This window comes from Lepidochelys kempii, chromosome 2 (assembly GCF_965140285.1).
Source record: "Lepidochelys kempii isolate rLepKem1 chromosome 2, rLepKem1.hap1, whole genome shotgun sequence".
Taxonomy (NCBI): Eukaryota; Metazoa; Chordata; order Testudines; family Cheloniidae; genus Lepidochelys; species Lepidochelys kempii.
In genome coordinates, this window is record NC_136381.1 from 39,120,025 (window position 1) to 39,253,947 (window position 133,923).

A 133,923-nucleotide genomic window follows, 5' to 3' on the forward strand; every position below is an offset into this window, starting at 1 on the left:
TGACCTTGACATAAAAGTAATTCCAAACCTCCTCCACATTCAGATCCTTAAATTCTTCAATCCAGTCCACTTCCCTAAATAATTCCCTTAATTTTTTAAAGTTTGCCTTTTGAAATCAAGAACCCTGCTTGCAAATCTACAATATTTTTGTTTATCCTTTCATTTAGTTTAAACTGAATTAACTCATGATCACTCGAACAAAGGTTATCCCCTACAACCAGTTCTTCTATGAGGTCCTCACCACTCACCAATAGAAAATCTAAAATGGCATCATCTCTTATTGGTTCAGCAACTATTTGGTGAAGAAATCTGTCAGATACCACATCCAGGAAAATCTGGGCCCTACTGTTATTAGTAGCACTTGTCTTCCAATCTATATCTGGGAAGTTAAAGTCTCCCATAATCACACAAGTCCCAGAAGTATTTATTTCATTAAAAACATTAGAGGTCTCTATCCATATGCAAATCGGATTGGGTGGTCTATAAACACACCCCAAGCAATATATTAGGGGAACCTCTAGTAGCTTTCTTCCCCAAAGTGATTTTGGCCCTAACAGACACTGTCTTATCCACTTCTAATTTCTTTACAGCCTCTCTCATCATTAATATACAATGCTACTCTAGCTTTACTTTTGTCTTTCCTGAACAGCACAGACCTTCAATACCTGTACTCCACTCATGACTACTATTCCGCCATGTTTCTGTTATCCCTATAATATCGGGTTTCACTTCCCGCACCAGTAATACTAGCTCATCCATTTTGTTACCCCAGCTCCTTGCACTGGTGTACAAACATCTTAGTTGTTTCTGTTTGGCTTCACCCACATTCCTCACCAAACTGGGTAAAGGAATTCTACTGCCAGTTTCACCTACCGGACTGTTAGCTTCATTGGTATCGGCACTATTTTTCCTCTGAACATCCATTCTCCTACCCACTGCTGTTCCTTTCTCCATTGCTGTATCCTTTCTTGATTTTCCCCCTGCTCAGTGTTAGAATCAGGAGTGGAGATTACACGAGCATCTCCCAACCATTTCCCCTGAATTCCTAGTTTAAAGCTTTTTTAATCAGTTGTGCCAACCTCCAACCCGGAAGTCTATTTCCCTACCTACTCGGGTGGAGCCCATCCCGTAAGAAGAGTCCTCTGTTCATGGATGCCTCCCAGTGGTCAAACATCCCAAAGTGCTTCTTATAGAACTACTGCCTGAGCCATCTGTTGATCATCATCATCTTGTCTCACCTTCATTCTCCTCCTCTAGGGACAGGTAGAATCCCACTGAAGATCACCTGAACCTCAATTTCCTTAAGTGTCTTCTGCAGCCTGAAATAGTGTTCCTCAATACATTCTGGTGAGAATCTAGCTGTGTCATTTGTTCCCATGTGAAGGATAATCACTGCTGCCATTAGGATCTTCATCATCATCAGGTCCACATCACATATCTTAGCTCCTGGCAGAAAGTGCACCATTCTGTTCTCTGGATCAGCTCTGATGCCAGGCCTGTCTGTTCTTCCTAGTAGGAAGTCACCAGTCATGTTGTCCTGCCTTTTCCTAGTGATAATGTGATTCTCCAGCCTTCCTCCTGTTCTTTCTGGCTACAAGTCCTCTTTTATTCTCCGTTGCAATCTTCTGTAAGTCATCCTGTATCCTTCTGGAGCCCTGAACTCCAGGTATCTCCCCTTGCTCTTTTCCTCTTCTTACAGGACTAGCCGCTCTTCTTCCTTGTCATCCCTCCTTCAGTTACAGCCTGCTGTAACCCTTCTTCATTTTCCAACTCAACAAACCTGTTTCCTGAGCTCTATTTCTCTTTCACTAGCCGGTCTTTTCCTATGCCCGGTTCTCAGTCACATGCTTCCACTGGCCACATTCCTCACCCACCAGTCTCCCCCTCAAAGCTCTTCAGTCCAGCTTGCATCTGTTAGTCTTGACTTTTTCCTTTAAGCCTCCTACGCCTTCCCTCCATCATCTGCTCAAATTCCCTTCAAAACTCAACCATAGTTTCTACCTGCATCTCTAAACCTTAGATCTTCTCTTCCATCATCTCTAACAGGCAGCAGTTCATACAAACGAGTCTCTTTTCAGGTACCTGTTCCAGGATCATGTACATCCCACAGCTTCCACATCTGGTCATCTTCATTGTCTCTTCCATTCCTTGGGTCACTGCCACTGCTGCCTCTGTACCTGTCATAGAACCATAGAATATCAGGGTTGGAAGGGACCTCAGGAGGTCATCTAGTCCAACCCCCTGCTCAAAGCAGGACCAAATCCCCAATTTTTGCCCCACATCCAGAAATGGCCCCCTCAAGGATTGAACTCACAACCCTAGGGTTAGCAGGCCAATGCTCAAACCACTGAGCTATCCCCCCATCAGAGCCTTCCTGCCTACATACCTGTCAAGGAAGAAGAAAAAAACAAAACACCACGCCCACACCAAAACACAACTGTACCACAACACACCCCTTCTCCTAACCTCCCCTGTTTATAGCTCTGTCTGCTGGCTTCTGTGCTGCTGGCTGGCTGGCTATTTGGCTGCCTTCATAGGACCCCTAATCAGGGAAGCCCCTTCCCCTAAGCAGGGTTTAGCTTCTCTTACAGCACACTGTCCCCTGCTAGCCTCTGCAAACTGAACAGGAAAAAACAAAAACACACAAACACACACACTGCCCCTAAAGGAACAGGGGCTTGCTTCCTCCCTTTTCCTCCAACAGAGCTCCCACTTGAATTCCCCTGTTTACAATTCTGTTTGCTGGCTCTGGTGCTGCTGCTTCTCTATACCTTTAGAGAAATAAATTTATTTTGTACTAATATATGCCTGAGACAAATTTACATGAAAATAACATTCCCAATCTCTCTCGTTTTCATAAAGCACCTACAGATTTAATGTACACTAGGGATAGAGTGTGATCAAGTTAAAAAAAGAAACAGTTAAAGGGGAAAAACACTTTTTTTTTTTTTTTTTAAAAGAGAGCTTCCTCTGCTTTCAAATATGAAAATGTTGGAATAGCACAACTAAAAATAAAGCAGAACTGTTAACTTAAATTGAGTTCGTGAAACTACTATTTTTGTTTCTGTCTTCTCAAGCATGACTGACCAGCAGAGTAGCTGGTGTTTTAAACAGTTGTTATATATAAGTTTCAAAAGAGTCAGATATCTTTATTTCTAACTGCAGCCACTTTTTCTTAGGATAAATTAAGCAAAAATTTATTACAACAGAATAAAACATTAAGATAGCACACAGTATTTCAATAATAGCATATGATGGGGGGGGAGGCTCTATAAATGAAAATTTGTCACTACCAATAAGTACCGCTTTCAGAAACAGTACAAAAGCATAAGCAATTCTGCCACAAAAAATTTCTACATATATAACAATAAAGTACTCTTTTTTTCCCATTTCAAAAACGTCACAATTTAACAAATTATATTGCTTCAAAGAGTTCCATCACAAACTAGTCTAGTTTGATTCATCTTTGTTGTTAACCTGTATTGCACAAACAGTATAAAAATATGTTTTTTGTACATTCCAAGAAAGATGACATTAAGCAGTTATTTAACATCAGAAAAAAATTAACAAAATCTTTTTTGTAAACACAGGACTTGTCTATACGATATGTTAATCCGCACTAGAGGAGTGTGAATTCTAGTGCCCACTAGCATGTTGCACATTAACTAGCCCACATTGACCCTGCTGGAGTGCACTCTATTATATATATAAATCAATATATTCTAATTTGATCAATATATTATCAAATAATATGACCTATGTTATTAAATACAAAGATGTGCATTATGCTATAGGTTAAAAATGTATACAGTTACAAGGAGCAAATTTTAAATGTGCACATACTGTTAAAAAAAATATATATACAGCATCTTGAACAATCCAGGTAAAAGACTGACTTTATCCCATGCAAGTCTGCATAGTTCATACACCCAGCCTACCAACATCAACTATATACATGCAAAAGTTAAAATTCTGTTTAAAGTTCATAAACCCTTTTAAGACTCTCCAGGTCTTCTAAAGAAAATTGGTGATTTTGCTTTTTTGAAAGAGAATCAAACAACTTCTGAACCTGCTCTTTTTCATTCTTGCTAAGAAGCGTCAGCACTACCTGAAAAAATATAATTTGTATAATTAGTGCACATAGGTATAAGTTTTCTGTTTTTCTGTTAAGTGCTAAATTTAATAAGCTTTATACTGCATTGAGATTTTTACATTTTGAGTTTCTTGACATTTTCATAGAGAAAAATTGCACTGAATATATGATCTTACCTTAAACCTTTCAACTTTACTCAGATAAAGAAGGTGCTGATACACAAGGCCAGGGTCTTTTCCAAGTAGATGATATTCCAATGCCTGCATAAAGATCAGAATGGTATCCCCCTCTAGTTTGTTACTTAGCAGCATTGGCAATTTTTTGGGATCAATAATGGTTAAAAGATCTGCACAGGCAGCTTCATCCTTCTTGGCATTCACTGCATTTATAATCTGACCAAACTCATAGGCATTAGATGGTTCTGAAATGAGAAGTTTTTCAGAGATTTTCAATGGCAGACTGTTTTCAGTTCCTCCTTTGGCAATTTGGTAATTAAGCACAGCATCCTTTGAGGTACTGGTCTGTCTCTCCTCTTCATTACCCTCATTTACCTTCACAGGAAAACAACAGATCATTTTAATTTTGACATATATAATATCTCGAGTTTCATAAACCAGATGACAGCATGTCCTGCACTGATACCACTAAATTAGAGTTTACCACTTTCCTCATCTTGTGGGAAGACTTTTTGGAACATGATGGCTATTCTCCTTTCTATGTCCCACTTTTCCCTTTACAGAAATGGTATCCTAATATTCATGCAGGTTAAAAGTTTGTTTTTCTTAGTTAGCAATGCATTATTTTACACTTGTCTTCAGTATTTTGCACCCTCTTCTTAAGGAGAAAGCTGAAAGTTTTTGGCAGAAAACTAAATATAGGACCAATCACATCATAGTTTCAAATATACATACTATCTATATGAATTATAGAGCAACAGCAGTCATACTGTATTTTAGTCATAGTGAATAACTACTAAAAATAGGCTGTCTTTCAAAACATGAAGAGTCATGAAATTGGGTTAACAGAATGAAAATTCAGGGGTCAGTATCTCTTGAAATTTATATAAAATTTTTCTAGAAAGTTTTAGGGTATAACGTCTTTGCGTCTGGTCCGCTATTATTTTCTCTCTTCAATAATCTGATTGTGTTCTCTACTTCTTTCTATTAGGGGAGGTTTCTTGATCTTATATGTAGTATATTTTGGTTAAAATGAAAAAGCCAACTTCTAGATTATGCCAGTTATATGAAGTTCCCCAAATCCCTTTGACTTTGATGGGATTCCTGCATGGGACCACTTGCACAAATGGGTCCTGCCCTAATGGTTTATATTACCATTATATAGTTCCAGTTTTAATAAAAGTTATACAACAGTTTTCAAAATGAGAGACCCAAATTCTAATCTCAAACTCTATAGATCAGTAGCGATATTTCTTGTAATAAAACAAAGAAGAAAGACACCCATTCTTACAGGACCACAAACATTTAGTCACAGAGAAATACCACCATCAAATGATTCCATATTTAACAGTGACTCAGTATTATCTGGGCACCAGCAACTCAGCGCAGTTGTTTTAACCTAGAATATTACATCACTTGATTCTTTTACTACAATATCAAAATTAAGGGGAAAAATAGCATTCTCTGATGATTTTGTAGATTTTTCACCCACACTCTATTTCTCCAATGCATATTCAGTATTCCATTCCTCCACCAAACTGCCAAACTTAACTGAAAGTATAGCCTCTGACAGCACACACAGCCACAGGGGACTCCTGGACAGCATGGCCTCTTGCTGGTTCCCCAAAACAACATTTGAAAGAGACCTGAAATGTTGCATCATCAGATATGACAGCTATTTTGAACAGTGTTTTCTTCTGGTTTTTTTAAAAGAACATGTCCTCAACTTTAACATCTGAAAGTTTCTTGTTTAGGCATTACAGTCAGTTTATTTCTGCTGGAATTCTGGATGTACCCTGAAGCATCACAGATTTAATTATAAGAGTCTGATTGGCATCAAACACACACAACGTTTAAGATGTGAGTAAATTGGCATGTTTTTAAAACTAGCAAGTACATGAATAAACACACTATATGTACGAAGTATTAGCTCAAAATATCTGTCAACATTACAGAACAAAAGCCCTATTTTAATCTTCTTAAGTGTGTGACTTCAATATTGCCTGCTTTGCAAAAGAAGGAAAATACCTCTTGTATTTTGATTTTCTTCCTTTGCTTTTGTTGGCTACCTGCTCCAATACCATTTTTAAGGTTAAACAACTGGGTGATCTCTTGTAGTTCCCTCTTTGCTTCAGCCACATTTGGATCTATCATAAGTACTTTGCTGAGATCATCAACACTGGCTTGGTAATTCTGAAAGGCAAAGAGGAAAAGTAAGTTGTTTTCATAAAACAATTCCAGATGCCACAGTAGGAGAATTAGCTAACTGCCACACTACTGTTCACAATTATTCGGAAAACTGCTGGGATACTGACAACAAATGAGCAGAAAGCAGCTAGATTTAGATTTAAACATGTATACTAAAGAAAACAAAGCTAAGAATGGGTTCTCTGTTCTGATGTTAACACTAATGTTATGCAGCTAAATATTTACAGATGATCTCTATAAATATCCAATTTGTAAATAAATTTGCTCTCAGAAAATCCACCCCCATTAGCAAATACATTATTAAATAAGGCTGCTTTTATGTGTATTTCCAATTTGCTGACATGATGTAACTTAATGTCATACCATCATCAAGATTGATATAATATGGTCCAGATATACTTAACATAAATTCTGCCAAGACACACAGCTTTAAACCGATATTAATTTAAAAAAAACAAAAACACACGTTATCATATGCACCAGAAGATCCAAATAGGCTACAGCTCCATAATCCAGAAACAGCTAGACAGAAAGGACTAGATTCACACAGAAACTTCGGCATGGTGATGCTGAGCATTGCCATACCTAACTTTTTGGTGTCTAGAAAAACACAAGGATTCACAAAGCTTGAGTTTGGTGCCTTGACTCCCTACACAATGAATGGGGGAGAGATATATGCCTTAGGCAACATGCGAGGCAGCTCCTTGTATAAGCTAGCCAATAGGAGATACCAAGCGGGGGGGTAGGGGGGAAGGAGGGGTGTGCGCTAAACCGCATCCCTCTCTCAGAGATAGGCACTAAGTCCAGGCTCGAGGGAAGCACCTATGTCTTCCTAGGTTTCCCTCTGCTTAGGATTCTCAGCTGCAAACCCTCTCTTGGAGTTAGGCACCTATACTGTTTTGGTGAACGGGGGGAGGAGGACCTCTCTCATAACTTTTAGCCCAGTGGTTAGGGTACTCACCTGGGATGCAGGAGATGTCCATTTCAAGCCCCCTCTCCAGATGAAGGGGAGGAGGAATTTGAATAGGGATCTTCACCTCTCAGGGGAGTGCCTGAAGCACTGGACTATGGGCTATTCTGATCTGGGGCTCCCACACACTCTCCTATTGAAGCTATTCCACTGTGCATAAATAATACAAAAATCATTAGGGGAGGGGAGGGAAGAGAGCATGAGAATGACTCCGTCCTCCTGCTTCACTGACTTTTTTCAGTTATTTTATCCACATTGGAACAACTTCAACAGGAGAGACAGGCAGGGGAAGGAATAGTAGCAAGGGGCTCCATCAGTTTTTCCTGGTGAAGCTATTCCACTGTGGATAAATAACTGAAAAAAAAGTCAGTGAAACAGAGGGACTGGATCCTGGCTATCCTACCTCCCAGGTGAGTGCTCTAACCACCAAGCTAGTGTAATTCAACAGGAGAAACTGAGGGAGCTTCCCTGCTACCACTGCTCAGAAATGAGTGGTGATAGGACCCGCACCAGCACAGCAGACAGGCCCCTGACACTTCCACTCCAAGTGGGGGTGGGGCTATGATGCAGGGGCAGGCCACTGTGGGCCCTGTTTTGTGGTGTTCTCAGGGCCCTGGATTACCTTGATATGGTCTTGCTTCTGAGTGGGGGATTTGACTTTGAGCAGAATGGCCATTGTAAGGGCTTTATACAGTCCTCAAATACGCAGCCACAAACAGCCAAGCAGCTTATATTATGTGATAAAAAACAAGTTACCGTGTGTGTTCCAGTTCGCGCGGCTATCAAAGTCACAAGATACGTAGTGGTAAATGTTCATGCACCTAAGAGACTGTTCATGCCCTAGCTGTGAATTTCCAGTATAGAATTGTTTTTCTTCCAGTCTCTATTCTCCTTCTTTACCCTTTCAATCTAGACAACGTTCACAGATTTAAGAAGTTTTAAGTGTCCCATGCAAACTTTTTAGATTTAAATTGAGCTTCTTCTCTCCCTCCTCTGGAGACTTTCATTTTCACTAGCAGAAACTTTTCCTGCTACTCACGCTAACTTTTCCCTCTCAAATACATCTCAATAATTTTACTGACATCCACATGTACCACATTAAATTTCACTCCATCTTTGATATTTACTCTTCAAATATTTATTACATGATTTATATTTAGAATTTGTTTTCCTTCCTCCCTTTTACATCTTTAGATATTTAATTCTTCACTTTTAAATCAATCAAAATCTGAGATCAATTTTGTTTTTTTCTTCTGTTTTTGTTTTGTTATTTATAATTCTTGGAGATGGCAACACTGCAATGTCTTATCCAAAGAGAAGTCAGTCATATGATGTGGTGCTGACAGCTAGCCAGCTCAGGTCACAACCTCAAGAAAGTGTTAAGTGTACCAATTCACTTGTTAGAACAGAACAAAAGAGGATATCACATTACATGTACATGGCATGTGCCTAGTAATTACATTTGCTTTAGATGCATGAAAGCTAGTGAAATAATAATGTTATTGTCTTGACCTATCTGTTTCCTGTGACTGCTATCTTTGTACTTAATTAACCTTAGATCAAAGATGTATTAGGATAAGAATTTACTTGATGTGCAAACTTCATGAAAACCAGTGACTGGCACCTGTACTGGTTTTCACTTATCCATCCCTATTATAAGGAATAGCAGGCAATTGCATTATGCATATCACTGTAATTGAATCACATGTGTATGCATAGGAAGCAGAATGTTAATTTCAAAGCAAGGAGTCCTCCATGTGGTGACCCAAGGTCAAAGATCAAAATGCATTCTTCATCACAGGAAGAGCCCATGCTGTGAGTGCAAGCATTTGCCTGACTGCTTTCTCAGGAAGACAGCTATAAAAGTATGCCCTGAGAACGATCCTTATCTCTGGACTGATGAATTCTGAGCAATTGGACCAAGATCCCTAGAGCCATTCTAGGAAACCCTGACAGACTTTGGGAAACCAACAAATTACTACAATTTTGCTATCATACTGGACTTACAAACTTTTATTCACCTGTAATGTATTTTACCTGCTTTAACCTCTCAATAACGCATTTCTTTTTCTTAGCTAATAAATCTTTTGTTTAGTTTACTGAAGAAACTGGCTTCAGCGTTGTCTTCGGTGGGATATGAAGTATATCTTGACATGGGGTAAGTGACTAACTCTTTGTGGCTGGGAGTAACAGAATGTGTGATGATCTTTGGTTTTAATAATCTTTCATTGTTAAGTCCAGTTTGTCTGGGTGGTCATAGAAGCTGGAGTGCCTAAGGGGACTGTCGGTGGCTCCATGGTAAGCTAGTATAGTGATCCTGTAGCACATATTTGTTGCTGGTTTGGTTAAATCTAATTATAGAGTATACCACCAATCTGGATGTGTCTGCCCTGTTTTCTGACCGTCTGAGCCAACAGCTGTGACCCATTCTGGACACTGTGACAGATGATCTTGGGAAATGTATATGTGCTAGGTCCACCTGTGTTCTGTGTGTGCATATGGCAGGTCTCACACTACAAGTATACCATGTAAAGTGTATTTCTGTTTACGTCTTCAATAAAATTACAAACATGTTTTTAGAGTACACAAAAATGGGGAAGTTTCTTAGATTCTTGAATTTCTTCCTATATTATTTTAGGAAGAACAAATGCCTCACTGATCTCTGACTACCTGTTTGGCTGGTTAAATCACTCTCAAACTTCACTGTCACCTATATTAATTTCTAGAGACTACAATGACACAGAGAGGTCAATTGCAGCTGATCAATTACAGGTTACTTAACAGAGCTAAGGAAAACATTTAACACAAAGCAATACTTTGTCTTCTCACTGGTTTTGAAGAGAGGTGAAATTTTCCTTTTTTTTTTTAAGCTGCTGTAGTTTTGCAGATTTTTTTTTTTTTTAATAAGAAAAGGAATCTGATTTTGTATCATGCTTACTAAAGCCTACATTTGGAACTCATAGTAGAGTATGAAGGCAACTGAAGGAAAAAAAGTGTACATTCAGTCTGCTGCGTTACTTGATTTCAAGCCATTCCTTATCTGCATGCTCAGCAGTGCTCATCATTACATTGGGGAGACCTCAGCAGGGGAAGGAGATTGTATGAGTATCAGAAAAAAATTAAAAAACAGTAGAATCTTGTTTAACTCAATTCCAGTTAACCAAAACTCTGAGTTACTCCTTGACATTACTGCATGCATGAATCAATTACATGAAATCGTTATTCAAATAATTCTTTTGGCCCCAACATATTTATACAGTGCTTTACTTTTGCCAAGTACTTTACCAACATTAAAAAACAGCCAACATTCCACACCTCTCTTGTATTTACAAATCCACTGTAACTATGTAAGTGTCTTTGAACGAGATAGCTGCAAATTTAAAAATATTTAGGAATACCTGCCTTGTTCTTTTTTCTTACCTGTAGTCCTTTGTATGCTAGAGCTCTTCTATAAAAAGCTTTGACATTAGCATCTTCTATCTGAAGAACACGATCACAATCCTGTTTAGCCTCTTCATATTGATTCAATTTTAAGTAACAGAGAGCCCTAACAGAATACAATAAAACACAGTTCGGTTTAAGGGAATTGTAACATATTGCAGTGCCAACAATTTCTGACTCTCAAAGGTTAACTATGTTGCTTGTTAGAATTCAGCATCAATACATTTTTTTAAACTTTGGAGTTCTTCAAAAATATGTATAGTACAGATTATTACAGCATTAGATTTATAATATTTCCACATGGCCAATTCCTGCAATCTTTTCTCAGACAAAACTCAATGAGACTTTCGCAGTTACATTAAACACATGGGTAAATGTTTGCAGTATCAAGGCCTATGCCAGCATAATACACCCTAATACTGTAATGGGGCATTAGTTCAATAGTGGCTATGGAAAAAAAAGAGAGTGTCACCTAGTTCATCACTACCACTACTTTTGGCAGCACTTTGCAGCTAGGTATTACTTGGAGGTCTCACATTCAAGTACTGACCCAGTCAAATCGTTCTTAATTTGTGCGAGTTGATGGGATTACAGCAGGTTTAAGAAATTCTATAAAAATTAATGCTGCTTCATTGCCGTTTCTAACCATCCAAAATGGGTAGGGATCTCCTACTCTTCAAAGTGGACCGAGCATATTAAATACTGTGTGAAAAGTCTCTTCCACAGGCACTGCAGGAAGATTTAAAAAGGACACTACACGATCCACTAAATTGTGGAACTGCATAGCATCCTCAGAAGGCAAGTAGGTCGAAGCCACTCCCACATGTTCATCTGGGATAAAGATAATCCATTTCCAAATGCTCCTGCTCAAAGGGAAAGCTACCTCCTCATCTTCCTCTCCTCAGAAAGCATTTCTGGCATGACCATCTGTAATGTTGGCCAATCTGGAGAAGCCAGATCCGAGGATCTCAGGACTGCCGTATCCTCCTAATTTCCTCCTGCTAAAGATCCAGGTCTGCATCAGAGGTAGAATGCAACGGGGATAACAGTGGCTCCACAGGAAAATATGAAGATCCATCTCTTTGTGGGGATCCTGTAGGGCCATAGTAGGAAGAACCAGAAGCACCTTCTGACCAAGTCTTCCTAACAGGAGACGAGGACGATGATCTTGGAATCAGGGAAACATGCCTCCTTTTGGAAACCACATATTTCATATTTGGAACCAATGAACATACCAGAGCCAGAAGGTGAACGTGGGCTGCCAAGGTGACAGAGCTCCCTGGGACCAAGGATGTAGCTGGAATTGACTTAGGGACAACAATGTATCCAAAGAAGTGGACAACATCAGATCCAACATTATACACAAATCCATCTCCCTTGCTATTGAAGCTGGGGATGGAATGGGTCTTTGCTTCGTAACTGTAGAGGTCTTGTCAGAATCAGACAGATCCAAAAGTTCTGAGGAATGGGAACTGGCATTGGTAACAAACAGTTATGTCCCTATGCTGCTTTTTTCTTCAATGTCAGGACAGAGGGAACTGAAGGAGCTGTTGGCCTTGATTCTGTCACCAATTCATTCCATCTTCCTGGATCTGGAAGTGGAAGTCGGAACTGATGCTGGTCCTGCAGCCTCAGGAGTTCAGCCAGGGTCAGGTAATTGCAAGCATGAGGGTTGGCACTAGTGTGGTCAAACTGTCTCTCAACTTCTCTTCCAGAACAGAGTTATTCAGATCTGACCGCATGGCCCTCAGTTTGGACTTGCATAGCTTTGAGGGCTTGACTGGGGGAGCTGAAGGAACATGATCTGGCCCTGACAGGGGTTGCAGCCTGTTAGAACCATTCAGTCGCGGGGAACCACTGGAAGCCCCAGCAGCTGAGACTGGTCTCTTAGACCCAAGATGTGAGGACTGATTGGATCCAAAGGATCTAGCCAAGAGAGCTATCTTGAGACGTAGGAACTGCAAATGAAAGTCACCCTGTTCTTGCAAGCTCTGGGAGTGAAGGTTTGAGAAACTGAACATCCAGAAGGTGAATGTCCTCCTCTCAGACACTTGAGACCCCACTCCTCTCATAAAATGCCAGGAAGGCAGTTAGGCAAGAAGTGTACCTCTTGAATCTCAGGTTTCAGAGTAGCAGTCGTGTTAGTCTGTATTCGCAAAAAGAAAAGGAGTACTAGTGGCACCTTAGAGACTAACAAATTTATTTGAGCATAAGCTTTTGTGAGCTACAGATCACTTCATCGGATGCATCTCAGCTTTTTCTGTTTCAATTCCACCATAGTTCAGAACCAGGGAAAACACTAACTATACTAACAAAGCTAACACTAACTATCTAAGAAGAGAAAGGCTCTGGCATCAAAGAGACCATAGAGGTTCACATCTGTCGAGGTATACTGTTGGAAGGAACTGAGGCGGTGAGGGGGCTCTCTGACCCCTTTATAACCTTGCCCTCAGAATATCAGTGACACTGAGGAGAAAAGCAGGGGGCATGAGATTGCTTTAGCTGACACTGCTAGAAGAAGGTTCTACCACAAGACAGCGCAGCACCCATAAGTAGGAATATGCAGAACCACTTGAAGAAGGATAGATAAGGTTTAAAATAAAAACAATAGTTATTTGAACCACAACTCAAACATGTGGAAAATCTAATTCTCTGTTTATATAAAAAGGTGACTCAGGTGGCATAAAATTAATATCTGCAGACACAAAAGAAAATCATCATAATATATTCTTATTTATTACACTTACAAAGTGTGGCAGAGCTCTTTACCTGTTAGTGTAGATAGCACATTCCTTGGAATTTAACTTCATGCACTCGTCGTATTTCATTAGAGCTTCTTTATATTTACCCTTCTTTACCAATTCATTTCCTTCATTCTTAAGGGTCCTGAAATTCTCTTCAGTTTTTTCACCTTGGTAACAAAAGGACTAAAATGTTATTTAAAAAAACACCAATTCGTTAAAAGTAGATTAATAATCCACCCAGATTAAGCAACAATACATTGCCCCTGGAGTATCTTGAGGGTCAAAATTTTGATTCCTTGAGTCACAATCTCTCTCCTCGTCTCCCCACTGCTCCAAGGAGGAAACAAATTGTACCATGCATAAACCTGGCACAGTGTATGCTCTCCAAAAGTGCTGCTATACATTGGGAGAGAGGGCAGAGCCAAAGTGCCAAGTTTTAAGAAAGTCAAACCACAGAATGGGTGGAACTCAGTGGCTCAGCACCTGGAACCTGAGTTTGTTGAAGTGCTAAACTATCTTTTCACAGCAGAAGTAATCACAAGTAAAAAATTAATCATATAGTAAACAGAAAATATTGAATGATGCATTTCTTAACGTAATAAAAAATCCAAAAATTAAGAATCTGAATAAATGTAAATTAAACTATATAATGGCTTAAATAAATGTATATAGGTGTAGTTTATCTCCCTGGTTAGCAAAAAAGCACCAAATTTAGCATAAAGGCTAGATTTAGTTGAAAATCAACATGTTTTAATGGTTACCAACCAAAGAGAATCAACTTTTCTTTAGGAAAATAACTACAAAGTACAAATGCAAAAGGCAATTAAAATTGATTTAAATCATGATTAAAATCAATGATTTAAATGACACTGATTTTAATCAATCCACCCTGGTTACACTTGTCCGCCCTCCCACATTCCCTCCTTTCTGTTTCATCCTCTTGTTGCATCTTTTCCTGAACTAGACTGCAAGCTTTTCTGGGCAAGAACTCTTTCTTACTATGTGCTTGTAAAATGCACAACACAGTGGGGCGCCAGTCCCCACAAATAACAAACAACAACAACATCATAGCCCTTCATGTGCAGTAATGAAAATCTAAATTTACTGCTGTTAAAAATCCTGCTAGGCTTAAACTTGTATAATTTCTTAGATTCAGTAAACCAAATATAAAGAGACCCACATGCTTAACAGACTGTATACACAAGGATCATTTTAGCCAATAATGAAACTGAATAAGGTCTTGGGGTAAAACATGGCAGCCATTCTGCACTAGAAACACTACAAAATAATGTACTTAGGGGAAAATAAAAAGTAACCTATCCAGTTGAAATCAGAGGGGAATTAGACAGGCAGCATGTAAATAGCCTGAGTCAGAATGTGGCCAGGACACCAGGGCTAATTATTCCAACTGTTGCTAACAGTGCCAGGTGACCACAGATTTTTATATCTGAAAGAAGTACTGTCCAGTAGCCCTGTGTTCAGGGGTTAGCCTATCTGTGCCAGCTAGTGTGTGTAACAATAGCAATGAAGACAGCACAGCATGGGCTTCAGAATAGGCTAGTGAGTCAAGTACATATCCAGAGTCTATGCCAGGCTTGTACTACCCTGCATTGAAGCCTACGTTGCATTGTGTTCACTGCTATTACCCGCACTAGCTGCATTCAAGCTATCTCAGACAGATTAGCCCATGCAGCTTTTCCTGTGTAGACATATCCTAAGAGAAGACTATCACCTTCTCAGTTACCCTTCACCAGGGGAAGTAATTATGCAGACTTCATCTAATCCCTTTGTAAGTAAGTAAATGTATGTATGTATGTATGTTACTAACCTAAAGTGTGTTCCCACCCAGTGCACAGTTGTTGGAGATTTTTCCCTCAGCGATACTCTTTGGGGTGGCATGTGCACCTCACCTGCCTCGCATCACCATACAAAAAAAGGGGGTCAGAGTTGCCCCCAACTCCCCCCCCATTGCTTTTTACCAAAAGACTACAATAGGGAGTGGAAGGAGGGTAGGTTGTGGAATGGATATATGTAACACATCTCAAAGGAAAACAGTTATTGCTAACAACAGGTTAGTAATCATTTTTCCTCTTCATATGATTGCACATATCCTTTCAACTTCAGGTGACTTTCAAGCAGTTTGATCTGGAGCAGGGGGATTGGAGTCTCCCTGAATAATGATTAGAGGACCACACATCCAAATCTGGCATCATCTCTTGATTGCTGACGGATGACATAATGTGAAGTAAAGGCATGCACTGATGAACAACCAGCCACTTTGCAGATGTTACTCCTGGGTGAAATCTGCGCCACGTGTGCAATGCAGAATTTGTGCAGAATTAATGTTCTATGAAGAAATTCTTTTCCCTGCAGAACTGGCAATGCAGAGCTGCTGGCCAACCTCTAGGGGCCACTGGACCCATGAGAGCCCAGCTCCCCAGCTTGCAAATAGACACTGCCAGGGAGAGGAGCTGGAGGGTTCCAGGCAGCTGCATTTCCCAGCACACCCTGAAAGAAGAAGGCAATGTGCAGAAAACTCCATACAAGCCTTGGACCCAGCATCAGGCTGTTTCTCACGCTGGATCTCTGGGCTATGTGGAGAAGGGGGTGCGAGTGTCTGGGCCAGGGGGCCCTGTGACTGTACTCTTGGGGAAGGGGGTGCAGATGTCTGCCCCCCCAACTGGGCTCTGAGGGGGAGATGGGAAGAGAAACAGGAACTGGGGTGTCACAGGGGTTTCTTTAATTCTCTACTCCTGGGGGAATTTTTTTGTTGTCTGTATTGTTACATACATAGCTGCTGACAGGTATTTTGAAATAAATTACCAAAATAATCGAAACTGGTGTGATTATATAGTGTTATTCTGACAAATTAAATTTGCAGAATTTTGCAATATTGTTCCAGAACATTAATTCTGCACAAATTCTGCAATCGCAGAATTTTTAATTTTTTCTGTCATAGGACTGGAGAAAAATGAGTGATTATCAATTGGCGGGTGGACAGCCAAGGTAGCTGCTAGATGCCATTAGTTCCATCAAGGTCCAAGACCTTATAACAAAAATAGTCCAGCACATGACGGATCGGAGTCTGGACCAGGGAAATGCCTTTTTGGTGTGACCAAATGGAGAATCTTTTCCACTTTTCCAGGTAAGTAAACCCAGTAGAAGGCTTTCTACTATTTAAAAGTACATCCTGAAGCACCTTTGAACAAACCTTCTCCTGAGGAGTTAGCTCAGAGCATCTAGGCAGTCAGGTGGAGGGGGCAACCAGGGTCATGAGAGTTCAGGTCTGCATCCAGTGGTAGTGGCAATGCAGCTCTGGGAGACACGGTCAGTAATGTGGAAAACCAATGTTGCCAAGGCCACACTGGAACTAGGAGTATGACTTGAGCGTGGTCCTGCCTGATTTTCATCACCTCTAGATAGAGCTGGAACTGGAGAAAAGGAGTGCAGGAGCTTGTCCGTCCAGCGCTACAGGGAAGCATCCATCTGAGACCTTAGACTGTGTGCCCTGCTTAAGGGCAAAAGCGATGACACTTTCTGTTGACTGTTGTTGTAAACACGTCTGTATGGGGAGTCTCCCCCAATTTGAAAATGAATCTGGCCTTGTCTGCGCAGAGACACCATTCGTGGTGACTGGTGAAAGATCTGGTTAATCAGCCTGCACGATGGTTTTGAACACCCAGAAGGTGAGAGGCCTTGAGATGGAATGGAGTTGACAATACAGGAGTCCCATAGTCACACTGCCTCCTGGCATAGCACAGTCAAATTGGCCCCTCCTTGCCTGTTCACATAGAACATGGCCACTGTATTGTCTGTGAGTATGATTTCTTCCCTTGATGTGGGGAAGGCAGGCTTGACAAGCTAGCCGGACAGCCCTCAATTCTGACATTTATATGTACAGTTAAATCCTGAGCAGACCATAAATCTTGAGTCTGCAGGGACCACAGCTGAGCCCCAGGGTCAAAGCTGGTTGAGAAGGAGCAAACAGAACCCCACACACTCATTTGAAGGGTCTGTCCACCAATACAGAGAGGCCAAGATCTGAATGGGCACCTGAACCACCACGTCTAGAGGATAACGAGTCAGAGTGTACACAGATACCAGACACCCTTGCAACTTCCAGTGACAGAGCCTGACAAGCCAAACTTTGTAAATCCATGAAGCCCTATGCCCCAGATATCTGAGACAATTCTGTACTGTCATTGTAGGATGGGCCTTCAGGTCTAACACAATGGTCAGCATCATCTGGAATCTTACCTGGGGAAGGAAGGCCTCGGCAGAGTCCAAGACCACGCCTATAAATTCTATCTTTTGTACAGGTGACAGGATTGACTTCTTGTATAGATGAGCAACTCTAGTGGAGTTAGAGTGGATGACTGACATGCCAGACAGTACCTATGCCTTGGACTGGCCTGCCACCAACTAGTCGCCTAGGGAGGGAAATATGTGAACTTCTGACTTCCTCAGGAATGCTACCACCACTGCCATGCACTTTGTGAACACCCATGAAGTTGCAGACAGGCCCAACGGCAGTACTGTAAACTGGCAGTGGCACTGATTTACCAAAAACCTGGAGGATTTCCTGTGGCTTTGATGTGTTGCCACATGGAAATATGTATCTTTTAATTCGAGGACAGCATACTAGTCTCCAGGATGGGAAAAATGAAAGCCTGTGTAACCATGCAAAACTTTATTTTCTTCAGGTTTGTTGAGCTGTCACAGGTCCAGAATGGGTCAGAGACCTCCCTTTCGGGATCAAGAAATAATGGATCAGAGGAATAAAACCCCTTTGTTCTGTATAACTGAAGAACTTCCTTTATGGCTCCCAACTGGAGAAGAGGTTGCTTCTTCTCTCCTCATGAGAGTGGTCTCTGAAAAGGGATGAAAAAGGAAGGGAGAAGCACGGATAGAAAGAAACTGAAGAGTATATCCCAATTCCACTGTGCATAAGACCCACTGGTCTGTAGAGATGTTGCACCAAGCACTTAGGTAGTGAGATAACCAGATGGCAAACTGTGAAGTAGGAGAGGTTGGCAATCCAGAAACTAGTAGGCTGACCTTGACAAAACACATCAAAATATTTGCTTAGAACTCCCAGGCAGTCTAGATGAACAAGTATCTATTGCAGAAGGAGAGAACGGTCTTCTATAACATCTGCTCTCTTTCCTGGCCAGATCTTTCTGATGAGGTGTGAAAGAAGGATAACAGTGAACCTACTGAGGACAGAACAGCTTCCTCCTTAGTGCAGATGTATAAATGCCCAAAGACTGAGTGTCGCCCTGAAGTCTTTTAGGCTATGCAGTTTGTCATTTGCCTGCTTAGAGAAGAACGATGACAATTCAAAGGGCAGATCCTGTATCATCTGTGAAGACCTCTTAAGGAATATCCAATGACTGGAGCCATGGGCATCTGCATATATTGTAATGGACAATGCCATGGCTCTAGCCACAGAACCAGCAGCATCCAAACTGACCAGAAAGGAGATTCTAGCCACTAATTTACCCTTATCAACCATGGTGAGAAATTTCTGCCTCACATCCTCTGGCAATTTGTCTTTAAATTTTAATAGATTGTCCCAGAGGCTAATGTCATAGTGTCCCAGCAAAGATTGCTGGTTACCAATCCTGGGCTGCAGACCTGCTGTTGAATAAAGTTTTCTGCCAAAGAGATTCACTTTGTTTGCATCCTTTCCTTTCAGGATTGATGCCTGTTGACCCTGGCATTCTCTCTCATTGGCAGCTGAGAACAACCACCACCCTGGAAGGGGGTGGGTGAAAAAATGTTCATTTCCCTGTGAGGGGATATATCTGCACTCAGCCCTTTTTTGCTGGGGGGGAGGAAGGGAAAGTTTGAGTCTGCCACAGCATGTTAGTGGGCTCCAAGATAGCTTCATTATTTGGGAGTGTCATTCTAGATGGTTCCACAGAAGCTAAGATGTCAACCAGCCACTGTAAATGTAGAGTTAACAGGTCCTGATGAACTCTGTAATCCTCAGGGGATGATGAGGCACATTCCAACACCACTGCCTCATCATGCGATGAAGGGGAGGAGGACAAAACCAACTGTGGTGGAGCCTCCATCAACTCCTCTAAAGGGAGATCCAACAGACCAATTTTCTCCCGCTCAGTACCAAGCCTGGAATCAGGAATGGTCTTCCATGGGACCTGGCGTGGTAAATCTTGGTGCCTACTCAAAGAAGCAGAGCAGGGAGGGTGTGGCGACAACCTGGAGGCATGCAGAAACCCCCAAAGGGTTCATAATGGCCATTGATAAGGCCACGGAGCCCAATTTCTGCCTAGGCATGGGTCTCTACTTGATGGCCAAGACAGAGCCTCCAGGGGATACCAACAATGGTAGGCAGTAGAAGGGGAACATTGATGTTTGTGGTCCAGGGGTGACATGTAGGAACCGACCTCAGAATCCGCAGATGAAGCCACCTCCTCCAACAAAGAAAGAGCTGTTCCTATGAGTGCAGAGGTTCGATGTCAGGTGCCTGGAGATGGTGGTTCTTGTGAGACAATGGCTGGTTTCCCTGTGGACGGTATCACATGAAGAGGCATGCAGGGAAATGGAGGCACTCACGGTATCATATGCTGGGATGACGACAATAAAGGTATCGTAGGTGCCAGTACTGGGCAAGAAGACTCTTGGACTGCCAGCAAAGCCTGCACAGAGAAACTCAGCAGAGTCTGCCTCCTGAGTACACAGTACCAAGACAGTCTTCTGTATGGTTCAATTAGATGCAGCCACTTCAGGGTCGGTCTCAACAGCACTGGTGCTGGCATCAGAGTTGACAGGATTAAAATCCCAGCAAATTTGACACCAATCCCTAACATGAGTCTCCTCAAGACACTTCAGGCAACTGGAGTGTGGGTCACTCACTGGCATCAAGTTTTTTTCAGGAATGTCAGGGCTTGATGCCGGTGACTGAGGTATGCCCTGGCAATGGGAATTGAAGTGTTTAAAAACACTTCAAAAGAAAACCTATTTCTATTACTAACAAACACTAAAACGAATACCAACTGTACACAAATATGAGGGAAAGATAATTGGAATACCATATTCCAACAACCATTACAGCCAGTAAAACGGAACAAGGAGGGGTCGGGGTGGATCTGTCCTTTATACCTTTGTGTGGTGGTGTGAGGCAGCAGAGAGCTCATGTGCCACCCCAATGGGTACTGCTAAGAGAAAAATCTCTGACCACCGTGCACTGTGCGCACACACACCTGAAGTTAATGGACATCTGCAATCACTCGAAGAAGAATCATAGAAGCTCAGGGTTGGAAGGGACCTCAGGAGATCATCTAGTCCAACCCCCCTGCTCAAAGCAGGACCAATCCCCAGTTTTTGCCCCAGATCCCTAAATGGCCCCCTCAAAGATTGAACTCACAACCCTGGGTTTAGCAGGCCAATGCTCAAACCACTGAGCTATCCTCCCCACCCCCCCCAAATGCAAAGAATGCATCCCCCCTCCCCCCCCCCCCCAAGAATGCAAACAAGGCCAAATCCACACACTAGGTTCAACAGACAATCTTATACCAGACCACCACGAATTACATTATCTTTTGATTTAGACAATTATAACTAATTTGATTAATTTTCAGAACAGGTTAGATCTTATCACTACAAATCTGACCACTTCTCTCCATGATTACCTGCAAACTCTTCTTCATGGGAAGGTTATTACAGAGTTATATAGCCAACGTTTTAATTCTTACAACTGGAATGATTTAAAATAAGTCAATTTTAATTCAAAACAAACAGCAAGTTCCATTCCTGAGGTTACAGAAATGTATACCATCAATCCTTACCAAAATCACCTTTTCAAGCTAAAAATTTAAACATTTATTAAGCAACGTATCTAACTGAACATAAGAACTGCCATAAAAAGTCAGGCTACTGGGCGAGATGGACCATTAGTCTATCTCCAAAAGTGGCCAGTACCAGAGCTGCAGTCAGACCAGGGCAATTTTGGAGAGATCCACCGGTCTTTCCATCTCTGCTTCTGGCAGTCAGAGGTTTAGGGTCACCCGAGCATGGGGTTACACCCATGACCATCTTGAGTAATAGCCACTGATGGACATATCCTCCATGAACTTACCTACTTCTTTTTTTAATTCAGTTACACTTTTGACTATCACAGCATCCCATGACAATGAGTTCCACAGGCTAATTGTGAGTTGTGTCAAAAAGTACTTCCTCTTGTTTGTATCAAACCTACTGCCTATTAACTTCATCAGTTGACCCCTCGTTTTTGTATTTTGGGAAAGGGTAAATAATGCTTTTCTATTCACTTTTTCCACACCATTCATGATTTTAGAGTCCTCTATCATATTCCCCACCTCCCACCCCCATCATCTCTTTTCCAGGCTGAATAGCCACAATCTTTTTAGTGTCTCCTTGTATGTAAGCAGTTCCATACCTTTGATCATTTTCGTTGTCCTTCCCTGAGCCTTTTCCATTTCCACTATATCCTTTTTCAAATGGGGCAACCAGAACTGGACACAGTATTCAAAGTGTATGCACACCATGAATTTACATACTGGCATTACAATATTTTGTCTTATTTTCTATCACTTTCCTAATAGTTCCTAAAGTTCTGTTAGCCTTTTGACTGCTGCTGGGACCTGAGCTGAAGTTTTCAGAGAACTATTCACAATGACTCAAGATCTCTTTCTTGAGTGGTAACAACTCATTTAAAACCCACCGTTATATATGAGTAATTGGGATTATTTTTTCCAATGTGCATTTCTTTGCACTTACCAATGTTGAATTTCATCTGACATTTTGTTGACCAGTCACCCCGTTTTGTGAGATCCTCCGGTAACTCTTTGCAGTCAGCTTTGGACTTAACTATCTTGAATAATTTTGTATCTGCTACTTCATCATTACAGAAGTGAAAGGTAAAACCAATTTCTGTCATTACTGAGGACTGGGCAAATTGGCAAAGTGATGCATTTATAACTTTAAGAAAAACACTGTAGTCTGGGAAATTTAAACTCAAATTAATTGATTAAAAATGCTGTTTTATCTCTCCATTTATCTAGCTTGCGTTCCCTACATGGAAAGTGATTTTCCGTAGTTGTACTGTGGTTGAGTATGCAATACTACCCTTTCCCTATAAAATCCATATTACTGTAAATGATTACTGCCTGGTCTTATTCTTTGAGTCAAATTTCCTTCTCAGGCAAAATTCTAATGCACATTGTTGGTATTCAACAAACAAATAATACTAACATCAATTTTCAATCTTACCTAATATTACCAACATATCTGCCTCCACCCCTTCATTTATTTTTTGCTTAGTTAATTCATCTTGTACATAGATCTGTTATAACTATAAATGTGTTTTTTGTTTGCAGTTGGTATACAAAAGGTCAAGAGTAATTCTTCAGATCACCTTTCAGACAGCAGTAATATCATTAATTCTTTAGTATCTCAGGAGTGGAGGTTGATTGAGGACATGCCTTTTTCCGGTAATAAATTATGGTTAGATCATCTAATGCCATGGAGATTAGGAGAGAAAAAAATATTTCCTGTAACTGAAACTATGTCTACATGGCCATGTAGTTCAGACTATGGGGGATGTGAACTGAAGAATGCATTGTATAACTGTTCTGTGTGGACGTTGCTAGTGCAAACTGAAAAGTATCTAGTTCACATTAACATAACCCCATTTGAAGAAGGCTGTGCTAATACGAACTAGGTATCTTTTAGTTTGCACCTGCAGCATCCACGCAGCACTAGGCGCACACAATTCAGACAAGCCCTGAGTTCCCTGAAAACTGCATGCTTTAGAAACAAACGTTTGCCATTCTTATGGGTTCACCACGTTGTATACTTATCATGGAAGATTAGGGTTGGAAGAGACCTCAGGAGGCCATCTAGTCCAACCCCCTGCTCAAAGCAGGACCAACACCAACTAAATCATCCTTGAGCTAAGAGGTAACATTACTAGTGGAGAGAGGCTATGCAGTAGTCACAGCAACCTTCTATCATGATGTAGAGCACGACTCTACTTTTAAAATAAATTGATGTAATTAAGGTTAAGTAAATAGGAAAGTCACTGGACAGTTTCAGTGGGTATCAACATATTGCTGATCAATATTCTTACCAAGTGCATTTTTATTTATTTATCTATTTTTATTTATTTATTTTTCTAAAAGAAATGCACATTGAAAACTCATCCACTGGGTGGTAAAGAAGCGTAACATTATGGATCTTTACAGGTTATTAAATCCAATTTTGACCATTATCCAACTTATCCTTTCAGAAAGATTTGCTATTAATATTATTTAAGTATATTGCTTCTTCAGATAATATTCTGAAAAGCAATGGTATGTTTAACTTTTGTTAAACTATATAACTATATTTCCATTTTTCTACCTCTACATATTTGCATATGCTATACATACTCTTCATCTCTGACTGTCTGTCTCCATTGAAGTCTGCAGACTTCTTTCGCTTAGTCTCTGAAGTAAAACTTTCTTCATCCCATTTGTGTAACTGAGCAGAAAAAGGGACAACTGGAATTGGTGGTAGCTTCTCTCTCCAACTTGGTCCATCTTGAGCTATTAAAGTTCTTGTTATTCTGAAGAGAAAAACACACATTATTTTTCATATTTTTTTTCTTTTTACAACTTAACTTCAATTTTAAAAATATTACTGCCCTTCAATTCTTTCACTAAAATTATTTAAGCAGTTATCAGTAAAGAGACTAATTAAAAAAAAAAAATCTGATAGGCCAGGTCTACACTATCACTTACTTCGGTATAACTTTCGTCGGTCAGGGATGTGAATAAGCCACCTCTCGACTGATGTAAGTTACACCGACTTAGGTGTGGACAGTGCTATGCCTCTTGCGGAGGTGGATTTATTTATGCTGATGGGAGAGCTCTCTCCTGTTGGCATAGAACATCTTCACCAGATGCGCTACAGCGGTGCAATTGCATCAGTGCAGCTGCACTGATGTAGTGCTTCTAGTGTCGGTTTGCCCATAGTGCCCAGTTTAAGTAGCATTGTCCTGAATTTTTTTAAAAAGATCCTTAGTTTTTTTTCCTTAGAGTCTTTATGCTCTTTGTTGGTATTTATACAGGTCTTTTCAGCAAAGGAGAAACTCACATAGGCCTGGCCAGTAAAGCATTTAAGCATGTGATTGTTTGGCTGGGTCAGGGCCTCAGCTAGTGCGTATTGAGAGTTCCCAGCCTCTTGCAGGATTGAGCCCTGAGTCCTGCTTAATGTATAAACTAAAACCGGAATTTTTTTTTTTTGTTAATTTATCTCAGATGTGAAATTAAAGGCACTGCTTGTAACATTATATACACTAGTTTCAGACACAAATGTACTTTTTACAGCAGTTGATGCCACATTAAATACATACAACTACTTTCTGAAACACTACTGCAACTCAAAGTATGTATTACATTGTATTTTAAGACCTTCTTGCTCTACAAGTCTCTAATTAAGCATGAATTATTATCCCCATTTAAAAAGTAAAGAAAATATATTTAAAATGGTCTCTTAACTTGATTCTTTTCTTAAAGAAGTGTACTTTCACTGCTCCCAAATTGTAGGCAACTAGTTTATTCCAACCCATAGCAGGCCCAATATAAACCCCATTAAAGTCAATACGAGTCACCTGATTGACCACAATGGGCTCTAGATTAAGACCTAAATAAATCAATCTAACCTATAAAAAGCTTGACAACACTGCTATACATTTTATAGCATCTTTTAAAAAGAAAATATTAAATATTAATGAAAATGGATTAGAAACTTTTCTAAATTAAGAAAAAAGATCAGGAAGAGCTTAGGAACCAATTCTTGAAGGAAAATTCTGCACTGTCCAGTAAATTATGCTACATTCAAATTTTATTTCATAATCTTGCAATCTGCAGGCGTATCAATCCCACCACTGATGCAAAAATATATTATTATATATGACAAATCCTTTTTCATTAAAAGAAACAATTGATATACATCTGAAAAGGATTTAACAATGTTGGATGCAACATTAAAAATGAGGTTGGCATGAAAGAAAGTAATCCAGATTGACATTTCCTGCCCTTGACTTTAGTCTTAAAAATTGTTACAGTGCAGTATTTACACACTGAAGGGGTTTTTAGCATTATAGTATAACTACAGAAGATGAACAGTTAGGGCCCAATCCCGGTCTCCTCACTCCCACAAGACCAGAGCCATCCCATGCAATTCTGGGGCTCTACACAGCCCCCCCGTGGTGGGGGTGGGGCCCCAGGCTTCCACGGGGGGGGGGGAGGGCGGGGCTGGCTTGGGGGAAGGGGAGAACCACCCCCCAGCACACACTGGTGGCATGGCTGAGGCTGGGTCGCTGCACTCCCACTGCTGGTGAGTGCAGGCCCAGCCTGGCTGCAGAGCTCACAGGAGTGGGGGCGGGGCTGGGGCGGAGCAGGGGCAGGGGTTGGCCTGCACTCACCAGCAGTGGGAGTGCAGACACCCAGCCTCAGCCATGCCGCCAGTGAGTGCTGAGGGGAGGGGCTGGGGTGAGGAAGGGGCCCAGGGGAAGAGGTTGGGGGGAGCAGGGGCTGGAGCAGAAGGCAGCTGCGCAGGGCACCAGGAAATTTGGTGCCCCAAATTTCCTGGTGCCCTGCGCAGCTGTGTGCTTTGCATATGGGTAAGGACGGCCCTGCACAAGACCCTCAAAGGTCTACAAAAAGACTCTATAAGAGGTTGTATGCAGTGCTGCTGTACCAGTGCTGGTCCCAGGATATCAGGGACAAGGTGAATGAGTCAATATCTTTTAATGGACTATCTTCTCTTGGTGAGAGAGACAAGCTTTTGAGATTCTACAGAGCTCTTCTTCAGATCTGAGAAATGTACTCAGTGTCACAGCTAAATCTAAATACAAGGTGGAACACACTGTGTACATAAATAGTTAACATATACTTCAAGGGACCATTCAAGGTGAATTGACCCATTAACACCTCTACAGTCATGGGGCTTTCCCTGAACAAGCGGCATCCCAAGTCTGGGAAACACTGCATTAAAGGATCTTATGATGAACACATCTGGTATGTTTCAGAGTAACAGCTGTCAGGTTTCAGAGTAACAGCCGTGTTAGTCTGTATTCGCAAAAAGAAAAGGAGTACTTGTGGCACCTTAGAGACTAACCAATTTATTTGAGCATAAGCTTTCGTGCATCCGATGAAGTGAGCTGTAGCTCATGAAAGCTTATGCTCAAATAAATTGGTTACTCTCTAAGGTGCCACAAGTACTCCTTTTCTTTTTACATCTGGTATGTATATGCAAGCTCATTCATCCTGGCCAGTGAATAGACACACTAGATTTATGGCTTATTACAACTATCTGTAACCCACTAAACACCACTCCCAGCTTCCCAAATGACTGAAGATGTGTTAACAGGCCACTTTACCTTGAATGGTCCCTTGAAACAGGTGTTAACTACTTATGTTAAACAATCTATTACACCTTGTATTTAGCTAGGACACTGAGTACACTTCCCAGACCCAGCTCAAAAGTGTGCCTCTCCTACCAACAGAAGTTGGTCCAGTAAAAGATATTGCCTCATCCACCTTGTTTCCTATAAGAGGTTGTAACTATATTTACACAATATATTTTGTGTAATACAGATTACAAAAAAATTGCACTATTTTACAGAATAATAGACTGAAATGGATGCTGATACATTGATTTGTATGAGGTACTGTTTTATGTACTATATTTATGTGCTATGTTGATTTATGCAATTTTTTTCAAATTTTAATCTTTAAAAAAAACGTTTGCATCATACTCAAAATACAGGCAGCACTCACTAATTCCACATTATCACCTAGCTGCTTAATTTCTTTTCAAGCTAATGAACAAAAAAGTGTTCTTCTCTAAACTAACAATTGGTGCCTTTCAGTAAGAGATATGTAAGGGTACATGGTGGTGTTGTTTTACTGAGTTATAATTTTATTTTAATCTAGGCAAAATATTCTCTCACTCTAACTTGAATGAAGTAGCTCATATAAAATTAAGGGTACTATGCAAGTTGAATAGCCCTGACCTTTGCTTTGGTTATTTCACTGTAAAATAAGCCATGTTACACAGAAGGCAGATCACAGTATTTAGATATTGTTCTGAGTAAAGAGCAGAGTAACTCCACACTGAACCAGGACCCTGCTTCCTCCCTGCTCAGCCTTTCTCCATTTGTGGCTGTGTGCCCACAATCGTGCGCAGAGGGCCTGACCCAATGGGCACTGAAGTCAGTGAAAAGACTCCTGTTGACTTCAGTGCATACTGAATCAGGCTCAAAGGGAGCAAGACTGTATTTGTCCCTGATGCTTATAAAGGATGCATGGGCTGGAGGGGTGGCTCCTTGTATCCCACACCCCATCCAGTCACTCAGCCGTGCTAGGGACAGTCTTGCACCAGGAATGGTGTTTTACAAGAAAACATTCAGATAGTCATGTTGCAATACTGGGATTTACTGGGATTTATCACAAAGATCCATTTTATATATAGGGCTCTACCAAATTCACGGCCATGAAAAATGTGTCACGGACTGTGAAATCTGGTCTCTCCCACAAAATCTGGTCTTTTGTGTACTTTTACACTATCCTATAAGCAATATTTCTCAAACTGGGGGTCCTGACCCAAAAGGGGGTTGGCAAGACTATTGTGGGGGTTACGGGATGGCCACCCTTCCTTCTGCGCTGACTCCAGCTCCAAAGGCAGCACTGATGCCAGCAGCAGTGCAGAAGAAAGAATGGCAATACTATACCAGGCTACCCTTACTTCTGTGCTGGCAGCAGCGCTGCCTTCAGAGCCAGGTGTCTGGCTCCAGCCACCCAGCTCTGAAGGCATAACAGAAGTGAGGGTGGCAATACCTCATCACCCCTATAACAAGCTTCTGACCTTCTTTTGGGTCGGGAACCCCAGTTTGAGAAACACTTACTTAAAGGCTTTACATGTTTATATTTTGCCGTTTTAAAATACATATTCATGCTTTGTTACAACCCTGTGAAATTTCAGATTTAAATATCTGAAACTGTGAAATTCAAGATTTTTAAAGTGCATTGACCATGAAATTTATGAAAATGAACCATGAATTTGATAGGGCCATGTTTATACAGTATACTTTTCATATAAACGTTTGTAACAAAAGCTGCAGAGTTGTTCTGATAAAGTTTAACAACTGGTATTACAGGAAACATATTGGAATTTGAGTCAATTAGAACGAGAAGTCCATTTAGTGAATGGAAGTGCATATACACACTCCCCATGGCCATAGCCTATAGACGCCTTACAATAATTAAAAAGGAACAGTAAAAATATCAGTCAATTTAACAGAAATTTTTAAAACAAAACAAAAAACTAGCCACAGAAACCTGATGGTATGCAGTCAATGGTAAAATGCCACTGATTAAAAGCCTCACTGAAAAGAAGCTTACCAAACCTGGGTTCTGGAACCCCATTATAGGGAACAGTTTCCATAAGCAAGGTCCCTCAGATAAGAGTGCTTGCTACCACTCTTGCAGGGTAACGTATCAGGCACCAAAAAAGAAGTCATTCAACATATTCTAACCAACATGACAAACTCTCTTATTAATGGTGGACTGCAAAGCAAAAATAAATAAATTGCTCACACCCTTCAATGCTTTCTTTATGATGTATACAGAATCTCAAAGTTTTATTTTAACAATTCTGCTTGTCTTTTACATGACTAATAATAGGAACCTCAGGAGCTCCATTTTTGCTTGTAAAATTTTTGGAGGACTTGGTTATTTAGGTCAGTCTAGAAGATAGCCTGAATAAGATTCCCCTTCACCTAGGGGTGAAAAGATCAGCAGGTCAGTCAACTTCCTGTGATATCACCAATCAGATCCCCTGAGGATCTTAAAAAGTTCTCCAATAAAAATAGGAAGCCAAGACCTGATATTCCTAACATAAAAGACATGTAGAAAAATATTATTTAAAATACATTTTTGAAGTTAACCCTTTATATCAAAAAGGAACAGGAAAGGTAGAAATGCCACCTTTTTTCCTTTGCAATTCACTTCTTAAACTGTTTCTTTTAAAATTGTTTCTCTTCTTCACTGAAACTGAGTATTTTCCTTATTTGGTCAGCTATTTAAATTGAATTTAGAAATGATAAAAATTTTAAAATAAATAAATTGTATTTAAACTTACGCAAGAGGGCTATGCTCTAAAAACAAAATCTGAAAGCCAAAAATGAATTACCAGCAAAGGAGGAGAAGGAAGAAGCAGCTGAAATAAGATGAAGGGTTGCCAGGGAGGAAAGAGTAATGAGTAGAGAAGCTAAAAGCATAAGGAAGGCCTAGAGAGGGAAGAAAAGGGAAAATGTTAAGGAAGAAAAAATAGGAAGCTTAAACATTAAGTAAGTTACAAGAATGTCAATCAGGGGAAATTTCTAAAGTGCCTGTTTGTAAATGAAAGATAGTGATACAGGAGGTAAAACCATGAACACCAATTGTTTTACATCCGTAATTTCACCACACCAGGAACTCATCTAGTACCAGATGTAGACACTGATGTGCTAGCAAGTTTACTCTGCAGTTAAAGAGAACATCCTTTACAGAAAATGTTAACCTAAGAGCCTTTCTGGTGCACACACACCTACAGTAGAAGTTAAAGTTATCATTTGCTTTTCAAAAAGCATAGGGAATAACCTCAATGCCCCATCTTCCTTTATAAAACAGGTTCTAATACTGAATGTTGAATATATGTGGGCTATTGCTCAATGCATACTGGCTTCTCTGTTCTCATACACAATATTTACATTAGAAAAAAAGCAAATACAGTTTTGTGATTCATAGAATTACTTACTGTAAGTTAAAGGAAATAAGTATGACAACGTTTGAAGTATCAAGCACAATTCTGTACACTTTTGTTCTAAACATAATTACAGAAATTAATGATCTGCAGTTGGCAGCACAAATGATGGGGTTTTGAAACTATTTAAAAGGTTAGAAAAATTGTATTTCTTAGACTATACACTGTGTAGACAGTGACTATAGCTACCAATATGTTTGTACAGCTCCAGCACATCAGGGCCTCAGTCCTCATCAGGACCTTTGGGCGATACCAGAATATAAATAAGAAAAGAAGGGTAGACGTTATAGTGTTATCTCACCTGGTAAAGACAAAAGTTAAGAAGGGGAGGAAACTGAAGCCCCACCCAAAAAAAGTAAAGCCATTTAAATACAGCTGTAGTTAAAAAAAAAAAGCACTGAGGTTCTATGTATATACCTTCTCAGTAACTCCCATATTTAATCTGCTCTGTATTCGAATATCAATAACTAATTTTTTTTTTTTTAAAAAGGTGATGCTACCCTCATGGGGTGTATGAGGTTCAAATCTCATACTCTGGAAAAATATTGTTACCCAAACACTGAAATACAGCTCCCCAGAGTTCCATCTCACTTTTACCACTGGCAGCTACATGTAGAAGATGCTACACATTTTAGTATTTATGAATTTGGTCTTGAATATAAGGGGCACTTAAGTTGTATGGCAAGAGAGTGAGATTCTCTCGTCTGCTTCAGTGTTAAATAGATGACCAATGCAGACACTGAAACAAGAGAGTTTGGCAGACCACTAGCTTAGAGACCTTTCTGTCAAGAACATCATGTGAAATTATTGTTCTACTTCAGCCAAGATAGTATTTTGTCATCTAATACAAGAATAAAGTTATGCAGACCCAAGTATTAAGGGCAAAATTCTCAAAGATCCAATGGAAGACCTCAGCTTTAACATTTTGCCCTCCCCATATACATGCATCTCTCATTGAGGTCAGCAGAGTAGAGAGAGGAGGATATTGGGAGTCGGTATCTGCCATGCAGAACTTGCAGGAGATTTCTGCCTTAGGTTATAAAATTTAAATCACATATAAAGGAGTAAAATATCCACAACAAAACATGAAATTTTGCTGACATGGATTAAAATCAAATTTTTAATATAGTTCCAGGGAAGTGGCACAAGCCACTAATAAGCTACTGTTGACAAGTGGTAGCACAGTGAAAATCAATAGGATCTCTGTGCAAGCTAGAAGATGTCAAACATTGGCACTTCAGAGATCAGGAGTCCTACAAGTTTCATTTTGCTGCTGTCCTCACAGAATACAGAACACAGAATTAAAAAGAAATGAGGAAAACACAGAACAAGAGAGGAGGAACAATACAGTGTGGGTAAAGGACTAACGACAGAACAGTAGAAGAAAAAAGATGGTACATTCACAGGTGCTGAAAGCAAAAGAAAAGTGCCCCCTTCAAGTTCACATTCATGGTTTAATTGTAGAGTGAATACAACAAATGGGAAATGATGTTACTGTGAACACAATTAAGAACAAACAATTGGTGTTTCTGTATATACTTCTAACTCTGAGGCACATAGAAGAGAGGGAGTAGATAAAGGAAAACAAATAAAATAAAAAATCCTATTTTTCCATTCAGCATCTTATAAGAACACAAAAGTCACAAATTGAGGTTACCTATTAACACTGTCATTTGCTGCCTGGATCCCACTGTCTATCTGTAGAACCATTTTATAATCAACATACGCCTGCCGATATCGCTCTATGGACTCATATGCCGTTGCCCGTCGCAGAAGAGGTTTAAGGGAAAATGGATGAAGTTCCAGAGCTCTTGAGAATACAAAAGAAAAAAAGATTACAAGCAGTGCAGGGCTCAAAACAGAATGGTCATGTAAATCTAATGAAGCCATCCAATGATATAAAGAACTATACATAGTACGTCCATTATTTCATTTGGGGGTTATCTTGACAAAATAGGAAAGCTGATCTGGAGTGGTTTATTACCAACTAAAAAGAACCTTCGAAATGGGAATGTAGCCATGTACATGCTAGTATATTTTATTACAATGTATTTAACTTAAATTTGTTAACTCCGTCTGGTAACCTACTTCCTCCACAGTGAACGCATTTAAGGCCCATGATACTTAAAAGCATCTTAATGTGGTTATTCTGCTTAATCTTAATGGGATGATTATTCTGCTTAATTGGTGCTTAGATCTGTGTGGATCTCAAACTTATGCTTGTTCTGTCTGCTTGTTCCTCTAATAGCTTTCAGTTCCTCCATAGTTGTAAAACATGAATAATACAAGCAGTACAACACTGCCTGTTGGCTGTGATCAACAGGCTAGCATACAAGGAAAAAATGGACTGTTTTGGCAGGATGTCTCCCAGATGCCACTGCTGTTGATGCAGTCAAGCACCAAGCTCAGTCTCTAGGGCAGCACAATGAGCACTACTTCTAAACTACATGGACTGCTCCAGTGACATGATGGGTTCACAAAAGCACAAAATGCCCACAAAAGCATCACTATTTAAATAGTGTCTTTTGTTAATGGGACAATAGGAGTATTGCGATTTAGAAGATTCTAGGCAGCTAGATGTTAGGATATGTACTCCTGTATATATCTAAATAATGAAGACAGTTGTGTTTAAAAGCTTCCAAGATCTCTTCTACTGCTAAGTACAGTTTAGAATAGCAATTATGCATCATTCCGTAGTACTTACCAAGGCTCAACTACTGCTCTTAACTTTCTTTTAACCTTGAAAACACTAATTTTCAGGTTCATAACACCTAGAAATTTGGTGCGATCTATAGGGTAGACACAAAGTCAGATGGAAGGGGTGCATTTCTTGGGGACTACCAGCATCTGGGAGGTGAAGCTAGCCAGTAAGCATTTCCAGGGTATAGCTGGAGGGTAATGTTAGTCAGCTGACAGGTTATGCCATAGCAGTAATATGGGGAAGTGGAAGCTAGTATAAGGGAGCTACATCCTGCCTTTCACAGACAAAGGGTAAGTTACACCAAACCAAGGCCCTTATGCGGAAGAGGAGCTAAGAGGATTCCTGGCAGCCTCTCAAGAAACAAATATTAAAAGACAAATGTGTAAAACATTTTTGGGGTTTGGTTTTGTTTTTTACATCAAGAATACAAGCACTATGCCATCCCTGACCTTGCTGAAGTCAATCATTATTAAACCTTACCCATTTCTGTTGTGCTTCGTACAGCAAATCTAATGGACATATACATATTTGTTTAATATTGTTTCTATTTCCGATTCTTCCTAACTTCTGTCTAATTTGTTGTGTCTGCTCATTATGGCAGAAACCATACCTCTCTGTCTATACAGAAAGTGTATAGCATATTATGGGTAGTACCATAAATTAGTATTATACTGATGATGATGATGATATAGGTTTCCATTAGAGAGAATACAAAACACAGGTCACAGTATTGTTTTCAATGGCAGAGTTATATTCAAAGAAACAGAACAAGCAATTTATTGCTATAATTTTGTAACTTTATTTGGTCAGTAAACGTCTGTCTTTTTCAACTATCTTATATCTTCACTAATTACAACGAAGTTTAAATTATGCAGAGTATTAGAAAGTATATGAAAAAAACCTGCTCACTCTTAGAAAACTCCTAAAGCAGATGGTAGACTATATACAATATGTTAGCAGCTTAATTAATAAAAATTCAAAGCTAAATCTATATTATTATATCCAGTTATTAATATTTTTATATTCTAGGGGTGTGTGTGTGTGTGTGTGTGTGTGTCACATTCTGGGGTGCAATCCAGACCAGTGAAGAGTTCTGTCACCTCTTATCCTGCAACCCCAAGTGCCTCACAATGCCTTGTTACTATGACTCTCTGCCTGGGACACCCACTGTAAGCAACAAACATGCACTCACATCTACATATTGAGCAGCCCAGGTCCAATGCTTTGGATCCTGGAGCCTGCCTGGTAAGGCAACTCCATGCTCTCCACTGGTCTGGTTTGCACTCCAGAACGTTACAACCTGGCATTACAAAAGTGGCTGATGAGAGCTCTGACTGTATGGTATCCTGTTTAACCCCTAAAGCCTTACACTCAATCACTGCTTATGAAATTCAACAGAAATTTTAGGAAAAACAGCAATACTTTAAAAAAAAAGTGGGTTTTTTTGCAGGGGGATTGAGGGTACCTGACCTTCAGCCAATGGTGCCCTACAACAATGCACCATAAGTAGACAGCAGAATTCTAGCTGAGTTTCTGAACACAATTGTAACACAGATTGTAAATATGTTGAGTGTACATGCAAAACAATTTCTACTGTAAACATACTTAAAATGGTTTCAAACAAGGTAGAGCCTGTTTTCATTTAACGTTAACATTTTGTTCATTTAAGCCTTCCATGCATTTCTATGTACATTTGGGAAGATTTAATTGTCTTTAAACATCAACTTATTCAATATTCTTAAAATTACCTTTCCCCAGTAGTGAGTGATTCATAACATTTTAACAGATAAAGATTCCTGTCAATATGACAAGGAACTAGCCCTTCCTTAGAATGACTTAGTTAAAATAGTATTTTAATAACGATAAACCAATTAAAAATGTTTAATCATCAATAGGAATGTTGTTTCCCTACAAGAAAGAGTGCTGTTTACCTGTTACAATCTTGAATGCAGTCACTGCAGTTGCCTTCTTTAAGGTAACATGCTGCTCTATTTGAATACAAGATACTTAGATCATCTCGACTTTGTACTCCTAAAATTATATGCAAGTACAATGAAAGTTCATTATTTAAATATCATTGAATTAGAATAAAAAAAGACTATAGTATGTTCTGAGTTACACTGCACTGCTGCAGTTCGCTGATGATGCAAAGCTTCAAGGAGCTTTTTATTCAGTATGTCACCTACAATGCATATAATTATCTTAGTACATAAACATATGCAAACATCCCTGTCACTAAGAATTATCAATCTTTCTATTCATTTCACTCTACTGTACTTTATGTGACTCATTTTGTAAATTGACTTTATTATTCATCACAAAGGAATTTACAGCCTGTCAGTTTCTGTCAGAAATCTGTGGATAGGCTATGAGGGTTAAATTGTGGTTCTTTTAACAATAATAGCAATTCTACTCTTTTCATAAGGTAACACAACTCACCTAAATTGATGACATTTTCAATTGCCTCTGAGTACCTCAGCACAGCCTCTCCAAACTGTCCATTCTTAAATAACTCATTTCCTTCACTTTTCAGTTTTGCTGCAGTAGGAGGAAGCAAATTAGAAGTGCTTTTCCCAGCTGATGACGATTCTGTCCCATGTGAACTGGAGGTTTCCTTCTTTACATCATTGCTTTCATTCTTTTTTTTACCATTTAGATAACCATTAACTTCACCTTCATGGTCTGGTAAATGTTCAATTGTCTTTTTCTCGGATATGCCTTTTTTTACTCTCTTCTCAGCGTATTCACTGTGCTTCTGCATCTCTGACTTACAGCCACCTCCTTTGCTGGAAAACTTTTTTTGTACATTCCCCATTTCACTTTTAGTTGGAATCTCGCCTCCAAGTAGTACACCAGTTTCTACAAGGAAGTTAATCAGCTAGGTCAGAGTTTGCATCATTGGAAGGAACTATTGTAAAGGCAATAGAGGGGTGTATACCAAAGTCCACAGCATGAAATACTTCAAGAGTCTTCCTTTATAAAAACTGATTTGCCACAGAAAACACTCAGAATACAGATTAATTTCGAGTAATAAACAATTCCCAATACATAGTAAGAACATAATACTTTCTTGTCAAATCTGTTTTCTCCTTGCTGAAGAACAACTTATAGCACTCCCCTTTTCCTACATAATGGAATGGTACAGAATTTACCTTGAATTTAACCACTTAAATACTGAATGTTAAATAAAAAGCTGACACTAATTTACATGAAAATGCAGATTTACATGGTTTCAATCAGCAAATCACAATTACTTGTCATGTTAGAATTAATACATCAGCAGCAAATTAAATTGCTTTACTAATAGTTCATGAGAAAATATTACAGCTATCAAAAAAATTAATCGCGATTAATCGCACAGTTAAACAATAATAGAATACCATTTATTGAAATATTTTTGGATGTTTTCTACATTTTCAAATATATTGATTTCAATTACACAAAATACAAAGTGTACAGTGCTCACTTTATATTTATTTTTTATTACAAATATTTGTGCTATAAAAACAAAAACAGTATTTCAATTCACCTCATACAAGTACTGTAGTGCAATTTCTTTATCATGAAAACTGAACTTACAGTGGTAGAATTATGTACAAAAAATAACTGCATTCAAAAATAAAACAATGTAATACTTTAGAGCCGACAAGTCCACTCAGTCCTACTTCTTGTTCAGCTGATCACTCAGACAAACAAGTTTGTTTATATTTTTAGGAGATAATGCTGCCCACTTCTTCTTTACAATGTCACCTGAAAGCAAAAACAGGTGTTCGCATGGCACTGTTGTAGCTGGTGTCGCAAGATATTTACGTGCCAGATGCACTTCAGAATCTTATGTCCCTTTATGCTTTGACCACCATTCCAGAGGACACGCATCCATGCTAATGATGGTTTCTGCTCAATAATAATACAAAACAGTTTTCAGAGTAGCAGCCGTGTTAGTCTGTATTCGCAAAAAGAAAAGGAGTACTTGTGGCACCTTAGAGACTAACAAATTTATTTGAGCATAAGCTTTCATGAGCTACAGCTCACTTCATTGGATGCATTCAGTGGAAAATACAGTGGGGAGATTTATATACATAAGGAACATGAAACAATGGGTGTTACCATACACACTGTAACAAGAGTGATCACTTAAGGTGAGATACTACCAGCAGGAGAGTGGGGGGGGGGGGGGTCGGAGAAACCTTTCGTAGTGATAATCAAGGTGGGTCATTTCCAGCAGTTGACAAGAACGTCTGAGGAACAGTAGGGGGTGGAATAAACACGGGAAATAGTCCACACAAGAGATCCATTTCCTGGACACTACAGTGCTAATAAGCGATGGTCACATAAATACCACCCTATACCGGAAACCTACTGAGCGCTATTCCTACCTACATGCCTCCAGCTTTCATCCAGACCACACCACACGATCCAATGTCTACAACCAAGCTCTACAATACAACCGCATTTGCTCCAACCCCTCAGACAGAGACAAACACCTACAAGATCTCTAGCAAGCATTCTTACAACTACAATACCCACCTGCTGAAGTGAAGAAACAGATTGACAGAGCCAGAAGAGTACCCAGAAGTCACCTACTACAGGACAGGCCTAACAAAGAAAATAACAGAACGCCACTAGCCATCACCTTCAGCCCCCAACTAAAACCTCTCCAACGCATCATCAAGGATCTACAACCTATCCTGCAGGACGACCCACCACTCTCACAGATCTTGGGAGACAGGCCAGTCCTTGCTTACAGACAGCCCCCCCAAACTGAAGCAAATACTCACCAGCAACCACACACCACACAACAGAACCATTAACCCAGGAACCTTGCAACAAAGCCCGTTGCCAACTGTGTCCACATATCTATTCAGGGGACACCATCATAGGGCCTAATCACATCAGCCACACTATCAGAGGCTCGTTCACCTGCACATCTACCAATGTGATATATGCCATCATGTGCCAGCAATGCCCCTCTGACATGTACACTGGGCAAACTGGACAGTCTCTACGTAAAAGAATAAATGGACACAAATCAGATGTCAAGAATTATAACATTCATAAACCAGTCGGAGAACACTTCAATCTCTCTGGTCACTCGATTTCTGATCTCAAAGTGACTATCCTTCAACAAAAAAACTTTGAAAACAGACTCCAACGAGAAACTGCTGAATTGGAATTAATTTGTAAATTGGATACAATTAACTTAGGCTTGAATAGAGACTGGGAGTGGATGGGTTATTACACAAAGCAAAACTATTTCCCCATGTTTATTCCCCACATCCACTCCCCACTGTTCCTCAGATGTTCTTGTCAACTGCTGGAAATGGCCCACCTTGATTATCACTACAAAAGGTTTCTCCCGCCCCCCCCCCACCCCCCCCCCCGGCCGCTCTCCTGCTGGTAATAGCTCACCTTAAAGTGATCACTCTCGTTACAGTGTTACACCCATTGTTTCATGTTCTCTATGTATATAAATCTCCCCACTGTATTTTCCACTGAATGCATCCGATGAAGTGACCTGTAGCTCACAAAAGCTTATGCTCAAATAAATGTGTTAGTCTCTAAGGTGCCACAAGTACTCCTTTTCTGGATGCAAAACAGTGTGGACCAATGCATGTTCATTTTCATCATCAAAGTCAGATGCCATTAGCAAAAGGCTGATTTTCTTTTTTGGGGGTTTCGGTTCTGTAGTTTCCACATTGGAGTGTTGCTCTTTTAAGACTTCTGAAAGCATGTTCCACACCTCCTCCCTCTCAGATTTTGGAAGGCACTTCAGATTCTTAAAATTTGGGTCGAGTCCTTTAGCTATCTTTAGAAATCTCACATTGGCACCTTCTTAGCATTTTGTCAAATCTGCTGTGAACGTGTTCTTAAAAATCAAATATGTGCTGGATCATCATCCGAGACTGCTACAACATGAAACATATGGCAGAATGCGGGTAAAACACAGAGCACGAGACATACAATTCTCTCCCAAGGAGTTCAGTCACAAATTTAATTAACGCATTATTTTTTTAATAAGCGTCATCAGCATGGAAGCATGTCCTCTGGAATCATGGCCGAAGCACGAAGGGGCATACAAATATTTAGCATATCTGGAGTGTAAATACCTTGCAACATCAGCTAAAAAAGTGCCATGCGAACACCTGTTCTCATTTTCAGGTGACATTGTAAATTAGAAGCAGGCAGCATTATCTCCTGTAAATGTAAACAAACTTGACTGTCTTAGCAATTGGCTGAACAAGAAGTAGGACTGTGTGGACTTGTAGGAGCTATAGTTTTACATTGGTTTGTTTTTGAGTGCAGTTATGTAACAAACAAAAGAAATCTACATTTGTAGGTTGCACTTGCACAATAAAGAGATTGCTCTACAGCTATCTTCCAGCAGCTCCCATTGGCCTGGAGCAGCGAACCGTGGCCACTGGGAGCCGCGATCGGCCAAACCTGCGGACGTGGCCGATAAACAAATCGGCGCAGCTCGCCAGGGGCTTTCCCTGCACAAGCGACGGAACAAGTTTGGGAACCACTACTTTACAGTCCTTGCATGAGATTAACTAAAAAATACTCTTTCTTTTGTAATTTTTACAGTGCAAATATTTGTAATAAAAATATAAAGTGAGCATTGTACACTTTGCATTCTGTGTTGTAATTGAAATCAATATATTTGAAAATATATAGAAAAACATCTAAAGTATTTAATGAATTTCAGTTGGTATTCTATTATTGTTTAACAATGGGATTAAAACTGCAATTAACCATGATTAATTTTTTTTAATCGCAATTACTTTTTTTGAGTTAATCGCGTGAGTTAACTGCAATTGACAGCCCTAGAATATATATATCTACCCATCAGAAGTCCCTGTAAATAACATGGAAAGGAGAAATTTTTAATTCGTCTTCTTGTAATATATCAACATAGCTCAAGAAAAAGAGGTTTCATATGAAAGGTAAACATAAGGACAAAGCATAGCCTTATATGAGTTCAGATTAAAGACACACAATAATGAAAATTAACCCTAAAATAAGCTTTAAACAATGTCCAGAAGATAAGAAAATCCACAAAATCACTGTATCAGATGTAACCTTAGACAAATCCCTCATCTATCAGAATGGCCTATCACCATAGTATGTAGGTATTTAATTTTATTCATTAGAGGAGGTTTTGGAAAAAATTGATAAACTAAACAGTAATGAATCACCAGGACCAGATGTTATTCACCCAAGAGTTCTGAAGGAACTCAGATATGAAATTGCAGAATTACTAACTGTACTTTGTAAACTATCATTTAAATCAGCTTCTGTACCAAATGACTGGAGGATAGCTAATGTGATGCCAATTTTTAAAAAGGACTCCAGAAGTGATCCTGGCAATTACAGGCCAGTAAGCCTGACTTCAGTACCAGGCAAACTGGTTGAAACTATAGTAAAGAACAAAATTGTCAGACACATAGATGAACATAATTTCTTTGGGAAGAGTCAACATGGTTTTTGTAAAGGGAAAATCATGACTCACCAATATACTAGAATTCTTTGAGGGGGTCAACAAGCATGTGAACAAGGGGAATCCAGTGGATATAATGTACTTAGATTTTCAGAAAGCCTTTGACAAGGTCATTCACCAAAGGTTCTTAAGCAAAGCAATCTGTCATGGGATAAGAGGGAAAGTCCTCTCATGGATTGGTAACTAGCTAAAAGATAGGAAACAAAAGGTAGGAATAAATTATCAGTTTTCAAAATGGACAGCGGTAAATAGTGGTGTCCCCCAGGGGTCTGTACGGGGACCAGTCCTATTCAACATATTCATAAATGATCTGGAAAAAAGGGGTAAACAGTGAAGTGGCAAAATTTGCAAACGATACAAAACTATTCAAGATAGTTTAAGTCCCAGGCAGACTGCAAAGAGCTACAAAAGGATCTCTCAAAACTGGGTGACTGGGCAACAAAATGGCAGATGAAATTCAATGCTGACAAATACAAAGTAATGCACATCGGAAAACATAATCCCAACTATATATATAAAATGATGGGGGCTAAATTAACTGTTTAAATTAACTGATCTGGAGGATGGTGTGGATTGCACTCTCAGCAAATTTGTGGATGATACTAAACTGGGAGGAGTGGTAGATACGCTGGAGGGCAGGGATAGGATACAGAGGGATCTAGACAGATTGGAGGATTGGGCCAAAAGAAATCTGATGAGGTTCAATAAGGATAAGTGCAGGGTCCTGCACTTAGGACGGAAGAACCCAATGCACAGCTACAGACTAGGGACCGAATGGCTAGGCAGCAGTTCTGCGGAAAAGGAACTAGGGCTGACAGTGGATGAGAAGCTGGATATGAGTCAGCAGTGTGCTCTTGTTGCCAAGAAGGCCAATGGCATTTTGGGATGTATAAGTAGGGGCACAGCGAGCAGATCGAGGGACATGATCGTCCCCCTCTATTCGACATTGGTGAGGCCTCATCTGGAGTACTGTGTCCAGTTTTGGGCCCCACACTACAAGAAGGATGTGGATAAATTGGAGAGAGTCCAGTGAAGGGCAACAAAAATGATTAGTTTCAGAGTAACAGCCGTGTTAGTCTGTATTCGCAAAAAGAAAAGGAGTACTTGTGGCACCTTAGAGACTAACCAATTTATTAGAGCATAAGCTTTCGTCAGCTACAGCTCACTTCATCAGATGCATATCGTGGAAACTGCAGCAGACTTTATATATAAACAGAGAATATGAAACAATACCTCCTCCCACCCCACTGTCCTGCTGGTAATAGCTTATCTAAAGTGATCATCAGGTGGGCCATTTCCAGCACAAATCCAGGTTTTCTCACCCTCCACCCCCCACACAAATTCACTCTCCTGCTGGTGATAGCCCATCCAAAGTGACAACTCTTTACACAATGTGCATGACAATCAAGTTGGGCTATTTCCTGCACAAATCCAGGTTCTCACACATCCCCCCCACCCCCATACACACACAAACTCACTCTCCTGCTGGTAATAGCTCATCCAAACTGACCACTCTTCAAGTTTAAATCCAAGTTAAACCAGAACATCTGGGGGGGGGGGTAGGAAAAAACAAGAGGAAACAGGCTACCTTGCATAATGACTTAGCCACTCCCAGTCTCTATTTAAGCCTAAATTAATAGTATCCAATTTGCAAATGAATTCCAATTCAGCAGTTTCTCGCTGGAGTCTGGATTTGAAGTTTTTTTGTTTTAAGATAGCGACCTTCATGTCTGTGATTGCGTGACCAGAGAGATTGAAGTGTTCTCCGACTGGTTTATGAATGTTATAATTCTTGATGTCTGATTTGTGTCCATTTATTCTTTTACGTAGAGACTGTCCAGTTTGACCAATGTACATGGCAGAGGGGCATTGCTGGCACATGATGGCATATATCACATTGGTGGATGTGCAGGTGAACGAGCCTCTGATAGTGTGGCTGATGTGATTAGGCCCTGTGATGGTGTCCCCTGAATAGATATGTGGGCACAATTGGCAACAGGCTTTGTTGCAAGGATAAGTTCCTGGGTTAGTGGTTCTGTTGTGTGGTATGTGGTTGTTGGTGAGTATTTGCTTCAGGTTGCGGGGCTGTCTGTAGGCAAGGACTGGCCTGTCTCCCAAGATTTGTGAGAGTGTTGGGTCATCCTTTAGGATAGGTTGTAGATCCTTAATAATGCGTTGGAGGGGTTTTAGTTGGGGGCTGAAGGTGACGGCTAGTGGCGTTCTGTTATTTTCTTTGTTAGGCCTGTCCTGTAGTAGGTAACTTCTGGGAACTCTTCTGGCTCTATCAATCTGTTTCTTTACTTCTGCAGGTGGGTATTGTAGTTGTAAGAAAGCTTGACAGAGATCTTGTAGGTGTTTGTCTCTGTCTGAGGGGTTGGAGCAAATGCTGTTGTATCGCAGAGCTTGGCTGTAGACAATGGATCGTGTGGTGTGGTCAGGGTGAAAGCTGGAGGCATGCAGGTAGGAATAGCGGTCAGTAGGTTTCCGGTATAGGGTGGTGTTTATGTGACCATTGTTTATTAGCACTGTAGTGTCCAGGAAGTGGATCTCTTGTGTGGACTGGACCAGGCTGAGGTTGGTGGTGGGATGGAAATTGTTGAAATCATGGTGGAATTCCTCAAGGGCTTCTTTTCCATGGGTCCAGATGATGAAGATGTCATCAATATAGCGCAAGTAGAGTAGGGGCTTTAGGGGACGAGAGCTGAGGAAGCGTTGTTCTAAATCAGCCATAAAAATGTTGGCATACTGTGGGGCCATGCGGGTACCCATAGCAGTGCCGCTGATCTGAAGGTATACATTGTCTCCAAATGTGAAGTAGTTATGGGTAAGGACAAAGTCACAAAGTTCAGCCACCAGGTTAGCCGTGACATTATCGGGGATAGTGTTCTTGACGGCTTGTAGTCCATCTTTGTGTGGAATGTTGGTGTAGAGGGCTTCTACATCCATAGTGGCCAGGATGGTGTTATCAGGAAGATCACCGATGGATTGAATTTCCTCAGGAAGTCAGTGGTGTCTGGAAGGTAGCTGGGAGTGCTGGTAGCGTAGGGCCTGAGGAGGGAGTCTACATAGCCAGACAATCCTGATTAGGGGTCTGGAACACATGACTTATGAGGAGCGGCTGAGGGAACTGGGATTGTTTAGTCTGCAGAAGAGAGAATGAGGGGGGATTTGATAACTGCTTTCAACTACCTGAGAGGTGGTTCCAGAGAGGATGGTTCTAGACTATTCTCAGTGGTAGAAGAGAACAGGACAAGGAGTAATGGTCTCAAGTTGAACTGGGGGAGGTTTAGGTTGGATATTAGGAAAAGCTTTTTCACTAGGAGGGTGGTGAAACACTGGAATGTGTTACCTAGGGAGGTGGTAGAATCTCCTTCCTTAGAAGTTTTTAAGGTCAGGCTTGACAAAGCCCTGGCTGGGATGATTTAATTGGGGATTGGTCCTGCTTTGAGCAGGGGGTTGAACTAGATGACCTCCTGAGGTCCCTTACAACCCTGATATTCTATGATTCTATGTTACCACTCAAGAAAGAGACCTTGGAGCCATTGTGGATAGTTGTCTGAAAACATCCACTCAATGTGCAGCGGCAGTCAAAAAAAACAAAACAGAATGTTGGGAATTATTAAGAAAGGGATAGATAAGATGGAAAATATCATATTGCCTCTATATAAAACCATGGTATGCCCACATCTTGAATACTGCATGCAAATGTGGTTGCCCCATCTCAAAAAAGATGTATTGGAATTGGAAAAGGTTCAGAAAAGGGCAACAAAAACGATTAGGGGTATGGAACGGTTTCCATATGAGGAGCGAATAATAAGACTGTATCCGCAAAAAGAACAGGAGTACTTGTGGCACCCTAGAGACTAACAAATTTATTTGAGCGTAAGCTTTAGTGGGCTACAGCCCACTTCACTGGATGCACATAATGGAACATATAGTAAGAAGATATATACACACATATATATATACACACACACACACACAGAACATGAAAAGGTGGAGTAAGAGGCTAATTAATTAAGATGAACTATTAACAGCAGGAGAAAAAAAAACTTATAGTGATAATCAAGATGGCCCATTTAGACAGTTGACAAGAGGATGTGAGGATACTTAACATGGGGACATAGATTCAGTTAGACTGGGACTTTTCAGCTTGGAAAAGAGACGACTAAGGGGAGATATGAGGTCTATAAAAATCATGAGTGATGTGGAGAAAGTAAATAAGGAAGTGTTATTTACTCCTCCTCATAAAACAAGAACTAGGGGTCACCAGATGTTCTGTTCCGTTTATTCCTCCTGGGGCACCGGGCATTGCCCACTGCTGGAAGACAGGATACTGGGCTAGACGGACCTTTGGTGTGACCTAGTATGGCTGTTCTTATGTTCCAGAAATTTTGACTGAAAATATCAGTAAGGCAACTGTACCTTCTAATCATTTTTTGTGTCTTGGTACCATCAGACTAGATGCTGGGTTTTCCTTTTATCTTAACTGACATGCAGAGGTGCCACAAGAATTTTTCATGCCACCATATCTTTAAGTGTTGATTCCCGATTGTACACACTAGTAAATAATTCAGAAGATTATATGAAAACATATAATCTATAATGCCCAAATTGTTCCTGACTTAATTTTTTTTAAATTACCTAAATCAAACCAGACAAGACTGGAGTAATCAAGATACAGAAGAGATCATTTTATTTGCCATCAGCCCAAACCTAGAGCATTCTATGTACTCTCTAATAAGAAGAGAGGAAAATACCTATTCCTAAATCTGATGCAGGAATCCAGGCAGTAGGGAACTGGGGAAGATTCTATGCAGAAGTTCTACAGTAAAGCAGAAAGAGACACAGAGTAGCTTTGGGATAATTCTTTTTTCCCTGTTCTAATAAAGTTTCTTGTTCAGCATCAGAAGAAAGTGACTCTTTCTGGGATTCTTTACCATTGTCATACAACACTTGGCAACGGAGACAGGAACCAAGATACCAATCTTCAAGAACTTGGTGAACACTCAAGGTGCCATATGCAAAGCAAAAGCAGGAATAACAGATGAGCTAGAATAGCTGATACTTCAGATCAGTTATGTGCAGTGTTGTTTAACCATGTTGGTTCCAAGATATTAGAGAGACAAGGTGGGAAGAAATATCTTTTACTTGACCAACTTCTGTTGGTGAGCTTAACTCTCTCACCAACAGAAGTTGGTCCAATAAAAGATATTACCACATCCATCTTGTCTCTCTTTTATATTGTTATTTTCAGACTGTGGAAGACAATATTCTGAGGATGAAGAGCACAGAATCATTTTTGAGGAAAGATTATAGCATTTGGGGTCACCTTGAAAAATATGATCAAATGACAGCCTGTGTCCTAGCAATGGGAATGGAGACAATTGCAGTCTTTCCTCCTAAACTGCACTAAGGAAGAGCTATTATTAACATTTATATGGTAATAGTGTTTAAAGGCCATAACCAGGTAGACCCCACTGTGCTAGGCAAGGTACAAACAAATAATAAATTACAGTCCCTGTGCCAGTTTACAATCTAAAAAAGACAAGATAAATAGGTTGTTGAGATGAACAAATGCATTAGAATGGGGGAGACAAAAAAAATAAATATACTGGATAAATGAGGGCTAAATGACCTGCTACAAGACATTACCATTTAACCCTTTTAACTCTGCCTATTATTCTGATCTCCAACAGGAAAGCAACAAGTTCTCACAGTAAAATACTTGCAAGAAGGATCTCAGATTGAGCAGAGAGAGAATTCAGACATGGCATAAAGGCCTAAAAAGAGAGGGTATGGAGGTGCACCATAACATTTAACTGGAGGGCTGTGTCCTTCTCAATTATCAAGAACCAAGTAGTCCAGGGTAATGGAAAGCATTATGGAAGGAAATGGGATAACAGTCCTAAAAACAGTGGGAAAAATAAATTAAAGTTGGTTCTGTGGCCTTTGGTGCCACTGCAAAGTTAGAAAAAAGACTCGGCTAAAGATACAGTGAGAGTTGGACATTCACACTGCTTAAAAACGTTCAAATTGCCAAGATCGGTATCCCAGGTAACAAATATATAGACAAACATTACTTTTATCTCCACTGCCACTTTCACGTTCTTCTCCATTTCCTCCTCTTTCTTCATCACCATCTGACTCCTCTGTATCTTGAATAAGTATTCTTTTTCCTTTGGTGTGCGTCTCAGATACAGTCTCTAAATCTTTCAGCTTCTGCTCAATATCGGACAGATTTTTCTGCAGTGTAGCAATAATAGCAATTTTAGAAGTCTTAAAAAAAATTAGCATTTAGATAGTGCTTTACCTTTGCAAAGCACTTTCCATTGTCTAAATAATGCCTACAATACACCTCTGAAGTAATTACTTGGTATTACCTTAAAAATAAGAAAATAGAGATAGGTTGAATGACTTCCAAGACTATATAGTGAGTCAGTTTCAGAACTGGGATTAGGACTAAATTGTTTCTGACTCCCCATTCCAATGCTATATCCAATGCCTACTGCATATACATAATTATACAAACCCATAGGTACCATTTGTTAATAAATTCTTTGAAACATAAATTGTGCCTACCTACCTCTGTGTGTGTAGATAGTGCAACACTGACAATGGAACCAACTGGCACAGTCTACAAGGACAGAGACTAACAAATTTAAAGCCTAAAGACAATGGATTACTACACTAGAACTTTAGACAAGGCATAAAAATAATTTAATCAAAATCCACAGTACGGAGAACCCAATGTCTGCTACAGACTTTTCTTTTCAAATAGTTAAACTAACAGCTAGGATCAACCATAGGAAATGATAATTTCTTGCAGAGTCTAGTAGAAGCACACTGCTGATTGATGAAAAGTTATGCTGGTCTTACAAGAGCTACAATTCTCCCATTTATTTCATTATCATAACCACATGAAAAATACCAGAGGAATTCTAAAGCTGCTAATTTCTGTTTGTAAAAAGCTTCTAAAAGGCCAGATTTGACATATGTCCTAGAGGTTACAGCTAATTATTAGAATTCAAGAAGAACTTTGTTCCAGTTATCAAATGAGTCACTAATTGCCTACTATCAGGCAAGCCCCTTAATCAACCCAATTGTAAAACTTGCTAAAGCAAGACTTCTTTGCAAAGCAAATGCTGCATTTGCATAGAGTTATCCTGAGCATATATTTTCTTCAACCTACCATACACATTCGGAGATTGCCAGAGGAGAATGCCCCTTTGTGGATTACACACATTTTTGACTACACACTCACACTCTACATTAAGTCTCTAACAAAGAAAAATAAGAGAAAGTGTGTTCTCAAAAGAAAAAACATAACACCTTATTCTGCAAAAGAAATGAGTGCAATATCATACTCTTTCTAATGCTTAATGTACGTTTAACTTCTGATGTTTAAATGGTGCTGTTAAGCAAAGTAATAACTTTATTTGAGATGATGAACTTGTGATTTACCGGATACCTAAATGACAACTTGATGTCACCATTACCACACAAACAAAAATAAAATCTGGCAAAAAGTTTGCCAGAAAATTGCATTTTCAATCATTTGCCACATTCCTATTTAATCCTAAGAAAACATTACTGTATTACTGTGGAGATTTCTGATAGTAACTCCTCACTTAGCGTCATCCCAGTTAACGTTGTTCTGTTGTTACATCGCTGATCTATTAGAGAACGTACTCCTTTAAAGTTGTGCAATGTTCACTTATAAAATTGTTTTGCTGGTGTGGGGTTGGAACTATGGTGGGCTGACAGCCCTCCTATTAGCTCCCCTCCACAGACCCCCAGCGCCTCCCGCCTGTGGCCCCGCGCCTCCCCCATCCTGAATGCGGCAGAACAGCTGTTTCGCTGTGTTCAGGAGGCTCAGAGAGGGAGGGGGCACTGCTCCGTGGGTCCCACCAGTGGGCAGGAGACACGTAGGTGGAGGGGAGCTGATGGGGGTCTGCCAGCCTACCCTGGTTCCAAGTCCCCACCCGCTAGCTATGACAGGCTGCTCATCCAGAGAATCCCGCAAGTAGTGGACAAAGTACCATACTAGCAGGCAATGAAAAAAGTTTCCCTGGAGCCTAACCCCCATATTTACATTAATTCTTATGGGGAAACTGGATTCGCTTAACATCGATTCCCTTAGTCGCATTTTTCAAGAACATAACTACAACGTTAAGCGAGGAGTTACTGTCATGAGATTGAAGCACAACAGAACCTTGCTAATTTGCACTGACAGTCACGGCACTCAAGCCAACAGCTTCCTGGTATACACAAGATGACTGCAGGCTGGGCATTGACACTGAAGGAACTTCAGTTCTTGAGCAAAACTTCCTACCTTGGTCCAACAAAACCCATCGTTTGTTGACTTCAAGGGCATACTGGCAAGGACAATCTATTCTTTGGGACTTTGGAGACAGGAGTGGTTAACTGTTATGGATTTATTCTGTAAGTTTTATGTGTTTTCATACTGTGCATGAATCTAGGGCCTGATCTCGTGTGGTTGCAAAGTAGCCTGGCGCACTCCACACCCATAAAAGTCAATGGGAGTTGAGGCTTCTCAACACATCTCCAGAGGTGCTCGGAACCTTACAGGACGATCAGAACATTAAAGCCTATAAAAATAACTGGAAACTCCTTATTTTGGGAAATTAATAAGTAAAAATAAACCAGGAGATATGAAATCTTAGTAACATCAGATCTAGCCACAGTTGTTTCTACCAAATCTTTGCTGAGAAGAGGAGGAAGACTGTATTTCATACACACACAATGGCAGAGAAAGCAGAACAGTAAAGTGTGAATTACTGAGGTTTAATTTTTACTGTTATTTATAATTCCTAGTAAAATGTAAATATTAATAATGGTAAAGAGACAAGATAACAAGCTTTAGTTTTTGGAAAAAACTCTCAGAAATGATTCAGCAATGCCTCCTCTACAACTGACTATATCAGAGGTTCTCAAACTGTGATCTGTGGACCATGATCCATTCAGGTGGTCCATGGATAGTTCCCTCTAAGGTGCGCACCTGGGTGGTCGCACACAAGAGAATGAAGGGCCACCCACCTAATTAGTGGAGCCGTGAAGGCGTGGCTCCACTAATTAGGTGCCTGGACCCTGGAGAAGACACACGTGTAAGGTGAGGTGGTGGCCTTGGGGGGAAATAGGGGGTAGCTGAGAGGGGGCAGTGGGGTAAGAAGAGGGGGTGAGGGGAATTTGGGATGTGAAGGGCTGCAGCGGCCAGAGAAAGAGGCGACTTTCCCCAGCCCCAGCTCAGGGGCTGCCGTGGTGGGGGAAAGAGGGAGAGACCCCCCACTCCTTGGTTACTGTGGTGGGGGAAGAGAGGACACATCCATTACATTAGAAAGGTAAGACTACTGATATTAAAATACGAGTTGTGTGCTTTTATTTGTAAAACAAAAAAAATTATTATTATTAAGTTTTCTTTTTATATAGCGCTTTTATCCAAAGCACTTTACAATAGTTAGCTAATGGTACAAACAACATTTGGAAAGATCATTAAGTGGTCCGCCGAGATGCTCAGCAATGTTCAAGTGGTTCACGGAAAAAAAAGTTTAGAGACCCACTTGGCTATATGACTAGGCACATGAATCAGTCATACATTTTTATTATAATTACCATCTCATCTGTAGTCACAAACACAATTATATTGTTTAGGATGCATTTTAAAAATAGTCATTTCAAATATGTATTATATATTAACATTTTAACAAGTACTTTAAGCTAGAATCTTTTATGGTTCATATCTCATATTTGCCATTATAAAAAAGAACCCAGACTTCAACAAAGTAAATTCATTCAGAAAAGTGAAGTCAGTGAGCCAACCAGAACTTCAGCAGAGTTTGCCTGAATAAAAAGTAACTAGATATACATCCATTATTATACTACAGTATATCACTTTTATCTTACATCAAACACATAACACAAGCAACATGCATCTTGTTCTAGAAATACACAGAGTTACTTGTCTTTACCTTAGCTATGGCATTTTCTGGTTCAACATGTAATACTTTGGCCAAATCCTGTATAGCTGCCTGGTAATTCTGTAGATGCTTGTGTACAGTGGCACGGCGCATAAGAGCTACAAATTAACAAAGAACATACTATTTATATTGTATTGTTCTAAATTATACTGCAGACTACAATTAATTCACATTTAATCAGAGAAAGTACAATGTGAAGTACAAAACAATTCTGCATTAAATTTCATAAAGCCTTGCATCCACTTCATAATGGTTATGTATTAAGTTAATTTTTTTTAATTACATCATTTGATAGGACATACCCTACATTTATATGGTGATACATGAACTAGCATTCCTCTTAATAATTTTCCAGTCTGTCCCACTCTCTCCATATAAATTTAGTTACCTATTTACAAATACTTATCTTAGTAAGAAAGCATGCAACAAGCACCTTTCACTGCTCTTTTAATGCAGCTGTTAAGCTTGTTAAAGGAGGTGCTATTCTGTGAATATTAGGACAGCGCATGTCACCAATATGATGTGGCTAACAATCATCATTTGGAAAGCATGATCTGACCACACACCACCATCCTACTGTTGCTTCAGCCCAATCTTAGAATCTTGGATCAAAGATACGCAGGACAAACCTGCACAAATCCCCAAACTGCCACTTAAACTAGCATAGGCGGAGCTAATCTGGGACTATTTTTCCCCACATTTGAGGTCTGACAACTGAAGTCAAAGGAAAGACCTCCCATTTATTTCAATGGATGATAAACTAGGCCTGCATTCCCCCCCAATCCCCCACCCTGAAAAAAGATTTTTCTCTAGAAATAAAATTCTGAGAAATGCTAGTTGACATTTCACCTTTTAGGTTGCCAGGCTCCAAATCTAACACTTTCTCACAATCCTGAAAAGCATTATGCCAGTTTTGAAGTTTGATTTCTGCTTGAGCTCTGTTATTATATGCTGACACAGTGGGCAATACTGATATGCTCCTGCAAAAGACAAGACAAGGTGAGCTGTATACTAGAAAGAAAAACAAGAGCATACAAAAACTTCATTAAAGTCAGTTTTAAATTGTAAAGAGTTATAATAAAATTAAAATCACTAAGCAATGCAATTTCAACTAGAGGACTGTGAAACAGTATGCAAGATCAATTTATTTTAAAATCATGGCAACATAAAACTGCACAACAAGATGCTCTGTACAAAAGTGATGCATCTCTTAAAGCAATTTAGAGAACTTTGATGCTCCTCCTCTCTTATTAAATCTTTCTTGTTAAATTATGGTGCCCAAACTGAAAATAGAAAGTAGGTTTTATTTTAGAGTGGTAGGGCTGGGTAGATGGTATACAGGAGGAAAAAAGACTGACGTGCAGTATAGAATAATCAGGTTATAGTGAACTTATTTTATATAGCTGTATACTAGATAGGACTGTAGTCACTTAAAATTGCTATCAATCCACTCAAACACATTTTATTCAAATTTTATGAATTTATAAACTTAAGTAAATAATAATTGCCATATTGAATCAGACCAGTAGTCCATTCAGCATACTATCATGTCTCTGATAGTGGCCAATGCCAGATGTTTCAGATGAAGGTGGAAAAAAATAAAAACTAAACAAAACATTGTGGTCAAATGTGGGGAAGTTTCTTCTAACCCTGCAACTCAGCAGTTGGCTCAGGCCCTGAAGAATGAAAGCTTATGATCCTTCTTAAAAAAAAAATTATATAATTCAACTGTAGATATTCTTGATATCCATATTATACCCCAAAAAACTACATTATAAGAACATTAAGGTTGCAAAGTCAAGCACTCAAAAGATAGAAAACACCAAAATTAAGGTTGCCTGTGTGTCCTCTTCTTTGTATGCATTATAACCACTTTATTTATGTGATCACATACTATTTTTGCCTCATTCAGTGCAAAAGATGAATGATGCTCACCGAATAGGTATCTAGTCAATATTTATTTTTATCTTCCTTTATTCCGTGTGTAGCTCCGCACTTTATTTATTGCACACCATTCTCCACTGAATATAGAATTAATTTCCTCATAGGCTTTTCTGTGAGATCATAGCATCTTACTGCTTTATATACATTAATGGATTTATCCTCAACACTCTTGAGAGATGAGGCAGTATTATTATCCAAATTTTACACATGGGGAACTGAGGCACAGAAATTAAGACCAAAATGTCCACAAATTGTTGATGTCCAATTTAGGAAGCCTAGGGCCTGACTTTTTTTAATTGCTTACCATTTATTAAACACTTTATATGTTCAGAGCAGAATTCCCACTGACTTCAGTTGCAGCAGTGAGTGCTCAGCACTTCCACAAATCAGACCTAGGTGTTGCAAGCTGCATACTCACAAAATGAGGAACACAGAGTAACCACCTGTGAAAATTTTGGTTTATAGACTTGCTCAGCATCACACACGAAATCTGTGGCAGAGACAAGGAGAAAATCCAATTCTCCAGAGTACCATTCAATCGCCTTCACCACAAGATTGTCCTATATCTTTCTGCAGTTCCCCACCACACAACTTCCAACTTTTGTAACAAATGAGGCAGGAGGCCCACAAACAACAACAACTTCATTCACTACACAACAGGATTCATTTCAGAGCACAGTCTATCCTGTACACTTGAGGAAGAGATCCTGTGGAAACCCAGCATTATTTTGAATCCCAATCTTAATATTTTTGCATTCTTGACCGCTACAGATCACTTACAGGATGTTCTAAAGAATCCTTATTGAGGTTATAGGGACAAACCATACCGATGTGTAGAAAGAATAGTAAATATGGCAGGCGACCGGCTTGGCTTAACAGTGAAATCCTTGCTGATCTTAAATACAAAAAACAAGCTTACAAGAAGTGGAAGATTGGACAAATGACCAGGGATGAGTATAAAAATATTGCTCGGGCATGCAGGAGTGAAATCAGGAAGGCCAAATCACACCTGGAGTTGCAGCTAGCAAGAGACGTTAAGAGTAACAAGAAGGGTTTCGTCAGGTATGTTAACAACAAGAGGAAAGTCAAGGAAAGCGTGGGCTCTTACTGAATGAGGGAGGCAACCTAGTGACAGAGGATGTGGAAAAAGCTAATGTACTCAATGCTTTTTTTGCCTCTGTCTTCATGAACAAGGTCAGCTCCCAGACTACTGCACTGGGCAGCACAGCATGGGGAGGAGGTGACCAGCCCTTTGTGGGGAAAGAAGTGGTTCGGGACTATTTAGAAAAGCTGGACATGCACAAGTCCATGGGGCCTGATGCGTTGCATCCGAGAGTGCTAAAGGAGTTGGCGGATGTGATTGCAGAGCCATTGGCCATTATCTTTGAAAACTCATGGCGATCGGGGGAGGTCCCAGACGACTGGAAAAAGGCTAATGTAGTGCCCATCTTTAAAAAAGGGAAGAAGGAGGATCCTGGGAACTACAGGCCAGTCAGCCTCACCTCAGTCCCTGGAAAAATCATGGAGCAGGTCCTCAAGGAATCAATTCTGAAGCACTTAGAGGAGAGGAAAGTGATCAGGAACAGTCAGCATGGATTCACCAAGGGAAAGTCATGCCTGACTAATCTAATTGCCTTCTATGATGAGATAACTGGTTCTGTGGATGAAGGGAAAGCAGTGGACGTGTTGTTCCTTGACTTTAGCAAAGCTTTTGACACGGTCTCCCACAGTATTCTTGCCAGCAAGTTAAAGTAGTATTGGCTAGATAAATGGACTATAAGGTGGATAGAAAGCTGGCTAGATTGTCGGGCTCAACGGGTAGTGATCAATGGCTCCATGTCTAGTTGGCAGCTGGTATCAAGTGGCGTGCCCCAAGGGTCGATCCTGGGGCCAGTTTTGTTCAATATCTTCATAAACGATCTGGAGGATGGCGTGGATTGCACCCTCAGCAAGTTTGCAGATGACACTAAACTGGGAGGAGAGGTAAATACGCTGGAGGGTAGGGATAGGATACAGAGGGACCTAGACAAATTGGAGGATTGGGCCAAAAGAAATCTGATGAGGTTCAACAAGGACAAGTGCAGAGTCCTGCACTTAGGACGGAAGAACCCGATGCACCGCTACAGACTAGGGACCGAATGGCTAGGCAGCAGTTCTGCAGAAAAGGACCTAGGGGTTACAGTGGACGAGAAGCTGGATATGGGTCAACAGTGTGCCCTTGTTGCCAAGAAGGCCAATGGCATTTTGGGATGTATAAGTAGGGGCATTGCCAGCAGATCGAGGGACGTGATCATTCCCCTCTATGCGACACTGGTGAGGCCTCATCTGGAGTACTGTGTCCAGTTTTGGGCCCCACATTACAACAAGGATGTGGAAAAATTGGAAAGAGTCCAGCGGAGGGCAACAAAAACGATTAGGGGACTGGAACACATGAGTTGTGAGGAGAGGCTGAGGGAACTGGGGATGTTTAGTCTACGGAAGAGAGAATGAGGGGGGATTTGATAGCTGCTTTCAACTACCTGAAAGGGGGTTCCAAAGAGGATGGCTCTAGACTGTTCTCAATGGTAGCAGATGACAGAACGAGGAGTAATGGTCTCAAGTTGCAGTGGGGGAGATTTAGGTTGGATATTAGGAAAAACTTTTTCCCTAGGAGGGTGGTGAAACACTGGAATGCGTTACCTAGGGAGGTGGTGGAATCTCCTTCCTTAGAAGTTCTTAAGGTCAGGCTAGACAAAGCCCTGGCTGGGATGATTTAATTGGGGATCGGTCCTGCTTTGAGTAGGGGGTTGGACTAGATGACCTCCTGAGGTCCCTTCCAACCCTGATATTCTATGATTCTAATGGAGCTGTCCACAACAATGTGTTGTCATTTTCCTAAGTAGTTAATACTTACATTAGAACCCAACAGTGTGTATTGCCAGTTGAAATTATTCCTACCAATACATAATAGATTGCATTTATCAACAATGAATTTCATTTGGCACCATGCAGCTCACCTGCCTAGTTTTGTGAGGTCCCTCTGGAGTCTCCTCTAGTCTTGAATAACCTAGATAGTTTTGTGTCATCTGCAAATTTTGCCACCTCCCACTTCACCCATTTTTCCTGGTCGCTTATACATCATTAATCAACATGCAGAATCTTGAGATACTCCAATGTAAAATCTTTTGCCATTTTAGAAAGTTGATCAGCTGTTGCTTCAACAAGACAGACCCTGAACTAGACTGATATATACATAATATTAATTAATACTTACAAGTTTTAAGTAACGGTTCACATGGCATTAACTTACCGAGTGTAATATGTCACCGCTTCTTTATAATCCCCAATGGCAAAGGCTTCATTACCTTTTTCTTTTTCACGATTAGCAATAAAATTTCTCTCTTTCTTAGTCATACCTAGAACATAATCTTTAGATATAAAAACAGCTAACTATTAACAGATGCAAAATATGACATTTTAACATAGAAGTATTTTAATTTAATTATATTGTGTACATTGGTTTAAAAAGTTATAGAGTGGACCACAAGACAACCTCTCTATTAAGACATGGTCCATGTTATAAAAAAGTGTGAAAACTCCTAAAATGAAACAAAAAAAGGAAACTTTGTCAGTATGCATATATTTCAGGATAAAAGATTTTATGTGGATTTTGTATTCAGCAACGTTCAAGTGACTAGAACACATTTTTCAAGACTCTTCTCAGTGGAAAATTTGTACTGAAATTTTCTAGGATGAACAGAGTCCAAGGGCAGACAAAATTCAGTATGCATTAGAAAGGTAATACTTGAAAAATCTGTGCCTCTTGGCAGCATTTGAAACCAGACTTAAGACCCTTGCCATCACTTCATGCCACCAATAAAATCTTAATTGCTTATACTAGAGTTTAATTAAGTAAATAAAGTGAGCATTGGGATGCCTTATAACAAGTTCTCTCTGTATATACATTATATATAACAAGCAGGAAACAATGGGCTTAGTGTCTTTGCAATTTTCTTCCATTATGAATTATTAAACACATAGTATAATTTATACAAAACATTAAACTGATTTTTAAGCTATTTCTATTTCAAATAGCCTTCTCTGCCAAAAGAGAACGTGCTTTCACTTTGATAAGCTAATTATGTAGAAAAACTTTTTCAGCTGAACAATTGATCCTTCTGCAGTTGTAGTTGTTAGCATGTTTGGAATAACTACCACGCCAGAAAGATAATCTGTTTGGGCTAAAACCTGTTTTCCGCTTTGCTAGGACAAACTCCTATCAGCTGGCCATCTGAGGAATGGGTGAACATGTTGAAAGGTGATGGGAAGCCAAGTCATGGGAGGAAGGAAGCTGGATGGTTGAGAAGGAGAACAAAGTTTTCAGCATAGTAATTCAGAGTTGATCCAAGCAAGCCTTAAGCTTCACATTAACTTGCAACCATTAATAGACAAAAAGAAAAGGAGTACCTGTGGCACCTTAGAGACTAACAGATTTATTCAGAGGTCCACTGAATGCATCCGATGAAGTGAGCTGTAGCTCATGAAAGCTTATGCTCAAATTAGAGACTAACAAATTTATTTGAGCATAAGCTTTCGTGAGCTACAGCTCACTTCATCGGATGCATTCAGTGGACCTCTGAATAAATTGGTTAGTCTCTAAGGTGCCACAAGTACTCCTTTTCTTTTTGCGAATACAGACTAACACGGCTGCTACTCTGAAACCTGTCATTAATAGACAGTAAGCAGAATTAGACTCTCTCACTATTGCATGGTAGGCAATAAGACAGCACGTATGTACTGTCCCCAATTATTTTTATTCAGATAATTTAAAGACAACTGCGGTTTCAATACTCTTTGAAACCACCCTTAAATACCTTAATACCTTTAAACTACATACACACACACACCCCACGACACAGCATGAGCAATGCTACAACAACAAAGTAGTATCAGCATTATAGAAGAAAAATAAAAATCTATTTCAAGCTTCCACTGCTTTGTTTTTTATAAACAGTAAGAGGAAAGTGATTTTAAGCTCTGTGAGAATATCATAATTACACCCTGATACACTTTATGTTTTGTTTACAACGGGACAAATCAATCTTGATGCTGTATTTTTCTTCAGCATCCTCAGCCCCAATTTCATAAGCTTTTTCAATAAGCATTATTAGAAGGCATATCACAATTTCTGCAAAATACAATTTCTGCAAAATTTCTGCCATTTTCTGGGATTGTTAGTAAGAACATGATTTACTTTTATTTTCTGTGTTGGTTGAAAAAAAAAGCAAGGAAGAGATATATAGCAAAAGCACATTTTTCCTCTATAATGTTTCTTCAGTTTGCATGAACATTGTACTAAGCAATGTTAATTCTATATATAATCAAAGAAAAGACAACTTTGATAGTAAGTCATCATTTACCTGTTGTGTCTATTTTCTTTTCAATTACAGGTAAATTTGAACCAATATTGAAGCATGCTTTTGAATTATTTTCTTCACAGACCTCATCAACTTTTGAACACTCCTTTTCCACATCAAACCTTAAAGTAAAAAAATATAAATATAAATCTATATTACATACATACACACAGTAAAACAAGATTTCTTTACCCACAGAACAACATACTACATTTCAGATATAAACTGAATTGGGTACAAAGATTCTGTCAATCTGTTCAACAATCCAAAATTATTCAGGAAAAAACACACAATTTTTTAAAACTATTTCTATTTCCTTTGTGTGTGTCTTCTTCCATGCTGTCCACTCCAAATACTCTTCAAACACAATATAGCATTCTAAGAATCAAAACTGTGTTTTAAAGGGCCAACCCTAAAAAATACTGAGCACTTGTAACTCCCACTGAAGACAACTGGAGTTGCAGGTACTTTGCACTTCTCAGTAAGACATATAAAGTGATTAAATATTGAAACTGGAAGACCAAAGGGAAAAAAAAACGGTTACCTACCTTTTCATAATTGTTGTTCTTCGAGATGTGTTGTTCATGTCTGTTCCATTTTAGGCGTGTGCGCGCCCACGTGCACAGTTGTCGGAGATTTCTGCCTTAGCAGTATCCGAAGAGCCAGCTGTGGTTTCCTCTGGAATGGCGCTCCCATGGGGAAGTATATCAGGCGCTGCCGGCCCTGCACCCTCTCAGTTCCTTCTTGCCAGTAACTCCAGCAGACGGGTACGAGGGCAGGAAATAGTACAGACATGAGCAACACATCTCGAAGCACAACAGTCACAAAAAGGTAGGTAACCATTTTTTCTTCGAGTGCTTGCTCATGTTGATTCCATTTTAGGTGACTCACAAGCAGAATCCACAGAGGTGGGCTCGGAGTTCACAGCTTAGCGGCTTGCAGTACTGCCCTACCAAAGCCAGCATTGTCCCGGGCCTGCTGGGTCAGTGCATAATGGAACAGAAAGGTATGGACAGACAACCAAGTGGCCACTTTACAGATGCCCCGGATAGGCACATGGGCCAGAAAGGCTGCTGAAGAGGCCTGCACCCTGGTAGAGTGGGCGGTGATGATCACTGGGGGTGGCACCTTCACTTGGTCATAGCAGAAACTAATGCAGGCAGCAATCCAAGAAGAAATTATTTGAGTGGATACACGGCAACCTTTCATGAATAATTGCGTCAACTTGACAGGACCAAGCCTTTCCGTAACGTAAAAGGCCAGAGCCCTCCTGACGTCCAGGACACGTAGCCTACATTCCTCCTCCTCTGAGTTATGTGGCTTCGGAAAGAAGACCAGTAAGTAAATGTCCTGGCTTGAATGAAACTGAGAGACTACCTTCGGAAGAAAAGCCGGGTGCAGTCTTAGCTGGACCTTGTCCTGGTAGAAAACAGTGTACGGTGGCTCCAAGGTGAGTGCCCGAATCTCAGATATTCGGCAGGCCAACATCACCTCAAACCAGGAACACCTTCCAGGAAAGGAGAAGGAGAGAGCAGAATGCCAGAGGCTCGAAGGGAGGACCAGTGAGCCGCAACAGCACCAGATTCAAGTCCCACGGTGGGACAGGGTCCCTGACTTGCGTGTAGAGGCGCTGTAGGCCCTTAAAAAATCTGGCTGTGATATCCTGAGCAAAAACCGACCTGCCCTCAAACAGCAGGTGAAATGCTGAGATAGCCACTAGATGGACATTGATTGATGAGAGGGACAAGCCCTGGATCTTAAGATGCAGGAGGTAGTCCAGAATAAGCCGCAGCGAAGCCTGCTCAGGACCAAAACCTTTGTCCGCAATCCAGCAGATGAACCATTTCCATGTGGCCAGGTATGTCGCTCTGGTGGAGGCCTTCCTACTTCCCAACGGGACATGCTGAACCCCAGCTGAGCACTGCTATTCCTGTGAGTTTAGCCACGCAGCAGCCAGGCCATCAGATGTAACGCCACAAGGTTGTGGTGTAAAAGACTGCCATGGTTCTGGGACAACAGATCCGACCTGAGCGGTAGCTGGAACAGGGTCACCACCAAGAGATCCAGCAGAGTGCTGAACCAGTGTTGGCATGACCATGCCGGTGCTATGAGGATGACTCCTGCTCTGTCTTGTTTGATCTTCGTAAGGACCCTGGGTAGCAACGGCACTGTAGGGAAGACATACATCAAAGCCCTCGACCACAGAAGCAGAAAGGCACCCGACAGGGATCCTCCGTCCATGCCCCCAGCCAAGCAGAAGACGTAGCATTTCCTGTTCTGCTGGGACGCGAACAGGTCCACCTGGGGAGTTCCCCACCTGCAGAAGATGGAACTGACCACCCTGGAAGGTGAGTGGCTACAATATGGATGCTGTGCTGCAGACAGAAGTCCCAGAGCCAGAGGGCTTCCTGGCAGAGGGCAGACAACCTGACTCCGCCCTGTAGATATAGAAGAACGTAGCCATGTTGTCCGTCAGGACCTGAACAACCCTGTCTTGAGCCTCAGGTAGAAAGGCTTGGCAGGCTAGTCGAACCACCCTGAGTTCCCTGACATTGATATGCAGGGAATGATCGCGACTGGACCAATAACCTTGAGAGCTGAGAGTGCCCAGGTGGGCTCCCAATCCCAGGTCCAAGGCATCAGAGACAATGGTCACTGATGAGGCCAGGGCCGCGAAAGGAACGCCTTCCAGCAGCAACATGAGATCCTGCCACTAGAGGAAGGATGACAGTAAGCTGTCCGGAATCCTGATCACCAGGTCCATGCTGTGCCAAGTGGGGACACAGACCGACACCAGCCACGCCTGAAGGTGTCTGAGACGGAGTCATGCATGCTGGACCATGTAAGTACATGCTGCCAGGTGGCCCAGTAGTCTCAGTAATTTAATTTGATACACCGCCGCATGGGAGCGCCACTCCAGAGGGCGCCACAGCCGGCCCTATGGATACCGCTAAGGCAGAAATCTCCGACAACTGTGCTCGTGGGCGCGCGCACACCTAAAATGGAATCGAGATGAGCAAGCACTCAAAGAAAAAACAATGTTTCAGCCACCACTCCACAGCTGCTTTCCAGCTGCTTTTTCCAAAGATCTTTCATTAATTAATTTCAAGTAAATGTTACAGTTGTAAAACAATCCAACCAAAAAAAAAAAAAAAAAAGAAATGCAGTCAGAACCAAGTCATCCACTACCTACAAACAATGAAGACCATTCTAATTATAGCTGGATGGGAAACAAATTTTTCCATTTGCAAGAATTTTCAAGATTTGGGACAGGAATAAGTTTTGAACCAAAAATTTAAAAAATTCAAATCAGGTCAATCAAAATGTTTCATTTTGACTTTGACCTTTTAAAAAAATTTTACCTTAAGTTAACTTAAAATTTCAAAATAAAATGTCCTTTCAAACTGAAAAATTGAACTTTTAAATTTAGAAAATGTCCAAAACAAGATTTTGACCATCTGAATCTATTATTTTCCAAATGTTTTCAGAATGAGAAATTAATTAAAACAGGCTCTTTCCCACGAACACTTTTGGTTTCTACAAATTGGCATTTTTCTGAGAAAAAAAAGTTTTGTTGAAAAATTTCCAATCAGCTCTAAATTTAATTACTTTCTGTACACCCAATTAAATTCAAGGATTGGAAGACAGTACAGATAAGTAAAACTGCAATAAATATAAGAGTATGCATCCGATGAAGTGAGCTGTAGCTCACGAAAGCTTATGCTCAAATAAATTGGTTAGTCTCTAATGTGCCACAAGTACTCCTTTTCTTTTTGAAGTATTGTAATACATCTTGTATTTTTCAGAGCAAGAAATATAGCAGCTCCTTTCTACTGTGTAGGTCAAGAAGAAAAACAAAAATCACCCACTCCATTTATTCTCATGCACTCCATTTATTCTTATGCAGGTTATTCTGTCCCAGGTTATTTGAAACTTAAATTGATTGACAAATCATTTTGCCACCGATAAGACAGCACATGACAAAAGAGTGAATTTCTGTCAAAATTAATCTTTTGGCAACATATTTTCTAGGCCACATGTAAACATTAAGGCCCTGTTTTTGTAAACACTTATGCATATAAGTACATTTTGTAAGATTAGAGCGTCATACAATGGTCAGATACCATATAAGGCCCTGCTCCTGCAGCTGACTGTGAAGGCAAACTGTTGTGCCTGCAGCAAACCTAAGTCTATGAAATTAATGGAGCTCAGCGCAGGATCAGGAATTCACCTGCTTGTTGTCATAATGCAGAAATAGGACCTAATGCACACAAACACCACACTGAGGAACATAAAATAAATATCTACTGTTTTGTTTTTAAAGTTAAGGTAAAAAGCACATATTAATAAAACAAGTAAGGAAATTTACTATCTACCTAGACTTTAAAGTATTGATGATTAAAAATGAAATTTGAAAAATTAAATTACTTATTATTTATGCTGTCTGTTTACTTTCTGGTCTACATATTTAGCTTGAACAAATAAAATAGACTTTGCAGCTTCACTTTTTGTTCTCAAGTACTGGCTCCATGCTACATTGTTTGTATTGTAAAGGGAATGTTTATATTAAAATAAAAACAAGTCTCACCTGTATTTTTATAATTTCATGCGATATATTATTAGATGCGTGAAACGCGTTTCTCTTTTTTAAAAAAATCTAAATTGGTACACATTACCTAGTAGTGTTCTATTAAAAAAAAAAAAAGTAAAAAAGTTCAATACAAAATTAAAAGATGACGATTTAACATACTTGTCCCATTCCCTGTAATCTCGTGGTATATTTTTCTTCTTTCTTTGTTTATTTTCTTTGTTCTAAAAGGAAAAGAAAGTGGCTGAGAATTCATTGTTTAACAAATTCCCTGATTGGCAGTTTTGCTTTTTGTTCCCATAGTTATACTCATTTGGGGTCAACACTATTCATGATTGGTCTCCAGCATATAGCTGTTTTCAAAACTTCACTAGTTTTCAAGACTTTCCCAGTTTTGACTTTTGTTTTAAGGGAAATCTGCTGGGTGTTTGATATACATGATTCCAACACTATGTACTCACTCATGTATCAATCATCAGGTTTTTTTTCAACCTGGAAGTCCTAAACTTAAAACTTAAGGACAAAGCACCCCAAATCACATGGTGAAACCCAAAGAAAGAAAACTCAGTGAGGTTTCATTTGTGCAGTTATCCCCATATTGTTCCAGCATGAGAAGATGGAAACAGGGTTTGCCCTCTTGTGGAATGAACCAGGGATCCAGCCCAAAAAACCCAAGAGCCCTCAACAGACAGGCCCTCGTGCTCTTGGGAACCTAACTCCCACATCCAGAATTGCTGCCTCAACAGAAACACAATATCAGGGACACCTCAGCTGCTGATACCCCAAAACCTACCCTCACATTAACTTTCTTCTGGTAATTGCACTGAACATAGGGGAAACAATTCAGAATCATTGTCATGTATATACACTACTTGAACTGGGCAGGAAACAGTTTTCCTTTCCCATAAACATTTTTGAAATTTCAAAAATTTTCCCTTTCTGCACTGGGACAAATCTGAGACCTTTCAAAGTTTTTCACAGCAAAAGAGAGAGAGACCTAGCCTGAACAGAGACTTGAACCTGGCTTTCCCACATCCCAGGTGTATACCCTAACCACTGGGCTACTCTGGGGTGGAGATTAGTCACTTTGTCTGGTCAGTCTGTCTCCCATTTTGACCAGAAATTCCATCCTCAACCTGAAAAACCTTTCCTACTAAAAATGCCTCAAAATTGGTTCATTTCCATTAAAAGTTTCCATTTAATGAACTGACATTTAAAGGTATATGTGATCATTATGATTGTAATCATTAACTAGTTTGTTAATGCAGATTGATTAATTGTCTGAGAATGCATCTATCTAGCAATCACTTAAAGATCCCTTATATATATAAAAGATACAAATCAGAAATTCAAATACTGTTAACATGTAAGAGTTTAGAGTCAGTTGGATCTATCAATGCTCCAAAATTCTACATGTTGGATTGGAATTAGATAGGATCATTTATGATAGCACCCCAGGATTCAAACATCTCATTGGCAACTTCGATTTTTCTCTCAATCCATTCTATAGTATTGCACTTTGTAGGGAAATATTTAAAATATTACTTATTGTGTATGTTTTGTGAAGATTTGTTAAATATGTCTTATAATTATATTAGGAAGATGGTCTCTAAAAAAAGCACTGGAAATAACTCAGGGTATAAAAAGTGAAAAGGTGGGGTACTGTATTAAAGGGATAGTTTTGTTTTAATTTTGGTCACTTTCAAGCATGGGCGTTGCCTCCCCAAACTGCAAGCCTCGGGCGACACTGTGGGGGTGGTGAGGGAGGGCAGATTTCTGTCTTCCATTTGACACTGCTCCCTCCCCAAGTCCCACCACACCAGCCAGAGCCCCCTAGTGGGGCTCAGAGGAACAGCCCCTAGCTACATCCCTCCCTGCACCCTGAGCAGTTTTCAAAGTTTATGAGCTGACACCGCCCGACACACAACCTTTGAATTACAGTTTTTGGTCATTCCCACCTCCAACCCAGACAGGCTGGGTGGCCTCTGCAGTGAGTCAAGGGACAGAGGTGGTGCTCCCTCCCTGAGCCCTGCCATGCAGAGCTGACCTGAGCCCCATGGGGCTCTGCCTCCCCATATATAGAAGTCAAACTACGCCTATGCTTTCTAGGGATCCTGTACTAAGCTCACTGATATACGGCTGGTTACAATAAACAGTCAAGAAAGTCAATTAACACATTATTTATGTATAAAGGCATACATATCTCAAAAATAAAAAAAATAAAATACACTTGTTACACATATTTTTAAGAAAAGAGATACCTGGTCACCATGAAGGCAGCTATTTGAACCACGAACTGCTGGCAAATTGTCTAGTCTCTCATGAAGTGTTTCTGTTACAGGAAATTGTATTTTATAATCATCTTCCTTCATTTCTGTCACCCAGCTCTGAAAAGAAACCGATAATATCACTGTACCTCAAAAGAGTAAACGCAGACCTCCTGATGGTCTAATATAATATACTGCCCTATATATACCCAACTCAAGGAATGATATTGATGGATTTCAGTGGGAGTCATGTCTAGCACTGTTGGTACGATAGTCATTATAAGATAGGATTTGGGAGAGTAGTGGCAGGAACAAATAGGGGGTTTTTAAAATGTTTTTGACAAGAGCTTAGAGGATCCTCTTTGAGGAAAATGGCAATAATTAATAAAAACCAGAAACAGTGTAAATGTGATTAGGACACAGACTAATATGGACAGGACCTATGATTAAAAAATCCTGTAATAAAAACAAAAAACATCAACCCATACATTGTTATTGTAAGAAATCCTTTTCCAAACCATCTCTCACACGTTAAACCTCAAAATTTCGTAAAATCTCTAACCAAAAATAGGAGAACTCAAAAGGGTCATATTATTAAATTCAAAAAATTCCACAAGTGCTTGATATCTCTCAGGATCAACCCCAATGGGACTCAATTAGTAGCATACTCAACTCCAGTCCAGAAAATCACAGGTTCATATTTCACATTAGGACTTGGACTTGCATCCAGTTGTGACTGCTGAGGAGCCAAACTATTGGAACTGCTGTCCTTAAGATGTCCTTAAAGCTAAAGGCTCTTCCACCTAAGTTCCCTCTACATTTTCAGCTAGATATGAAATTCTTCAATTCCTGTCCTAAAGTGTGATGCAGTGTTGTTGTGCCCCAACATAATCAGATGCTACATTTTTTCAGTTGAGAGTGATGCGTTTCCCTGAATATAGTTTGTAAATACTTTGTGATTCTTCTCAATCAAAGGTGGTGTATAAATGTGTCATTATTTGTTGTGGCTGTTCAGACAGAAGTTAAAGATTCAGGGGTCTTATTCAAATAAAAAGGATAATTAAGAGTGTGTTCTGGTCAATATTTCCTCACTTAATGAAACAGGTCCTAATGTGCAAGGCCATGTGAACTATTAGCAACTGCAAATTGCTGCATTACTGATTTGTAATCAGTCTGAGAACAGAGACAATCAAATTCTAACTAGGTTTACTAAAAAAATCTGATCACTAATAATTACATTAATATATTTACATTACTATACTACATTAAATTAAAATTATACTTTACCTTCATTTCATCATTAATTTTTTCCCATTCTTCAGTTGTAAAGTCAGATGCAGAGGCTGGAGGTTTATCTTTTCGCAGGGCTCTGCTCCCTGGAGCTAAACATTCAATGCGTTTTTCACAGAATAATGTAAGATCAGGGTAATATCCTTCTTCACCAGACCTTAAAGGTAAAAAGATGTCACATTTAAAAACTAAGCAAAACAAATAAACAATATATATATATATATTACAGCAGTTTGATGACAACTGTAAATTGAGTTGGTGGCCTTGGTCCAGTGACTAATGGGCAAATGTTCACCTTACAAAAACCACTGCAATTAGTACTAACTGTAAATATTCTTAGAGGATCAACACAGCTACAAGAACACTGGACATATAAATATTCTTGTCACTCTCATCAAAAATTGCAAGGATGAAATCAGCACAGTGTCTGAAATAACCACACCCCCTCACAGGTCCCTCCTTGCCGCAAATTAGGTACAGTGGTGGAACAATGAGAAGACTCTTCCACTGCTGTTCCTCAAGCTGTACCCGCTCTGTGGATTTAACATAGAACTTCTATTTCCAGTGCTGTCAATAAGGAATCTTTCACAAGATTTGTTACCTTTTTTATTTTAATTTAGAGATTTAACTTATGTTAAGTCACCAACACTTTTAAGATAAGTCAAGTACCGAGCCCAGTACTCTTGGGCCAAATCCTCAGAATCTTACCAATAGATAAACCATTAACCAAAAACAAAATTAAAAAAAACTGTAATGTAAATAATAATGAATGTTTACCTCAATATCCTGAGAATTTTTTCCAGATGTTTAACATCTGAGCACTTTTCAATGAACTTGTAGTCCAGATGATTAATAGGAATTTGATATGTTTTTGTTGTTCCCTGGTCCCACAAAGATGAAACTGGCTGGTCACTCATTCCTAAAAAAATTAAAGATAAAACTAATTATTCTGCTGTCTGAAGTGGTACTCAGATATACTTTGAGGCAATTCTGATTTTAGGAAATAGTCCAGCCCTTAATTCACACTTAATCCTTAAGCATGCTTATTAGTCCCAGTGGCATGATCAAGGAGTTGCCCATTTGAGGCCCTGGTCTTGCAAACTGCTCCACCTGTCCAGAGCCCCACTAACTTCACTGGGGGTCTGGGTGGGCACAAGGATCTATCAGTTTGCAGGACTGAGATCTCGGATTGTAAACTCTTTGAGGCAAAACACACTCTTCTACTGTGACCACAAGGTGCCACAAACATATAGCATTGCAGAAATAATAAACAATTATAATAATGCAAGCAAAATTAGAAACTTCAGACTACATATTCAAGTTTCTCCTTTGGAAAACCTTTTGGCTTCTGTTCCTCTCATGCAAGGTAATATACCTGTTAATAAATTAGCGATATTCATTTCTGTCCCTCACAAAGAAAAGGAAATGTATTGAAGAAAAATAATCTTAAAACTACTAGCAAGTTGATGCAACTAATTTAACTTCCACAGGCACAGGTGAGGATAACTTGGAGGAGTTTTTGTGGGACTGCCATGCATTTTTAAGTGAAGTTGCTGCTGATATATGTGAAAATGTCTACAAATGTTAACTTGAGTCAATATTGCTGTAATTCAGACATATTTCTTCTGATCTTTAAAAAAATCCAAATGGCATGCTATTTTAATAGGAAACATCTAAATTATAAAATGTGGAAATTCCCAGGGGCAGAATAAGACTCAAACAAATTAATCCTGTACAATACAAAAAAGGCATCTCACCACTCTCCTCTCCTCACTATCCCCTTTCAAATCCTACCTTAAACCTCTCCTTTGCCATGATGCCTTCAAAACTCTTGACAATGGTTATACCACTGCACACTAATACCACCACCTATCATGCTGATCAATATTGTCTCATGGTTTCCTGGTACTCCCTATCTGTCTGTATCCATCTGTTGTTTCTTATCTTATTTAGACTGTAAATTCTTTAGGGCAGGGATTCTTTTTGATCTTTTGTACAGCTCCCAGCACAATGGGGTCCTGGTCCATGACAGGCTCCTAAGCACTCCAGTAACACAAATAATATGTTTCAGAGTAGCAGCCATGTTAGTCTGTATCCGCAAAAATAAAAGGAGTACTTGTGGCACCTTACATAAATTTGTTAGTCTCTAAGGTGCCACAAGTACTCCTTTTCTTTTTACAAATAATATGTTTACTCTTCTTTTGCACTGGTGGATACATACCGTATGAATATTCAAAATTCATTCTTCTCACACCCATGTATTTGTGCAACCATCTTGTGTTTTTACAATCAGATTTTTCTTAGTACTATCTTTTACTGTAATAAAGAGAAAGGGCCACATTCTTCTCCTTAAGTAGGATAGGTACCACGGCTGTCAGTAGGAGTGTTACCATGTAACACCAGCAGAACTGAGCTCAAACATGTGTTTTTGGTAATCTTTGCAACTCTCACAACAAAGGGAATAATCCCAGCAAAACTCTCTCCATAGCAGAAAGAAAAGGAGTACTTGTGGCACCTTAGAGACTAATGAAGTGAGGTGTAGCTCACGAAAGCTTATGCTCAAATAAATTGGTTAGTCTCTAAGGTGCCACAAGTACTCCTTTTCTTTTTGCCAATACAGACTAACAGGGCTGCTACTCTGAAACCTCTCCATAGCAGGGGACTGTAAACCTGCAAAGCCCGCCCTACCCTAGCAACTGTTTCTATGTACAGCATGGCTTCTGGAGAGCCCAGTAGCAGGGGCTAGGGACCAAGGCTCACCACCCAGCCAGGTTGTGGTAGGGGAGGGAATACATTAACTCTGCAGTTTGGCCCCTTCCAAAGAGGATCGGGAAGCACCAAGAGTTAACCCTCACGCTGCCCTGCCCCCCACCTGCCATCGCCCCCTTTCACACACAACGAAACAGCCAGCAGGGCATTAGCTGCCACGATGATCCAGCCCCTCGGGAGCGGGCTACTGCAGGCCGTGTGGGAAGCACCCCCCCCCCCCCCAGGCAAGGGCTTTGGCCCTCGGGCCCCCAGCTCCAGCGCACGGCGAGTGGTTATCACATCACACCCCCCCCATCCCCATACCCCACGGCCGCCCTCATGCACCCCTGGCCCGGCTCCAGGGGAGAAGGGCGGGCGGAGGGGCCAGAAGTCGCGCTGGGGACGGGACCGCAGCCCTGAAGGAGCGGGGCGGCAGCCCAGGCCGACCGACCTGCCCCGCTGCCCCGCACCAACTGCGGAAGACGGTCGACGACTTCGCCCTCTCCACGTCCCTCTCGACCCGCGTCCGGAGACAGCAGCCGGGGGCAGGACCCTCCGCCGTCCGCGCAGCACATGCGCGAGGGGCCGGCCCGGCAGCGCTGCCGTTGGAGTCGCGGGGCCGCAGGCGCAGCCCGCCCCCAGAGCGGGGGGCTGGGCCGGCTCCGCCGGTCTGCCCGCCCCCACGAGCCGTTGTTGGGATGGCGGCAGCTTGCCCAGCTCCCTCTGCTGCGGGGCGAGGCGTGCCTCAGCCTGCTTTCCAGGGGGCAGCCGGAGCCGGCCGCGCGGGCGGGGCTGAGCAGGGGGCCCTGGCCTCCCCTCCAGCCCGGGAGGAAAGGGGGGGAAGTGGTGCACATAGGACGGGCCATCAGCTGCAGGTTGTGGGCAGATGGTGCCTGGTAGGCGAGAGACGCGTCAGGACTGCGTAGGGAGACGTTTCATTGAGAAATCCCAACATTATGGTCAAAGTCAGGGAAAAGCCTGGTGTTTAATGAGGGCCCCCCAGCGCAGCCCTCATTGCTCTAGGGCCCTTGTTCTCAAACTTTTTTTTTTTCTCCACAAAACCAGTTGAAAATTGCTGAGGGCCTCGGTAGACCACTTAATGCTCTTTCCAAATGCTGTTTGTACCATTGGCTAACTATTGTAAAGCGCTGTGGATAAAAGCGCTACATAAAAAACCCCCTTTAATAATAATGTTTTTTTGTTCTACAAATAAAAGCACGCAATGCATATTTTAAAATTAGTAGTCTTACTTTTCTAATGCAGGTTTCAATACAATGCAATCTAATGCAATGGATGTGCCCTCTCTCCCCCCCGCCAGAGCAACCCCCGGGCTGGGGCTGGGAAGGAAGGGGTGCATCCCTAGCAGTCACAGCCCTGGAGCTGGGGAACGTTGCCTCTTTCTCTGGCCACTGCAGCCTTTCATGTCCCAAATTCCTCCCACCCCCTCTTCTCACCCCACTGACCTCTCCCACCTATCCCCTCTTCCCCCCCAAGGCCACCACCTCACCTTACATGTCTGTCTTCTCCAGGATCCAGGCACCTAATTAATGGAGCCACACCTGCAGGGCTCTTACCCTTAGGCGCACATCTTAGAGGGAACTATCCGCAGACCACCTGCATGGAGTTTGCGGAACACAGGTGATCCACGGAACACAGTTTGAGAACCTCTGCTCTAGCCTATCCTTCTCAATAGAATGAATTTGGCAGGTGTGTTCTGAAAGAAACTGAGCAGGGCACAGGATACCAGCCCTGAAAGAGGGGAGTGGGGCAACAATCCTCACTCCCTTAATTTAGCAAGGTGATGAAATATACTGTCCCATTAAAAAACATTAAAATGTATCTTCATTTAGAAAAACAACAAAAGTGGAAAACAACATACCCTTCGGAAGCTGCACAAGGAGAGCTCCTAGAAATATTGTTTCCCTTCAAAACCGAATGAAAGTTGATTAGTGAAAATGCATCATTACAAAATTTGAGTTTTTAAAAGCAAGAAAATGAACGGTTAAGGACATTGGCAAAAATCCATAAAGAGACTTGTGACACTGAGCGTCATAACACCTAATACCTAACTTTAGGTGCCTGGAAAATCATAGGAACAACACTGGAATTCACAAAGTCTGAAGTAGGCGCTTCAGCTCCCTATACAATTAATGCGGAAGATAATTGCTTTAAACTGCAATTCCCCAATTTCTGGTACCAGCGTCCAGTTGCTCTCTTCTTATAATACTAGCTGTTATAAGCACTGCCCCTTTCATGAAGATATGCATCTAAGCCTGGGGTCATAGGCAGGCACCTCTCTCTCTGCAGTCAGGCCAAGTAGGTGCCTAAGTTATTTCTTGTGAAAATGAATTAGGTGCCTGCCTCATTCCACACAAAAAAGCTCAAGGAGTTAGTGTTAACTACCTTATAACTTTTAAGCCCTGTGGTTAGAGCACTCACTGGGATGTAGGAGACCAAGGTTCAATTCCCCACTCCCTGTGAGAAGAATTTGAACAAGGGTCTCCCATACTCCCCAGAGAAAGTACTGTAAACACTCAGCTCTAGGAGATTCTGATGGCAGGGGGTGCCTTCAATCTCTTCTGTTGAAGCTGTTCCACTAAATAACTACTTAAAATTCATTGTCACAGGGAACTAGACCTTGGGCGCCCAAACCATCAGGCTAGAGTCAGCAGGTAGATGAATCATTCAAGCGTTTATCCACAGTAGAGCAGTTTCAACAGGAAAGACCAGGGGAGCCACATATGAGAACATCCCACAGCTCACTGGTTAGAGCACCTCTGCTAAGATGTGGGGAGACCCTTGTGCAAATCCTCCCCGCACCTGCAGGCAGAGGGGGTAAAAAAGAACCTGGGTCTCCCACATTCCAGGCAAGTACACTAACCACTGGGCTAGAAGTTGGGGAGGGTACTGCTACCTCCTCCCCAATGGAAGCCACTGAGCATGCCTACCTAAGCGGTTCTCACCTGCGAATTAATCAGATGAACACCTGTCTTCCTCAGGTTTGCAGATTGGTCTAGGGGTTGTTTGCCAGAAGCTAGGAATGGGCAACAGGGGATGGATTACTTCATGATTACCTGTTCTGTTCATTCCCTTTGGGGCACTTGGAATTGGCCACTGTCAGAAGACAGGATACTGGGCAAGATGGGCCTTTGGTCTGACCCAATATGGCAGTTCTTATGTTCTTACGTGAGAGATAGTCTAGGCAGCTGCGGCCTAGACTAAGCCTGCAATGGATGTGCCCAGAGGCAGAAACTTAGACATAGAGGGAACTTTTATCCTGAAATTAGACACCAAGTCAGTTTAGACATCTACAGGGTGTGAGGGAAGTTTTGTAGATCATAGTGGAGCCCAAAATTGGGACTTAAGTGCCTAAGTAGATTTGTGGATCTGCGCCATTGTAACCATATTGATGAAGTAACCAACTAAGTCGCAGATTATTCAAACTCAACTCAATTTCTTGACCACTGGGTACTTAATTTGAAGTTTTTTCCTCTCCACAGAGAAGTGATGTCTTCCGATGATAAAGAACTAGGGCTGTCAAGTGATTAAAAAAATCAATCACAATTAATTGCACGATTATGAAAATTATTCACAGTTAAATACAATATCAATTGAAATTTATTAAAATATTTTTAGATTTTTTCTACATTTTCAAATATATCGATTTCAATTCCCACGCATAATACAAGGTGTACAGTGCTCACTTTATATTATTTTTGATTATCATTTTGCAAGGAAATATTTGTAAACAAAAAGAGTATTTTTCAATTTGTTATACCAATAAAATAAAAACGAACAGGATCTTATTAAAGTGGATAAGACAAAATGTCACATTTATTGTGAATACAAAAAGAATCATAGTAGGCAGTCAGTTATAGCTATAACATTTCATTCAGTTTCACATTCATTCACACATTTGTTCATACACACACACAGGTTCTGCAGCTGCTGTATAGTTACCAGTCCTGAATGTAGCTTGAGTTCGTGGCTTGGGTTTGTAGATTGTGGCGGCTAACTGGCTAGGAAAGCCGGGCACAAGGAAGAGCTAGGTCTCTGTTGAGCATGCACTTCCATGTTGGCAGCAGAATGTTACCCTTCAAAATCTTCCATCTCACCCATCCTTTTTGTAGGCTTTAGTTTGAATCCAGAGTCTATAGGTCTTGCTGAGTCACGCTGCCTCTGGGTCCGGTGTGATTGATCACCCCGTCAGTTGCAGATATGACTTTCAGCCTAGGACCTGGCTTTGATGTTTCTTCAATTGTAGTTTTGTTCTTTTCCTTTGAGGGTGGTCTCCTCCTACTTTGTCAGGGCTGTTGTCTGCATTTCAGCCATTGTGGTTTACACTTTATTTCATCAGGACAGGCTGGAGCTGGAGGTTGAGTCCATCATCCATACATACCTCATTCACACATCTAAACTAAACTAATAAGATTACAGTAGGGTTTTGCAAAAATGAAGGTTGCAGCAAGCTTTTACAAAATGAAGTGAGCATTTTAAAATGGAGTTTGGGACACGTTAAAATGGAGTTCGACTTATAATATGGACAAATGTAAGGAATGGCAAACAGTGAACAGAAGTTACAATGTTGAAACAGTGTAAGTTTCAGCGATTTAAGCAGCAATTGGATTGAAAGTGAAACTCAATTAGCCAGTTATTGGGGTAACTGGTTTTATGAATGAATTTTGTTTCATTCATAAAACTTTGCTTATGAAGTTATATTAATAAAGTGATTAAAAACAATTTCATTGATCAATTCTACAAATTCACCTCATACAAGTACTGTAGTGCAATCTATCGTGAAAATGCAACTTACAAAAGTAGTTTTGTGTTACATAACTGCACTCAAAAACAAAGCAATGTAAAACTTTAGAGCCTACAAGTCCACTCAGTCCTCCTTCTTGTTCAGCCAATCGCAAGAGAAAGAAGTTTGTTTACATTTACAGGATGCCAGATGCACTAAATATTCATATGCTTCAGGCTTTGGCCATCATTCCACAGAACATGCTTCCATAATGATGATGCTCATTAAAAAAAGACAGGTTTCAGAGTGACAGCCGTGTTAGTCTGTATTCGCAAAAAGAAAAGGAGGACTTGTGGCACCTTAGAGACTAACCAATTTATTAGAGCATAAGCTTTCGTGAGCTACAGCTCACTTCCTCAGATGCATATCATGGAAACTGCAGCAGGCTTTATATATACACAGAGTATATGAAACAATACCTATTCCCAATTACATTTGTGACTGAACTTCTTGGTGGGAAGAATTGTATGTCTCAACCCAATATTCATGCGTCAACCACCATTCCAGAGGACATGCATCCATGCTGATGATGGATTGTGCTCCATAGCGATCCAAAGCAGTGCGGACCAACGCATGTTCATTTTCATCATCTGACTCAGATGCCACGAGCAAGGTTGATTTTCTTTTTTGGTGGTTTGTGTTCTGCAGTTTCCGCATTGCCCTTTTAAGACTTCTGAAAACATGGTCCACACCTTCTCCCTCTCAGATTTTGGACGGCACTTCAGATTCCTAAATCTCGGGCCAAGTGCTGTAGCTATTTTTAGAAATCTCACATTGGTACCTTCTTTGCATTTTCTCAAATCTGCTGTGAAAGTCTTCTTAAAATGAAGATGTGCTGGGTCATCATCCGAGACTGCTATAACATGAAATATATGGCAGAATGCAGGTAAAACCCAGAGTAGGAGACATATAATTCACCCCCCCAAGGACTTCAGTCACAAATTTAATTAATCCTTTTTTAAAAAACAAACAAAAACAAGCATCATCAGCATGGAAGCATGTCCTCTGGAATGGTGGCGGAAGCATGAAGGGGCATACAAATGTTTAGCACAGGGGTTCTCAAACTGGGGGTCAGGACCCCTCAGGGGGTCGCGAGCTGTCAGCCTCCACCCCAAACCCTGCTTTGCCTCCAGCATTTATAATGGTGTTAAATATATAAGCGTTTTTAATTTGGGGGGGGGGGGTGGATTTGCACTCAGAGGCTTGCTATGTGAAAGGGGTCACCAGTACAATAGTTTGAGAACCACTGGTTTAGCATATCTGGCACATAAATAGTTTGCAACGCCAGCTACAAAAGTGCCATGCGAACGCCTGTTCACACTTTCAGGTGACATTGTAAATACGAAGCAGGCAGCAGTATCTCCCGTAAATGTAAACAAACTTGTTTCTCTTAGTGATCGTTTGAACAATAAGTAGGACCGAGTGGATTTGTAGGCTCTAAAGTTTCACAGTTGTTTTTTAGTGCAGTTATGTAACAAACAAAAAACCTATATTTGTAAGTTACACCTTCATCATAAAGAGATTGCTCTACAGTACTTGTATGAGGTGAATTGAAAAATGCTATTTCTTGTTTATCATTTTTACCGGTCAAATATGTGTAATCAAAATAATATAAACTGAGCACTGTACACTTTGTATTCTGTGTTGTAACAGAAATCAATATATTTTTGAATGTAGAAAAACCATCCAAAAATATTTAATAAAGTTCAATTTGTATTTTATTGTTTAACAATTCATTTTTTTTTGAGTTAATTGTGTGAGTTAACTATGATTAAATCAACAGCCCTATAAAGAACACTGCATACATTGACACTGCTATTTGTTGTTCTACAGCCCTTTTGAGTAGATTCAGCCCTCAAGCCTCAAGATTGAGTAGATTTAGCCCTCAAGATTTATGCATGTTTGACTTTATGCAGCAAGTACTCTCTCTGAAGTTTATGGAACTACTCAGTACATAAAGTTAAAGATGTTTAAAATCTCTACAGGATTGGTGTCTTAGTGAGGTTCTGAGATGGGAACAGAAAATCAGGGAACTTGGAGATATTGGACCAAATTTAGCTCTGGTGTAAGCAAGCATAACTCCACTGCATTCAAAAGTGAAACTGAGTATTTGATATTAAAAACTTTATTTAACTACTTGAATAATTTACAACTGATATCAGAATGAAAAAGTATATATTTGTCCAGAGCAGATGTGTATTCAAACCAAAGTTATCAGTATACTAAAATGAACCAGGTCAAAACAGCTACCTCTTGAATTCACATTACCGGGCATCAAAAACAACCACTGTAATAGTTAGAGTTAAAGAAAATGACAGGGAATTTAAAAAAAAACAAAAACAAAACACAATCACAAGTCAGTCATGCAAAATAAATTGAGGCTCATTTTTCAGTTACACCACAATTAGCATTTGTTTGTATGCTTTTAAAAAATGGAATATGCTTTGCATGCATAATAGTATCTTCTATCCGGTGTACTTTTTACCAGTTTGCACTGCAATACAAGATTACCAAAGTTTATTGTATTGTGCTTTAATTAACAAGAGCATCACTGAAAATAATTAAGATGTTATATGTTCTTCCTCACATATGTACTAGTTTGTAAGACTTTTTTGCACTGGACCAATTCTTCAGTACTACCCCAATTTTTCATTTTATTTATAGCCACTATTGTCCCAGATCACTCAAACAATTTAATAGGCATGTGCAAAAGGATACATCTTTTTGTTCTCTTCTTGTACATTATTCTGTACCCACATTCTCGACACCTGATCGGATCTCTTGCTTTTATTTCATTTTCTGTATGACATTCTGGGGGGCAAGGGGGGGGAGAAGAAGAAGAAGACAATCTTATTAGACTACTATAACAAGAAATACAAAATGTAAGATGTTATAATTTACTTTAGGAAAAGGTAACAAAATTCAAGATCTGCATTTGTGGCAAACAAAACAACTTTAGTGAATTAATATTACTGAGAAAATCAAGTTCTTGATTTCTCTTCAGGGTAAACACTTTTAGCTAACCTGTAAAGTTACAATTTATGTTCTATTACCTTTAGTAAAGACAAAGTATGTGGTATTCAAATTACCTAGAATAAATCTATTGACATATTACAAAATGCGTTCACAAATAATTGCCCATTCCGTGCTACCAGCTGAGTGGTATTAACATATTTCAATCCAAAATATTATATAACTGACCAAAGTGACAGGAGGGCGCTGTGGTGCTAACAACTCACTCTAAAACAGGGGTTCTCAAACTGAGGGTCAGGACTGCTCAGGGGGTTGCGAGGTTATTACATGGGGGGGGGTGTCATGAGCTGTCAGCCTCCACCCCAAACCTCGCTTCACCTCCAGCATTTATAATGGTGTCAAATATATTTTTAAAAGTGTTTTTAATGTATAGGCGGGGGGGGGGGGGGGGCCCACACGCAGAGGCTTGCTGCGTGAAAGTCGTCAGCAGTACAAAAGTCTGAGAATCCCTGCTCTAAAAGGTTGGAAGCATTAAGAAATACTATGTTTTGTGGAGTACAACCCCTCTCTCTGGTTGCTGCTAAACCATCTGCAGGAATGACTTCTCCTTGCATCAAAGATATTTCTGAAGGACAAAATTATTTTGCCTTTTGATTGCTCCAGATGGAAGGTACAGTATTTCAAAAAATGCCCCCTGAAGACAGTATCTCAGACTCAAATTGTAACAGTATTGTAATCCCTCTACAAGCTATTGCATTTGAACACTGCCCCTAACAATTTTGGCTAAAAGTAAAGTGACCACATAGGCTTTTCTCCGAGATGCGATCGTAGTTTTATTCTTATTTACATAGATAAATATGGGGACTACTGTGCAAATATACTCTACAAACACTGCACCACATTACAAACAGAGCAGCTTATAAAGGTTCTTGGAGAGAACTGCAACGTGTTACCCTTGCCCAATGATGGAAGTTCTAAAGAACTATTTCCACATTGTCACCACTCCATGAAGCAAAAATCCATCATCTTAGTATAATTATTCTGCACCATTTGCAATCAGATGGCATGCCACCCTGAGCAAATAATGCAACTTATTACGAATAGTGACGTTAGGTTCAGCAGATATTATTTCTCTCTCTCTCTCTCTCTCTCTCTCTCTCACACACACACACACACACACACACACACACACACACACACACACACAGAGCATCTACATAGCAACATTCTACAGATCCAGTTGTAGGTCCACAAGCCATCTCAAGGCCTTCTCTCTGAAGTTGTAGATATCATCAAATTCACCTTTGAATCCACATTTGGGGCACTGTGTTATGATGTGTTCAATGGTTTGCATGTTCACAATAGTCACAGGAAGGGATGTCTGATTTTTGTTCGATGAGATACAGTGTGGTCCACAGTCTGCATGGCAGGTTGAAACTGGGACAGTGGCTTATTGGGTCAGTAATAATGTGCTTGTTTGGAACTGTAGCGGAGAGGCAGACACTTTGCCATTCCCTGGACAGATCCAGGGACATGGGTGGTCCACAGTGGTTTTCACGATTTCAGGCATCGTTTGGGAATGTTGCCTATAGCCTGCCAGATGGGAAGTTCTGGGTACTCTTCGACAGGGTGGATAAAAATCAATGATTTAAAAAAAAAAAAACACAAAAAAAACCCACCATCGGATTTTTTTGATAAAATCCTTTGAGGAAAACAACATATCTAAAGATAGTTTTAATTAAGATACATTATAGCTTAAAGATATCCCTATTCCACAATGAGATTATAAATTCTAAATCTATAGTATGAGACAATATATTCATGTAATGTTTAAGAAAAGTTTTGTAAATGCGTTCCAATAGTTCATGGATTAGGGTCCCAATCTTATGGGGTTCCACAGGCTTCTGTATAGATTATTTAGGTTAATCTTTCTATCTACCCAATGGGACTCAGTGCTCAGTCTAGAAGATACCATCAGAGATGCCTAGTTTTGCAGTTCTCAAACTACAGATTTGTGTCTTCAGAGATAACATGCTTGTTAACAGAAAGAAAAAAACCACCACACCAGTAAAAACAAACATACAGAGGTGAGAAACAACAGACATCAGTTCTATTGTCCCTCTGCAAATTGGTGTACACAGAGTCAATCCCTTACTGCTCTGTAAAAGTGCAAAGTTTCAAAAAGTTCAATGAATAGAAGATTGTTGGGGGAGGAACAGATGTGGACAAGGAGAAGAAGTCTGGAGATAAATGTGAGAAGCGAGGGACCTATGCTTGTTTTGTTAAAATACTGTATGTTTGCTGTTGAGGAAAAAAATCCAGAATACTTAACGTTGTTGTTTTAGTTAAATAAAACAATTTATACATCTGTCTGGTGAGGTTCTCCTCTTAATACATCATGGCAAGAAAAATCTTCCAAATATTAATGATTAACCTGTTGAATTGGAGATATTTATGAAGTCATTGGGAAGTGAACTATCTGCTTCAATTACCTTTGGTAAATTAAATAACTAAACAATCATTCATTTTCTGATATAGCTGTAAAACTAATCTGAAAAGTTTTCAAATAAATCACTGTTTAAAAATGTATAGTGTGTACCTTCTAAAAATGAAACCTACATCTAACTCTGAGTTGTGAAGATTATGTATTAAGGTTATACCAACCAACAAGAATACACTTTTATATAGAAAACCATGATTAAATCGAGTCTTCCTGACTAGTGATTTAAATCAAATCCACCCTGGTCTTTGGCACGTTTACGTTCTGATTTTAAAGCTATACCTTGATGGATAGCTGGAGGTTCAATGTTTGCTAAAACAGAAAGCTACTGTAGAGGTGTTGATTGTAAAGTCCCCATGATGATTTGCATGGTCTGATTCAGCTGCCTATCCACAAATGGGGTATGGCAGCTTCTTGTCCACATCAATGCACAGTACTCTGCAAATAGGTACGCCAGGGCCAAAGCCGATATTTGTAGCACCAGGGCAGCGCACTTGCAACTAAGGCCCATAGCATTAAAGAAGCTGAAGTGACCCTTGTACTCCTCCATGATCTTATGGTCAGATATTTTCAGAAGTGACAGCTGAGACCAAAATCTGTAGTCTCTACTTTTTTCCACCTTGACAACAGAATCACACAAAACACACTCACTGTCAAGTTTGGTGGTGAAACTGTGCATTATGAACCAAAGCCAATAGACCTCAGTGTAATTACTGACCATACACTCACCTTTCAGGACCACCCCCAGAAAACAGCCTCTAAAGCAAAGATTTGCAACAATATTATACAAAAGTTAGCAGGACCAAGCTAGGGATTAGCAAACATTATTAAACGTTAGGTTTTATTCTTACCTCCACAAATGTAAATCATTGGCTGTTGCTTTGGAGGCTGAACATCCTTTTGGGAATCCATGTTCTGTCAACAAGAAAAAAAAAATCCATGCTCTTGATTAGAGAGTAGGGATTGGAAGACAAAGACCTCTGAAGACAGCCCTAACGGCAACCCCATCTTCAGTCAACGTGCTAGATATCCTTCTTTGGATAAAGCTTGGGGAGCATTAGTCTCTCCCACTAATGAAAGATTTTGCTGCAACTATAAAAAAAAATATCAACCATATATCACTTAAGTCTCAATACTACTAACCTGTCATCATTTCGGGAACGGACAGCATCACTACTTGTACATACAGGATAAACCCAGCCACATTATTCCACCCACTTAAAACACTGTCTAATCCTGCACTAACTTTGATAGATATGCTGGACCGGAATGGGCAAATTACGGCCCGTGGGCCAGATCCAGCCCCTCAGGGCTTTGGATTCAGCCTGCGGGATTGCCCCCTGTGGTGCCGCAGGCCCTGCGCTGCTCTCAGAAGTGGCTGGCACCATGTGCCTAGGGCCCCAGGGGGACGGGAGAGAGGGCTGCGTGCGTTGCCCTTGCCTCCAGGCACCACCCCCCGCAGCTCCCATTGGCCAGAAACAGGGAACCGCGGCCAATGGGAGCTTTGGGGGAGGTACCTGGAGGCGTAGCAAGGGCAGCGCACAGAGCCCTGTGCCCCCCTCCCCCCCCCCATGGGCCACACAGGGACATGGTGCCAGCTGCTTCCTGGAGTGGCGCCGTGTGGGGCCAAGGCAGGCATGCAGGGAGCCTGCCCTGGAGCACACCACAGCCACCCCGGAGCCGCTTTAGGTAAGTGGCGCTGGGCCAGAGCCTGAAACCCTCCTGCACCCCACCGCCCAACTCCCTGCCCTAAGCCCCCTGCCTGCACCTTGCACCGCAACTCCCTGCCCTGAGCCCTGTCGTACCCTGCACCCCAACCCTCTTCCTGGAGCCCCTTCATACATCCCGCACCCCTCCTCTGCCCCAATCCCTTGCCCTGAGCCCGTTTCTGCACACCACACCCCCTCACAACCCACACTCCCTCCCGCACCCCAACCCCCTGCCCTGGCCCTGCATACAATTTCCCCACCCAGATGTGGCCCTTGGCCCAAAAAGTTTGCCCACCCCTGTGCTGGACAGAAACCCGCAGGTCAGAATCAGGCAGAAAGTAGTAGTACTTTGCCTCAGAATCCTAGGGTAGCTGGATCGGACTGCCAAATCAATCATCAGTGAAATAGTTAACAGGAACTTTTAAATAATCATTAACACCTAATTGTATTGAGTCAGTTAGTTTAAACTCATTTTAGGACAAAATCTGTCCTCACAATGCCAGAATAAGATATTTTTGCACAGAGGATCTAGGCTCCATCTACTCCAGACTTTTAACAGAGTTTGTAACAATTCGTTTCACCATTGGCTCTAAACACAGTTGTGTCTATAACCATGGTTACTAGGATCTGGAAAGAGGACCAACTAAGTCGGTTACACAGGAGATCCTATCCATACAGCAAAATAATATACTTGGTAATGGCAGACAACCATGTGCCAACTGAATACACTAGCAAGTGCTGCCATTATTTACCAAACATTAACCACATTGTGTAGATACAAACAACATTTGAAGTCAGAGATTTCAGTAATTGGTTATAGACTCCGTTAAACGTTATGCCATCGCCATGCACCTTGTCAATGCGTGTTCTGTAAGCAAACCAGCCCCGCCAGTAGCTGCCCAAGGACACACGGATATGAACGCAGCCAGGCAGGGTGATAAGCTCAGACACGCGTCATGCGGGCACGACTGTGTTGTGAAGACACTTGCCGCATGGGTGAGACTCCGGCGAAAGTACTGTACCACAAATTGGCTTGACCTCTGTGCATCCTATGTGCCTTCGGTGTGGTGGCCTGTGTCTTCCCAGGGCCAGATCCGGGACCCTACACCACTTCCACCACGCTCCTCTGCGGAGCGCCCGCCCCGCGCAGGGCCGAGGAACCCGGCGGCTTCCCCACGTGTTCAGAACCTGGCCTGCCAGCAGAACCGCGGGCCTGCCCCGCCCCTGGGGCTGCGGTCTCTGCCCCGCCCCTGGGGCTGCGGTCTCTGCCCCGCCCCCGCCCCCGGCGGCAGGAGCGCGGCACAGGGACCATCGCCGCTTTGCTGAATAAACGCGCAGACTGTGCCCAGAGCGGGGCGGGGGCAGGATGCCGCCGCTCGCCCCTTCCGCACGCACAGAGAGCCTGGGCCTAACTGCGGGAAGAAGAGACACCCTGACCGCTCCCTACCTGTCCAGAGCGGGACCCGCTCCCCACGCTCCGCTCCTCTCGGGCCCAGGCTAGGGGCGGGACAGACCCCTCAGCAGACTGCCGAGTCGCGAGGCCTCCTCGCGAAACGCGCAGACGCAGCAAGCGCGGCCAGCTCCGCCCCAAGCTGCCCTGACGTAGGGACAAGGAGGAGTCGAGCTCGGGGTGGTCCCGGGGGCGGAGCCATTGCTCCAGCTACAGCAGGGCGGTGCTAGGCCAGCCGCAGCGCCTGCGTGCTGGGGCTGTCTGTGCTGTGCCCTGCAACTTCCCGGCCCCAGTACACTCTCGCGTCTCGCCCTAGCGCCTCCTGGCCCCGGGGCTGTGACTGCTCCTGAGCAGCTCCTCTCCCGTAGGCTGTTGCCGACTCTCAATCTACAACTCCGAAACTATTATAACAATCTGCTTGAGGGGTTGTGACAGAGAATTTGGCAACGCTTCCACGGTTAAATGCAAATATAACTATGCATTAAACCAACGCTGCGATTTTAGTTATATAAAAGTAGGAAAAGCAAAGTTAAGGATTTGACAGCAACCCTCTCAACTCTCTTGTTTTATACGTATGCATTACAATAACGTTTTGTTTTATGAGCATGCTACATATGTGCACTTAAATTTATAGAAAGTTTAGAGCGTAAGAGTTAAGGAAGTTACACTGTACCTAAAAGATTCTTCGGAATATAATCAGATAAAATTTCTGAGTGGAGAGGAGAATATAGAAGAATCTGTGTGGATGAAAATCCCAAATCATAAGAATACAAATATGCGAGTGCAATTATATTACCAGTTTCCTGAACCAAAAAAAAAAGAATACTGTGGGGTACTGCAGCCATGAATTTCCCACCACCACCCCCTAGAACGGAGGGATATATCAAGAAGTCACAGAGATGGCATAGCTGTTGTCACCCCTCTCTTGCAGGAGCTCCCCAGGGCAGGGATCATTCTGGAGGATACTTCAGGGACTGATGGCAAACTGATACTTTGAGTAATATGCAATACTACGCAACAGCTCATAAGGGCTATTGCAGCAGGGATGCAAATTAAGGGCTGCCCTAACCTGTGCAAAGGGGCTAAGCCAGTCCCCAGCAATGGGGAACTCAAGCCACCATCACCCTTAGATCTCTGCATTATTGTCCACACCAGCATGGAGTGAATCTGGTTTACGGAGCACATCACACGGAGGGAAACTGAGGCAACCAAAGGGGGTATCACCATTTTTCATTTTGAAAACAGGATTTTTTTAATGAAATATAAACTTACATATAAATAACTGCATGGATTTCATAAGCAAATGCAAAGAGAACTACAAGTTACAATGAAGTTGGAATCTACTGACCTCAGTAGAATATATTTGACTGTACCTGAGTTGGTCTATGTAGCTTGTGGAACGCAAACGGGACTCAGACATGATCACGTGACTGCAGAATTTTATCTCAAGGAGGGCTGGTCTTTGCCCTAAGCTGCTTTTTTATTTCAGAAGCCTATTACTTAAGCTCTACGCAGAAAGATCTAGGTAAATGAAAATATAGCTATATATTGTGTGGGTATTACCATATCCTCCCACATTAATTAATATAAACTTTCAAGCCAAAATACAGATATATTTTCAATGCAATAGAATGGGATTTTGTTATGAAATCAGTTTTCAACAGTTTCAGTGCATACATCAGCAGTCACAAACTAAATTGTGAAAAAAATGCTAACTGCTCTCTTATTCACAGGCTCAACACACTTTTTAGGATAAATCCTGTGTATATGATGGTCATTGTATAGGTTTAGCCATGGTACCTCAATGCCCCAAGAATTAAAATTTCCCCTACAACATAAATATTGTAAAACGTTCAGTAGTACTTGTGGCACCTTAGAGACTAACCAATTTATTTGAGCATGAGCTTTCGTGAGTTACAGTTAGTCTCTAAGGTGCCACAAGTACTCCTTTTAGCGAATACAGACTAACACGGCTGGTACTCTGAAACCTGTAAAACGTTCAGTATACATTCAGCACATCCATTAGGACCAGCATTCCTGAAAGAAACTTAGTTTGGTCTTTGTTGATTAAAAGTATCAAACTTTTTGAAATGTGTGATGGTTTTATGGTTTGGATATGTTTTCCAGATACTTGTTTGATATCGCCAAAATAACCTCATATATGATTGGTAGTATATACAAAATAAACTTTTTGGAGTTAAACTAGTTAATCATTTGGATTTACTTCATGTTTTCTAAGTTTGAATTTATCTTACAAATATTGTAAAAGGGGTAGAAAATGTACTGTAAAACAGAGCTAAGAAAAAACAACTCACATGTATAATAATTTTCACATTATTATTATATTTATTTTTACCATAGCACCAAAATTCTCTCCCCACCAAAAATTCAAATCTTAAAATAATCAAGAATTTTTAATAGAGGAAAAAATTTTAAAGTGCACTGGTGCAGTCACACACTACTAATAATAAAAACTGGTGATTTTCCCAGCCAATCTCTGTAAGTGTCCTTAACCAGTATCAGCAGTGTCCATTCAGCCTCTTCCAGTTAGTTAACTGAGTGATTATTTCTTTTCAGTACACTTTAAGTGCATTGCACTAGAGTTTTTTTACAAACTCATAAATTGTCCTCCTCCAGGGTCCATTCATATTGTCAAGGTAACCTATTCATAATCCAACTGTAAAAAAAGTCACTTTAACCATATAATTTGATTGAAAATAAGGTTTAATAAATTAAGCAATAAATTAATTATTTAACTTGTTCCCTTGAGAAAACTTGGGGTTTGAAAAAGACCTTAAGAGTTGACTTTGGTCACTAAACATGTTCCTGACAGACTCTGCCCTGACATGTGTAATTAACTGGGACCTTCCCTGTGGTGTAGTTTAAGTGCCAAAAGCATGTGCTTTGGATCTGTAGAAGAAGATGGAAGGGTTGTGTGAGGAGTAAGGTTAAAAATGCTCACTGCTTTATTTATTTAAAATATTCAGCATACAAAAGTTAAAAAAAAAAACCACCTGTTCCATCCTTTTTTTGGAAAGCTGATTATTTCCCCCCTTTTATAAAAAGGGAAGATATATGGGGTATTTTTTGTTTTGAGGTGATTATGTTGTTAGTCTAAATCACCCTAATATGTCATGGACACGTATACTGCTATATGCAGTGTTGTTGTAGCCATGCTGGGCTCTGGATATTAGAGAGACAAAGTGGGTGAGTAAAAGTTGGGGTTCAATAAAAGATATTACCTCATCCACCTTGTCTCACTTATACTGCTGTCAGTTTTCCTTCTTTGCTGCGTTTGTATGTTGATCAGGAGAGCACAAGCCCCTAAGTCCCACCACCACCATTTATTAGACCTTCTTACATTTTTTTGACTGAAGTAAAATAGTTCCACATGGGTTTGAATGTCAGAGGTGGGTTCTCCCACAACTTCTGAACAGGCTCATCTTTAAAAAGCTAAACTCTTGCCAATGATATGATACCCCCTCAAATGATTTTTATTTAGTCAAGGGATCTTCCAAATCTTATGAAACGGATATTGCTATAGTAAACATTTCCAGTCTATTTATTTTTAAAATACTCAAGTATTTTATTAATTTAGTTTCCCCCTTCTGTCTTTTTCTATTAGCTTTACACTCTCTAATAATAACTAAAGACTATCAAAATACTGTAATAGAAAGCTATTAAAAGATTCCCTCACAGAAGGTCAAAGAATAGTACCTATCAATATGTTGTTTTTTCTTTTGCCCCAATACTTCAGTTATATTCCCCAAATGGGTCAATCTGATACATTTGCAGTTGCATTAATCTAATATAATATGTTTTACATAAAAAGTGAAATAAATTTAAGAGTGTCCCATGCTTTGGTTTTGTAACCTTTTAAATAAGATTTCCTCAGGCTCCCAAAAGTTGTGAGGTTTTGCAGTCTGTCTCCTTATTGATATCATTCTCATCACACTGGTGTCAGAACATGTTGGTGTTTTGATTTAAAAGGTAGGAAAAATGGAAGCTGGTGTGAAAAGGGGGAGAGGGTAAGCACACTTGCCAAACGTCACGCCTGGGGATTTTGGCTTTACGATATTTCGGAGTCCTTCCCTCTTGTTGGGATGGATTTTGATGTTTCTTTCAATGAGACATTTAAATCCAATATTTTTTTTTTCAAATCACTAATTCAGATTTGGCACTGTCCTAAAGATGGGAGAAAAATGGAGGTTGAAAGGGGAAAAGAGCCAAGTAAAGACTAAAATTTTAAAGAGAACCAGGGGTGAAAGTAAGTTAGAAGACTTACCGGTATGCCAGAATCCTGAGCAGAGGGCATGGCCTCAACCAGAAGGGGCAGGGCCTTAAATCCCCAGGCCCTTAAGATTTAAAGTGCCCAGGGCTCCAGCTGCAGTAGTGGTGGCTGGGAGCCCGGGGCTCTTTAAATCACCCTTGAGCTACCAGTTGGAGCTCCAGGGCCCTTTAAATCCCTGCTAGACCCCCGCCACCGCTACCCCCGGGCTTCGGCAGCAGGGCTCAGGTGGAGATTTAAAGAGCTTGGGGCTCCGGCAGCCGCTACCACCCCGGCCCTTTAAATTCCCTCCGGAGCCCCACGGCCACTACCCTAGGGCTTTGGCAGCAGGGCTCCAGTGGGATTTAAAGAGCTGGGGCAGTAGCAGTGGCTGGAGCTCCAGGGTCCTTTAAATCTCCGCTGAAGCCCCGCAACCACTACCCCAGGGCTTTAAATTGCTGTCTGGGAAAGCCGGTCCCGGTACGGCACACCGGCTCTTACCGGTACGCTGTACCTGGGCATACCGGCTTACTTTCACCTCTGAGGAGAATGTGGGTAGAATATGACCTCTAAAATGGGGGAGAAAGTAAATAATACCTAATATAGAAAGAGCACAACTACAATTTACATCATATTATTTGTTATTTCACATGTCCTTGCATTATAAATGTCTTCCTTCCCATTGTAGAACTAGAGTTCAAGACAACCTGTCAAGTCTTTCAACCATTGGATGAAAGGTCCCTGTCCTGCCTTGTGGTGGATTAATTTTGAGTGTGTGTGAAGTCAGTGGCAGTGGAGAAGGGATTTTTGGCAGCTCTAGAAAAGGAATGCAGGTGTTTTATTTGCTTTGTTTTAATACATGTTAGCTGACACGTTTTAACAGTGTGCTCCTTAACATGTTAGTACCTAGGGTTTATCTGTTCCAGGTTTTTTTTTTAACTTAGGTTAACTGATTGTCAGCTAGCTGGAGACAGCTACCACGTTTGTATATGCTAGTCTGGATACTCCAAAAATGTTTGTTGCAGGATTATCACCTACAACTGTGTAGGCTAATTTGAGTTAATTGGCAATCATCCAACTCAAGTTAATGTTTTTAGTATAGATATAATGGTCGTGTAGACAGGGCTTAGCTCCTTTAAAAACATTTTGTTTGGTCATGCTGGAAGCTAGGCTCCTAAAGGTTTCACATTAGGGTGAAGCCTCCTCACCTCAGACAGGCTCTCTAGCAGCAGTACCCCCTCGGGGTGATTAGATGTGCTGTGGGGGAGAAGGGAGAGACATAGCAATAGAAAAGTGCGGGAAAGAGGGGGGGAGAAGCAGGAAAAGGCGTCTAGCCCTGGAAAGGGAGGAGGCAAAAAGCCTCCGAAGGTGCAGTGGGGAAGGGGAGGGACACAGCCCTGGAAGTATTGAGGGTGGGGGGAACAGGGGTCGGTCTCTGCAACAGAGCTCCCTCCGATGCCCCCATCACACGCACTGTATATTTTCTGGCTGACTACTGGGGGCGGGAAGGGGGATTACAGCTGTAGTCTCCTTCCCTCCCCCTTTACGGGGTTTGCTCCTGAGCCCTTCTTTGCTCTGGCCCCCAGTGCCAGGAGGCAGCACTGAGGGGGCGGAGGAAAAGCTACAGCGGTTGATAAGGGCGGGCAGTTCAAATCCAAGCGAGGGAAACCAACAGCAGCCGCATGCGAGGAACTGGTGCTGGCTAGAGGCGGCGGCTCCTCACCAGGGCAACGCGCTGGGGTGGGGGGCTAGAGACGCTCGGCGCTGCAGCGGCAAGAGGCAGGGAGCAGCGCCCCGCAGGGCAGCAGGGTGGGTGCCCCCACTGCTCCCCGTCCGGCCTGTAGCATGTTGTTAACTTCAGTCCCCATCGCTCAGCCCCATTGACCCCCTCGGAGAAGCCCCATTATTGTGGGGCAGAGGTTTCCCTTTGCCCAGTGAATTGCCGGAGAAGGATGCGGGGGTGAAGCTCCTGCCTTCCTGGAGCCCATCATTCAAGGTGACTGAGAGTCCTACAGGTGTTATTCCTTAGGTGGTTGGTCTAGTCAATTAGCCTCGTTGCACTAACTGCGGAGGTTGCCGCTAATAAACACATAGAGTAAGTGGTTAAATGAATTGTTTTGTGACTTGAACGGATTTTGCCTCCGAGCTGCCTAATACCTTTGGAATGCATTGATTTCGTTTTGCTCCTGCCTTTGCCTTACTCGGGAACGCTGTCCCCCAGTCAAGTAACGCGGCTGGTGTCCGCATCCGAGAGCGCTTCGTCAGCCCAGGATCTCACATTGCTTCACAAAGCTGGGTAAGTAGCAAACCCATTGTGCAGGAGGGATTTAGCTACAGCATCCTCCATAGTAATTAATATGGTTGGGGTGCAACGACCCATTTTGGGTCAATTAGGTTGGGATACTTGCAGGGCTTGATGAATGTTGGAGAATCTTCAGGTAAAGTTTGTTTGCTGCAAAGACCAGACTTGATTTAAATACTGGAAAAAAACTATTCATCTCTGCACCAAGAATTCTTCTCCATCCCTTTCCTCTAAATAGCAGGTGCACTGAGAAAGGAGGATAGAAATAAGTTTGGTGATGTTGGTAATATACACCTTTTATATTACTAATCTAAAAGAAGCCGGTGGCAGAGTCAGCTCAGGACCCAGCCCTCTGGTCCTTCTTTGTTCTAGCCACTATGCTCTTTTGTTTCCTAGTAATCATTGCATCCTTGGGCCACTTCATAAGAGGGATCTTCACATGGAACACCTCCTCTCTAGACATCCTCATCCTTCCATAGCTTGGTTCTCAAAACATTTCATTCTGTAGACTGTCAGGAAACCCTCTGCAGCTCATTGGTGGTCCATAGACCACAGTTTGAGAGCCCCTGGTGCTCCTGCCGGGGAGTGGGGTCAGGGTGTGGGGGCTTGCTCTCCTCCCTTGCAAGAGGGTGGGCAGAGCAGGGTAAGCCCCAGTGCCCTAACTCCACTCCCGGCAGGAGCCCCGGGCAGATGGAACGGGGCAGGCCCCTACACCCTGACCCAGCTCCCCGGCAGGAGCACTGAGCAGGCAGAGTGGGTTGGGGTATGGGGCCCCCAATAGGCCAGGGCCCCCCAATATGCTGGGGCCACTGAGCATGGCCCATTGTCCCAGTGGCTAATCTGCCACTGGTTCACCATGCTTCCAGTTTTCTCACATGTGAAATGGGGATAATGACACTTCCTTTTGTGAAGTACTCTGAGCTCTATGGTTGAAAAGTGCTGTGTAGCATTTAAATATCATTATGCTACTAAATTATTGGATTTAAACCTGTTTCCTTGTGTTAAAGGAGAAAACTCTTATTAAAACACCATATCTAAAACAACTTTGAAAAAGGAATTCTAAGGGAGGTTTTAAATGTTTCATTGAATTACCAAGAAAAATTTCACTCCAGCGGGAGATATCAATCCTCAAACGAAATGAGACTTGGTTTGCATGAATTTGATGCGTAAATGTATACTAGTAAGTTTTGAAAAGGTTTTTTTTCCCTTTAATGTTGAATTTGCAACATTATGCTCTCAGTCCTGCAAAATCTTATGCACCAGCTGAACTTTACTACTGTGAGTATTCCAAGTGAAATAAAAACCAAATACGTGCATAAAAGTTTGCAAGATTGGGGTGCAGGTTAGGAAGCGTTATCAAGAATAATTACGGATCATGTTCTGTTAGTCTGCTCTATTGCAGTGCTTCTCCCCTACAATTTTAAGAATATATAGTGTTGTCAATCCAAGGAAGTGTATAATAAGCTCAGAAGTGCTCTTCTCTTTTCCCCTCCGCACTCCACACACATTTTTTTCGGTTAAGTTTGGAGTGCTTTGGGATATTATTTTAATGTGGCAAAAAAAATTTTTGCCTTATCTCTCTGCCAGTTCAGATCTCTGTTACAGTGTTACATGAGTTCTTCCCCCCCACCCTTTTTTTACCTTCTGTTCCTTTTGAGACAAAGAGAAATGATCAACTTTTACTTCTTTAAAAGTATAGCATCCTAATCACAGCTTTTGATATCCTCTACTTTCAGTTGTTTGTAATGTTAGAGCTAAAAGTAAATATCGTCATCCTCCCTACCCACCTCTCCACCTTTCCCACTGTATTTTGACTGTATTGGAAAGCAAGCCCCAGATCCTTCAAACACTTATGCACATGCTTCACTTTAAGTGCATGCATAGTCTCATTAAATGCAATGGAACTATTAATGTTTTTAAAGATAAGTATGTACAGTATCTATGTTTTTGCAGCATTGGAGCCTTGAATGGCTATTTTAAAAGATACTTAAAACTATTTAGCAATTAATGCTAAAACAGCTTCGTTTCCTTCCCTTTGAGAAGGGTTTCGGCAGTCTCTTTACAGGCAGAGTGCCTTTCAGGTCATCTGGCTGATTCATATTGCTTCCCTCAGCATGTTTCTGTTACATACTCTGTAGGGGCTCTGCTCTGAGCGCTCCCAATGTGTTTATCTAGGTCTACCATGTCCTTGTGTCCTGTTCTGATCGACTAACTGTGGAGGTATTTGGACCTCTTGCGTGTGGCCCTCCCCCTCTGTTGGTCCCAATATAAGCGTGGTCATGTATCATCTTATCTTTACCCTAGCCTACGCTTAAAAGCATTTATTATCCTACTGGCAAAATCCTACCTCCCATGTTACTGATCATTCTTTTGCCTCAACACCTGCCAGTTCTCTGTGTCTACTTTATTCTTGCCCTTTACCTAAGCGTTCATTTCCCCAGACACTGTGCTGTGGTCTTTTACTACAAAGAAAAACTCTCCCCTTAACACATCCACCACTAGCAAAAAAAAAAAAGGGACCTTTCATCTCTGGGGTATTGGGTAATTCAACGCCCTAACTCCATCAAAGGATAATCCTACATAACAAAGGGTGGCACAACTAGTTTTTTCCTCGTAGTGGGATGCCCAACTACCTCAGGGTCCTTGGTACACTGAAGACATCCCACTCTGGTAAATGGCCTATGAAGACCTATTTTTGTCTGGTATGAGAGACCAGTGACAATCTCTAGGTATATTTCCCAAATTATTAGAGTTAGAAACTGTTATACACTGCTGCAAAGCTTGGAATCAAAAGATGTGTAACTATTTTGCTAGCTTTGGTGGCTCATGAGATCTTTGTCCGTATGGTTACATTACTCAAAATATTCTTACATGTCTGCTGTGTCCTGGACTCACAAAATAGTAACCTGGTCTATGTCCTTGCTAGTCTGATCTGGGAAGGAGAGGGAATACTTTTTTATGTCTATATGGAAATAGCAATCAATGCCTCAGGTAATCGTACCCTTCTGAGAGAAATCACATAAGCACCTAAGAGCTTCTGTTCCCTTGAAAATAATGTGTCCTTTCTGACTGTGCAAAAAGCTTATTACCATAGGGCAGAGTATCTTTTTTCTCCCCACATGCCCAGGGAGAGTGCTAATTAGTTCTCCAGTGCCCATAAATCGTATAACCACAGGGTAGGAGCTATATTACCCCAGATCACCAAGAGACTAATCAGAAATTCTTGGTGGCTTCTGTTCAGAGTTGTAAAGAAAATGTCTTGGAGCAGTGTAGTGACCAACACTAGACTGTCCCTTTTGTGCAACCAGAATGCAATGGTTTCCAGTGTTGAAGGACTGGAGGCTCTGAATACATTTGTGGAAGCTTGCTGATTCTCTAGACAATTAGTTAGGATTATCAGCCACCAGGGCTCCCTCTTTCTTTAAACAAACCAAAAGCCTTTGTGGGCAGTTTTTCTTTTCTCCCATCTTGCCATCAGCACAAATAAAATAGACTAATCCCATGAGTTTCAATCCCCTGTTGGCTCTCAAGAACCGAACTGGCGGAGAGTAGAGGGACTCTATGTACATGAAGGGTGAAATTCTGACCCTATTGAAGTCCGTGGAAGTTTTGCTATTGACCTCAGTGGGGCCAAGATTTTGCCTATTGTCTCTGATCAGACTGAACCCATTCTCCATGGATGATGATTGGTAGATCAGCTGTCTAATCAGATGTGTTTTTTCAGTTACTTCATTTCTCTTATGCCATGTTTTTTAAGTGGTTCATCCCCATTATTTTACATCAGTAAAGTATTTACCATCTATTTATCCTTTTAAATATCTATAGTGTATCCTTCGTGCTAGAGCGTGAGTGCTGTTTTCACAGAGATGCAATACAAATATTTTTCACTATGGTTACTATTTTGATAGTGAAAGAACGTTACCTAAATGAAAAGAAATCATCTTAGATATTTGATATCCATTGGCAACTGTATTTAAAATAAGTTCTTTATGGCTCATTCTAGAGATAAAATGCTGTCTTCACTTTACAGAATCAGAGAAATTCCAAGTGAAAGATGTCAGAAAGTCGCTCAGTGCTGTCTATTCTTAAAAGAGGCAGGTTGACTTCTCCCAGCAACAATGTGAAATACTCCAGCTTTAGAGACTCTTGTTCCACCTCCATATTTCATGATCGTGGATACAGTGTATCATTAAAAGATCCTAGCTTTGATCATACTGATGCAGAACATAAAGATGAACTGAGCACAAGACGTCTATCATTACTACATGATTATTCTGAACATTCATACCCTAATTTAGTAATTCCAGTGTTGTCTCCCATTGAAAATGAAAATAATCCTATCTCCTTATCTGAAAGAAAAGAGGCAAATATAGCTACAGATTTTTTGGAAACTCCTAAAGTAGGTAAAAAAGACTCATCACTGCGTAGGAGACTGCTTCTGTCTAAAACTGCTTTGGGAGGCACTGTAGGATGCTTGGAAAGGCAAGTCAATTCTTCAGATTGCAGTAGGAAAAAAACATTATCTTGTGTTCTCAGTTTTGAAGAAAGACTTTCAAAAAGTTGTTCGTATTCTCCAAGAGATAATACTTACAAACCTCTAGCTACTAGCACTTTAAAAACTGAGGAGTCTAGTCCTGCTTGCCAAAAATTGAGGCTTGCCTTTTCGCAGCAAAGGACTTCTACAGTAGATGATTCCAAATGTAAAAACAACTTCTTGTCAGAACCTGAATGTTTATCTCCAATTCACCATAATACTTCTAAGGACACTATTATTGACAAGACTCCTAATGAGCTTAGTGATAGTTCCCTTACAAGCATTAATGATGAAAGCACCTCTCTGGAATTGCTTAGAACCCCTACATGTTGTATGTTGTCTGAGACGAATGAGGATAAATTTCTGACTCCAGTCAGCAACCTAACAGCAGATTTTAACTTTGATTTACTTGACATAAATACTCCCCCTACTCATGTGGTAAGTGACTTGGAGCTTTCAGTGCCTGAAGACAGTGGGTTTAATTCCCTTGGCTTAGATAAATCAGAAGATTCCTCTTCAGATCATGAGGGATCTTTCCAAGAACTCCTTCAAAAACAGAAGGAAGTTTCCAAACTTCTGGATGCTAAAAGAAAGTCAAGAAAACTAGACCGAGTGAGGAGGTTATCCACCCTTCGGGAACGGGGTTCGCAGTCTGAGACAGAGGAAGACTATGATATTACGCTAATTAATTCAGAATATAAATTAAAAATAGCAAGAGACTCTGCCAGTGAAGACAGTGGATTGGTTTTTAATGAGGAGAATAATGGAGATTTGGTTCTAAATCTTGGAGATTTATCAAGAACACCTGCTTTACAAGTAGTCCGTGAAATCTTCTTGCGAAGCAAAAGAAAAAGACCAGAGCAAAATGGACTCTTGGAGAACACTGAGAGAGCTGAAATGTCTGTATTAGAATATATTCTTGCTGGACTCATAGGCAAGAAAATGGGCCTTGAAAAATTAGATATTTTAACAGAATTAAAATACAGAGATTTAAAGCATATTCTTGCTATAGTTCTAGGTGCTTTGACTGTGGAAAGCCTATGCAGGTAAGAAATACAACTATATATTCTTTTTCAAAATTTTGAAAATGTAAGCATTTTTTCCCTGCTAATGAGTTGGGGAGTTGGAACAGTGGCCTGAACAGTATTACTCCCATGTAACAAAAATAACATTTAATTTACTAATGATGTGTTTTGAAGTAAAAAAGAGAATGTCACTTGTAATTACAGGTTTCAGAGTAGCAGCCGTGTTAGTCTGTATTAGCAAAAAGAAAAGGAGTACTTGTGGCACCTTAGAGACTAACAAATTTATTTGAGCATAAGCTGTCGTGAGCTACATGCATGCATCCGCTGAAATGAGCTGTAGCTCATGAAAGCTTATGCTCAAATAAATCTGTTAGTCTCTGAGGTACTTGTAATTATGTTTTTCATCTATCTAATAATAAAGATTTAGGGTATTCATTCCCATTTGTTTTTGTAATCAGTGAAAATATTCATAAATGTTAAGCTCAGCTCAGTTCCCAGAGCATCAGTTTATGATGCTGTAATATTGTAAGTCTAAAATATTTAAGTAAAAAATATCAGTAGCATAACAAGACCCCAGAGACTTCAGGTGTAATAATACGTTAGGGGCTCCCTTCCCAGTTCCAAAATACACCTCCTTCCAGCCCCGCCCCCATCACCTAGCTCCTATTCAGCTCCCTGCCTATCCAGATACCTTCTCCCCCAGCTTCTTCCTCCTTCAGTCCAGCCATAGCTCTCCCAGGCCTGATGCAGTCCTCCCACCTTGGTCCCCTCCAGTTCCACTCCAGCCCTCTCCTCCCACAACTCAGCAGCTCTGATCCAGCCCCCTAGTTCTGCTCCAACCCTCTTCCCCTCAGCTCTCAACCCACCCCATTCTCCTACCCCATGCAAAGCAGTCAATGATTTTGCAATGGTGATGCAGAAGAATATATGAGGCAATGTTATGTTTCAAGTCAAGTCTATAAAGTGGAGTTTGTTACAGTATATTGCAATATTCTTCAAAATGATCAAGATAACATTTTAAGTCATGATAAAATTGGAAAGGGTTAATTTTTAGTCTTATTGGATCTTAAACTATACCACTCATAAAAACCTAAGCAAGATTTGAAAGGTGGATGATATTTTGTTTGGTTTTTGTTTCAGTATTTGGAAAGTAAGCAAGAACTGGCGTGAAATTGTTATACAAGACAAAAATGCATATCTCAGGAGAAAGCTGTACATCAAACAGCTGAAGGCCGAAGCTGGGGTAATGTATCTCCCAAAGGCAGTATTTTTCTAAATATTGGGCGTGTTGGAAAGATTTGGGTAGGGGGAAGAATATAAAGATCCTAGCGAACTGCAGAAATCTCCCAGCTGACAATGAGAGTTGTAAAATCTTTACCCAGTAGATATAACTCAGAATACACGTAGAGAACCATTCTGAGTAAAAATGTCATTTTTAGTCTTTTTGCTCTAGCCACACTTCAAGGAAAATGTTTTTAAAACATGTAGTGCTTGGAATCAATAGGACTTTCCTCAAATTATAACAAATTTAAAGTGAACCAGGTTTTGGGCTTAAAATCCTGTCCCTTCCTCTTCATCTCTCATATGTCCCATTTCAACACCATCTTTTTTTCTTCTTCCATTTTAATCACTGCTTGCAGGTCCAGTAGGACTAAAATTGTGACTCCTTTCCAATTGTTTGATTTGTTTTTCCTTTGTGGCTTAACTTACCTCTAGGGTAGGGATTCTTTGAAGTGACCTGATGTCAAGTGACTATCCTATAAGCAGTTGGAAGTGTTTACTATTCAGATTTCTGAAATAGGAAAGATATCGGAGGGAGTTGCAGGGAGAGATGAGGTCTTGTAAGTGATAAAGGAGAGTCTATTTGGTCACCCTGAAATGATCTTTATAGACCACGATATTTCCTCCAATGGATCTTGTTTTGTCCACCTGTCCATGAAATACTAAACTTTTACTTGAAGAAATTTACACATTTTGTACCTCTTTATTGTGAAAAATAAAAATAGTTCTAAAACAAAAACAAAGCTACATTAAACAAAGCCCTAGTTATCTTGGTACTCATTGAAGCTGATTTCTCTTCTTATAATCATCATCTGTAACAGGGATGTCTCTTGCATGTTGAAGATGCTGCCACAAGACTTAATATTCTAAGTAGATCTGCTCTAAGACCTGTTCAAGCTCAAGCTAAAACTGCTGTGTTACAAACACCACCCTATTGCAATGAGCTTTTAACACCTACAGGATGCAGTTCTGTTCCCCAGTCAACTAGTAAACAGGAAGAGTACCTTAAGGTAAGCAATGTAGCTCGTTGTTAGCATTGAAAATAAAGATTACTTAAGACGAATCTTAGACTTCTTAAGATGTACAGTCAAGAACTGCAGGTATTAAATGTTGTTTTCTCCCCTCTTGACACAGATTGCCAAAACCCTTTTTATTGATGAAGCTTTAAAACCTTGTCCAAGATGTCAGTGCCCAGCTAAGTATCAACCCTTAAAGAAAAGGGGACTATGTAGCCGAGAAGCCTGTGCGTTTGACTTTTGTATTTTGTGTTTGTGCACCTTCCACGGGTCAAAAGAATGCAGTAGTGCATCTGCAAAGCAGCGAAATAAAAAAGATGCTCTTCCAGGAAGTGCCCAAAGCAAGAGAAATTTAAAAAGACTCTAAAGTTATAAGGAACATAGGTTTCCCTACTCTCTCTCAATTTCTGATCTTGTCTGTCTTTTTATTAATTATGCATATTTTGAAAGTAATATTGTCATTTTGCCCAGTAATTAAGCTGATGATTTCTCATGTACATATCTTAAATTAACTTAGTGTATTTTTGATAAGTTTTTGAAAAAAGGGAAAAAAATTTTAAACTTTTAATGTCTCGTTTTACCCGTCATGTAGCCAGACACTTCCAACTTCTTAATTTTTCAATAAAGTACTTTCAATATAGTCTTCAATATCTATTTTACAACATCACTTGAAAATTTAAAGTTGTGATTCTTGTTTCAATGGCAAATTAAAGAGAATGAATCATTAAAACTTTCTTTTCTATAGGTTTTGTTATGAGACAGTTTAAAAAATTCAGTTTTTAAAAACCTGCTATGATGAGGCATTAGAGAAGCGCTGACTCAGAGGAAATACTACCACCTCGTCATTTGACAATGCTGCTAAGATAGAATATTAGATTTTTTTTTTTAAAGCCAGATAGGACCATTATGATTTAGTTTTATCTCCTGTATTACACAGGCTGAAGAACCCTACCCAGTAACTTCTGCATCAAGCCCATACTTTCTGGTTGAGCGCTATAGTGTGTGTGTGTGTGTATATATATATATATATATATATATATATATATATATATATGTATAGTTTTAGAAAGATATCCAGTCTGGCTTTAAAGATTTCTGGTGATGGAGAATCCACCACATCCACTTATGTAGTTGTTCTGGAGGCTAAGTACCTTTATTGTTTTAAAAATATGCACCTTATTTCTAGCCTGAATTTTTCTAAAATCAGCTTCCATACATTGGACTTTGTTATGCCTTTTTCTGCTAATGAGCCATCTGTCAGAGTTTCAGGGTTAGCTGTACCTTAGCATACCCCTTGCCCCTAGTCTTCCTCAAGGGCACCCACTTAAGGTTTCAGGCTCTTAATTGTAACCTCTGTTGGGCAGAGACCTGCATCTCTCTCCCTCAAGACTGGGCATGTAGGCTTGCAGTTCTTACAGTCCCACTTCTGTACCTCACTGTGATTTCCCCAGCAGGTCTGACTAGGAACTGGCACCTGTGGTTAACCTTTCTCCAGGGATTGCAACAGTGTACTAATCAGCCTTCTTTAAATACATTGGGAGCAAGAGACAGACAAAGGAAAGCATAGATCCTCTGCTTAGCGGGGAAGGAAAGCTAATAATGAAATCAACAAGGCTGAGGTGTTTAATACCTATTTTGCTTCAGTCTTCGCTAAAAAGTTTAATGGTGACCAGATACTCAGCACAATTAATATTAACAACAAGGAGGAAGGAATGCAAGCCAAAATAGGGGAAAAAACAGGCTAAAGAATATTTAGATGAGTTAAGTGTATTCAAGTTGGCAGGGCCTGATTAAATTAATCCTAGGGTGCTTAAAGAACTAGCTGAGGCAATCTCGGAACCATTAGCAATTATCTTTGAGAACTCATGGAGGTTGGATAGGGTCCCAGAGGACTGGAGAAAGGCGAACATAGTACCCATCTTTTTCTTTTTTTTTTAAAGGGTACAAAAAGGACAAAGAGAATTATAAACAAATCAATTTAACTTCACTACCTGGAAAAATACTGGAAAAAAGAAATAATCAATTTGTAAGCATCTACAGGAGAATAGGGTTATAAGGAATAGGTGCCATCTATTTGTCAAGAACAAATCATGCTAAATCAACCTATGTGGTGGTTCAATACAAGACAGAACACGACTTTAGGCAACCAAGCAGGCTGGTCTGCTGACGGGATTGCTCCCGTCAGCTTTTCCAGCTCTCCTTTTATTTCTCTTCCCCCTGCGCAATACATACTTCGACCACAGAAGGCATCAACAAAGGAAATAAAATGACTTTGATTAATATTCTTATTTACCAGCCTCTATCTACTACAATCCTTGTTCTCAGGCCTTGAGCCCAGGCCAAGGAAGCTTCCCACAGTTCATGTCCTTTAGTTGACTTCCCATGGTCCACCTCCTTGGACGGAGCAGTGTGTGCATCGCTCCTACACAACAGTCAGGGTGTGCCCTGAATGTTTTCAGGTGCATGAATGATACATGAACCCTTCATCCCCCCCTTTTTTGTTATTTGTGCTCGGCCATCTCATGGTAGCCATCAATTTGCTTTTGCAAGCGATTTAACTCCCGGACAGACAAGGACATAACTCGGGGAGCCTGCCAGGGCAGGTCTCTACAAAGCCTTAGCAAAAAGGGAATACATTGTATACAGCAGCAGCAAAAAATAAGCCCAACAATCACAAACACAGCATAACTGAAAAGTTGTCGCAGCCATCCTAGAGAGGGCAGCCAACCTGTAAGCCAATTCCAAAAGCCCTCAAACCCCAGATCTTGGCGTATGTGTGCTGTAAGATTGGCCAATTCGGCCAGTCTAGTTTCTATGGAACAACTATTATCAGTTAAATTAAAACAACACATATGCCGAAACGTGGAACAGCCTAGATGATGTTTCAAGAGCAGAAAATCAATGGCTGCTCTGTTATCCAAAATTGCATCCCTTAATTCATGTTGCTCTGTGTTAAGTAGGGCAATTGCCTGGGATGTTGTATTAATTGCCTTTGCCGCAAAACACGCCAGGGCATTCGAAGTTCTGGCTGTATAAGTGACAAGCCCGGGGACCCCAACAATAGAGGCTGCTAAGGCGGTATACTCAGAGCGGCTGAAAAGATCGACATCTGCAACACAATCTTCTGAAAGGGGTATACTTCTTTTACTGCGCTTTTGGCCGGCAAAAGGCAAAATGAGTGTCATTCTACTGAGGCAAGAAAGGGTGCCATCACTTAAATTTGCAGGAATATAACTAAAGGTGCGTGAGCCGCAGGTAAAAAACCACCCGGATGGTAGGATGATATGGCCATAATTGTACGAAACATTCACAGCGTTGGAACAATTTAAAAAGGGTTGAGAAATTTGCCGACAGCATAAGGGCACCTTTGTACTAGTGCAGTTAACCACACGCGCACAGGTGACATTGTTGGCCCCGGCCGGATACGGTGTGTGGAGGGATATGGCCGTGTGAGGCAAAGTATAGTTGGCCGGGCCCCAATTAGCCATGCCAGAGTACTGGGAAGAGAGATTCGCGTAAGCAACGAGCATCGTCTCATTCCCTATTTCCTCAGGGTGATGACATAATGGAATGAGGCATGTACCTAACAGTTCTCTAGCTGCTACAGAATCAGATAAACAAAAGTGGGTAACATTTGCTATCGAAGCCAATCTTTCCCATAGGTTATATGTCATTCGGGCCCGTAACGGAGGAAGCGCTTCCGAGCCAACCCCTACAGGAAATATTAAGCATAAAAGGCATACAATCAATACAGAATTAGCAGTAATTTGGGCGAGAATTGCCACAAACAAGGTCTCAGGAGTCTCTGGCTGTTGGTTTGCTGCCAGTCTTCGTTGAGCTGCGGCGACCAATGCTTTTACCGATCCCCATGTCATGGGCTGGCTTGGGACACTATGCATCCTCCGTTTCCGTCCCGTCGTTGTCAACCCGGGAGGCACCGCGCTCTCCTCCAGGGTCAGCTGAAACTCTGGCATGGGGTTCGATAGTCCCTGGCGCCATGCCATGCTGCTTCAGTGCCGGTCGCACACACCGGGCCGGAACCCACAACGGTCCTGCAGGGAGAGACACAGCAGCATATCCCCAACCCCAAGTGATTAGAGGTACTGGGCCCAGCCATTGCGGGTCGGGCAGCTGACAGTAATAGACATGCGGTCTTTCCAGTACCTCAGATTTATGAAAATGCCGATCCGCGGGGGTCTGCTGATCTGCATTCAGCGTTAAATTATTTAAAGTAAACAAAAAGATAAGCAATTGTTGCTGAATGTCTCCTAAGGTTCGGAGACGCTGCTCCCCTTGTTTTAATTGTTTATCAAGCAAGGTTTTCAGCGTGCGATTTGCACGTTCAACAATAGCTTGGCCCGTGGAATTATAAGGGATCCCGTGTGTTAGACGGACGTCCCACTGGGCACAAAAAGTGGAGAGGGCTGTGGAGCAATAGACTGGGGCATTATCCGTTTTTATCTGGCTCGGGCGACCCATAACAGCAAAACAGGCTAGCAAATGGTGAATAACTTTGGGAGTGGCTTCTCCGCGCTGTGGAATTCCCAGAGGAATCCCGAATAGGTATCAATGGAAACATGTAAAAACGAATAGGGGCGGAATTGTGGCACGTGAGTGACATCCATTTGCCACAGCTGATTCGCTGCGGTACCTCTGGGGTTAACAGCACAAGAAAAGGTAGGGGCAGCAGCGGCACAGTGGGGGCAGGAACGAACAATAGAACGTGCATGATCAGCAGGAATGTGAAACTGCTGGGCCAAAACAGAGGCAGACTGATGAAAAAAGGCATGGCTTTCAATGGGGTCAGAAAAAAGGGAATTTACCTGACCACGTAACGGGCGATCAGCGTGAGCATTGCCCTCAGTGAGTAGCCCAGGCCGAGGGGTATGACTGCGAATATGAGCAACAAAATAAGGGAAATTACGAGTGGTGATGAGATACTGTAAAGACAAAAACAGGCGAAGGAGGTCTGCATCGACCTGAGGGGCAATGAGGGCTAGGGGTAAATGATCAATTACCTGATAAACATAATGGGTGTCCACAATCAAATTAAAGGGACAATCAGCAAAAAGTTGAAAGGCCAAAACAACAGCAGCCAGTTCTGAGCGCTGCGCGGAATGCTGAGGCAGCGTAAAACGAGAATGCCAACGAGGGGGGTCACCTAATTGATAGGTGACAACACCTCGACATGGCGCGCCATCAATAAAAAGAGTGACAGCTGAAACAAGGGGTTGAGAGCGGTTAAGATGATGTACGATTAGGGGTACCTTTTGTGTGATCACTAACCGAGGATCTTTTGGGGGATTATAAGAGATCTCTCCCACATAATCACAAAGAGCAACCTGCCAGGCCAAGGAGGTGTGCCACAAGGAATCAAATTCACTACGGGACAAGGGGAACACAATGGCAATTAAATCAGTGCCCGTGAGTTGTACTGCATGGTGGCAGGCTTTACGAACAAGATCGGACAGGGCGTCTAAATAAGGATAAATGTTCCGAGGAGGAGTGGATGACAAATATATCCACTCTATGATAAAGACGGCCATGTCTGTACAAGGTACAAACAGAGCAGCAGTAGGCGTATGAGGGGTGGCAAGGAGAACCAACCGCAGGGGACGGACCTCAGTGAGTCTATCCACAAACTGCTGACTCGATACTGCATTGATCTGTCGAATGCAGGCAATGTGCTCCTCAGTGATGGCAATAATTGCGCCCGGTGCCCAAGCTCCATGTAGGAGTTCGAACAATGGCTGCAGCATTGATGTGGGAGACAGAAGTAGGGTCGAATCCGATTTAAATGACCCAAAACCTGTTGTAATTTAACAAGGGTTAGGGGTTGAGGTAGAACCAATTCCGGGCAAACAGGGGCGGCATAGGTTTGTAAAACCTTATGCCCGAGGTAGTGGTAGGGATAAGAATGTTGGATTTTTTCTGCTGCCACCAATAGGCCATTTTGGCCGAGAATCTGGGACAAAGATTCAAGCTGTTGTGCCATGACCTGGGGACCACTAAGCAAAATGTCATCCATATAATGGTAAACCTTTAGTGTGGGGTATCGGGCACGAAAAGGGGTGAGGGCCCAATCCACAAAAAGTTGACATAAGGTTGGACTATTTTGCATTCCCTGGGGCAAGACCTTCCACTGATACCTATGAGAGGGTCGCTGATTATTATATTGTGGCACCGTAAATGCGAATTTTTCGCGATTTTGTGGGCAAAGGGGGATGGTGAAGAAACAATCTTTTAAATCTAACACACAAAGCTGATCGGTTTGAGGAATTAAATTTGGGTTCGGTAAGCCAAACTGCAAGGGGCCCATGGATTGGATGCGTTTATTTATTTCCCTTAAATCATGTAACAGCCGCCATGCACCCGATTTTTTCTTAATAACGAACACCGGGGTGTTCCAAGGACTAGTGGAGCTCTCCAAGCGCTGTGCATGCAAATGTTGTTGCACCAGCGAATGAAGCGCTTTCAGCTTCTCTAAAGGGAGGGGCCACTGGTCAATCCATACGGGCTCTAAGGATTGCCACACCAAGGGTAATGCGGAGGGCAAGGTGGGTGCGGGAGGGTTTTGGGCCATTATATATTAATATCGAGGGTGGTGTCCAGCTTTGTAAGTAAGTCACGGCCCCAAATATTGAGGTGGACAGGGAGCACAAAAGGGCGGATTGTAGCAAGGGCACGGCCTCCCGGTTTAGAGACTGTGACCCAAGACAAACTTTGGCGCCTGGGTTTGCTACCCCCGATCCCTCACAATTCTTTAGAAGGAACTGTCGGCCAACTGACCGGCCACTCCGGATCACGAATCACCGTAACGTCAGCTCCAGTGTCCACCAGCCCTGTAAAAGGAACATTATTTAAGAGAACTGAAGTTAACTGAAGTTTCAAGGGGTGGACCGACATTGTTAGAGCCACAAGTGGAGAGGACATGTTGTGAGATGGCGACTGAGCCAGCGTCGATCCAAAGCCGCCTCCGCCCCGGGCTCGATCCTCTGCAGCTGGCACCTGATAGGGGACTAAAAGCAATTGCGCAATTGACCGTCCACGCGGGAGTGACTGTGGAAGATGGGTCTATACCTGAACCTTAATAACGCCGGTGTAGTCGGCGTCAATGACCCCTGGGATGACAAAAAAACCCTGTTTCCCAGCGTGTGAGCGAGGGAGAACCAGACCCACAAATCCGGCAGGGAGAGGTCCCGTCACCTGTGCAGGTATGGCGCAAACCTCCCCCGGCAACCAAAAGTCAGCGTCCTCCTGCATAATCAAATCAAGCCCTGCACTTCCGGCAGTCACTGCCTTCATGGAGTCTATGGGTTTTAAAGCAGAGGAACAGTTGTCTGAGTGGGAAACACCCCCATTTGGCCCTGGGTTTGGGGGGGACCCGTCGTGCGGTTTCCCGACCCGCTATGACACTGATTAGCCCAGTGATAGCCCTTCCGACACTTGGGGCACTTCTTTGAGGGGCGAGCGGACGCCGTCGATGAGCGGCACTCCCGCTGAAAGTGACCCTCCTTACCACAGCGGTAACAACGCTTCCCCTCCTTTCCGCTTTTTCTCAGGGCGGCAGCCAGAACTCCAGCTTTATGGGCTTGGGTTCCGATGTTTTGGCACGCCCGCAGCATGTCCGACAGCTCTAGAACGCCAGCGGCTTGTGCCGCCTGGAGAGCACGACGGCAATCCTCTTTCGCATTTTCAACCGCCATTTTTAACAGGATCTCCTGAGCTGCTGCAGGGCTATCCACCTGTCGGAGGATAGCCTCCTGCAATCTGTTGGTAAAATCCATAAAGGACTCTGACGCACCCTGACGGATACTGGCAAAGCTTTTGGAAGGCTTGCCCGAATCCGGGACCTTCCGGAAAGCATGCTGGGCGCACGTGGAAATAATGGGGAAGACGGCCTGAGGGAGTTGAGACTCCCCTCCAGACTGCCCTCCCCTGCCAAGTGCTCATAAATGATACCTTGCTCTCTATATACCTGGGCTTGGCGTTCCGCCATCTGCCGATACTCACTAAGTCAAATAACATACTGACTGGGCGTCAGCATCATGCGCAACAGCACCTTCCAGTCTTCAGGGACCAGGGAATACCCAGAACCTAGCCCTTCAATGAGACCACGTACATACGTGCTGGTCAGGCCGAACTCGCGAATCGCTTTCTTTACCTCTCTGATCACCAAGTAAGGCAAACTGACCCAGTTTGCAACCTGGTTGCCCTGGCCATCATCCTGCCAGGTCACTGGACAGACTGAGACCAGATCAGCCAGCTCCTCTGCTGTAATATCTGAGCGAGTCTTCGCTGCGTGAACCATTTGTTGCACCAGCAAAAGCCCCTGAGCAGACGCGGATGACCCCCTGGGGGGCCCCAAAGCATGGGGCCCCACGGGGGGAGGGTGATCACACACCGGCTCCGGTGGGGAAGGCCAGGGAGGCGGTGGTAATAGAGGCACTGGGGGCGAAGCAGGGGGAGGAATGGTTGCAGGAACGGATGGGGGTGGCGAGATCGGCAGCCCCTCTGTTGGTGCGGAAGAGGGTCTTTCCGAGGCGACACGCTGTATTGCGTCGCGGCAGAGGTGCCAGGCATGTAAAGCCTGCATGGGCGCCCGAGGCTCCTTGTGCAATGTCTGGCCCAACCGCTCCCAGTCCGCTAGCTTAAGGGTTCCAGCTTCAGGGTACCACGGGCATTGGGCACTCACCTCCTGTAGCAGAAGAGTGAGTTCTCGAGTGGGGCAGTCGTGCTGAGCCTTACGCAGCAAATACTGTAGCTCACTGCGGTGTTGCACTTGCAAAGCAGAGAGGGAGCTTCCCATACTTACCACAATGAAAAATACTCACCGGGATCCGCGAAGCGGATGAGTGACGCGTCTGAAACCCTTGCCGGGCGAGGTGAGTGCTGAGGGCCCCACGTTTGGGTGCCAGTTGTGGCGGTTCAATACAAGACAGAACACGACTTTAGGCAACCAAGCAGGCTGGTCTGCTGACGGGATTGCTCCGTCAGCTTTTCCAGCTCTCCTTTTATTTCTCTTCCCCTTGCGCAATACATACTCGGACCACAGAAGGCATCAACAAAGGAAATAAAATGACTTTGATTAATATTCTTATTTACCAGCCTCTATCTACTACAATCCTTGTTCTCAGGCCTTGAGCCCAGGCCAAGGAAGCTTCCCACGGTTCATGTCCTTTAGTTGACTTCCCATGGTCCATGTCCTTGGACGGAGCAGTGTGTGCATCGCTCCTACACAACAGTCAGGGTGTGCCCTGAATGATTCCAGGTGCATGAACGCTACATGAACCCTTCAAACCTAATTTCCTTCTTTGACTGGGGTACTGATCTAGTGGATCAGTGGGAAGGGGTAGGTGTGATATATCTTGATTTTAGTAAGGCTTTTGACACAATCCCATGTGACATTCTCATAAGCAAACTAGGGAAATGTGGCCTAGATGAAATTACAATCAGGTGAGTACACAACTGGTTGAAAGACTGTACTCAGAGTTCAAGGGTTCGCTGTCAAAGTGGGAGGGTGTATCTAATGGGGTCCTGCAGGGGTTGGTCCTGGGTCTGATACTAGTCAATATTTTCATTAATGACTTCAATAATGGAGTGAAGAGAGTATGCTTATAAAATTTGCAGAGTACACAAAGCTGGGAGGGGTTGCAAACACTTTGGAGGACAAGGTTAGAATTCAAGGTGATTTTGACAAATTGGAGAATTGGTCTGAATTTAACAAGATGAAATTCAATAAAGGTGAGTGCAAAGTACTTCACATAAAAGAAAAAATCAAATGCACAACTACACAAGGGGGAATAACTGGCAAGGTGGTATTACAGCTGAAAGGAATGTGGGGGTTACAGTGGATCACAAATTGAATATGAGTCCATACTGATGCAGTTGTGAAAAAAGCTAATATACTTCTGGGTCATATTAACAAGAGTTTCTCACATAAGACATGTGAGACAGTTGTTGCATTCTACTCTGCCATGGTGAGACCTCAGCTGGAGTACAGTGTGCATCCAATTCTGGGTGCCACACTTTAGGAAAGATGTGGATAAACTGGAGAGAGTCCAGAGGAGAGGAACAAAAATGATACAAAGCTTAGGAAAAGTTAAAATATTGATCATGTTTAACTTTGAGCAAACAAGACTAAGGGGGACCTGATACCAGTCTTCAAATACATTAAGGGCTTTTATAAAGAGGACAGGGATCAATTGTTCTCCATGTCCACTGGAGACAGGACAAGAAGTAATGGGCTCAATCTGCAGCAACTGAGGTTTAGGTTAGATAATAGGAGAAACTTTCTAACTATAAAGGTTAGAACTATAAAGTTTTGGAATAGACTTCCAAGGGAGGTTGTGGAATCTCCATTAGAGGTTTTTAAGAACAGGTTGGACAAACACCTGGTCAATGATGGTCTAGGTTGACTTTGTCTTTCCTCATTGTAGGGGACTTAAATTGATGACTTCCTGAGGCCCTTCCAGCCCTATATTTCTACATGTTCTAAACAAAAAAATTTACATTTATTCTTATGGTAACTGCTTGTTTTTATATGTTTTCTCTGCAATACTAAGTTCATGTACACACACTAAAAGCTTACTAGAGGTCACCCATCAGTTTTATAGGGCCCTAGTAGACTAAAGGCCTTCCAGCCCTTCTGCAAGGGTTCGGGACCCCCTATTGGATAAAAGTTGTTGTTCATTTGCTGAATCAGAAGAAAGCCCTGTGCCCAGTTTAAACTCCGCCTTTTTATACCAAAAGACTCTGTCAGTCTCTGGAAAATCCAGTTTGAACCACTCTATGCAAACCTCCTCAGGGCACGGTACCTCACTGGAAGTGTTCACAGCCTGCGTTATTCATCTTAATCACCCCCACACTCGCTCTTTTTATTTCCTGGAGAAGCAGTGTTAACCCTGACCCACTGGAGTTGCACACGATCCCTGGCTCACAGTGACACAGAAACCATTCATAAATTTAAAACTATATGGTCCCCAACAATACTGTGTACTGTTTAATATCTGTCACATCTATCAGAAATGTCTTCCACTGTAGGTAACTGCAGCCTGTGATCAAGCAAGTCACGACTGAACCTTCTCTTGGATAAACTAAATGGATTGAGATTGAGTTTCTTCCTATAAAACTTGCTTTCTAGACCTTAAATCACTCTTGTAGCTCTTCTCTGAACCCTTTTCAATCTTTCAAACTTTCATTTTTGAAGTGTGGGTACCAGAACTGAGTCACAATATTCCAGTAATGGTCACACTAATGTAATATATGGAGTGTAATAACACCTTCCTATTCTTATTTGATATTTTCCTGCTTCTACATCCAAGGATTGCATTTGCCCTCTTAGCTATGGCATTGCACTCGGTGCTTAGGTGCAACTGCCAACTCCAATGACCCCTAACTTGTCTTCAGTGTTGCTCCAGTCCAAGATGCAGTCCCCCATCTTGTGTGATCTACATTCCCTGTTCATAAATGTATGACTTTACATTTGGCTGTATTAAAACGCATGTTGCTGGAAAAAGGCCTATTTTATTAAGTGACCCAGCTTGGTCTGTAATACTCACTTGTTCCCATCATTTAAAATTCCCCCAATTTTTGTATCATATGCAAATTTTACTAATAATGATTTTATATTTTCTTCCAGACAACTGATAAAACTATTTAATAGAATTGGGTCAAGAACAATCCCAATGGGACCCCACGAGAAAACACCCCCTTTAGATGACAATTTCCCATTTACAGTTTTTACGATCTATCAGTTAACTAGTTCTTAATCTATTTAATATGGGCTACATTGCATAGTGTTAATTTTTTTTACAATGTCATTTGTGACTAAGTCAAATGTCTTAAGAAGTTTAAGTACGTTATGTGAACAGTTTCCTTTATTAACCAAAGGACCTTTATTGTGATCTCATCAAAAAAGACATTGTTTGACAAGAGCTATCTTCCATAAAACCTTGTTGATTGGCATTAGAGGCTACCATCCTCTAATTCTTGACTGATTGCATCCCATATCAGCCTTTCCATGATTTTGCTCAGAATCAATGCCAGACTACAGTTACCTGGGTCATCCAGTTTGCCCTTTATTAAAAATTGGCACAACATTAGATTTTCCCCCTAGTCCTCTGGAAGTTCCCCAGTGTTCCAGGATTTGTTTAAAATCAACATTAATAGTAAGCTATTTTAATACTCTTGGGTGTGAGTTATCTGATCCTGCCGATTTAAAAATGTTTAATGTTAATAGTTGCTGTTTAACATTAGGTTACTGTGCTGTGCCGGTACCATCACTAGGTTTAAGAGAAGGTCCCAGTTAGAAAGCCCATCTCTAACCAATGACCATTTTTATGCCCCCAAATTCCTTCATTACTCTAAAATGACTGCAGCAAATAGTAATATCAGCAATGTTTGCTGTACAAGCAAATATGACACAGGGGCATAGTAGTAACTGCAACACAGAATCAAACATCATGTTAGATCATTCAGTCCACTTATTCCCAGGGAAATTCTCCAGTCTCTACTTTGTATTTCTGATCTCTATTCTGAATAAGCAAAAATCACTCCACCCTGAAATGGATGCTGCAGACCCTGGCCTGCTTAGTGAAAACCTAGGATTTCTAAAATGGTTCCCTGGCAAAAAGCCAGGTATGTGTGTACTGTATGTGGATAGGCAAAATCACAGCTCTGAGGTAAAAAGAACAGGAGTACTTGTGGCACCTTAGAGGCTAACACATTTATTTGAGCATAAGCTTTCATGGGCTACAGCTCACTTCATCGGATGCATAGAATGGAACACAGAGTAAGAAGATATATACATACAGAGAATAAATGACAACAGTGAGTATGTGCAAGATTGGTGGCTATTGAGTAAGGCATGACAGAGATATCAGTTAATTTATTAGCTAGTTGGTCATAGCCCACTCATACTGGTCACAACTTGTTTTAAAGGCAAGAGCTGTCAGTCATAATTCTGAGGTAATGGTTGGTACTGTGCATGTGCGAATGGGGTAATTCTTAAGGGTATGTAAGGAAGTCCAGGAGAGTGTAAAAGGCCAGACAAAGAGCAGAGCAGTCAGTTGATGGGGAGAGAAGAAGAAGATCTGGACTGGAGAAAGAGAAAGATATTTGCTGACTTCCAGTTCCCCGTCATCTTCTGATCAAAGAGAAAGCTGCTGTAAAGAAGTCAGAAAAGCTGCTGCAGAGAAAAAGAGAAGAAAACTGGAGCAGAGCAAAGCTGACTGACCAGGAGCTGAACAACGACAATGATTAAAGATTTTAAAAGCAGTAACTGATTTTAAAGGGATACCAATGGATTTATAAAGTCAGCTTGCCAGGTTTTGGTATAAATTTTAGTATAGTATAATTTAGTATAGGATTTAATGTGTATGCTTGGAATGTGTGTGTTAATTGTATTTTATTTATATAAAACAAAGTAATTTAAGAATTGCTGTGAGCAATTTGTTGCAAACTGGCCACTTGTAACAAACAAATCACTTCACTTAGAATCATTTGAATTATATGATACTGTAATTTGAATGTTCTTTAACTTGGAATAAGGGATTGGTGTCAGGGATTTTGTCTTTTTGAGGATTTTTTAGATCATATTGTAGTAGGGATTATTACTTACATTAATAAAAAATACTTTGTTTTGGAAAGAATACTGCCTGCATCAATTACTTTATCGGGGGAGAGGGGAGGGTTATATCCATGTCCTTTAGTGTTTCCTTAACCCAAGGGAAGAACAGACTAAGGCGGAGATAGGCAGGTTATTATAGCAGTGTCCCAAAATCTAAATTTCAGGGTAACACACTGGGTCCTACATTGCATTTCACCTTTTTTAAAAAGTGTGTGTTGTGAAGTCTCCTGAAAAGGGTGCATTTGGGGCTCAGTACAATTCCCTTAAAGTCAATGGAAAGACTCCCATTGATTATAATGGGACTTAGCCCTGGTCTACACTACAAGATTAGGTTGAAGTTAGCAGCATTAGATCGATTTAACCCTGCACACATTCACACAACGAAGCCATTTTTGTCGACTTAAAGGGCTCTTAAAATCGATTTTTGTACTCCTCCCCGACAAGGGGATTAGTGCTGAAATCGACATCGCCGGGTCAAATTTGGGGTAGTGTGGACACAATTTGACAGCATTGGCCTCCGGGAGCTATACCAGAGTGCTCCATTGTGACCGCTCTGGACAGCACTTTCGACTCGGATGCACTGGCCAGGTACACAGGAAAAGCCCCGGGAACTTTTGAATTTAATTTCCTGTTTGGCCACCGTGGCACGCTGATCAGCACAGGTGACCATAGAGTCTCAGAATCGCAAAAGAGCTCCAGCATGGACTGAACGGGAGGATCTGATCGCTGTATGGGGAGATGAATCCATGCTATCAGAACTCTGTTCCAAAAGACGAAATGCCAAAATATTTGAAAAATATCTCCAAGGGCATGATGGACAGAGGCTACAACAGGGACCTGCAGCAGTGCCACGTGGAACTTAAGGAGCTCAGGTAAGTCTACCAAAAAACCACAGAGGCAAACACCCACTTGGGGTCAGAGCCCCAGACATGCCGCTTCTATGATGAGGTGCATGCAATTCTAGGGGGTGCCCCTACAACTATCCCACACTTGTACGTGGACTCCTGCAAGGAAGTCTCACACAACAGGGATGAGGATTTTGGGGATGAGGAAGATGATAGCGCACACGAGACAAGCGGAGAAACCGTGCTCCCTGACAGCCAGGAACTGTTTATCACCCTGGAGCCAATACGCTCCCAAGGTTGGCTCCCAGATAATGAAGTCGGAGAAGGTGCCTCTGGTGAGTGTACCTTTTGTAAATATAATACATGGTTTAAAAGCAAGCGTGTTTAATGATTGATTTGCCCTGAAGACTTGGGGATGCATTCACAGCCAGTACAGCTACTGGAAAAGTCTGCTAACGTGTCTGGGGATGGAGTGGAAATCCTCCAGGGACATCTCAATGAAGCTGTCCTAGAGGTACTCCCGAAGCCTTTGCAAAAGGTTTCTGGGGAGGGCAGCCTTATTGCATCCTCCATGGTAGGACACTTTACCATGCCAGGCCAGTAGCACATAGTCTGGAATCATTGCATAAGAAAGCATGGCAGCGTGTGGTCCCCGTGTTTGCTGGCATTCAAGCAACATCCGTTCTTTATCTCTCTGTGTTATCCTCAGGAGAGTGATATCATTCATGGTCACCTGGTTGAAATAGGGGAATTTTATTAAGGGGACATTCAGAGGTGGCCGTTCCTGCTGGGCTGTTTGCCTGTGGCTGAAAAGAAATCATCCCCGCTGTTAGCCATGCGGTGGGGGGAGGGGTGAAGCGATCATCCCAGAGAATTGTGTGTGTGTGTGGGGGGGGGTTTAGTTGGGTTTGTGCTACATGTTAACCTGAAAACATCAGCCCCTCCTTTTAAATGGCCAATGTGTCTTTTTCAATTTTACTCTCCCTTTTTTCCCTCCCGCAGCTGCAAATGTTTCAACCCTGCCACTAGCATCTCCGTCCCAGAGGCTAGTGCAGATAAGGCAAAAAAACTGCACTCATGATTAAATGTTCTCTGAGCTCATGCAGTCCTCCTGCACTGAAAGAGCCCAGCAGAATGTGTGGAGGCAAACAATGTCAGAGTCCAGGAAAGCACAAAATGAATGCGAGGACAGATGGCTGCAGCAACAGGAGACGTGGCGGCAACAGGATGAGAGGAGGCAGGATGCAATGTTGAGGCTACTGGAGGATCAAACTGATATGCTCCGGCATATGGTTGAGGTGCAGGAAAGGCACAGACCGCCACTGCAGCCCCTGTGTAACCAACCGCCCTCCTCCCCAAGTTCCATAGCCTCCTCACCCAGACGCCCAAGAACACGGGGCGGGGAGGGGAAATCCACTGCCACTCTGCTCTCCTGACGGTCTCGCAGGTCCTCTATATGACCGTCGTCATCTGCCTCTTCTGCTGCAACTCTGCTCGGCTGCTCTTGTCTCGCCATACCATGACAAGCGTGCAGCCTGCTCAGCTGTTGTGTCCCGGCAGCAGACGGTGCAGTAGGTTTGCAAAACTGGTCATCCAACCACCACTTCCCCTGCAACTCTGCTTTCCTGCAGACGCCATACCACGGCAAGCATGGAGCCCACTCAGATCACTTCAGCAGTTATGAGCATTGTAAACACCTCGTGCATTATCCTGCAGTATGTGCAGAACCAGAATCTGCAAAAGCAGGCAAGGAGGCGACGGCAGCGCGGTGATGAGAGTGATGAGGACATGGACACAGACTTCTCTCAAAGCATAGGCCCCAGCAATTTGGACATCCTGGTGGCAATGGGGCAGGCTCATGCCGTGGAACGCCGATTCTGGGCCTGGGAAACAAGCACAGACTGGTGGGACTGCATAGTGTTGCAGGTCTGGGATGATTCCCAGTGGCTGCGAAACTTTCGCATGCGTAAGGGCACTTTCATGGAACTTTGTGACTTGCTTTCTCCTGCCCTGAAGCGCAAGAATACCAAGATGAGAGCAGCCCTCACAGTTCACAAGCAAGTGGTGATAGCCCTCTGGAAGCTTGCAATGCCAGACAGCTACCAGTCAGTCGGGAATCAATATGGAGTGGGCAAATCTACTTGTGGGGGCTGCTGTGATCCAAGTAGCCAATACAATCACTGAGCTGCTGCTATCAAGGGTAGTGACTCTGGGAAATGTGCAGATCATAGTGGATGGCTTTGCTGCAATGGGATTCCCTAATTGTGGTGGGGCAATAGATGGAATGCATATCCCTATCTTGGGATCTGACCACCGTGGCAACCAGTATATAAACCGCAAGGGGTACTTTTCAGTGGTGCTGCAAGCACTGGTGGATCACAAGGGACGTTTCACCAACATCAATGTGGGATGGCCGGGAAAGGTTCATGGTGCTTGCATCTTCAGAAACTCTGGTCTGTTTGAACAGCTGCAGGAAGGGACTTACTCCCCAGACCAGAAAATAACTGTTGGGGATGTTGAAATGCCTATAGTTATCCTTGGGGACCCAGTCTACCCCTTAATGCCCTGGCTCATGAAGCTGTACACAGGCACCCTGGACAGTAGTAAGGAGCTGTTCAACTATAGGCTGAGCAAGTGCAGAATGGTGGTAGAATGTGCATTTGGACGTTTAAAAGCATGTTGGTGTAGTTAATGACTCATTTAGACCTCAGTGAAACCAATATTCCCATTGTTATTGCTGCTTGCTGTGAGCTCCACAATATCTGTGAGAGTAAGGGGGAAACGTTTATGGTGGAGTGGGAGGTTGAGGCAAATCGCCTGGCCACTGATTACACGCAGCCAGACACCAGGGTGATTAGAAGAGCACAGCAGGGCGCGGTGTGCATCAGAGAAGCTTTGAAAACCAGTTTCATGACTGGCCAGGCTACGGTGTGACAGTTCTGTTTGTTTCTCCTTGATGAAAACCTGCCCCCTTGGTTCACTCTACTTCCGTGTAAGCCAACCGCCCTCCCCCCTTCGATCACCGCTTGCAGAGGCAATAAACTCATTGTTGTTTCAAAATCATGCATTCTTTATTAATTCATCACACGAATAGGGGGATAACTGCCAAGGTAGCCCAGGAGGGGTGGGGAAGGAGGGTTGGGAGGGTATTGGCTCCAGGGTGATAAACAGTTCCTGGCTGTTGGGGAGAATGGTTTCTCCACTTGCCTGCTGTGCACTATCCTCCTCCTCCTCCTCTTCCTCATCCCCAAAATCCTCATGCCTGTTGCATGAGACTCCCCCCTTGCAGGTGTCCACGGACAAGGATGGGGTAGTAGTAGGGGCGCTCCCTAGAATTGCATGCAGCTCATCATAGAAGCGGCATGTCTGGGGCTCTGACCCCAAGTGGCCATTTGCCTCTTTGGTTTTTGGTCAGCTTGCCTGAGCTCGTTAATTTTCACGCGGCATTGCACGGGTCCCTGTTGTAGCCTCTCCATCATGCCCTTGGAGATTTTGGCAAATATATTGGCATTTCATCTTTTGGAACGGATTTCTGATAGCACAGATTCATCTCCCTATACAGCAATCAGATCCAGTGCCTCCTGTTTGGTCCATGCTGGAGCTCTTTTGCAATTCTGGGACTGCATGATCACCTGTGCTGATGAGCTCGCCACGCAATCATGCATAATGAGGAAGGCAAAACTGTAAAAAAATCAGCAATTGAAGTTCAACTCTTCTCTGACACCACTCGTTATGTGTCTGTTGCTTAGGGGAGACTCATATCCCTCAAAAATGTGCTCACTGTAGTAACCTGAAAGCCAGGACATCTTTGTGCATCTGTGACAGAGATCTCCGCCTCAAGATGATTTTAGTGGAGAAGTCCCTTCAGCCTACCCCTCAGGGACCAAAACCAACACCAGCAGCTGGTTCCCCAAACAAAACCACTGCTAATGGGAGTGCTCAGTCTTCCAAAATTTCCAGGAATGAGCCACAACCTCTCCTTATAGGGACACTCCAAAACAGAAGAGGTCCCCAGCGAGGTAGCTATTCTCGGGGCTGAGCACTAGAATGAGCACCTCCGGTACCATCCCTCCGTGGACCTCTGCCAAGCCCCACCACACTGACACGGAGTCAAGGCACTCCTCCTCCACGGCACTGACCACCCCAGTGCGGGAGTCAGCACTGAGACTGATACCACTGGCAATGCTCCCAGTACTTGCACCAACTCGGTTGTCGGGACCAATGGACAGACCAAGAATGGTGCTGACCGTTTCAACAAAGGCTACCCACAAAACAGTCTCTGCAATGTCCTTATCTTCAACAGCTGCACCTGCTGGAACAGAAACAGGCGGCTCCACAACAGTTTCTTCAGCACAAGGACATAGCCGTCTCTTGTGTGTTGCAGTCAGCTCTGCTTGGCACCGAGGGACCTCCGGGCCAAATAGCAGAGCATCTACCCACTTCACCTGCTCCCCATCCCATATCCAATGATGAAGAAGAGGACATACAGGGGAGTCATTTTTTCCTGCTAACACTCCTCACCCATGAAGCATAGACCACCATGGAATGCTGTTAAGCCCAAGTCTCATCAATCTTGAGAGATGCAACAATGGTACAGATAACCCTGGATTTGTCCACTGATGCCCTTTCCTATGCAGTGGCCCCTTGGGATCTCTGGGTGGCATATAGGGCCCACTACACCAGACCCTCAACTCCACTCCACGGAGAAATTTGCTCTCCTCCTCCATCCCCAAGCAGGGATACCTCGGAGGCACCTGGGGGCATCACAGATGAGGAGGAAGACGACATGGACAATGAAGCCACTTCACCGGCCCACAACTCATCTTCTTCCCCTGACAAGGCAGTCATATCACCACCTCCAACCACAGTGGAAGACCTGAAAGAATTTCAGGAACTTTTTAAAAAAGTAGCTTCCAGCCAAGAGCACGGGGTTGGACTAGATGACCTCCTGAGGTCCCTTCCAACCCTGATATTCTATGATTCTATGATTCCCCTAGAAGAGTTGCAAGAAAATCAGCACAACCACTTCATCCAAGATTGCATTACCCATAAACAATGCCATAATGGAATCATCGGAGAATATTTGGCAGACTCCAGCCATGATACCACCTACCAGCAAATGAGCTGGCAAAGTATTTTGTCCCAGGTAAAGGGATGGACTTTCTCTTCTCTCATCCACAACCCAGTTTCCTAGTTGTGGAAGCCGCCAATCATCTCAGCAAACAACCTCAAATCCAGTCCACTCCATAAGACAAAGAACACAAATGATTAGACTTTTTCGGTAGAAAGGTATACTCATCGGCTATGCTCCAATTCCGGGTAGCCAATTACTCGGCCCTTCTAGCCAAGTACAATTTTGATAACTACAGTAAGCTGCTAGAATTCCTTGAAGCCTTACTGGAGGAAAAATGTCCCCAATTAAATGCCATCATGACAGAGGGACAATTAATTGCCCATACAACCCTACAGGCCTCAATGGACATAGCGGACACTGCTGCTAGAGTGATGGCCACAGCTATTGTAATGCGCAGGGCCTTGTGGTTTCAGTCGTCCGGTATCCCGGTGGGTTTTTCATAGATTTACAGCCATTAAGTTTTTGTAGTTGAATACAATGGTGGTTTTTCAAATCATTAGTCTTGGTTAAAGTTCAGGCAAGAATTATGATGTATTTTATGTTTTCATTTGGGTTTTGTTTCATTTTTTGAATGGTTGGTGTATCTTGTAATCCGTCTCCTTACTATGGGGTTCTTAGTTTGGTTTTGGGGGCGGCTTCTAGGTGCGGGTTACTGGTTGTTATGGGAGGGTCTTTTGTTTCTTTGGTGGTGTTTTTAATTTATTTGAGAGGGAATGTTAGAGATTTTTGCCTGTTTGTCTGCATTAGCAGCAGAGCATTATCCTGTTGCTTGGGGTAATTGAGGAGGGGTGGTTTATGTGGCAGGTTATGTTTTGCTTATTATAGGCCTTGCGGTAATGGATTCTTGGTTGTGGGGTGTGGAAGGGTTTGGTGATATTACAGTTGATGCTGATGGGTTTTATACTGTTCGTTTGGATTTTCATGCGGTATCATGGTTTTATTATTTTGGTAGTGTAATATTTTTGGTTGCTCGTGGGGGTTGTTGTTGACGTTGTTTGTTGTGTTAGAATTGGTTCGTGGTTTGTCTCATGGGGTACTTCGTGAAATTAGATTATAAAGAGTAGTAATGTGATAGATAAGATAAATGAGGTTATATGGATTTTAATTAGGCCTTTTTGTAATGAGGCAGTTATAATTATGGTGATTTGTTATTTGGCTAATCCTTTTGGGCCAATATATTCATACCAAGATCGATCAGTTAGGTGGGTTGCAATGTTTTGGCTAAATATTAGATTTGTTATTGGCAGTGAACAGTGGGTTAAGGTGTTGAAAAATGGTAATGAGTTGGAGAAGTTATGGATGTTGGAAGGCTTTGGGGGTATTTTGTTCATTATTATGGTTAGTTCAAGGGCTAATAGAACACCTATGATTGTTACCAAAGACGTAGGGCTCCTCAAACTCAGTTCTCGTCTTCACAAGCATCTACCACCAAGCCACAGTTCTGAAGTCTTGGTCAAGGATCTGAATGACTTCTCCCACAATAGAGCACTGTCAGATACTCCTACCCAACCTTTTGGCCACCGCCTGCACCCATTCTATCATGCCTGGGTGGCAATAACAATGGACCAATGGGTACTGGAGATTACAAGATTGGGTTACGCCATCCCTTTCCTCTTCCTTCCCCCTACTCTAACCCCTTTCCCTTCCCCCTTCAGGGACTCTTCTCATGAGCACCTTTTACAACTGGAAGTGAACCATATTCTACAATTGGGTGCCATGGAGCAAGTTCCAACTCAATACAAGGGGAAGGGTTTTTATTCCCATTATTTTCTCACCAAAAAGAAAAACGGTGGATGGAGACCCATCTTAGACCTTCGGAAGCTCATCAAAGATTCAGAATGGTCACACTGGCCCTAATTATTTCAGCACTAGACAAGTGGGACTGGTTTTCAGCCCTCGACCTCGAAGATGCTTATTTTTATATTACCATACACCCGGCTCCCAGACGATTTCTAAGATTCATTGTGGGCCTCAATCATTATCAGTACAGAGTACTACCTTTTGGCCTTTCCACTGCCCATCAAATTTTTTCCAAAGCCCTCACGGTAATGGCGGCCCACTTATGAAGAAAGGGAGTGATGATCTTCCTGTACCTGGATGACTGTTGAAAGGTACAACTCAGGAAGACGTGACAAATATGATGCAGACCACCATCACGCTGTTCCAGTCGCTGGGATTGCACATAAACATACAGAAATCTACACTGACTCCAGTGCAACAACTGGAATGCATTGGGGCTTACCTCGATTCCTCACAGGCCAGAGCACTGTTGGCCAGTCACAGGTTCAGAACAATAATCAACCTCATCTCGACAGTCACCAGCAGCCCTCAAATATCCACCAGAACCTGCATACAATTATTAGGCCATGTGGTGGCGATGACATTTGTCATGAGACACGTTAGCCTGCATATGCATTGCCTACAGAGCTGGCTGAGGACAGTGTATACTCCCAGCAAACACAGTCTAAACAAAAGAGTGACATTACCTCCAAAGGTCATTGTGTCACTACAGTGGTGGACAAAATCAGAAAACATCTGCATAGGGATCCCTGTCAAACAGGATCCACCATCACTAATAATCACGACCAACGTGTCATTGATAGGCTGGGGCACTCACTTGGACCAGCACACCATACAAGACAAGTGGTCAGCGACAGAAACTCAGCTCTACATCAATCTCCTTGAGCTCTAAGCAGTATACAAAGCGTGCAGACGCTTCCTCCCGATCATACAAAACAAATCAATCTGCATACTGACCGACAACATAGCATGCATGTTCTATATCAATCATCAAGGCGGAGCTTGCTCCCATTCACTCTGCACTGAGGCCATGAAATTGTGGAACTGGTGCATTCACCACAACATAACCATCTCAGCATCTTACCTCCCCGGGTGCCAAAATACGACGGCTAAGCAGCCATTTCTTCCAGGAACACGAATGGGAAAGATACAACAGTGTCCTCCAATTGATAATCCAGAAATGGGGCTTTCCATCTGTAGACCTGTTTGCATCTGCAACAAACCACAGGTGCCCACTTTTTTGCTTCCGGGTGGGACTAGCACCCCAGTCCCTAGCGGATGCCTTCCTCATCACGTGGGACACAGCACTCATGTACGCATTCCCACCAATACCTCCAATCCCATAAGTCATTCACAAGATACAGATGACAGGGCCCATATCATACTGATTGTTCCAACGTGGCCCAGACAGACTTGGTTCCCTGATGCGATTAGCAGTGTGCGCTCCATGAGCGGGTGGATCTCCTCTCACAGAACAAAGGCCGGACTCTCCTTCCAAATTCGGAGAAACTTCAAACCTCAAAGCATGGCTCCTACATGGTTCCAACATGACAAATTAGCCTGTTCAGAAAGAGTGAAACGTGTGTAATTAAATAGCAGGAGATCTACCACTCACCATACCTACCTCCAAAAATGGAAGAGATTCTCACTATGGCGCCAACAAAAACATTAAACTTCAGTCATGGAGTCTCTACATACTTCACTACATACTGGAACTCAAAGAATCAGGCTTATCTGTAAGCTCAAAGTATACCTAGCAGCTATTACAGTCTTTCACCACGGTGGAGGGAACATCAGTCTTTGCTCATCCAACCGCTAGATGCTTCCTTACTGGTATACAGAACATGTACCCGGCAGTCCGACACCCCCACGGGATTTGAATATTGTACTCAAATGCCCACCAGAGCACCTTTTGAACCACTGGCGACTTGTTCACTCCTTCATATGTCTATGAAAGTCACGTTTTTTGTAGCGATCACCTCAGCTAGACTAGTCAGTGAAATCGGGGCACTTATGGCTGAGCCCCCTTACACTGTGTTCACTAAAGACAAGATCATGTTGTAGCTACACCCTAAATTTTTACCTAAAGTAGTGACATCTTTCCTTGTGAACCAAACAATACACCACATTTTACCCAAAGCCATATGGGAATTCACAAGAGGCCATCCTACATACATTGAATATCAGATGAGCCATAGCATTCTATTTAGACAGAACCAAACTCTTCCAGAAATCCCCAGGACTGCTTATTTCCACCACAGAATGCTCCAAAGGCTGTGCAATATCAACCCAGAGATTATCTAGATGCATCCGATGAAGTGAGCTGTAGCTCACGAAAGCTTATGCTCAAATAAATTGGTTAGTCTCTAAGGTGCCATAAGTACTCCTTTTCTTTTTGCAAATACAGACTAACACAGCTGTTACTCTGAAACCTGTAATTGAAAATATATAAATATTGTTATGGGCTCGGTGAAACCTCATTGAAGAAAGTAGCTTTAACTACTGCACTTCATTTAAGATAGGATCATCTACCCAAACACGTGTGTGTGTCATCGCCAAAACAAAGGTACATGTAACATCTCAGAAATGGAATAGTGGGAAGAGGGGTTTTGCTGGGTGTGACAGAATATACCTGTGTTCATACTCTACACACTATTGTAATAATGTTTGTACAAGATATGTCTTGTGAGGTGTTAGAGAGCTTATTCCTTCACTTTCCCACTTCCCTGGTCCTTCTTGCATGAACAAAGAGCAACAATACCCGAAGTCCGAAGGTACAAACAATTCGATGTTTATTGGGGTGAACTTCCAGCAAGCTTAAATCCAAGTTCCTTTTTCCTTATTTTCGAATCCCAACTTACTTCCTGTTTGCCCCTAATTTATATAGTAATATTCTTAGCTATATCTTAACCAATCATTCTACTGAAATTTACCTAACCAATCCTAACATATTGTAACATGATTAGCTAACCAATTATATCCCACCACCTTAATTAGTTTACACCCAGCAAAATTAATTATACAGCAGACAGAAACAATCACAGAACCAGACAGAGACCATGCCAATAAACAATAGCAAAGTGGGAACTATTATGACAAAACAATACAGAAGTGAGGATTTCACAACTACATCTATAAAGACATAAGGGTTTCCCAGCTGTGTCTATTGATTAGTGAGTTCTTACCAGACAGAAAACTATCAACCTAAATTTCCTTTTACATCTTCTAGGCACTTCCCTTTCTCTGGAGGTGATAGGCACTCTCAGGACAGGATTGTATTCCTAACAGCCCAATAGCATCTTCTTTCAGTGTGACTAGTTTGGAATGTGAGGATGTGACCGGTCGCTTCCCAGCTTACGGCTGCCTCTGCCGCTTAGCCAAAGGCCTTAGCCTAAGCACAGGGCCTCAGACTGTCAAAGTAAGAGAAGGCCCTCACACTGGCAGACAGTGATTTTGATTCTTTCTTTTATACCTCTAACTAGCCAAGTGATAAGAATACACCTAAATTCTTAAAGTACAGGCCTTTGCAGACAGTCCTGAATATCTATATCCTAACATGAGGTATCATTTAAAAACTCATAATTTGCTGATCTATTATATCTTGGCAAAATGCACATAGTAACATTATATAAAGTTATTAATATTAACTGAAATTATGACAGAAATATGTTTCCCAGATAAATCTTGGGAGTGGCTAAACCAGTTCCTCAGAGACAAAGGACAAATTGATGCCTCAGCCAGGTGTTAATAAAGTTGATGGACCATTGCCTGCTAAGTGGCCATTCTTTGGAAAGGAAGGGGGCAGAGACACAAATCTAAATTTTTAGCAAAGAAACAACATGGAGTTTCCTTTCTTCACCAGACTGCTTATCACCTTGCTTCCAGCAGGAATTGCTTCTCAAAGTGGGGAAAGGACTATAAAAAGAAGATGCACACATCCCTCTCTCTCACCCCACCCATTGCATTCTGTGCATCGGAGAAGTCAAAAGGAAACAGCTGTTGGATTTTGGGAGAAGGGCCCTCACCTGAAACCTTGGTAAGTAATCTGCTGGAGCATGTGGTGAGAAAGTTTCTTAGTAGATACTAGCAAGCATTTTATCTTTATTACTCTTGTAACCATTCCTGACTTTTATGCCTCATTACTTGTACTCACTTAAAATCTACCTCTTTCTAGGTAATAAACTTGTTTTACTGTTTTAACTAACCCAGTTTGTTTAAACTGAAGTGTCTGGATAATTCTATTTAAAATAATAAAATGGCATATTATTCCCTTAAAGGAATAATGGACTTATTCTCTTAAAGCAATAATGGAATCTGTGACTTCCAGAGGTCTCAGTGACATTTTCTGCTTCAGCCCTGCAGCAGCAGGGCTTGGGGGGACACCCAGGAGCACCCAGATATTGGCCCCGGAGCTCCAAGCTGCAGCAGGGGGGCCCCTGCAGCTCCCAGGCACCACAGGCGGTGGGGGGAATCTGCAGCTGCAGTAGCAGTGGGTGCTAGGATCCCCCCCCCTTCCTATTTTGTCACACTTATTTTTAGTAAAAGTCAGGGACAGCGTCTGTGAATTTTTGTTTATTGCCCGTGACCTGCCCGTGATTTTTACTAAAAGTACTTTATTGCCCATGACAAAATCTTAACCTTAAGGATAACCAAGGTTGGTGAGAGCCAGGATACTGGTGGCAGACTGCAGTTACACACAGACACTCAGGGTGTGGCTTGCATGCTGGAAGGTTGTTTGTGAATGGCCCAGGTGGGAACTACTTCACCAAGGCATTGTAAGGCACTCATGGTTACAGGGCAGGGGAGACACAGCTTCCCATTAGTCTGGATTGTGTCCTGGTATGTCGCACTGGGTACTGTTGGTGGAGGTGCGTGTGAGACAGAAGCAGAAGCAACACCAGAAAAGCTGTTGGAATCAGCAGAAAGCCAAGGATACAGCCAGAACAAGTACTGGCAATCTTGCCCTGAGAAAAGCCTAGTGAGAAAGTGCTTTTGGGCTAAGTGCTGACTGGAAAGAGGCTAGGAACTATGAGCAAAGAAACTGTCTCCTGTTGTTTGATTCCTACTATATTCAGGGAAACAGTTCATGTGTGCATTCTTTGTAAATAAACAGCTTCGCATCAAATAAATACCTGATTCCATCAATTTCTGTTCCTAACCAAAACAATCAGCTGGACCCCAAATTGTGGCTAACTGGGTCAACAAAGGGTAACAATATCAGGTAATGTTAGTAATGGGAAATTGAGCCTATTATAAAAACTAATAACTTTATGTACTTCAAATAACTTTCTAATATACTGAGCAAATGGATATAAAGACGTACTGCAGGTTATTGATATACAGTATTAATACTCATGTTCTCAGCTGGGCCTGAGCTACTGCAATTAACTCAATCAGCAGAGAAACATTTAGTTGTTTGTGCTGAATGTCTGTCATTAGCCAGATTGTACAGACAGTCAACACAAATAAGTTTATCTAAAGTTTTAAAAGTTCACACACTGGGTCCTCTTTCCCCCTATCATGAATCCCTCTTAGTAATTCCTGGTTCAATGAAGCTGTCACAGAATGTATTTTCCTTTAACATTGCAAATGCTATGAATTGCAATGAGTTTCCAGGCTCTCTGATGTTAGTCTCTCCTGGGAAGAGGATGAGAGAACAAACAAGAAGTGACAGATGTGTGGGTATGTTGATTAATGCACTATTGAAAGGCATTCAGATAGGATGGTCATGAGTGCTATCTAATGATATCTATATAGAATAGAATGTATTTAAAAAGAAAAAAGCAGTGTGTCACATTCACATTCTAACTTCAGTGAATGAGAAAGTACCAATTGTATTTCACAGCCTGGTTAGTCAGAACATTCACCATAGAAATATGCGCTGAACTCAATTTTCATTTATAAAATACAGATTATAGCACTTTAGCGCATTTCCTTAAATCTAATTGTATTAACTCTCCTTAGAGGCCTCCAACACCATCTCTTATTATTATTTATGTTGGGGTAGATCCTAGAGGCCTCAACTGGGATTAGGGCCACATTGTTCTATGTGTTGGATGTACACATAGTAAAGAGATAGAACATCCCTTCCAACTAGTTTACAGTTTAACTTATTGAGAAAGACAAAGGGTGGGAAAGTAACAATATCCTCATTTTACAGATGAGAAACTAGGGCCAAAGGTCACATGGAGTCTATGGAAGAAAAGGGAATTGAAATGGGATCTTCTGAGCCACAGCTCAGTGTCTTAACTACAAGACCACACTTATATTTGTCACTAGTCCCCCAAAATAAGCAATTTGTATTGAGGGCTCAATCCAACACCCATTGTAATCAAGGAGAATCTTTCCATTAATTTTAGTGGGAACTAGATCAGTCTCTACGTGAACTGAAAGAATATTTTCTTAAAATTCAATACAGAAGCAGAATAAGAATCTTTTAATCTATTATACCTGTCAGTTTAAGCCCTCTCTTTTTTGAGGTTGTATTTCACTGAAAAACTTCTATTTAATTTAATAGTTCTTCCAACTTAAAATTATGGGTATTTTTTTCAAATGTGCCTAAGTAACTAGGAATGTAAATTCCATTCTCAAAAGTGAATTTGGAGCCTAAAAGCCAGATTTTGCATGTTTAGGTGGCTAAATACCTTTAAAAATAAGTCTGTAAGTCTGACTTTCAATGAGACTTAGTCTCCTAAATCATTTAGGCACTTTTGAAAATATTTAGCCATTCTCTTTATCTAATTTTTTTCTGGATAGACTGGATTAGAATACTGGTGTATTGATTAAATTATGAGTTTTATATGAACAAGGACTATATTAATTACTTAGTTATTTGATAGCATTTACAAGTGTAGTAGGAATTTCACACAGAAGACAGGTCCCTATGCTGAAGAGTTTACAGTCTGATAGGTGTAACAGATAAAGTGAGGATATACCATACAACAGGGAAAGGAGGAAAGGAAGGACACAGGTCACAGAAGATTGCTCAGTTAATCAATTTAGATATCCTCACATTGTGATGTTTCAAAAGATGTTTTCTTCCCAAATTTTGCCCTTAATTTGAAATTAATTGGATGTTGCCTATTAAGCAGCAGAGAGTGTGTTTGAAATGTTTTACCACTAGGGGACACCAAAGATTTGTGAAAGAAAGAAAACTGTTTAGTACTTGTAATTATTTTCCTTACTTGCATTAAAACTGGCAAATTAATTTAATATTAAAATGTTTTATACTGTAGCAGCTTAATGCTCTGATATGTGCTGCATTTGGGAAAAAATGGCTTATTAATATTAAAAATCTCTATATTTACCTACTACTGTGAATTTATAAGCAATGCACAAAGTTACCATAACCGAAGGAGATTAGGGGGAAATCTTTTTTTCAGTGTATACATTTCAGTGTTTTGCATATAGTTATTTCCCCTATGGTTTATGTGGGTATTCCACATAGCAACAGGGGAGAGAAAAACATTTTTTTAAGAAAGGAAAAAGTAGTTGTAAAAAAAAAGGAGTGGGACCTAGGGGTATGTGTAGTACTTGAAACGATCTTCTTAGTTCATTAAAAAAAAAAAAACGGATTAGATATCAAGATGACGTGTCCCTTTAATGTTATCTTATTAGATGGGGTTAAAATTGGGTTAGAATTTGGAAAACTAATGTGTTCATCTCCCACTTCTCCTTACTCTAAAACAAAATCATAACTAGATGTTTATGAACTCCAGCAGGGCTCTATTCGGTGAAACTCCTATGCTGCAAAATACTGGACGTATCAACACTCCACCCCACTCCACCTCTGTCAGAGATTGAGGAATTCCAGGGGTGCGGATTGGTATTAAACATTTTAACAGCGACAACACAAATTCAAAAAGGTAAGTGTGTCTGGGCCCATGCACACTTAATGATTGTGAAAGGTGCTAGCCAGTCCTAGGGATTAAAGTCCTCTATCGACCCACAAGGTAGGTTCAGGACAGGCAGAAACAGTGCAAGCTTCTGTACACTGTCCCACCAACATACCTCAATTCTGACAGCAAGAGGGCAGAAAGTAAGACTACATCATAATTCATTATCTGTCTATTGTTGACCCAATCTTGTGAGGTGCTGAGTGACCTCAGTTCCCATTGAAATCAATGATACTCCAAATGCACCTTGATCTCTGACAAGAAAGTCAATATTACTGTTAAAAGAATCATCTGTACTATATATATATATATACACCCACACACCCCTTGCTGTAATTATTTCATTGCTGACTCATGATCTTTTTGTGTTGTACTGATTTACCTTTGTAAATTTGGTAACTCCTTTCTACGCTTCAGATTTGTCTCCACAGAATTTCATTTTATTATTTTTAACTCATTTCTTCAAACCACCAAGATCTCACTGAGGTTTTATCATTTGCACCAAAGTATTAGTGATTCCTTTCAAAATTCATCTGTAAAGTTAATTACAATAGTATTCTACTCTTTAAGATACTGTACCAATAAAATATTTAATATAATTGGACCCAGAACTTAGTCCTACTGTATCTTATTGTAGGTTCTTTAGGCCTAATTCTGTTTTTATACTGGGATAAATGAGGATTAAATCCATTAAAGTCAGTGGATTTCAACTGGTGTAAAACAAGTAGGTATAACTGGGAACATAATCAAGCTTTCAGTGTTCAATGAGTTTGATTTTTAAAATAATTTGTGTATCAGTACGATTAGAGTTTTATCTAATTCACATTTTTCCAGTTTCCCCATAAGAATTTTCTATGAAATGATATCACAAGGCTTATTATAGCTGACATATATCCTATTGAGAAATAACTGTTTCCTTTTCCCTGTAAGCTTGTTATATCAAAGAGAGAAATTTATAGTTATGATTTGTTTTAGATAAATCATTATTGCCTACCACTATGTGTATGACCTTATCTCCCTCTAGGTGTTACAAATTAACTTCTTTATTAATTCTACCAATTTTCCAGATATTAAGATGTAATTTATACTTTTATAATTCCATGGATTAACCTTTTTCCCCATCTAAAAATAAGCACTGTGTTTGCCCTTTTCATTCATTTGGGAGCTGTTGAATTGATTTAGATGTAATATATGACCTAAAGGTGTTAACGTAACCCAGTCACTGTCCAACATTAAACAGTGTTAAACAAGGCCTGGGGTTTGGTATACAGAGCCCTCAGCCTGCTTAGTACCATGACAAACACACCATTAAAAATCCTTTTAACCTTTTATTAAAGATACAGAGAAGAAACAACAGTTAAAGCATTTGAAATGTAAAGTATTAAGTCAGGTTTTCATTTTAACAACAACTCTTGTTCCCTTTCTCTTTAGCTGGAGAGAGTTTTAGAAGGAACACCCCCTATTCCCTGATAGTCTGTGATGTCATCTGGATCCCTCTCTCTGGCCCAGTCAGTGCATCTCCCAGGGTCAGGATGACAAATCCCCACAGTCTGAGGAAATGATGGGGGTGGCAGCCATGATGGTGAAGCTCACACCAGTAGCCCCCATCTGTTCTTTCATTCTTTTTCCCCTTTAGATGAAGAGAGAGTTTTTCTGAGGAAAAAAGAAGTTAGTTGAGATGGGCTGGAGCTATTGTTAAAGCCCATTTTATCCCAGGTGGCATTTGGGATTCAGGTCAGTAGAGGCGGCAATGGTTTCTGGGTATCTCCCTCTGGTCTGGTCTGATCAGAACGTCTTGCAGGATTAGGGTGACGAAGGCCCAGGGTTCCAGGAGACTGTGAAGATGGTAACCATAAAGATGTAGCTTACTTCTGTAGTCTCCATCTGTTCTTTTCTATTTTCCCTACAAGTCTCTTTCTTTAAGGACCCAAAAAAGGAGTGATAGGTGGAATAGCCCATTCCCTCCTTATCTTGTCCACCATTTAGGCCTACTATCCAACATACCAATTTTGGTTCATTAATTTCTGATTCCACATCCTATTTTTACCAAGCATGATTTTAACATAGTCCTTGAACTATGCTGGCAGCTCTTTTTGTTTAAGCTAATTCAGTCTGTCTCCTTTTCGTACCCTTTCCAATCAACATTTGTTATTACAGTTTATTGTAACATTTTTGGAACCTTTACATACTAGTTATAGTTGGTCTCACAATTAGAGTAAATTTATAGGCCCACTTATCACAACAGACCTCATCCAGGAGTTCATTCTCAACCATAATGATCTGTGCTTCTGATGCTCAGTCTGCTATTCCAGTTAGCTAAGAATTCTTGAACTGTTATTGAAATTATTTCATCCTGAATCTGTCTTGTGACCTCTCTCTTTCTTTATTAGTTTTTACTGGATTAGATATTTTGTTACAACTACATTATCCTTTTTAATCAAGACTAAAGCAAAATAATTATGTATCTTAGCCTTGCCTTTGTTTTTGAATATTGACTCTCTTTCTCTGTTAAGTTGGTAACTTGCACTTTCTTTGCTATCCTTTTGCTTTTTATGAACTCATTAAAGCTCTTTTTCATGTTCCCTTGTACCTCCTTTACTAATAGTACAGCTTTTTAAAACCAGATCCCTTCTGTCCATAGGCAAAACTCTCACTGACTTTGATGAGAGTTCCATGAACAGAATGATTGCAGGTCTGGGCCTTTTGTGCATTTGTCTTTATGACTTGTCACACAAACTTGTAATTTCTTTCAGATTTGTAAAACAACACAAGAAATACGTGGTTATGGCTGTACACACATTTGTTATGCCATTGCAAACCACATAAACTTCACTCTTCTAGTTTTAAGATCACCAAAACCCCTTGATATTTTTGTAGTTCAGTTATTTGAATGACTGTCCACATGTATTCCACTTCTGGTGCATATCCATCCTCTGGATGATCGGATTTTTTTGGCCAGGAGTGTCTGTAGAGGTTTTGCCTTTGCCATGGATGCCCTTGTGTGCCTCCCCCACCCAAGGTTATACAGGGCAGAGTGGGCCCAACCATCCTTCAGTTTCTTCTTACAATCTGTGCCTGTGAGACAGAACCCCTGCAGTGTCTGGTTCTTTGTGCACAGTATGATTTTACTAATTTTGTACATATACAGTTAGCAATATTAGTAGAGTTAGTATAGTGGAGGGATAGTATAGTATAGTCAATGTAGATTTCTTTTCTTCTTGTTACATGTCTGTATATATGAGTGTGTTTTTATATATCACTTGTAGAGATTTCCTCAGTCCTAGGATTTAGCTGCTATGGCTGAAACAAGTGTCCCAGGAGTTCAAAACTTGCCCCTTTTGTATTGCAGCTTGTCTGCTTAATGACAGGCACTTGAGGTGTCTTTTTTGTCCAAGAGAACACAGAAGGAGAGAAAGGCCTGTTTAATTTCTTTTTCTCCTGTTGTGCTTAATGAGAGGTTCCTCCAAACTGGAGACAAAACAGTCTACTGGCCCCAAACATGCTGTAAGTTCTAAGTTAATGTTCCTGTGAGCTGCAGCTCGGTTCTGAGCTCCCAGGTGCACTCTTGTAAGTCATCAAAAGCATAATACACCGAGACTGGCAGAGCAGCTAAATTCTCCTCCAGCCAGTTGTCTGAAAGGGGTAGGAAGGAATATCTTTCCCATAGTGAGCAGAGACCAAGGTCACCCTCCCTCAGCACTAGTTAAAGGAGTCATCGGTCCCAGACTACTCAAAGGGCAGTTCATGGCCCAAAATTGGTCCCTCTGTCACCCAGGCAGCAGTTTGCACTTCACCTGGTACCAACTTGTCAGTACTGATGTCTGTGCCTGTGACCCACATCCCCATGACTCCAGTGCCAACAACTCCAGTGCCAACGTCTGTGGTGCAGCTGCTCCCAGCACCAACTTTCTCCGCATCTAAGTTATTTTTGGTACTAAGTGATCTTATGATGATAACTCAGCCTGAATCACTACTATCTTCAGCTGTTAAGAATACCCTGTACTTTGGTACTGACTACCAATACTGTTATGGTACCAGTCAGCTCTTCAGTTATACTGGTATGGGGCACTCAAATTCACCCTAGAATTCCAGATATTAGGGTAACTCCACTATTAGAGAAGAAATACTCATTTTCTTCCTTCCCTTCAGAGCACAATAGGGAGGAGTCCCCACTCATTCTCCTCATTTTCATTCATATGACCCATATTGGTCTGAAAAGGAATCTAGCTATTGTCACTGTACGCAGAGACCTATGGGATCTCAGGGAGAACTGTCACCTTGGTATCCACCCCACTGGCCCCCAGTCTCTTACCTCAGCAATCTACAATCTTGACCCCACAAAGCCCTTTGGAGTATGCAAAAGGAGAGGAAACCTACCTTTCTACCACTGCCCCAGAGTTAATCTCCCTCCCCATAAAACTTTGTTGATTTTCTGAAGAGAGAAATCTGGCACAGACTCACACTATATGCCAGGAAGAACAGGAATGTGAGAAAGAATACTTGCAGACAAAAGAGCACTCAATTCCAGCAGTGATCTCTTCTTCCTCACCAGAAAAGGTAGCATTGCCCTCCACTTCCACTCAGCCAGAGAAGTGTGGTGTTTAGATGTTGCTTGTAATTATTAGAATTTGGAGCACTGGCTGTTGGGAGTCTGAAAGGAAAGGAAACAGGAAGGAGGGGGGAGGAGTTGAGAGGCGGGGAGAGAGCTACATAGGGTGCAGCAGCAGCTTGGTAAAGAGGTTTCCACTTTGAAAATAAAGTCCTGTTGAAGCTTGTTAGTACCTTGCCCGGTTGATACAACATTTTGGTGATGAGGATGGATCTTCTGCTTCTGAACCCACCTGCACCCTTTCTGCAAAGCCATGGTGAGCCTCCAATTGCATTTACTACCTGGATCCATATGTTTGAGACTTACCTGCTTGCAATCAGTGCTACAGAGATTTCTGCAGTAAGAAAGCGTGCTCTGCTAATCCACTGCCTTGGAGCAGAAGGGCAGCGTATATTTTACACTTTTTCCTTTGCAGATGATAAATATGAGACTGCACTCACTGCATTAAAGAATTTTTTTGTGCCAAAAGTGAATGTAGTAGCTAATCGCTACAGATTTTGCCAGCTTGAGCAGAAACCAGGGGAAACTATAATGCAGTATATTGCTTCCCTGAGGAGTCTGATTGTAATTTGTGACTTTGGGAATATGGCAGATGAGATGATTAGAGACCAGCTTATTGAGAAAACAACCATGCTTCATGTAAGAGAACGCTTACTTCTAGAACCACAACTTATACTAGAAAAAGCAATAACCATTGCTACTCAGATTGAGTCAGCTACAGCTGAAGCCAAAATAATGTGCATGGATACAGGAGGCACAGTCCAGGCTGTGACTCCTTTGCAGAAAAGTTCACTACCATTGCAGACACACAATTGCAAGAGGAAAACTAATGAAAAACCACCGAATCAGCAAATTCAAAATAGAGTAAAAGCATGCTTTCGCTGTGGATCCCCACAACACCTTGCAAGCTACACAGGATGTCTGGCAAAAGTAGCTCAGTGCAATCACTGCAAAAAGATTGGACATTTTGCTAAAGTATGTCACAGTGGCCAGTTCAATCAACAGGTGCCTGCAGTTACAATACCAGATGTTACTGTGCTGAGCTTGGACAAAATCACTATTGCACATATTCCAGAGCAGATAAAGTGTGCTGTAAACGTTTCCGCCATACCCTCAGGCAAACCACACTCTATTCAGCTAATGTTGGACACTGGCTCAGCAGTATCTATACTACCTGATTCCATCTATCTGCATTATTTTAAAGATGTGCCTCTTATTGAACCCATACTTCACTTGGTGTGCTATTTGAAAACCTCTATTCCAGTACATGGCTGCCTGCCAGTAATAGTTACTTTTGGTGATTGCTGTGTAACTGCAGAGTTCTACATTGTCCACAAAGGCACTCCTATCCTTGGCAGAGATTTATTGGCTGCTTTAAATCTCAGGGTAGTTAATGGATGAATTGATCTTCCTCAGCAAAGTACTCTTGCGGTACACACACCAATTTCAGCTGGGACCCAACACTAGGTTGAGGAGAAACTTGGCTGTGCTTATGGGTTTCTGCATAAAGTTAAAATGCGGAATAATGTGATGCCTGTATGACAGAAGTTACAGCGCTTACCATTTTCAGTCAGGAAAGCTGTTTAGGAGGAAGAGGAACTTAGAAAACTTGTTCAAAAGGACATTATTGAAGAGATCAACTCCTTGGAATGGGTTTCACCTATAATAGTGATGCAGAAGAAGGGTGGAGACATTCGCCTTTGTGTGGATTTAAGGGAGCCAAATAAAGCTATTGTGATTGACAACCATCCTCTTCCTCACATAGAAGAAGTATTTGCAGAACTCCATGGAGCAAAGATGTTTTCTGCTCTTGATTTGCAGAGCGCATACCACCAGGTTATTTTGCATGAAGATAGCAGAGACCTCACAGCATTTATTACACATGAGGGACTATTTCGTTTTAAACGTGTTCCATACGGTCTCGCATCTGCTCCAAGTGCTTTTCAAAAAATGATGTAATTGATTCTGAAGAATCAACATGGAGTTCAGTGCTATCTGGATGGTACTATCGTGTTTGAAAATACTTCTGAGGAGCATGACAATAACCTGCAGTCTGTACTTAACTGCATCAGCACAGCAAGCCTCCAGCTCAATAGGACCAAATGGAAATTTAGACAAACTGAACTCTACTTTCTGGGGCATACAATTTCACAGGCTGGACTAAAACCTGATCCAGATCATAACCTGGCAATTTCAAATGCTGCTCCTCCAACAGATTTGCAAACCTTACGTTCCTTCTTGGGTCTTATCTCCTGGTATGCAAAATTCATTCCCAATTATGCTTCTGTCATTGAACCGTTACAGGAATTACTATGGAGAAGTTCAACCTTAGTGTGGACAACGGATGCACAAGCTAGTTTCGAAACTGTGAAAGACTTGATTGTACATAGTCCAGTACTTGCACTATTCAGTCCTGCATTGCCCACAATTGTAACTACTGATGCTTCTGATTATGGACTTGGGGCTGTTCTCACAAAACTGCATGAGGACAACACAGAGAGGACTGTTGCATTTGCTTCAAGGACACTCAGTAATGCTGAAAAAAAATATTCTACAGTTGAAAAAGAAGCACTTGCTTGTGTCTGGGCTACTGAAAAATGGAGAACTTACCTGTGGGGCCGCATGTTCAAGTTGCGCACAGACCACAGTCCTTTGACGATGTTGCTCACCACAAAAGGACTGGGAAGAGCAGGATACCGTATTGCTCGATGGTCTGCAAGACTACTATGAACTGGAATATAAGCCTGGAAACCAAAATGTGGTCGCTGATTGCCTTTCTCGCCTGCCTTTGCCTTCACCAGGTGGTCCACTGGAGGATGAGGATGTAGTGGTTGTGCTTATTACAAGCACTCTCACTGCAGTTACAAGAGAACAATTTCAAGCTGCGTGTTCAGCGTGTCCAATTCAACAAAAACTATAGGAATTTCTGACAAAAAGATGGCCCACTCACCCTAAAAACCTTGACCCAGTTTTGCTGCCTTATTTTAGAGTTCAGGATGAACTAACTTTGTTTGATGGCTGTGTGCTACGAGGTACACACTGGCTCCTTGTGCCAGAAGAATTACAGTCAAAACTCTTGCACCTGGCACACTATACTCATCAAGAAATTGTCCGAAGCAAACAACAACTATGGGATCTGTATTGGTAGCCAGGGATGGACTCTCAAACTGAAGCACTCATAAAATACTGTGTCACTTGCCAAATGCATGATAAGACAGCAGTGACATGTACCCCTCCATTATAGCCTGTTC

At 41.6% G+C, this 133,923-nt stretch overlaps 3 protein-coding genes across 7 annotated transcripts; 1 reads left to right on the forward strand and 2 right to left on the reverse strand.

Moving 5' to 3' along the window:
• Nucleotides 1-2,702: 2,702 nt before the first annotated feature.
• On the reverse strand, nucleotides 2,703-69,563 carry SPAG1 (sperm associated antigen 1). Of its 2 annotated transcripts, none has more exons than XM_073330448.2 (19): nucleotides 69,353-69,563; nucleotides 66,931-67,072; nucleotides 66,151-66,310; nucleotides 64,858-64,983; nucleotides 62,759-62,820; nucleotides 58,012-58,130; nucleotides 55,902-56,007; nucleotides 51,518-51,648; nucleotides 50,660-50,766; nucleotides 46,754-46,916; nucleotides 35,612-36,031; nucleotides 35,104-35,203; nucleotides 32,129-32,281; nucleotides 24,051-24,226; nucleotides 13,658-13,799; nucleotides 10,868-10,994; nucleotides 6,298-6,462; nucleotides 4,270-4,644; nucleotides 2,703-4,108 (listed from the first exon to the last, which is right to left on the reverse strand). In XM_073330448.2, the coding sequence occupies exons 1-19, from the start codon at nucleotides 69,474-69,476 to the stop codon at nucleotides 3,977-3,979; spliced, it is 3,030 nt and encodes a 1,009-aa protein (XP_073186549.2). In that variant the 5' UTR covers nucleotides 69,477-69,563; the 3' UTR covers nucleotides 2,703-3,976. The 2 variants fall into 2 exon arrangements, with proteins under 2 accessions (XP_073186549.2, XP_073186550.2); XM_073330449.2 differs by lacking the exon at nucleotides 69,353-69,563 and adding an exon at nucleotides 69,226-69,246.
• A 6,248-nt stretch (nucleotides 69,564-75,811) lies between these two features.
• Nucleotides 75,812-83,754, reverse strand: POLR2K (RNA polymerase II, I and III subunit K). Of its 4 annotated transcripts, none has more exons than XM_073330450.1 (4): nucleotides 83,683-83,754; nucleotides 80,027-80,090; nucleotides 76,421-76,513; nucleotides 75,812-75,989 (listed from the first exon to the last, which is right to left on the reverse strand). In XM_073330450.1, the coding sequence occupies exons 1-4, from the start codon at nucleotides 83,752-83,754 to the stop codon at nucleotides 75,967-75,969; spliced, it is 252 nt and encodes an 83-aa protein (XP_073186551.1). In that variant the 3' UTR covers nucleotides 75,812-75,966. The 4 variants fall into 4 exon arrangements, with proteins under 4 accessions (XP_073186551.1, XP_073186552.1, XP_073186554.1 ...); XM_073330451.1 differs by lacking the exon at nucleotides 83,683-83,754 and adding an exon at nucleotides 82,332-82,483; XM_073330453.2 differs by lacking the exon at nucleotides 83,683-83,754 and adding an exon at nucleotides 81,874-82,055.
• A 9,203-nt stretch (nucleotides 83,755-92,957) lies between these two features.
• Nucleotides 92,958-97,126, forward strand: FBXO43 (F-box protein 43). Its single transcript, XM_073329356.1, has 4 exons — nucleotides 92,958-94,483; nucleotides 95,603-95,705; nucleotides 96,565-96,753; nucleotides 96,878-97,126. Exons 1-4 carry the CDS (start codon nucleotides 92,958-92,960, stop codon nucleotides 97,124-97,126), a joined length of 2,067 nt encoding a protein of 688 aa, XP_073185457.1.
• The last annotated feature ends 36,797 nt before the right edge of the window (nucleotides 97,127-133,923 follow it).

Bases quoted from the DNA above. Each gene is read 5' to 3' on its own strand.
- SPAG1 (XM_073330448.2), bottom strand. From the start codon at position 69,476: ATGTGCTGCGCGGACGGCGGAGGGTCCTGCCCCCGGCTGCTGTCTCCG. The intron at 58,131-62,758 runs GTATGTTAAATC...TTTTACTTTAAG, and splicing joins GATTACAGGGAATGGGACAA to GTTTGATGTGGAAAAGGAGT. The intron at 24,227-32,128 runs GTAACCTCAATT...TTTTCTCTTCAG, and splicing joins GCAAATGACAGTGTTAATAG to AATAACAAGAACTTTAATAG.
- POLR2K (XM_073330450.1), bottom strand. From the start codon at position 83,754: ATGTCTGAGTCCCGTTTGCGTTCCACAAGCTACATAGACCAACTCAGG. The intron at 76,514-80,026 runs GTAAGAATAAAA...CTTGCCCCCCAG, and splicing joins AATGATTTACATTTGTGGAG to AATGTCATACAGAAAATGAA. The intron at 75,990-76,420 runs GTATCCTTTTGC...TAACTATTACAG, and splicing joins CAAGAAGAGAACAAAAAGAT to TGGTTGTTTTTGATGCCCGG.
- FBXO43 (XM_073329356.1), top strand. From the start codon at position 92,958: ATGTCAGAAAGTCGCTCAGTGCTGTCTATTCTTAAAAGAGGCAGGTTG. The intron at 94,484-95,602 runs GTAAGAAATACA...TTTTTGTTTCAG, and splicing joins ACTGTGGAAAGCCTATGCAG to TATTTGGAAAGTAAGCAAGA. The intron at 95,706-96,564 runs GTAATGTATCTC...CATCTGTAACAG, and splicing joins AGCTGAAGGCCGAAGCTGGG to GGATGTCTCTTGCATGTTGA.